Below are 144,179 nucleotides of genomic sequence, written 5' to 3' on the forward strand. Positions count from 1 at the left end.
GAATGGGTGTAGACAAAGAATAGCTCTCCAGTAGGTGTACCAAAACATTCAGGGGCCATATTCTCAAAAGTGGGGTTACAAGTTTATCAACTTTCAAAGCAGAAGTACTTACTTTTTTAATTTTCTAGTTCTGAGTCTACTTTTATCCAATGTAAAAAACACAATTACTAATTTTGCTACACGAGCGAATCGAGCTGGTCGGTCACATATCACATAAGCATTCTAGGCCTAGGCCTATTTGGTTAGCCTTCCTCTGAATATTTTAGTTCCTGTTATAAAAAAATCTATTTGAGTTGTTGCCAAATAAACAACAGGCCTACCTACAGCTGGAACCAGTCTTTCATCCAACCATCCACATTTTGAAGCGAGATTGTTCATTGATGTCATACTTACAAGTTCTCAGTGGAACTAGAGTTGGCATCTGTTTCATTGTCGGGACCAGACGGCACAGGTTGCCTGGGGAATTCTACATGGCACCCACGTAGGCTAGGCTACAGATGGTTTATCACACAGTAAATGACTCAGAAAATGATAAATGTGTCCAAATCACCTAAAGGTCATCTCGCTTTACAAATGGAATATCTTCCTTATCGGGTTGTTCTACGAAATTGGTGGCTTTTTGACAAGCCAATTTAAAAAATATTTTTTAACAAACTCAGATAATAGTTAAAGGCACAGTCAACTTAGTGCATTTAAACTTCTGACCCACTGGAATTGTGATACAGTGAATTACAAGTGAAATAATCTGTCTGTAAACAATTGTTAGAAAAATGACCTGTGTCATGCACAAAGTAGATGTCCTAACCGACTTCTCAAAACTATAGTTTGTTAACAAGAAATTTGTGGAGTAGTTGAAAAACGAGTTTTAATGACTCCAACCTAAGTGTATGTACGTGATGTGGCTGGCTTTCCCTTAAGAATCCCTGCCACATATGGCTCGTGTCTGAGCCGTTGGATTCCAACTCCACTTTGTCCTTGTACCATCGTTTTGACTCTTTGATTGCTTTACAGAGGTCATAACTGGTCTGTTTCAAAAACAATCTTGAAGCATAGATTCCGATTGGTCAGACCTACTGTGTTGCCGCCATCTTAGATATTCTATATTTTCTGCAGATTTGTCACTGGTTTTGCCATCAATGGTGTTACTGTTCCTGCTGGTTTTAATTGAATATTCTGAAGATTTGTCGTTGGTGTTACTGGACACGGGTGTTTTTTTAAAGGGTTGGATCAGCTAAATATTGCGGAAAGAATATTGGTTCCATCAATGTAATTGTCTGCATCATTTCCAATCCCCCGTATATTTTTTTGGTAAATATATATATCCATTCACACATGCATACATATACACATATATACATACACATACCTATATAGACATACTGTAAATACTTTTAAAAAGAATATACCTCTATTAGTATTCCCCGCAAACCTTACCACCAATCCCCCAATTGGAGTAAACTAATAAACACTTCAGGGTTTACCTTCAATTTATACATCTTAAACACATTTTACATTCAGTCTATTTTACAATAGTTATTTTTTGTTTTTTTTTGTCCTTCCTCTATTTCTGATGTCCATCCAGTTTGATTTCTATTTGTAACTGTGCTATTTCACAAAAGTTCTGATCATATATACATTTTACAGACCCCGTATGTTCTACATGTTTTATCTTGCTATTAGTCCCACTAGACACTGGTGTTACTGTCACTGGTTTTATCATAGAAAACATGTGTACTAATAAAGAATATTTCATAATATTATCATTCACCTTTTCTGTCTTTGATTATATATGCAAATTAAATAGTCAAGTTACATTGTAGAAAGTCTGAGTTGTCATGAAAATATAGCTAACCCCAGTGTCAAATAGGCAGCAATATATATATTTTTATGTAATGTAGTACAAATACATCAAGCTGTCAGATATGATCTACATTGTCATTAAGTCATGGCTTTAGAAGCTTCTGTTAGGCTAAGTGACATAATTTGAGTCAATTGGAGGTGTACCTGTGGATGTATTTCAAGGCCTACCTTCAAAATCAGTGCCTCTTTGCTTGACATCATGGGAAAATCAAAAGAAATCAGCATTTTCTGCAGGAGGGACTGGTGCACTTCACAAAATAGATGGCATCATGAGAGGGGAACATTATGTGGATATGTTGAAGCAACATCTAAAGACATCAGTCAGGAAGTTAAAGCTTGGTCGCAAAATGGGTCTTCCAAATGGACAATGACCACAAGCATACTTCCAAAGTTGTGGCAAAATAGCTTAATGACAACAAAGTCAAGGTATTGGAGTTGCCATTACAAAGCCCTGACCTCAATCCTATAGAAGATTTGTGGGCAGAACTGAAAAAGCGTGTGAGAGCAAGGAGGCCTACAAACCTGACTCAGTTACACCAGCTCTGTCATTAGAAATGGGCCAAAATTCACCCAACTTATTGTGGGAAGCTTGTGGAAGGCTACGTGAAACGTATGAGTTAAACAATTTAAAGGCAATGCTACTAAATACTAATTGAGTGTATGTAAGCTTCTGACCCACTGGGAATGTGATGAAAGAAATAAAAGCTGAAATAAATTATTCTCTCTACTATTATTCTGACATTTCACATTCTTAAAATAAAGTGGTGATCCTAACTGACCTAAGACAGGGAATTGTGAAAAACTGAATTTAAATGTATTTGGCTAAGGTGTATGTAAATTTACGACTTCAAACTGTATTTCTAGATATCTGACATTTTATTAGGTATAAGGAGTAGACATGCTCCAGATACGCATGTCCTTCCTTTCGTATACGGAGCTAGGATATTCTCCATAATGGGACAGTTTCTACATGCATCCAATCCGGACCTCAGAAATCTCCCTGCTATTGTGTGAGTCCAGGGAGATACACTACATGTCCAAAAGTCTGTGGACACACATCTCATTCAAAAATCATGGCCATTAACATGGAGTTGGTCCCCCCTTTGCCGCTATAACAGCCTTCTCTCTTCTTGGAAGGCTTTCCACTAGATGTTAGAACATTTCTGCGGGCACTTGCTTCCATTCAGCCACAAAAGCATTTGTGAGGTCGGGCACTGATGTTGGGCGAATAAGCTTGGCTCACAGTCGGTATTCCAATTCATCGCAAAGGTGTTCGATGTGCTTGAGGTCAGTGCTCTGTGCAGGCCAGTCAAGTTCTTCTACACCAATCTCGACAAAACCATCAAATACTGTCTATACCACACACCATATTCCGGACTCAGACATGGCTCGTTCTGATATTTCGTCATTTTTTTTTTTTTTTTTCGGATTATGTGCATGTTGTTTTGTATTGTTTTCTAGGTATTATTACTGCATGGTTGGAGCTAGAACCACAAGCATTTAGCTGCACCTGCATAACATCTGCAAATATGTGTATGCGACCAATTAACTTTTATTTTGATTTGATTAAATGGTAAATAAATCACTTAATCATGTGATTTGATCAATTATTTTTTCCAAAAAATAATTCTCCCCTTACAATAAACTATATAACACCAGTGAGACATCTTAAGGCTTCACATGAAATGACCAAATTAATCATAAAATTGTTAACATATGAAGACAGTTCAGACTCACCACATGCTTTTCAAAACCGCCCACCTGCAATGAACCTTTGACCCAGTAAGAGGTTGGCAAGGATGTTGCATATTTTTTAAATGGTGTTTTTTATAACCAGTGACATGAAATCCCTATAAATGATTCATATTATCTAGTTGAAATTTTAATTGAAGTAATCCACTTAATAACAACAGTTAAATACTTTCCTATGTATGGGAGAAAAAAATACATTTTGTTTAACTCAAAATATGTCACTTAACCACGACTCCTGACCCGAGGGAATAGCTATTTTCATGGTACTGACCATTTTCTATGATATATATATAAAAAATAGTTTGCAAAATAGCTGTCTTTATATATCTTTTAAAGTGTTTTTCCTCGTAGTTAAGGCAGGGCACAGGAAAGCCACCATGTTCTTAGAATGACCCAATTAAGAAATTGTTAAATACTTTTTGGAAAAAAGGAGGACGATTCAGGAGGATGTCAATGTATTAAATTATTAGCTCCCTTCGTAGGCTACTGATGGAGTTTTTTGTCTTCCTTTTGAAAATCAAACCAAGATTAAGCATCATTTCCAAACATTCTCCAGGGATGCAAATTTCAGGCTAATGTCAAGCAAGAGCTTCTATGACAATGAAGGTGGCACACACAAGCAATCATGTCACTCACCCCACCATATGACACCTGCAAAAATTAGGCATTTATTCTTAAAGTGATGACTTATCTTATAAGATAAGATATTATAAGATATAAATCATAAAAATGTAAGTATTAAATTAATGTGCAAGTCTGAAGGAGTCCTAGGACCTAATACATGCATTGAGCCAAGATGACAACTATGTACAACTGAGTATACCCCCCCCTTGTCCTCAGAACAGCCTAAATATGTCAGGGCGTAGACTCTACAATGTGTCAAAAGCGTTACACAGGAATGGTGGCCCATTTTGACTCCAATGCTTCCCACTGTTGTGCCTACAGTCCCACAGTTGTGCCTGGAGAGGCTTTGGTGGGTGGACCATTTTTGATACACACGGGAAACTGTTCAATGTGAAAAAACCCAGCAGCATTGCAGTCTTTGACACAAACCGGTGCGCCTGGCACTTACTACCATACCCCTTTCAAAGGCACTTACATATTTTTTCTTACCCATTCACCCTCTGAACGGCACACAATGCACAATCCATGTCGCAATTGTTTCAAAGACTTAAATATTAGTCTTTAACCTGTCTCCTCCCCTTCATCGACTCTGATTGGTGGATGTAACAAGTGACATAAATAAAGGATCATAGCTTTCACCTGGATTCCCATAAAAGAAACCCATGAATGTCAGATATAAATCAGGAACTTCATGTCAGATTTTAATATATTTAATTGCAATGAGACTCCAGTGTATGCTTATCTGAACCTCTTTAACCTCCAGCTAATGGGAGTGAAAGTGAGAAGGAGAGAGAGAGAGAGAGTAAGCCAAAATCAGAATTCTCCCCTTTTCTCCTGCTTGTAATTTTTGGTATGATGATTAAAAACAGTGTTTTCCAGTCCTGGTGCTTGGGACCCAAAGGGATGCAATTTGGTCACACTTGATTTGGACAGTCGGGAAAGTCATTCTGTGGATAGATGCTTCAGGGTTAGGGTCATTTATCTAAATGTTTTATTTATTGAACCAGGCAAGTCAGTTAAGAACAAATTCTTATTTAAAATGACTGCCGACACCAGCCAAACCCAGACAACACTGGGCCAATTGTGCACCACACTATGGGACTCCCAATCACATCCGGTTTTGATACAGCTAGGATTTGAACCAGGGTGGCTGTAGTGACTCCTCTAGCACTGAGATGCAGTGCCATAGACCACCGCGCCACTCGGGAGACCAGGTTTAGAAAAAGGCGTCAGCTGGCACCTGCTTGCATACTCCCTTAAAATACCTTTGATTGATTAACAAGAAAATATCTCAATAGTACTGTTTGTCCATCTTGAGATGCCTCAAAATAGTTAATTAATCTAAGATAACTCTGTAATAAGTGTTTATGTTTTTGTAGAGGAGATCTTAGTCGTGCAATTTTACTCGTGCAAAATCTAACTAAGATGTTTGGTACGGTATTTCTCAAGTGAAAAAATGTGCATGAAAATGATTTGTCTCTAGTTGAATGACAACAAACACTTCCTTAAAGAATAACTACTGTTGACCAATCACCAACTAAGGAGTTGAAGACTTCGTATTTTTTTTTGTCACAAACAGACGAAGAGGGTTAAAGGTTAAGGTAAGGGCTAAGGTTAGGGTTAGTAGATAGTTGGTTGAAATGTTACTGTTATAGTCTATAGATAGTCTGTTGAGCATCTACAGATGGACTATGCAAATAAAGTGTGACCTGATTTTTTTTAGTTGCTCTAGCACTAACTAACACACCTGATTTAACTAATACGCTCATCATTGAGCCTGAATCAGGTGTATTGCAGTACAGTAGTGATAGGGCAAAAAACAGAAATGTCTACATTTTGATTCCCCAGTTCCAGGATTGGGAAACACTGACATAAAACATGAAAGAGAGATCTAATCTGCCCCCTTTACTCTCTGACGTGATGGATATTACTGCATCTGAAAGATGTGTCAATCCCTTTTGTCGACTTCTCTCTGGTTTGCGTACAAAGATTAGAGCGAAACTGATAAGGGCGCATGGAGCGAGGGACAGAGTGGTGGAGGGACAGAGAGAGAGAGAGAGAGACTGAGGGAGATAGATGTGTGGAGACATGAATAGCTTGCAGGTGTTTGGTGGAGAGCAGAGCGAGCGAATGGGGAGAGAGATAGAGAGATGGAGCAGTAGGTTGTTTTTCCCCACGCTGTCATTATGATTTATGGGTGCTGGGTTTGAGCCCTCAAGTAGATATATCACTGTATATGTGATGAAGGTGATCATGTTGAAGCTGAAAGGGTAAATAACAAAGGATGATGGTGGTGCATGTCTGTATGCAGTACGGCTGCAGGATCTGAGAAAAAAATGGAATAATAAATACATTAGGTTCTAATCTATGGATTTCACCTGACTGGGAATACAGATATGGTCACAGATATCTTTAAAAAAAATAAGGGGTGTGGATCAGAAAACCAGTCAGTATCTGGTGTGACCACCATTTGCCTCATAGAGTTGATCAGGCTGTTGATTATTGATTGTTTCCTGTGGAACGTTGTCCCATTCCTCTTCAATGGCTGTGTGAAGTTGCTGATTATTGGCTGGAACTGGAACATGCCATCGATAAAATGCTATTGTGTTTGTTGTATGTAGCTTATGCCTGCCCATACCTTAACTCCACCTTCAACCATGGGGCACATTGATGTCAGCAAACCGCTCGTCCACACAACGCTATACACGTGGCCTGTAAGGCCGGTTCTCTTATGGTAGAGAAATTAACATTATTTTCTCTGGAAACAGCTCTGGTAAGCATTCCTGCAGTCAGCATGCCAATTGCACGCTCCCTCAAAAATGTTGACATCTGTGGCATTGTGTTGTTGTTACAAAATTGCACGTTTTAGAGTGGTCACCAACACAAGGTGCACCTATGTAATGATCATGCTGTTTAATCAGCTTCTTGATATGCCACACCTATAAGGTGGATGGATTATCTTGGCAAATGATAAAATGCTCACTAACAGGTTTGTAAACAGATTTGTGCACATCATTTGTGAGAAATAAGCTTTTTGTGCTTATGGAACATTTCTGGGATATTTTATTTCAGCTCATGAAACATGGGACCAACACTTTACATGTTGTGTTTATATTTTTGCTCAGTGTATATGAAGAAGTTGCACGTCAATTTCGCAATAATAAAAAATAAAAAAATAATTGTGCAGCCCTAATATGTAGGATACTTTAAATTAGTATAATATAGTGTGAGGGACAGGGGGAGCAAGATCTTAACAGGGACAGACAAGGACCAAACAGAAAGGGAAGGTAAACATATAAATGCAAACTGAAAGAGAAAGGGAAGGGCAAGGGTAGGTGCAGGTGAGATAGAAGAAGAGCAAAGAAGGATAATAAATATAAGTGGAGAACATTCTTATACAGAATGTTCCTGACGAAACAACGTAGCAACTAAACAAATTCATTTAGGATATACATGTATGAAGACTTTTGCTAAAAGCAAGATTTTTATTGTCATTATTTTAACAATCATCATTCTTAGTTCAGTTGACATGTTTTTTAATTTATTCTTGTCAAAGGTAAACACAATTATTGTTGTCTCCAACGTTAGTAAATGCTTTTTAAAAATCCTAACATAAACTAACATTACTGAAGCACACACTCCCTCTCTCTCTCTCTCTCTCTCTCTCTCTCATACACGCTTGCATATTCAGATCCTACAAACAAGTCCTTCAACGAATACCAAAAGTCTAAAATGCACACATACTCAAAAGCGCGGACAATCACACTCCTAATACATACATAACTCACACAAATGTGCAAGGATATGCCTTTTCTCTCTCTCTCCCACCCACCCACACACACACACACACACACACACACACACACACACACACACACACACACACACACACACACACACACACACACACACACACACACACACACACACACACACACACACACACACACACACACATACATTCTGTCCCTACCTGTATGCATATACAGTCACATTACAATGCACTATCCTCATTTCTTGTGTCAAAATTTTTAACTTCAGCACTTTAAGAGGTGACGTCTTTTATCCGGTATCACCTGTACCGTGCTGTTGCCATACATTTTACGGTTAAAAGTGATGCTTTTTAACAAGTGAGAAGAAGAGTTTTACATCTCTCCTCAATAGTCTTAACCGGCACATATCCATGTACTGGACTTAACAGAAGCAAATGCTTTAGCAAAACAAAATTAGAGTTTGGCACAGTAGCTTAATGAAAAAAATACTTGAAAATGTACATAAATAAACAAGCAAATCAATAAGTAACGTGCTTAAAAAATGAAAATGTTAATCGATAATGCAATCCTGATATTGTCCGACTTTATAGTATAAAACAGTACATCAGAGGACTGCTGTCTGTTTGCACATTCACACATGTTTACAAAATGGCGGCTAAAGTAATCTGTGACACAAATCACAGTCAGGCACCTGTGGCACTCTGGCGACTGTATTGGGTCGTTACCACGGTGGCTGGGATTGAAATAATGACCAGCCCTGATTCAGGAACCTTTAAAAGTGATGGGAATTTTTTTAAATAAATCAGGTCTGGATTTATAGGGAATTTGTTGTTGTGAAATGTTTCATATTGTAATTTGTGGTATTAGAAACCACTCTGTTGACTATTGATAAAATGTTGGTACCTGGAACCTATTCAAAGTGTTGGGTAAATGGATAAATGTATATAGCAAAAACACCGATGTGTGCTTCTGGAAAAGCTCTAAAAGCAAAGGTCCAGAGTCTCAGATCTAGGACAGATCTAGGACCAGTTCTTTGAGGGCACCGTCTTTTTTGGCCTTTGGACCTTTCTATGCACCACAAAGCCAAGGTCAGAGAATATCTGGAGGAGATGGATAATGGTACGCGAAAGCCTTATAGAGATTTTCTCAAAATATTTCCAGTCAACACCACCAATGACAGTAAAAGATGGGTTAACATCCGGTAGAATGGCAGCAGTGTAGAGAAATGGCTGCAAGTATATGGCATAGCACAGTACAGCGAATCTCAGGCAGAGTCCAGCATGGTCCACAGTACTGCAGCACAGCCAAGTCCAGCTGAGTCCAGTCCTCAAAGCCCATTGGAGGCCTACAGTCCCCAGTCTATTGGTCATGCTCAGTGGAGCCCAGTCCATCCTACTCCACAGAGCTCAAAGGTTCTCCATATTGGGACTAGCTGAAGGCAATGTCATGTGAGTTCCTTAGCAGATGGACAGGCAGCCATACGCCTGTATGGTTGTGTACATCCCATTACAAATCCCACTGCACATGTCCTACTTTAACTGCATATGTGTAGCCAGAGGCAGCCTAGGTATGATGGAAGTATCATGTCTATAAGTCTGAATGCCATTTTCTCCTATTGGACCTTGTGGTGGCATACCAAATGCATGAAATGCAGTGGCACATATGCACATAGTGTATGTCTGACAACGCATGAACCCGAAGACATCATGTCGCTCAAACTGTGTACCAACGGTGATTAGAGGTGAGTTGAGATAGACTTGAAAAAGGGAAAGGAAAGTGAAAGGGGATACCTAGTCAGTCGCATTTAACCCCAACCCTGACTCAGAGAGGTGCAGGGGGCTGCCTTAATCTACGTCATCGGTACCTGGGGAGCAGTTGTTTTAGGGGATTAACTGCCTGGCTCAAGGGCAAAACGACAGATTTTAAAGGCCTCTCCTGAAGTGAGTACGATCCGAGAGTAAGTACTGTTTTTTATGGTTGTGTCGAATTGATTGTAATTCTGGCTTTTTTTTGGTTGAATTATGTGTCATTTCCTTGGTTTACTCCCACTTTTTAATTGAACCCATGGTTAGTGAATAAAGAGCCCTTCAGGCCAAGCGGTCCAGGTATCCATGTGATGTCACTCTGGGAGACAGTTGTTAGGACACCAGAAGGGCGGAGATGAGCAATGTTGCCACGGTGAGCAGAAGGCGATCGCGTGATGGGCTGCTGCCACTGACGCTCTTCTCCAGTTTGGGAATTTCAGGGTTAAATTCATCTGGGGGGAGAGGGAGAGAGAGAGAGAGAGAGAGAGAGAGAGAGACCATCAAATTACACATTAACTCAATCAATCTACAGCCGATGTTGTGCAATGCATACAAATAATACAGAGAACAAACATAGAGCAATTTAATACAAATCACCAATTATCATCAGCGCTGCTACATATGATGCCCTATTCCCTCTTGGGAGGAGGAATAAACACACTTTGTTGTTCATTTTTTAAGTGTATGGATCTTTTTATTCTACCGATTTAGCTTCATCTAGCAGGATTTGCAATTAAATGAAATTGCTATAGAACAAACCTAGTGATTAGGCACAAGCGTACATTAGCTGGAGGGTAAGAGAAAGAGAGAGAACAGGGAAAAATACATCTCATTCTCAATGTAAGCCTGGGATGTCTGAGAAGAATCCTGAGCCTCCCTATAGGCCCCTATGGGGACAGACAGTGAAGAGTTAACATGATTAGAGAAACACATACAAGGTGTGACACTGATACAGCGAGAATTCGAGTATAGACACAGAAGAATGACACTTGGCACCTGTCTCATTCCACTTTTTGTGGAAATGTCTGGAATTTTGTTTTCGTTGACTCAAGAGAAGGAACAGCATCCAACTCGACTGGTTTGACTGTGCTTCTGCCACGTCAAAGCCATTCATCGAAACATGTCTGTCGGCTACGACGATGACACATAGCCCTGACATCCACACCAGTGACGTGGGTAAATAAAGTCATATGGTTAAAGTGATAGGGCCTGAGTGCCTATGGTAAACAGACTGTTCCAGCTGAAATGTAGATTTACCCATAGAGTTAGACAGAGATAGGATATAACCCCTTTTAGCATGGACATTGCCATTGAGGGCTTCCACCATTTTAAAGTAGTCAACTGGGTGGGGATTCTTATGGGTGTGGAGCGATCAGCCAATGACCAGAGCATTGTCTTCTTCTTCAAATTGGATGGCCTATGGTAACTAAATGGCTTTAAGCTTTTTCACCGCCATCTAGTGGCCACGATGAATGAATGGCACAAAAGATTTGATTCAGGTCTCTAAGCACTGCAGGTGGAGGTATATCACCAATATTAGCTTTATGCTGTTTTCAAACACAAAAGAAAATAACATTGACTACTTTACCATAGAGATAGCCTCAATGGCGCTGCCCATGCTGTCACAGATGCAAAAATTGCACAAATACAAGGATGAGTCCTTTATCTAACTCTATGAGATTAGTTGACAAGGTATTTATCAGTATGTTATCTCAGTACGGGAGGGGCGTTGAGTGAGTTCGTACTATAGAATAGTGTTCCTGATTGTGTAAGGTAGTGCTAGCTAAACTGGAGCTGTTACAGTAGGTGTTCTCAGGGTTGTAAACTGGAGCACTGCTCTAGGGTGTCCTTTGACTCACATAAAGGTAAATGGAGACCCATCCAATAGGAAACATACTGTAAATATGACAGAAGAGGAAGTAAAAACACCAATCAGAATAGAGAGAGGGTGGGGTAAAGCTAATCCAAGGCCAAGACAGGTCCAGTGGGTGAGCAAGTGGGCGGTCTGTGTGGCTAGCAAGGCCATCAGGGTTACGCAAGTGTTTATGGGTCATGAGTCATGACTGCTACTGTGTCCTCTTTCTGTTGATGTCACTAATGCACAAAGTACAGAAGGATGCATTAGGATTCCCCAAGGCATTCTGGATTGTTTGGACTATGTGCGTTTACTTTCATTTTTTCTCCCTAAGCTTGGTCATGAGTTATGATGCTCTGTGGAGCCATCCAGGCACCATTGAGCCTTTCTCTCAGACTAGTCTGGTTTGAGTTTCAATCTCATGCGGGTCACACTCTTTTAGCCCCGTCTCGGCTGGCCACAAGCTCCCAGAAGCAGCCAAAGCTAAATGGTTCTCAGCAAGAAAGGCTTTTGTGAGAGAGAGAGGGAGAGGGAGAGGGAGAGGGAGAGGGAGAGGGAGAGGGAGAGGGAGAGGGAGAGGGAGAGGGAGAGGGAGAGGGAGGGAGAGGGAGAGGGAGAGGGAGAGAGAGAGAGAGAGAGGGGAGGGAGAGGGAGAGAGAGAGAGAGAGAGAGAGAGGGAGAGGGAGAGGGAGAGGGAGGACAAGGTTGTTTATATAACCACTCAATTGCACCATCGACTCGTTCACCTCCACCTCCAAGTCTTTGGTAAACAGGAATCTTCCATTCATTAGAAGACCTAGGATACAATTGAGGAAGGACAACTGTGTGTGTGTGCGTATGTGTGTGTTTGAGAGAGAAAGAGTAACAGAGAGAAAGAAAGAGAATGTGAAATGCAGAAAGAGATCGAGAGAGCATCAGGGAGAGTACTCACCGATGTTGTGTATTTTGATATTGGGCCTGAATGTGTAGTCAGGAGGGGTCTGACTGGAATCATCATCGTGGGAGACTTAGAGAGAGAGGAACACAAATACACAATGTCATTAAAATGCCCACACTACTTATTTTACACACTAACTGGGCGGCTACTGCACTGTTACTGCATCCCAAATGGTACCCTTTTCCCTACATAGTGCACTACTTTTGGCCAGGTCTCAAATGGCACCATATTCCCTATATTGCCCGTCAAATGGCACCCTATTCCTTATACATTGCACTACTTAAATAGTGCTATATACTGCACTCTATGGTCCCTGGTCAAAAGTAGTGCACTATAAAGGGAATATGGTGCCATTCTGGACGCAAATTGTGTGAATGCCAGGACACTCCAGTCCAGTACATGAAGATATCCTATGAGGTGAAGCTATCGAGCAGAAGATGAAGGCATATTTACTGAGAGGGAAAGTATTACACACACTGATAGCCTTGACTTGGTATTACATTAACGTCAGCTCAGTGAATTTCTAAATGAGAATGCACATTGCTTACCCATATAATATTGCACTGCAAAGAGGGATGTAGCACATTGATAGGGAGCTACTGTACGGTGTGTTAATCTGTTAGATATGAGGCATATTGTAAGTGTGTGCATTTGTAGAGAAGAATGCTCTCGAAACAAACGGGATAGGGCAGAGATACAGTGGAATGAGAATAGCAGAGAACGCTTGGGTTCAGATGATAGGCTATTAAGCAGACCATTCAGAGTGAAGGTTGTGGTTTATAAAGTAAACACTACCACACACATGCAATCACGCACGCACGGACGCACACAAACACACACACACGCACTATCTACAAAAACACACACGCACGCACACACACACACACACACACTTTCTACAAAAACACGCACGCACGGACACACACACACACACACACACACACACACACACACACACACACACACACACACACACACACACACACACACACACACACACACACACACACACACACACACACACACAATCCGAGTGGACACTTCAATAGATTAGCCCTGACACTCAGAGAGGGGGTTAAGGTGATGTGTACACAGAAGCTGACACTGGCCTGAGTGTGGGATGTATTAATGGTGACAAGGTTAGAGAAGTAGGGGGAGCTTTCAGCACAGGGCTTTGATCAAAGGCCTGCAGGAGAGAGAGAGGCTACTGGAGTAAAAATAACACAGAACGTCACTATCAGAGAGAGCATCAACTATCAGAGAGATGAGCGAGAGGGGGAGATGTTGAGAAGCGAGAGAGAGAGAGTGTGAGACAGAAACACAGAAACACAGAGAGAGTTGAGTGGGGGTGAGAGAGAGAGAAACAGAGAGAGGGGAGAGATAGAGAAGAGGAATAGGGGAGAGAGAGGGAAAGCATCAGATAGAGAGAGAGCACATCAGGATTGAAGAGAGCACATTCCTATCAAACACTGTCAGAGCACTGAGACCCAGAATAACACTGAACATCACTATCAAAGCCCTGGAAACATAGAATAACATAGAACATCATACAACCCTGGAACAGAGTGAGGTAGAAATAACCTCACTATAAGAACACTGGGAAAGCACTGTCAGAAGCTGTAACCTCAGGCCTCCTGTGTGTGTGTGTGTGTGTGTGTGTGTGTGTGTGCGTGTGTTTTCCTACATTATCAGGACCCCAATGTCGTAACACTTCACCTTAATGTCCTGAAAAGGTAGGATTTTTTTCCAGGTCCTGCATTTGTTCAAATGCTATTTTAAGCTTAAGGGTTAGGGTTTTGGGGTTAGGGTTAGGTTAGGGTGGTTAGGGTTAAGTTTAGGGTTTTGGGGTTAGGGTTTTGGTTTTGGGGTTAGGGTTAGGTTTAGGGTTTCGGGGTTAGGGTTAAGTGTAGGGTTTTAGGGGTTAGGGTTAGGGTTTTGGGGTTAGGGTTAGGTTTAGGGTTTTGGGGGTTAGGGTTAGGTTTAGGGTTTTGGGGGTTAGTGTTAGGTTTAGGGTTTTGGGGGTTAGTGTTAGGTTTAGGGTTTTGGGGTTTGGGTTAGGTTTAGGGTTTTTGGGGTTGGGGTTAAGGGTTAGGGTTAGGTTTAGGGTTTTGGGGTTAGGGTTAAGTTTAGGGTTTTGGAAGTTAGATTTAGGGTTTTGGGGTTAGGGTTAGGTTTAGGGTTTTGGGGGTAGGGTTAGGTTTAGGGTTTTGGGGTTGGGGTTAGGGTTAGGTTTAGGGTTTTGGGGTTAAGGTAAAGGGTTAGGGTTCGGTTTAGGGGTTAGGGACAATACGATTTTGCATGGTGAAAATGTCACGAAAACACAGCTGGGTGTGTGTGAGTGCCTGCGTGAGAGTGTGTGTGACTGTGTGTGTGCATGTATACGAGGAAGAGGGAGGAAGAAAGAAACAGAGAGAGAGACCCACCTGTGGAGCAGCAGACGTAGACTCTCAGTCTCAGGCAGCTGTGGCCGTGGTGATGGGTGGGCGTGGCTTCAACAGAATACAGATACACGTCAGCCATGTGCCATCTATAGGCCAGCCTATGAACTAACACTCAGAGTCTATGGTTTTGTGTTCCAAATGACACCCTATTCCCTACATAGTAGACTACTTTTGACCAGAGCCTATAGGCCCTGGTCAAAAATAGTGCACTAAACAGGGAATAGGGTGCCATTTGGAACGAATACAAAGTGAAATGTTAAACTGCTATTATTACAGCAGTTTAACACAGCTATTAGTGGTATGTTTATTCACAAGGAAGGAAGTATATTTAGGATTGTGGTGTAAGAGTTAAATTAACTAATGTAGTTCAACGACTCACAAAGATATGCTGTAATAGTCCAACTCTAATTTACTAAGGTATGTGGGTGGGTGCTACACATTGGTAATGGCTGAACTGAGTTCCCACTTACAATGTAAAGTACCTGCACTTGGTACACTTGGGAAAGCGCTATATAGATAGTCCATGCAATCCATTTCCATTACTCGACTACAACAATATTTATAGATAGAGAAGAGTACCTCAGCTCCACCGCTTACAGATGTAGTAGTACAATCATCATTACATAAATATTGTACTCTTATAGAGACTTAGTATAGCAATATTCCACTCACATATGTAGTAGTACTCGTGACCCACGTTGAACTCGTAGCCCAGGGAGAAGGCACTGTAGCGCTGGAACTTCTCAGAGAACTTGATGGGTGCGTGGGGCGCGTGCGGCCGGTTGCACTCCCAGCGCTTGAAGCCCATCTGGGGGTCGCAGGTGCGGTAGCCGCGGTAGCTGACCATGTAGAGGACGTACTGCTCAGCCACTGTGCGCTCCAGCGTCCCCCGCTGGCTAGTGGCGGTAGTGTTGTAATGCGGGCAGTAGATGTCCAGGTAGTCGTTCACTGCCACCTGCACTGTGTAGCCCTCCCTCCGTAGACTGGAGAGTGGGGAGACGGAGAGAGGGAGAGAGAGGGAGGGGGGGAATGAGAGCAGGAGGGACAGAGAGAGGAAGAGAGAGGAGAGAAGGAGAGAGAAGGAGAGAGTGAGAGAGGAGAGAGAGAGGAAGAGGAAATAAAGTCAGAAAAATAGGAGAGAAAGAGATGAGAGAGAATAAATACATGGATGAGTAACAGCATACTATAAAACTCACCCTGTTACAATTAAGTGCTTTTAACAACAAAACTAGTGGCAACTGAGCTGCCACCAACACGAGGGAGATGAAAACAACTTTGCTGGAGTATTGAAGCATCATCCTGAGATGTTTTGAATCATTACATGGTGTGTTGTAACACCACCTTGCCAGGGACTGGGAGCACTACCAGCAATGGTTGAAAACACTGTTTTGGTGATTCAAGTTCTGTTTAAGGCAGGAATAAACACCTACTCTTTTGGTGTTTATTCCTCTCTCTATAGCTTCTCAACACTATCATGGTGTTTCAAATCCTGTCTAGTGCAGAATTAGATCACTTCTTCTAGACTATTTTAATGTTGATTTCTATATCTACATAGTTTAGTCTATATTTTGTTCAACATTATTTAGCACAGTGCTCAATGCACCAGCAGAAACTACAGAAGGTGTTGCAGGATTTATTTAACTTTAATTAACTAGGCAAAACAGTTAAGAGCAAATTCTTATTTTCAATGACAGCCTAGGAACAGTGGGTTAACTGCCTATTCAGGGGCAGAACAACAGATTTGTACCTTGTCAGCTCAGGGGTTTGAACTTGTAACCTTTCGGTTACTAGTCCAACACTAACCACTAGGCTACCCTGTCTCCCCATGAGGATACACCTCATGGAACAACAGGCTGATTAATACTAATCTAGAATTACTTTTCTTTCTTCGAACATACAACATTGTGTATAAGAATCCTAGTCTAAAAATGTTGGCTAGAGTCATGTGGCAAGATAGGAAGTGCAAGGAGATTAAAACCAGTCTTCCAATGAGTTAAATCACAAAATGTTCTCTATATTTGGTTATCTTCATAAACGATACTTATATTTTGAGCAACGTTAAGTTGGATTTAGTATTACATTTTTGGGTAAAATGAAATGATCAAATTATTGAAATGACATTTATTTTGATTAAGTATAAAATATGTTGATTGTTCTTGTTTTTTCCAATTTCAATTCGCACCCAAATTTGTTTTTACAGTGTGGCTGTGTGGTTGAGTTGTCTAAAATTACAAAGAAATTCCCGCATCCGCCTGTTCCACACATTCACTACTGTCTCCTCCTGTTTCAAATCTCTCCAAATAAGGTACTTCTATTCTGTTTTGAAGCAAGTTCCGTGTATCATCACTTTCAGTGGGTTAACATTGAAAACCTTTCAAACACCAGATATCAGTTTAGGTGTGCTACTTTTCATGTTTTGAGTCCCTGCCATTCTCATGACATAGTCTGGAGTGAAGCGGAAGAAGATCAGGTAATTGGCTAAGTGGCTCTTCTACCACGGGGAGGAGGGATACACTGACGTGAAGGGGCTAGGTTCCATGTGCCTGCGCTGACCGAACACACTGTACCAGTGTGTTAGCAGGTACAGAAGATCAATCTTGGGTTGGGACATGTGAAGTGTGCGCGTGTGTGCGTGCATCCATGCATGTGTGTATACAGTCATCACTGTAAATCAAATCCTATTTTATTAGTCTCTTAAACATGTTCAGCAGATGTTATTGCGGGTGTATCAAAATACTTGTGTTCCTGTAGCCTTAGGAGAGAAGATGATTGTGACATAATGTAACATCCTTCCACCACGACATGGCTTGACATCCCGCTGGGCAAAAACTGGTTTGAATCAACGTTGTTTCCACATCATTTCAAACCAATTAAATTCAATGTGACGATGTTGAATCAACGCGGACAACTGATTTGATGAGCAAAAAGTCATCAACGTTGACATTTTTTTCACCCAACTTATAACCTAAATCCAATGGCATGTTGCTGATTTTACGTTGAATTCAGGTTAGTTGACACCTCAACCAAATGTAAATCAAAACAAGACGTTGAACTGCCGTCTGTGCCCAGTGGGCTGGCTGTTTATCATACTATGTATATTCATTATCGTAATTGTACGAAGTATTATTATACTTTTTTTATTATATTATTACACCTATCCTGAAGGGATAGAGAGGACAATTGATGAGATGTGAGGAATCCTTAGCTGTGGGTGGGACTCTGTGTCAGGATAAATGGCAGGGGAAATCTGAAACAACTGCAGCTGTATTGACTATTATGTAACAGTAGGTGGCAGTATTGAGTTGCATTCAGCCCTAGGGTTTTTTCTCTCTCTCTCTCTTTTCTCTTACAATCTCACTCTCCTCTCTCACATACACACAAAATGAGCAAACGTACACGCACACGAGCGAAACCTCACACGCGCGCGCGCCAACGCTCACAAGCGCACACACGTGCAATGCAAGCAAACGCACACACCCACTCACACACACAATACTAGGTCAGTTCTCAAGAGAGATTATTATTCAATTAAAAAATGAGGATCAGAAATGTCACAACCCCTCTCTCTCCCTCTCTCTCATTATAGCGTAGTAGAGTAACTCCTTTTCTGTGTCTTTTCCTACTTCAGCCTCGCTCCGTCTCTCTTCATCTTTCCCCTTGTCCTCGTTTGCCATTACACACATGCTAAAACAGAGCAATATCATATCCCTTAACCACTGTTCTTTCCCTGCCATAAATCTTACAATATCTCCTCGCTCGTAGCCCACTCCTCTCTCAGATGTTGGATGACAGATATTTGTCTCACAGTGTTGCAAAAAAGAAACAACACAGGCATGCTTCAAAGGGACTATATTTAGAGAGAGAGGGAGAGATGGGAGAGAGATTGGAAGATTTAAAAAATGAGAGAGGGAGAGAGGAAGGAAAACGAGAGGGGAAAGAGAGAGAGGGGGGGCGAGATGGAGAGAGAGAGAGAGAGAGAGAGAGAGAGATTGAGGGGAAGAGGTGAGAGGGAGGAAAATAGAGTAAGAGACCTGTAAGAGGGAAAGGAAGAGGAAAGATGGTGAATGTGATTACGGGGAATCTTGGATGCAAATGGGATAGAAATGCATAGGGAGGGAGGAGGGCAGAAGATGTAACAACAAATAGAGGGAGAAAGGAAGATGGGGAGCGCTAGTGGGGGAATCTAAACAGGAGAAAGAGATACAGTGAAGAAGACAAACAAGTGAAAACAAAATGGAGAGAAAGGGAGGCAGAGGGAGAGACAGAGATGTAGTGCACCCCAGGGATACACATATAGTATGTAGTAAAGTGCACGGGGGGAAAAGAGTGATGGTGCCGCTCTTTCTCTTCCTCTCCCTTTCCAACCCCGCTCTGCCTTGTCTCTGTGTCGTTTCTGCTGTATCATCATCCTCTTCCTGTGCGTGGGAAAGCACTCCTCGTTAGTGAAGCCGACACAAGCTGGTGAAGACAGCCTAGAGAGAGGGGAGTGAGGGGGAGAGACGAGAGACAAAGACAAAGAGAGCACTACTGTACCTTCCACCACTGTCTCCACTAAAACGTATTTTGAGAATACAGCCGCTTTCAATGAATGACAAAGAAACTGCAAACAGACAACAGTGGACAGAAACTAAGGGTCTGCTTCCGCAGTGGAATATCTAAATTAAAATCCCATTTACAACTAAACCAACCTCCATTGTGAATGAGCATAAACAAAATGGCCATCACTGTCAGTCACTGTCAGTACCGTCACAGTAACAGCATTGACTGTTAGTAACAGTAGATCACTAGCCTGACGACTCACACTAAATTCTTCCGCTGAAGTCGTTTATGGTGACGAGGGGCACGAGGGGCATTACATAAAACAAAGTAATCAGTGATTATATAGTCTCCTGTCAGAGCATCAAAACTAATTTTCAAACCGCAGCTTTACCCACGTGTGTTCTGGCTCTTGCCCAACCCATTGTTTTCTGGACCAATCAGACGGACCCGAATGTGTCAGGAAGGTACTCAAATCCAGAATCATTTTGGAGATGAAACTAACATCCGTGGGCGTGGCGTAGCATTTGGCTGGAGCAAGGAGTCTGGGTAGCCAGGCAATGTCTTACCAACATATCCAACCAAACCTTTCAATATTTGATACGCATACACAAAATGGTCAACACCGTGACATGATTCATTACCACTATAGCCTAGTGGTAATAGCCTAGTGGTAGCCTAGTGGTTAGAGCGTTGGGCCAGTAACCAAAAGGTTGCTGGATTGAATCCTCGAGCTGACAAGCTAAAAAATGGGTCATTCTGCCCCTGAACAAGGCAGTGTAACACACTCATCCCTGGTAGGCCGTCATTGTAAATAATAATTTGTTCTTAACTGACTTGACTAGTTAAAGGTTAAGTAAAAATATATATATATTACATGGTTCATTATCGTTACATTCATGTCAATGCTGTAACATTGACTGTCGGTAATGTATCTGTATGCCGCTCACATTCAGGTTGGTTTCTTAGTCTGACCATCAAACAACCTTCATTCAATCACAAGGAAATCATCAAGACATCATCAATGATCTCCCTCAAGGTCACCATGATGGATTTACAGGTTAAACCCGTGTACTAAATGCACCAGTAACATAGTGATGCAGAAACAATTTCTTCCTCTGCTAGCGAGACAGGGACAGCCTCTGTTGCTTTTCCTCGTACCTCAGCACCAAAAGTCATTTCATTGTCTCCAAGTAAAAGTACACACTGTCTCCAGCCAATCCTCCCTCTGCTGATTGGGTTAGCCTCGCAATTAGCGCGCAGTTTACTGTGTTTCGATCTAAAATGGAGGCTGAAAACAAGTGCTGAGGCGTGGGGAAAAAAGAGCTAGACGCTGCAGCCTTTCAGGCCTGGGATTACCCCTAGATCTGACTGGAGTAATAGTGATGATTCAGAGATGACTCAGGGTGGTGGTGGTGGATGCTGCTCTACACTTTACACACACACACACTTTACACACACACACTTTACACACACACACACACACACACACACACGCACACATCACTAGTCTGTGTATTTCTGTCTGACTGCACACATTAGGGAAACAGGTCCCCATAGCTAGTGGAGCCAGGTTTGGCTGCAGATTGGAGCTACTCTATGAATACCGTGCAATGACTGTAGTGATGCCAGTATATGGCATAGTCTCTCTCAGGCAAAACAACTAATGGGGGCAGATGGAAACGAAGGCCGCTCTTTGATTGGTGGAGAGCTGATAGTAAAAGACCACTAGGTGATGTCACACCACAACAAATAAATACCAGGCATTGACTTTCTTCACAGGGTACTTTAGAAGTACAGGACTACTAGCCTATAATCATTTATTTTCTATCAACAGAGGTATGAGAGGAGTGTATGACCGCATCTTATTCCCTATATTGTGCACTACCTCTGACCAGGGCCAGGTTTTCCAAAAGCATCCATGGTAGAACCTTAAGATGCCTTTGGGAAACCGGACACAGAGCCATATGGGCTCTGGTCAAAAGTAGTGCACTATATAAGGAATGGAATGCCATTTGGGACACAACCCTTATCTCTGAAGGTGAGTCTCTAATTGTGAGCGGATTTTAAAGGCCACTGGCACACCTCTATTTATTCTCCAAGTGCCTCCTGATGAAAAGCAGATCTCATTCTCTCTCTTTCTTTATCCATTCCCTCGTTCTCTCAGAAGAGCTGTGTTGATACCAATACAAAAGGTTCGCTCCGCTCGCTTTCTGAGAACGCACTCTAAATGGGTTGTGTCAGAGAATGGAGGCTCTCATCACAGTGAATTCTCCACAGTGCCCACCTCAGTGGGAATGTCAGGCACATGTGTTGCGGCAGAGGCGTACGAGAGCACAGTGCTCATCCTGTAGACGTGTCTCCTCTCAGGCCACAGGCCACATTGATGAGACAACGGTGTAGAAGAGCCAAGGGGTAAGAGAACTCTTGGAGGAGGTATGTGGACACTCATACTCGCACAGACATGTGCAGCTTATTTTACTCGCATTTTGTGCACAAATTTGTTTATATCCCTGTTGGTGAGCATTTCTGATAAAACACACCTGACAGGTGTGGCATATCAAGAAGCTGATTAAACAGCATGCTCATAACACAGGCGCACCTTGTGCTGTGGACAATAAAAGGCCACTCAAATGTGCAGTTTTGTAACACAACACAATGCCACCAATGTCTAATTATTCATCTTTTTACTTTTATCCCCTTTTTCTCCCCAATTGGTACGTACAGTCTTGTCTCATCGGTGCAACTGCGCTATTGACTCGGGAGAGGCAAAAGTCGAGAGCCATGCATCCTCCGAAACACGACTCTGCCAAGCCGCACTGCTTCTTGGCACATTGCTCGTTTAACCCGGAATCCAGCCGCACCAATGTGTCAGAGGAAACAACTGACAACCGAAGTCAGCTTGCAGGTGCTCGGACCAACACAAGGAGGCACTGAGACAAGGAGCTGCAGGCCAAACCCTCCCCTAACCCGGACGACGCTGTGCAAATTGTGCGCTGCCTCATGGGTCTCCCAGTCACGGCTGGATGTGACACAGCCTGGGATCGAACCCGAGGCTGTAGTGATGCCTCACTCCAACGTAGTTTTAGAGAATTTGGCAGTACGTCTATCTTCCCTCTCAACCGCAGACCACATTATCATCAACATCAAACCAGCCCCTCACCTCAGTAGCTATCAGGTCGACAAGGCCGGTCATGTCTAGCTATGTACAGGTCTTTGTATGAACAGCAGCCATTAACAACATGTGCAACAGACTCCATTCCATTTGACTTGTGTAGACAAACACGTGGGCCGAAGAACAAAGAATGCCAGCAAACAGCCAGGAAGAAACACACTGAAGCCATCAGACAACAGAACCATACCCACTTCCAACGTTTCAAAGAGCAACGGATGAGCTTTGAAGTGTGGGGTGTGAGAGCCTATGCAGCTCTCATTGGAAGTCTACCACAGTGGGGTGTTAGCTTTCTTAAACAGAACTCTTTAAGCCTCTCCGTTGGGTTGGCACTGAGAGAGAGAGAGAGAGAGAGAGAGAGAGAGAGAGAGAGAGAGAGAGAGAGAGAGAGAGAGAGAGAGAGAGAGAGAGAGAGAGAGAGAGAGAGAGAGAGAGAGGAAGGAAGGAAGGAAGGAAGGAAGGAAGGAAGGAAGGAAGGAAGGAAGGAAGGAAGGAAGGAAGGAAGGAAGGAAGGAAGGAAGGAAGAGAGGGAGGGCGGGAGCAAGACAAATAATGAGAGAGAGGGATAGATAGGAAGAGAGAGAGAGGGGAGCAAGATTGATCATGAGAGAGAGGGATAGATAGGGAGAGAGAGAGAGAGAAAGAGTGCTACCCATATTTAGTCTGGGCCTTCATCACAGTGCCAACCTCAGGATACCCAATAGAGTAACGTGGCCTTTTATGTCTGAGCCAGAACAACCGCAGAGATTTACGCAAACGTGCATACACACACACACACACGGTATGCAAAGCTGTGCTCGTGAGCATATCAACACACATACGTTGCTTATCCTTTTACAGACACTGTCCACATACAGTTACCCATATATGTCCCAGAAAGCACACTGTGTGAAAAGGATTCCAACATATTCACACAGAAATAGGAGAAAAACACACAGTATGTATGCTTCAGGGCAAGCCTCTCTCTGCCTCCATGAATATTTCATCCCTTCTTAAAATAACCTGTCCCTTTAAAATATATGTTTGCCCAAACAACCTACAGCCACAGCCAAGCGAAAACGCCCCGGGTACTTATTTACACGTTACACAGGAGGGCACCGATAATGCTAAACGCCACATACTACAGCACACAGCAGCAGTGCTGAGGAGAACTACTCAGGTAGCGACTAAATCTGTATCCTGGTATGAGTTGAGTTCAGGCCATACAGGTTTAGAGCAGCCAGAGCGGTGGAAGATAGACCATATTTCGCTTCCTGAATAATTGACTGGCACTAGAACACCTGGTTTTGCTCTCTCTCTCTTTCTCTCTCTCTCTCTATATATATATATATGATATATTCCTTCTCCCTCTCTCTTTCTCTCTCTCTTCTCTCTCTATATTCTATATTCTTTCTCCCTTTCTCTTTCTCTCTCGCTCTCTCTCGTACTTGCTCTCTCTCGTTCTACCTCGTTCTCCCTCGTTCATTCTCTCTCTCTCTTTCCCAGGGCCATGACATAAAGACCATACATAACAGGCGAGAATATATACGTTCATGTATTCCCAAGGTATTCTCTGTGATAAAGCATTAAAGTGGGTGTACCTACAGTATGTCAAGGTTTCCTCCAAGGCAAGTTCTTTATTCTGGCTCTGTGTCTATGCAATACCCAGGTAAAGACGGTCTGCAAGTGTAGTTATGCTGTAGGCTGATTGAAACTTTATTTTGTATTTTTCTAATATAGATTCAAGGTTCTTATGAATGGAAATAAGGGACCACAATGGAAGTAAGTCATTGGCTTTGTGTCATCCCTGATAAGTAAAAAAATGTATGTACTCTGTGTATGTGCATTTTGACACAATAAAGTCTATGGCAATAAATGAAACCAATCCATCAATCAATCAATAAACAGTTGAGTGGCTGGCTGGTCAAGGACGTCCAACCATATCGAGAAGACAAAGACAGGCGTTAGCTGGAATTACATGGCAGAGGGAGGGATAAGTATGTGCTAAACCAAGTGCAAGCATAATAATACCCAACAATAATCTCATACTTTCCAAATTCACAAAACCCCCCATCATTGAAATCCCACTCCAGAATTGGTCATATGGCACAATGTATAATCTTATATTATCCTAAAATCTAATTTATAAAGTCCATTTTGTAGTGTGTAGCAGGTGGCTATGGTGATCATATTAATGAATGAATGCGTATGCTTTGCCATCTCATCATGGAAATGCCCGGCCCCCAAACTACAGCACAGTGTGTGCATCCCAAATGGCACCCTATACCCTATATAGTGCACCACTTTTGACTAGAGCCCTATGGGGCTTTGTTCACTATAAAGGGACCAGGGTGCCATTTCAGACATATGCAGTGACACCAGCTGAGAAGCAGGAGATAACAGAGAAGATTAAAAATGATAGACCACGACAAGAGCCCAGCAGAGATGACAGGCAGTTACGAGGACAACCCCCAAGATCACACATTAGATAATTGGTGTAAAAAAAATCTCTCTCTCTCTCTCTCTCTCTCTCTCTCTCTCTCTCTCTCTCTCTCTCTCTCTCTCTCTCTCTCTCTCTCTCTCTCTCTCTCTCTCTCTCTCTCGTGGGCAGCGGATCCCTGCCTGTCACGTTGTCACACCTCCGCATTGGGGAGTTTTTGAAGAAGATTGGAACGAAGCCTCGGCTGTGTTGTCTTTCTTTGCTGTGGGGCCTGATCTGATTTGGCCTGGGCTGGGCTGTAGTACTGTAGCCCAGACAACACTAACACTTTAGATAGGCTATCCATATGGCTAAATCTGGGAGGACACAGCACTGAGATATCTCTCTCTCTCTCTCTTCCTTCCTCCCTCGCTCTCTCTCCTCTCTCTTTCTCCCTTCCACCCCCCCTCTATGTCTGTACCTCTCCCTCCCTCTCTCTCTTCCTCCTCCCTCTCTCTCTCTCTCTCCCCTTCGCTTTCTCTTTCTCTCTCCTCTTCTCTTTCTCTCTCTCCCCCTTCTCTTTCTCTCTCTCTATCCCCTTCTCTCTACCCCCTTACTCTCTCTCTCTCTCTCTCTCTCTCCCCCCCTCTCTCTCTTCCCTCTCCTCCCTCCCGGGCACCCTATTCACTATATAGTGTAATATTTTTGACCAGGCCCCATTTGGTGCCATTTGAGACACAGCCAGTAAGACATCAACACCTTCAATGGGCAGAACAAACACTTCAATGTAACCTAATATGGGACCATTTGTACAGTGCCTTGCGAAAGTATTCGGCCCCCTTGAACTTTGCTACCTTTTGCCACAAACTTCTTCACAGCAGTATCTCGGACCTGCCTGGTGTGTTCCTTGTTCTTCATGATGCTCTCTGCGCTTTTAACGGACCTCTGAGACTATCACAATGCAGGTGCATTTATACGGAGACTTGATTACACACAGGTGGATTGTATTTATCATCATTAGTCATTTAGGTCAACATTAGATCATTCAGAGATCCTCACTGAAATTCTGGAGAGAGTTTGCTGCACTGAAAGTAAAGGGGCTGAATAATTTTGCACGCCCAATTTTTCAGTTTTTGATTTGTTAAAAAAGTTTGAAATATCCAATAAATGTCATTCCACTTCATGATTGTGTCCCACTTGTTGTTGATTCTTCACAAAAAAATACAGTTTTATATCTTTATGTTTTAAGCCTGAAATGTGGCAAAAGGTCGCAAAGTTCAAGGGGGCCGAATACTTTCGCAAGGCACTGTATTTCGAGGGACTAATAGCATAGTAGAAAAAGATGGATGAGGTCATTTTACAGACTGCAGATAGTCGATATTACACTTCTGGGTTAAAACTGTGGTTGTGTTCATCTGTGAATGTGGTCGTTGTCGAAACAAGACAAGGTGAGAATGAGACAAAGGGGAAAACGCACGTGCACACCCACATGTACATACAACAAACACACAAACACTGAACCATCTGAACTGCCAGGATCCTACAGCTGTGCCGCTCACTAATCTAATACCCTGGCCAGATGAGTGACAGATTCAGTCTAACACACACACACGCACACACACACACACACACACACACACACACACACACACACACAGAGAATGAGAGAGCCCTGTAACTACTTTAATCAGTGTTAATCACTGCAGACTCTTGCTTCACTGTCAGATTGAGACCAGAGAGAGAGAGAGAAGAGAGAGAGAGGGGGGTGAGAGTTAGGGGAGAGGGAGAGAAGGAGAGGGATGGGAGAGAGAGAAAGAGAGAAAGATAGAGTGAGAGGAGAGGGAGAGAGGGGAGAGGGAGAGAAAGAGAGGGAGGGGGATGGGAGAGACAGAAAGAGAGAAAGAGAGTGAGAGGAGAAGGAGAGAGAGAGGGAGAATGGGAGAGTAAGAGAGAGGAGGGTGGAGAAAGAGAGGCACAGAAACAGCTTGTAAAAATGTTAAATGGTTATCTAAAAATATACAGTGCCCACAGAGCCGCGAGTCCGTGGCAGTTTTCATGTACTTTATCTTATTCTTCAAGGTCTATTTCTTAGGCCCATATGGCCGGGCCTTGGCGGGAGAGGTGGACACGCCAAGCCAACGCAGTCAGGTTTTAATTTCAGTCAGGGGCAGGGGGACAGCACGGAGGGCGGGAGCGAGTGAGGAATGCAGAGCGAGCCAGGCGGAGAGATAGAGAAGAGGGGAGAAAAAGAAGTAGAGATGAAGGGATATAGGGGGGAAGAGATAAGGGGAGAGGGAGAGGCGGCAGTGAGGGAGGGAATGAGAAACGAACGGCAGCACAGAAATGGAGATAGAGAGGTGATGTGCTTTACAAGGAGGAGAACAAAGGGAGGCCGAGATGGAGGGAGGCAAAGGGGGAAAATTGAAAGATAAGAGGGAGAGATTATCAAGAAAAGATGGGTAATGTATAAATAAATCATGACAAAGGGAAGGGATAGGGAGAGGAATGTGTGAGGGTGAGCAAAAACGGATCATTTAACTTCGAGCGAAACTGAGAAAGTCAGCCAAAGAGAACGAGATAGAGAGAGAGGTGGAGGAAGAGTGTTGAAAAGTAAGAAAGAGATTGTGTTTATCCAAATATAATACAAATTGTTTTTTTATTTAAGAAATGGCTTTGGCCTTCACGGTTTGACCAAAACTGTGTAGAAAGCTTAGCAGGAATAGTCGGAAGCATAGTTAGAATAGTAATGCCTGTGTTTGGTGATTAGAATTTCAGACAGTCTGCCAGTACTCAGGCTGGTCAGGCTATGCAAGGCCCTTAATGCAGCCAGTTTGTTTAGTGGAGCATGCAGGACCTCTGAATGTGACCTTATGTGCGTACAGATAGCATACAACGTCAACTAATGTGTTTCTCTTTGAGCGAGCATACGAATGGAGGGCGTACATTCATATGTGCAGCTGGAGCATGATACATAGGCCACCCTATAGGCCACCCTCACTAGTGCCGCCAAGCAGCACGAGTGAGGGTTAAGTATTTCACATTTGTGCGATCTGCTAGCCAACATCCTTTGTGCTCTGGTGGGCTAATGTTTACACAGGGCACTTACGTGAGGTAGCACCTGGCAGATCCATACAGACACACGTACACACAGGTCACAGCAACTCCCTGCTTTTGCTACCTTGGCAGTGTGTGTGTGCCTGTGTGCACGTGTATGTGTGTGATTGACAGCTGTCAAAATGACAGAGCACCAGGAGGAGGAGGAGGAGAGAAGGAGAGAGGGGGAGATGTCAGGGTAGGAGTGAAAGGGAGAGCCAGAACGAAGATCAGGGAAGAAGAAACACAGCAGAAAGAGAAAGAGAGAGAGAGACCCCCCTCCCTCCCCTCCATCAGTGTCTGTGATCATCTATTCCTCCTGTTCTCTCTCTCAGTGACTCAGTAACCTTCAGCACAAGACCCAAGTTGAGATGATGAATTGAGACGCAGACAGGAGAAAGGACAGAGATTAGGAAACACAGACAGATGATGAAAAATGACAAACTGAGAGAGGGGGCTGGGAGAGGATGCGAGAGGAGAGTGGAAGAGAGAGAGGGAAAGGTGACATTGAGGGAAGTGTAGAGGAGACTGCTCCAGGTTTTTAGCTGGAGGACGGCCACAGAATTACATTAGTGTAACACACTTTGGCTGCACCCGCTGTGGGAGAGGCACACACACACTTGCACAGACAGAGATTCACGCACACTCACACGCACATATAAAAATGAGCACTTTATTTAGATTGCATGCTTAACCTGCGTGGAGCCTGCCTCCCAATCACATCTATTGTAGTTTAACTACCTTGATAACCTTTCCATGTGCATTACAGTATATGGTTCCCCAAAAACAGTGATGGTAGTTTCTGAGGGGAGTAACCTGGTGATATAAACTAAACTAAACTACCATTACTCCACAGGGTGATTTTGCGGACACAGATTAGGCCTAATCCTGGACGTCTGCCTTTGCTTGCAGTCAATGTGTCACGTTTCCTCCCTCTCCGGCCTCTAGGTCATCAGACTGCTGATTATCTCGCACACCTGTCACCATCGTCTCGAGCACCTGCCCCTCATGACACTCACCTGGACTCCATCACCTCCTTGATTATCTTCCCTTTATGTGTCACTCCCCTTGCTTGGTTCTTTCCTTAGGTGTCATTGACTCTCTTTTCATGTTGGTGCATTGTTTGTGTTTCACATTTATTTCATTTATTAAAACGCTACTCCCTGAACTTTCTTCCCGACACGCACTCGTTACACAATGACCAAAAGCGCCTTATTTGGCCTCATCGGTGGAATGTTATTAATCTTTTTCATCATTTCATAATTCATAAAGATGTTGTTTTTTTTAACGACGGAAATCCGGTGTTTCTGTGCAAATTATGTTATGTTATATTTCAGTCTTCTGTGTACAGTACCAGTCAATAGTTTGGACACACCTACTCATTTTTCTTTATTTTTAATATTTTCTACATTGTAGGATACTAGTGAAGACATCAAAACTATGAAACAACACATATCGAATCATATAGTAACAAAAAAATATATCACATTTGAGATTCTTCAAAGTAGCCACCCTTTTCATTGATGACAGCTTTGCACACTCTTGGCATTTTCTCAACCAGCTTCATGAGGTAGTCACCTGGAATGCATTTCAATGCATTCAGCTTTGGGTTAATTTGTGGAATTTCTTTCCTTCTTTAATGCGTTTGAGTCAATCAGTTGTGTTGTGACAAGGTAGAGGTGGTACACAGAAGATAGCCCTAATTGGTAAAAGACCAAGTCCATATTATGGCAAGAACAGCTCAAATAAGCAAATAGAAACCACAGTCCATCATTACTTTAAGACATGAAGGTCAGTCATTGCGGAACATTTCAAGAACTTTCAAGTGCAGTCGCAAAAAACATCAACTGATATGATGAAACTGGCTCTCATGAGGACCACTACAGGAAAGTAAGTCCCAGAGTTATCTCTGCTTGCAGAGGATAAGTTCATTAGAGTTAACTGCACCTCAGATTTCAGCCCATATAAATGCTTCAGAGTTCAAGTAACAGACACCTCTCAACATCAACTGTTCAGAGGAGACTGTGTGAATCAGGCCTTCATGGTCAAATTTCTGCAAAGAAACCACTACTAAAGGACACCATTAGTGTCCTTTAGACTCGCTTGGGCCAAGAAACACCAGCAATGGACATTGGACCGGTGGAAATCTGTCCTTTGGTCTGATGAGACCAAATTTGAGATTTTTGATTCTAACAGCCGTGTCTTCATGAGACGTAGAGTAGGTGAATGGATGATCTCCGCATGTGTGGTTCCAATAGTGAAGCATAGAGGAGTGATGGTGTGGGGGTGCTTTGCTGGTGACACTGTCAGTGATTTATTTAGAATGCAAGGCACACTAAACCAGCATGGCTACCACAGCATTCTGCAGCAATATGCCTTTCCGTCTTGTTTGCGCTTAGTGGGACTATCATATGTTTTTCAACAGGACAATGACCCAACAAACCTCCAGGCTGTGTAAGGGCTATTTGATCAAGAAGGAGAGTGATGGAGTGCTACATGAGATGACTTGGCCTCCACAATCACCCGACCTCAACCCAATTGAGATGGTTTGGGATGAGTTGGACCATAGAGTGAAGGTAAAGCAGCCAACAAGTGCTCAACATATGTGGGAATTCTTTCATTCCCCGTGAAGCTGGTTGAGAGAATGCCAAGATTGTGCAAAGCTCTCATCAAGGCAAAGGTTGACTAATTTGAAGAACATAAAATATAACAAATATTTTGATTTGTTTAACACTTGTTTTGTTACTACATGATTCCATATGTGTAATTTCATAGTTTTGAGGTCTTCACAATTATTCTACAATGTAGAAAATAGTAAAAATAAAGAAAAACCCTTGAATGAGTAGGTGTGCCCAAACTTTTGACTGATACTGTATATAAAGTGTAATATTGGGATGCAAACTCAAAATGGAATACATTTCAACTCTATATATGACATGGTACAGATGTCTTCTTTTTTTAAACCATAACCATGTGTGAGGTGTATATTTTTATATCAAAGTAGATTTGTTTAAGACTACCAAGAAACAGTCCGGAAAACATCCCCCTTATGTGGCTATAGCTGATACATGGACATCATTATCTGCAATTTTAGCTACACTTCAGTCACATTTCAGTGGCTCTGGGTGGATAGAGGATGTGTTGTTTAAACAGTTTAAAACACAAGAAATGCCCATATCAGATAATGTAATCTTGTACTGTTTACCTTCAAGGGATCAATAATTTTTTATTTAACCTTTATTTAACTAGGCGAGTCAGTTAAAAATAAATTCTTATTTACAATGACGGCCTACCCCGGCCAAACCCTAACGACGCTGGGCCAATTGTGCGCCCAATGACGGCTAGTTGTGATACAGCCTGGAATTGAACCAGGGTCTGTAGTGATGCCTACTAGCACTGAGATGCAGTGTCTTAGACCGCTGTGCCACTCAGGAGACCCAAAAGCCTGGAGTTGATAGTAAATGACTGTCACGAATATTACCGAAGGTGACCTCCTTTCTTGTTCGGCTGGCGCTCGGCGGTCGTCGTCACCGGTCTACTAGCTATCGCCGATCCGTTCTGTGTTCCTTTGGTTTTGTCTGATTGGTATCACCTGTTTCTTGTTTGGTTGTTAGGGTAGGGTTATATATAGTTTGTTCAGCCCGCTTCTGTTTCGTGCGGGCTTGTTAGCCTGTTTTGTTGTTTGAGTGTATTTTGTTTGTATTTGGGTTTCACGCTGTCCGTTTATATTTCTGATCATTTGTTTTTCTACTTTTGGTTCATGTTATGTCTCCGGGACATTAAAGCGTGTTTTTTCCCACATCTTTTGCTCTCTGCGCCTGACTCCACACCTCCTCACTCATTTGTCGTAACAATGACTTCCTCTACTACCCGCAACACTTTGATAAACAACTGAGTTGGAGTTGCATTACCCTGTAATGGAGACCAATAACCATGCTTGGTTACGTGAAAACCAAAGACCTGCTGTAAGCCACATGCCAGAGCGGATATGGAGCAGAAATGCAGTAGGAGTAGAAGAAAGGAGGGAGGGAAGGAGGGAGGCAGAAAAATGAGACGGAGAGTACAAAGATGAAGGGAAAATGAGAGAGCGGGTGGAAAAAGGGTGCATTCAATGTTGAAAAGAGCATTACCGCACCCCCCTCCTCCCCCTCTTGTCAACCCCTCAGACAAACACAGTGCCCTTTACCTCTCCCTTGGAGCGAGGCATAAACGAGTGGAATGACAGACAGAGAGAGCCAACAGGCCCCCTCCCCAGAGAGGGGAAACGCACTCATCCGTACTGATCTTAAAACAGCAGCCTCTCTCTCTCTCTCTCTCTCTCTCTCTCTCTCTCTCTCTCTCTCTCTCTCTCTCTCTCTCTCTCTCTCTCTCTCTCTCTCTCTCTCTCTCTCTCTCTCTCTCTCTCTCTCTCCCTCCCCTCCTCCCTCCCTCCCACCTGACTTTCTCTATGTCTACACCCTCTTTCTCTCTCTGTGTCTCCATCACCCTTTCATTCATCCTTCCTTTTATTATCCCTTTTGTCTCATACGTTTATCCACTAACCACTTATTTTTGTGTGTCTCTTTGTGTGTCTCTCTCTACTGCTGTGCTGTACCCCAAAATCACTCCGAATTTTAGTCTTTGTCCCTCATTTCCCATCTTTACATATACCCATCCTCTCATTCTCTTTCTCCACATTCCTATCGGTTGATCATTCTGCTATATACTTTTCAGTCTCATAAAAGACCCTGGCAGTCTCTTTCCCCACAAGCTTCTCTGCCTTCTTTCTCTTTCTCTTGTTTCTTCCTCTTCCACTTCAGAATCAATTTGTGACACGAGCTCTCCAGTGGTGCCCTTAGATTTCATTGTGGTAGAGCCCGTATTTAAAACAGTGCAAAGCCAATCTCCTCAACCCTGATTCACAGGTAGACTCAGACTAAATAAGAAAGCATTTCTCGACTCTTTGACACCATTTAGATGCTGCTGACGCACTTCGGCGGTTGACAAATGAGGCGATAAATTGACTTCTCTGAAGCATTCAAAAACAACAAAACACCCAAAACAAATCTCACTTAACTAAACGCTGGAAGAAATTGCACAATAGGACCAGAGGATAATTACAATTTCCTTCTTTCTTTCTCTCCTTTCCTGTCTTTCCTCCTAATCCCCATCTTCCCCTTTTTCTCTCTTCCCCTTTTTCTCTCCCTCTACCCGTTTACAGTGGTTTGTGCCCCAGACGCAGATTGACCCTAGTGCTGTGGACCCAGTAGGGGGCCGTGTTCCTCTGCGTCGCTCCACTGCACATGACTGACATACTTCATAAGGGAGGGAGGGAGGGTGAGAAGGAACGAGGGAGGGAAGAAGAGATGGAGGGAGGGAAGCATAGGAAACAGAAGAGTGCTAGCTGCGCTGAGGGAGGAGAGGGACCTGAATGCGATTTATGATCAATGGTGCTTCTCCTATTACATTCCAATTAAAGTAGCGTCTCATGCACAGCTCTAGTACACCGCGTCGGCAGAAGGGCTTTTGACGGTCTTTGTATGGGCACGCTACTGCGCCCCTAATAATGGGCTACTGCACACACTCATATATACACATGAATGTACGCACATACACGCATGCAAGCTGGCAGGCACACACAAACATCCCCAGAATAAGTGTCTCTCCACCCAATAGTGTTTGTTTGTGCGTTTGTGTGCGTGCGTGCCCGCGAGAGAATGCAGTCACCTTATCAGAAGTACAAGGGCGAGTTTATTAAAGTCAGATTAAGGGCAGTTCAAAGGGCTAATGCCCACTATTACATCGATGCTGGTTTAACACCACCTTAAACTCCACAGTCAATAAAGAACCAGGGAGATGGAGGGGAGAGGGCAGCCGACCAGAACAACAAGGCTGGCTGGAGACTGGAAGTTAGACTGGAGAAAATAAATGGATGTGGAGGACTCTAGCATACCTCCAACTTGTTTTTTTTCTGTCTCTGGTTCTCTGATTTCGACATGCTACTTACTTTATGTGGCAATGCATTTTGATTTTGATTGACATGTTGAATGCATGCTTGAACGTATTCAGCGGAAATAATCACTTCAAGTTTACCGTGGCACAACCATTCGGCGAAGCGTTAGGAACTGCATTATTACATGTAATTATTTGTGACGACGGGCTAGTCATCACAAACGCCCTCTCGCCAATTAGCACTCTGGCATATTGGAGTTAGTAACACATCATCATCAGCGTTAATTACAACAAGCAACCTGTAATAATGCAATATTAATGTATTTAATGATCACAAACAACATGAGTCATCCATCGTGGGCGTCGCAAATGGCACCCAGCTCCCTACATAGTGCACTACTTTTGAACAGAACCCTATGGGCCATGGTCAAAAGTAGTGCACTATATAGGGAATTTGCTCCCATTTGGGACGCATTCAAATCAGGCCTGACCAGGCTAGGGAGTTTTTCGGTCTGAGTGCTAAGGTTCCATCCCAAATGGCTCCCTATTCCCTATGTAGGGATATCCATTAGAAAGACCTTAGTAACCCAGCTGCTGCTTCCTATCCTAGACTATGGTGACACCATCAATCAAAACACAACCAAGACCTTACTAAGCGAATTAGATGTCACTTACAACAATCTTTGCAGATTCATTCTTGGATGCCCTTATAAGGGTACAAACCATGAGGTTTGAGTATGATCTCTCAGATACAAAGGCCAAACTGACTGGAATAATTGACCTATAAAAATCAGGGCATTAAAATCACGCAGTGAATCTAAGAAAGCCCTTTTTCAAATGTTAAGAACAAACGGTTTATGTTTTTGATGAATAGAAACATCACCATGTGAATATACTGTATTTGTAAATACAGTATGTATGTATGTATGTATGTATGTATGTATGTATGTATGTATGTATGTATGTATGTATGTATGTATGTATGTATGTATGTATGTATTATAGGTACTTAGTTTTATTAGTTATATTAGTAGTTGTAGCAGCCGTTTATATTAGCTGTTGTCATGCCCTGACCATAGAGAGCTGTTTATTCTCTATGTTGGTTGGGGCGTGACAGTGACTAGGGTGGGTTATCTAGGTGATTAATGATCTATGTTGGCCTGGTATGGTCCCAATCAGAGGCAGCTGTTTATCGTTGTCTCTGATTGGGATCATATTTAGGCAGACATTTCCCCATTGTGCTTTGTGGGATCTTGTCTAGGTATAGTTGAAACTTCATTGAGCTTCAGGTTTCGTTTAAAGCTTTATTTGTTTTTTCTTCTTTGCGTTTCTTTTCCTAATAAAGAGGATGGAAACATACCACGCTGCATCTTGGTCCACTCCTTATAGCGATCGTGACAGCTGTAGGCCTATTAGTAGTTGTACAACAACTTTATTATGTTGTTAATGTAAAAAGGAATTATTATTATTCAACATATTATTTCGGTTACTAAGTTATTGCTTTCAAAAAAATATAGTGCACTACTTTTGACCAGGTTCCACAGAGCACTGATTTAAAAAATAGTAGGATGAATACAGTTGAAGTCGGAAGTTTACATACACTAAGGTTGGACTCATGTAAACTCGTTTTTCAACCACTCCACATATTTCTTGTTAGCAAACTATAGTTTTGGAAAGTCGGTTAGGACATCTTCTTTGTGCATGACGCAAGTCATTTTTACAACAACTGTCTACAGAAGGATTACTTCACTTATAATTCACTGTATCACAATTCCAGTGGGTCAGAAGTTTACATACACTAAATTGACTGTGCCTTTAACCATCTTGGAAAATTCCTGAAAATTATGTCATGAAGCTTCTGATAGGCTAATTGACATCATTTGAGGTGTACCTGTGGATGTATTTCAAGGCCTACCTTCAAACTCAGTGCCTCGCTTGACATCATGGGAAAATCAAAGAAATCAGCCAAGACCTCAGGAAAAAAATTGTAGACCTCCACAAGTCTGGTTCATCCTTGGCAGCAATTTCCAAATGCCCTGAATGCACCACGTTCATCTGTACAAACAATGGTACGCAAGTATAAACACCATGGGACCACACAGAATTCATACCGCTCAGGAAGGAGACGCATTCTGTCTCCTAGAGATGAATGTACTTTGGTTCGAAAAGTGCAACTCAATCCCAGAACAACAGCAATGGACCTTGTGAAGATGCTGGAGGAAACAGGTACAAAAGTATCTATATTCACAGTAAAGCGAGTCCTATATCGACATAACCTGAAAGGCCGCTCAGCAAGGAAGAAGCCACTGCTCCAAAACCGCCATAAAAAAACAGACTACGGTTTGCAACTGCACATGGGGACAAAGATTGTACTTTTGGGAGAAATGTCCTCTGGTCTGATGAAACAAAAATTAATGCTGGAAGGTCATGTCAGGATAAGCATGCAGGAAGGATAACACATGAGGGAGGAGGATGTCTTCTCTTAATGCACTGCGTTGAGATTGCCCGCAATGACAACAAGCTCAGTCCAATGATGCTGTAACACACCACCCCAGACCATGACGGACCCTCCACCTTCAAATCCATCCAGCTCCAGATTACAGGCCTTGGTGTAATGCTCATTCCTTCAACGATAAACGCAAATCCGACCATCGCCCCTGGTGAGACAAAACCGTGACTCGTCAGTGAGGAACACTTTTTGCCAGTCCTGTCTGGTCCAGCGACGGTGGGTTTGTGCCCATAGGCGACCTTGTTGCAGGTGATGTTTGGTGAGGACCTGCCTTACAACAGGCCTACAAGCCCTCAGTCCAGCCTCTCTCAACCTATTGCGGACAGTCTGAGGACTGATGGAGGGATTTTGCATTCCTGGTGTAACTCGGGCAGTTGCCATCCTGTACCTGTCCCGCAGATGTGATGTTCGGATATACCGATCCTGTGTACTTGTTGTTACGCGTGGTCTCCAACTGCGAGGACGATCAGCTGTTCATCCTGTCTCCCTGTAGTGCTGTCTTAGGCGTCTCACAGTAAGGACGTTGCAATTTATTGCCCTGGCCACATCTGCATTCCCCATGCATCCGTGCAGCACGCCGAAGGCACGTTCACGAGGATGAGCAGGGTCCCTGGGCATCTTTCTTTTGGTGTTTTTCAGAGTCAGTAGAAAGGCCTCTTTAGTGTCCTACGTTTTCATAACTGTGACCTTAATTGCCTACCTGCTGTTAGTAAGCTGTTAGTGTCTTAACGACCGTTCAGGTGCATGTTTATTAATTGTTTATGGTTCATTGAACAAGCATGGGAAACAGTGTTTAAACCCTTTACAATGAAGATCTGTGAAGTTATTTGGATTTTCACTAATTATCTTTGAAAGAAATGGCCTTGAAAAAGGGGTTTCTTTTTTTGCTGAGTTTAGTTCTCCATGCGCCTGTCTGGCAGGCGGTACCGTTGCAACAAGGCTATGACCAACAGACTCCTAAACAGCTTCTATTGTAACGTTCGTCGTCCTCGTCTGAGGAGTATGAAGGATCAGAGGACCAATGCGCAGCGTGCTACGTGTTCATGGTGAATTTATTAAACACAGAACCTTAAAACAAAAATAACAAAGGGAATGACACGAAACGAAACGGTCCTGTCTGGTGACATACACAAAGACAGAAAACAATCACCCACGAAACACAGGTGGGAAAAGGCTACCTAAGTATGATTCTCAATCAGAGACAACTAACGACACCTGCCTCTGACTGAGAACCATACCAGGCCAAACGCAAAACACAACATAGAGAAATGAACATAGACAACCCACCCCGACTCACGCCCTGACAAACCTAAAACAAAGACATAACAAACAAACTAAGGTCAGAACGTGACATCTATCCCCTGGCCAGAATACTGAGAAATGGCTAACACCTACTACTCTTCCTCTCCCACAGAGTAGTCACACGCTATGCTTAGACTCTATGCCCGTCCATTGGTTTCTACTCACAAAGCCACAACCTACACATCAGCTAAAATGATTATAGATTAGATGTATTACTCCATTACGCTGCTGTCCATTGATTATTGATGTCCATTACCATTATTAGTTTACAGTGCCTATCATGTTGTTTTACAGCCTGCATTTAAAAGGGATTCGATTGAGGTTTTGCGTCACTGCCCTACACACAATATCCCATAATTTCAAAGTGGAATTATGTTTTTAGAACATTTGACAAATTAATAAAAAATGAAAAGCTGAAATGTTTTGAGTCAATAAGTATTCAACCCCTTGTTATGGCAAGCCTAAATAAGATCAGGAGTAAAAATGTGCTTAACAAGTCACATAATAATAATTTAACGGCTGTGAAAGGAGAAAAAATAGGATGTATCAACACCATTGTAGTTACTCCACATACTAACCTAAATGACAGAGTGAAAAGAAGGAAGCCTGTACAAAATACAAATATTCCAAAACATGCATCCTGTTTGCAATAAGGCACTAAAGTCAAACTGCAAATAATGTGGCAAAGAAATGTACTTTATGTCCTTACAAAGCGTTGTGTTTCATACAAATCCAACTAAACACCTCACTGAGTACTATGGGTGTACCAACATGGCATACTTGTAATCATGTCTGTAAATTGACAGTTGATAGTCGGATTGGATTGGATGATACTCATGATTGGAAAAAACTGAAAAACTGTTTTGTGCTTCGCTCTATTCCCTTTAGTTTTATCCTAAAAAACTCCCTATTCCTTGCCGACGACATGCATAACATGATGAAGCCACCACCATGCAAAGTATTTTTGTAAATATCCATGTAAGTAATTTTCGGGTGTCAGCACGCATCTTTCTCATGTCAGTCATATGCAAGGTTCTACGTGGTCTAAATAAGTCAACTGGCCAGTTTGCTTGTCTGTAAAGAGAAGGGTGGGCTGTACGTTGACCCTGCTGCTCTGATTGGATGGAGACAAGCTGTATTTCACCATCTACTTGCTCCATAATTTCACCCGATCACTTTTCCTCGCATGTTTTCGGTCTGATCATTTAGATTGCTGTTGCAATCACATGGCGAGAACGTCTGCTATCAAGCTATCAATGTGCATAATAACTAACAAGCGCATCTGACTGAGTGACAGCAAAGTTGGTGGCCCGCTGCAAGTTGAGGACACAGGCAGACACACACACATAAGGCAGGGTTAAAGACACATTCTTTATGATCGTCTTTAGGACACGCAGTCTCTCTCCTCTCGCTACAGCTAACTTCATTAGAATTATTACGTGGATTATAATAAATGGACATATTTGTAGGGGTTGATGCATTTTTTGCTAGTTAAAAATATTAAACTTTAGAGGACGTAAGCCTCGAATATATTGCAAATTTGCTCTTTTTGACCATCAGGCTACACTTTACAATAGGACTCAACTCTGACCGCAGCATCTATCGATAGTCTAAACTGTGACACAAATTGGGGGACTTTTCACACCTAACCAAGCTATTATACTATCCTTTTGTAAATTAATGGAGGTGTGAATGTTTCTGTCTGTGTGTCTCAATTCAATTCAATTCAAGGGACTTTATTGGCATGGGAAACATGTTTTAACCTTGCCAAAGCAAGTGAGGTAGATAATATACAAAAATGAAATAAACAGTAAAAATTAACAGTAAACATTACACATACAGAAATTTCTAAACAAGAAAGACATTACAAATGTCATATTATACATATATATATATATATACAGTATTGTAACAATGCACAAATGGTTAAAGAACCCAAGGGAAAATAAATAAGCATACTCGCACTAGAGTCCTGCATCGGGCAAAAGAATCCGTAGGCGGGTGGTCCGTAGTGCAGCTCAAAACTGCAGATAACATAAGGCCAGCTATTGTGAAAGAATACTTGTGGATCTTGTTGATTTCCTCTATCGCTTCCTGGCCCTGGAGGAAAGCAAACAGCCTACTGTTCACCAGGTTGGTAATTGTGTGGTTCCAAAGGATGACGCGTCACCTACAGATGGAGTTGTGGTTTCAGAGAGAACCCAGCTGCAAGCCTGCGACACAGCACGGTGGATGACATCTTTTTCCTGCACAGCAATTTGAAGAAATCCAGAGATGAACAGACTGTTTTTGAAGTTATTGTTTTAGTATATTTATTTGTTGCCTAATATTATAAGGCTCTTTAAAGTGATTTGAGTTGTCAATGTGCTGCATTGCATTGTAGAATAAAAAAATTATCGTTCTGAATTCATGGCGTGGTTTCTTTTTAGCTAAATGTTGAATAGACATGCAGGCAAATGAATTCATGCAGGAAAATAAGAAGAATAGCCTGCTGTCTGTAGTCATAAAAACAACCAGGCAAAATAAACTGATGTTATTTTGTTGGCTAACGGATTGGATCAGCTCTCGGAACTCATTAAGAGGCGGCTTCTATCTTCAATATAATCACTCATTCAGAAGGTTAAACCCATAGGTCTTCGGTCTGCAGTAAATGAAATTAGATTACTAGGTTCATTGTTCATTAAGTTATAATAATCCATGCCTTCTGGGAATGTTGTGAAGTCCAAAAGTTATGGACGGAGTTATAAAGTTGCTGTCAGAAGTATTAGAAATGGAAATGTCCATGTAATCCGTCTCTTTGCATATTACAAGACATGGCATATAAGGGTGGGTTGGACGATACTTTTCTCGTCAATCATCTTGAAAAAAACGTATTAATAAAAACTGGAAATCAACCAATCAGCTTTTAAATGCTTTATTAAGAAAATGTTGTGAGTGGGTGATGGAAAGAAAAAAAATGGTGCAGTTTGATGCCATGTGGCGGAGAGTGATGTGGCGCTGGAGATGAGGGTGTGGCAGGTCAAGGCAAGCAGGGGTCAGTAAACCAGAGGAGGGCAAAAGGTACAGGTCGGCAGGCAGGCTCAGGGTCAGGCAGAGTGGTCAGGCAGGTGGGCTAGGAGTTAGGACAGGCAAGGGTCAAAACCAGGAAGGCGAGAAAAGAAACACTGGAAAAAGCAGGCGCTGAGACACAAAACGCTGGTTAACTTGAACAAACAAGACGAACTAGCAACAGACACACAGAGAACACAGGTATAAATACACAGGGGATAATGGGGAAGATGGGCGACACCTGGAGAGGGGGTGGAGATAATCACAAAGACAGGTGAAACAGATCAGGGTGTGACAACATTCTTTATTGTAACCACAATATCACAAATAATAGAACACATACACACACACAAACACACACAACATGAGCCAATTAACTTGGTCAAAACATTTTTTATTAAAGAAGATCAGAAATAATGTTTTTATTTATTTATTTTCATCCAAAGCCACGAATTGAGTGAATCCCTCAGCTTTATTCTGAGAAATATAGCTTCATGCTCCAAAATAGGCCAAGCCTAAACTAATTTTAAATTGCCTAAGTAAACTAGTATATTTCATAAATAAAAGTAAATTAAATAACTCTGGTCTTGAAAATATGGCAAACTTTTCCCCCTCTGTATCCTCGTTGGACTCTTTTTCATTCAGTTTCTTCATCACATCAGCAAAGAAGGATTCCGTGTTTCAGAAACACACTTTATACAGAGAGTCCACACTGTGGTAAATAAAGCCAGTTTGTTATTTAGATTTTTTTTTTTTTTTTTTTGAGGGAGAGAAACCAAAAGCAAAACCAAAAGCATAATCAGCGTTCTAACTCCCCCTTGCAATAGTGTGTCACAATGAGAGAATGACGCAATTTACCACAATCTGCCACCATCTACCACAACATGTCGTGGCATAAACTCAAAACGTTTAATTGAGGAACCACTGTACATACACACACACACCCCTCTGTTCGCTGCTCCTAATCTGAAGCTTTTTTTGCAGTGAGAACATGCAGGGAGGTATTTGACTAAATCTAGTTAGGCATATAAAACATCCTGGAGGAAAACCTGGTTCAGTCTGCTTTCCAACAAACCCTGGAAGACAAATTCACCTTTCAGCAGGTCAATAACCTAAAACACAAGGCCAAATATACACTGGAGTTGCTTACCAAGATGACACTGAATGTTCCCGAGTGGCCTAGTTACAGTTTTGACTTAAATTGGCTTGCAAATCTATGGCAAGACTTGAAAATGGCTGTCTAGCAATGATCAACAACCAACCTGACAGAGCTTGAAGAATTTGTGAAAGAATAATGTGCAAATATTGTACAATCCGGGTGTGGGAAGCTCTTATAGACCCAGAAAGACTCACAGCTGTAATCGCTGCCAAAGGTGATTCTGACATGTATTGACTCAGAGGTGTGAATACTTATGCAAATGAGATATTTCAGTATTTTATTTTCAGTTAATTTGCAAAAATGTTAAAAACATGTTTTCACTTTGTCATTATGGGGTATTGTGTGTAAATGGGTGAGAATAAGTGAAGGGGTATACTGTACATGCTTTCTAAAGGCACTGTATCTATTTAACATTTTATTGGTCACTATTACTTCTGTTTACATGTATATATTACCATTAGTATAATACCATGTATATATTCCTGCTACCAGTCACTTTCCAGCCCTGTTCACATGTAATATCCTACTACCAGTCACTTTTCATGTATAAACCCACCTCAACCACTCCAGTACCCCTGCACATTCAAGAAGGTACTGGCACTGACCTGTATAGAGTTGCATTCTCGTGTTTCTTTCACTCACATCTTAGTTCTTGTGTGTGTTTATAAAAAAAAAGATATTTTCTATAATTATCATTATCAATGCATTGTTGAGAAAGAGGTCTCATGGTAAGAATTCTGCTGTACTGTTTTACACCTGTCTATGCTGTGCACGTGTAAGGAATAGAATGTCATTTGGGAAACTCACAAAATCAGGCCTGGCTGGTCCAGAGATGGAGGGATGTGTGTGTACTGTTGGTCGCTATGTGTACTGTAGTGTTTACTGGCCAGTCATTGCTGATGACTAAGAGGAACAGGGCTCTGATTCAGGGGGAAATTGCAGCCAGTTCCAGCCGGTTGGACACAGTTAAGGCCGGTATTGATTTCTGTGGAAGTTTAGAGCCCTCGGACACCCCCAGTGTAAAACCAGTTCGATCAGGCTTCGGCTGCCTGGGCAACAGTTGAGTAGCTACCTGTTAGACAATGCCTATACAGGGGGACCACGGATATCTGGGCCGAATAGGAGTTGGACATGCTTTGTAAGATATATTTTGTAAGTGATATAGATGTAGCAAATACTGTATTTGTGAAATGTAATATCTAATGACTGGTAGCAGTTTTTCTTTTACCACTTGGTAGGTGATATCACAATATTGCGTTGGCTAGTGATATAGGTCATTGTCATGGGTATTACCGGGACCAATTCATTCCATGCCTTCCAATGAATTCAGTCAATCCCTGTTGAGTTTACCTTTTTGCATTAGCAAGTGTTTGTGTGGAGACACACAGCAATGTGTGTGTTCCCTCAATCTCTGATTATCAAGTGTTGGATAATCCAAGGTTAAGGCAATTGTAATGAATCTCAGATCCTATCTAGGATTATTGGATCCCGGACCACATTCATCTCAATATGATGATCTGGAGGTGACCTAGGGCTCTGAAGATAATCGCTTTACTAACTGGTGCCTGGGGGAATATTAATTCTGTATGCTTACAGACCTTCAACATTCACCACCACCATCATCACCAACAGACAGTATACTTCTGTTAACAGTATACTTCTCTAGTTTGGACTCCTACAAATAGACTGATCCATTATTAAATTAAAATTGATTTAGTTTAGGGATGATAATATATGTATTATTTTTGGTTAATAATCCATGATTCTCTTCACAGGTTTTGTCTGTCAGTTGAAACTAACAGCCTTTTCAAACAGAGATCGAGTAATTTAATTTCAAAACCCTCCCGTTTTCATTTCCTATGTCCGCAGGTGCCTTTTTCATGCTCAATCCCATTTTTCTTCTTGCTCTCCTGATTTCTCTTCTTCTGCTCTCCTTAAATTCAATAACATTCAATTGCATTGAACACAGATTGCTTCATTGGCATGACGAAGGAACATTTTGTGTTGCCAAAGCTTGAACAGAAACAAACAAATTGAGCTCGAAAACAATAAGTGAGAACAATAAGTGGTAATTATGAGGCCCAATTAAAGCTGTAATCCAATGAATGAGGTATATGACAATTAGAGTTGAAAAAAGGCCCCGACAGGTCGGTTGTTTTTGCGGTACCTGCTGTTTTTTCGGGTCGTGACAGGTGGCTGCGTGCTCAGCTGCCATTCCAGCACACCTCTGTATCCCCTCTCCAGAGGGCTCAGGAATTATCACTAAATTCATGTTCCACTTATTCGCAGTTTGAGCACAGCCAGTGTTCTCGGCGAGGGGCAAATCATCCTCTTTGTGCGGCTGATAGATAGGGACAAATAAATAACACCCACTCTACAGCCACATATATGGCAATGGCACACCACCTCCACACAACTAGCATAAACACAGATCCACAGACAAACACAGACACACACAGACACACAGAGTCTCTGTGGATATTGTGATTATGGGGGAAATAAGGAAACTGGAATTGTAACATAAAGGGAAGACAATTTGAGCATAATGCTGAAACAAGCAAGAAACACAGACACAAAGAGCGTAGCAGAAGGACATTTTGAGAAATATGCTATATTGCAAGCTGTTTCACGGACTAGTAATAGACAGTTATTCTCTACATAACAACATTGTCGGCTAGTCACTTACTGCTAACAAGGCACAGATCTTTATATAGGCTTAGGAAAGGAAAAAAGCAAACAAGCAAAAAGAAGTATGGTTTGTAGACAATTGCTTTGGTATTTGTCATGTAGAGTTTGGATGTGGTATTTCATTAAATAAATCGTTTTGGTCAATAGATTTTTGTGCACAATGGCATCGCGCTGTGTGTGTCTGCAGTTTAGCCGTGTGGATTAAGTGAGGCACTCCTTTATGGTAGTACTCTACTGATCCTTCTCTTCCCGGCTCGTTTCCTTATTCCCTGCGTGAGTGTGCATCTAGATATTTAGACATTCAGCCCTCCAACGATTTCACTAGCATCCTTTTGATCAGTCGAGAGGCACTCAAAAGGATGTATTTCACAGTTGCCGCCCTTCCTCTCTCTCTATTGTCTCTTTGAGTAATGTTTTGGTCGGCCTACTCCCTTAAGGATTCTGAGGTACTACGGACAACTTTTTTTCTCCCTCATCCTTGAAAAATTAGCCAGTTATCATGACAATTTATCATAATTTGGGTCAATTCAAATCGGTAGTTATTAGTTCATTTTGACTGTCTATAGCGTCTCTTTAGTCAATCCTACAGGGCCACAGTAGAGTACAGTAGGCAACCAATTTCCGTTTTGCACCTCGGAGTTAATTGATCAATTTAAAGTCAATGATTTGACAGAGTTGACTCACTGGGGCTCGAATGGCCGAAATCAGTTATGCCTTTTGAAGAAAAAGCAGTGGGAGCTGGCTGACTCCGTACATTCAACAACCAGGCAGAGACGGGAATGGCCAGGCACCCCAGGTTTACAGTAATAACCTACCATTCTGAATCTGCATTCATATGAAGGTTTCCAGCTCAACATGTGTGGTGGAACTTCACTGGACGTCTGCAACTCTTTAGTGTTCCTTCTACTTTCTACTTCCTGAGGCACAGAATTCTGACAATTCTGAGAGGGGGAGAGAAATGCAATTACTTGTAAATAGAGACTACCTGCCATTGTGAATTTGCCCTGGGCCCCGAAATTACCTCCAACACCTCCGAGATGTGTGTGTGTGTGTGTGTGTGTGTGTGTGTGTGTGTGTGTGTGTGTGTGTGTGTGTGTGTGTGTGTGTGTGTGTGTGTGTGTGTGTGTGTGTGTGTGTGTGTGTGGATTAAGGGACGTGATAATGGCCTTAGCTCAAACTGTGGCACATTTCTCTTGCCACCTGCTTTAACCTTTCGTCCTCTTTCCCTTCTCTCTCCGTCCTCTGGCCTCCCACGCATCGCCTTTCCTCACAGACTTTCTTAACAGGCACAATTGGCCCTCGTCACCCAGACGGGAGATGGAAAGGAGATTTTAAGAACCTCTGCCAATTCTGCCATGCCATCGCATAATTTAAAACACCTGCAGTACCGGTGCGTGGGTAAAATCACCGGGGATACCAAGCCAGAAAAAAAGCCATATTACAACCTATGTGTTGTGATAATTGCGTTGTTTGCTCTGTAACCCGTTAGTTCATATGCCTATATATATATATATATATATATATATATATATATATATATATATATATATATATATATATATATATAGGCCTAAGGCCAAGACAATAAGAAGATACAGTGGTAGAATAAATACATTCAACCCCAACTTTGTTTCATCAGAAAACCAGAGCGCAACCTTTGTCTGGTGAAGTCAACAATTTAGTTCAATCAACGTAAGCTAAATATGATGTGGCTGCCCATGGTTTTGATTTCTGTGCATGTGTGTGGTGGTGGGTTCTTGCAAGAACAAAAAACATGTTGACTCACCCTACTTGTAGAGAAATTCCAATACCATCCTCTTCATTCATGTTGCCTGAATGGTCTATCACTCTGTCATTCATTACAAGCTTTTAGGTTTTGTTGTCCTAGGCTACCTGACCAAACTGCTTGCTTGCTAGCCTAGCTTCCTGTCATGGGCAACGTTAGCTAGTTAACATTAGCCTTCTACATCTAGCTACATATTGAACTTCCATCCACTCAGGCCAAAAGGACCAATTTTAGCAAGCTAGCTAGCAACCAGAGGACAACAACACAATGAGATGTACAATGAGTTTCTGTCAATAAAGTTAGCTCTTTATGCAATGTGATTGTAGTGAAGCCAAATCCAAACGGGCTTCTCTTTTTTGGGGCGCCAGGACCATTTACAGCTCACTCGGTTTAGCTCAATGGTGATTGGCTATTATTTTATAAATGTTTTATTAAGGGAGGCCAAATTCTCGCTGGCTTCCCTTGCATTCAATGCTACGGGTGGCAACAATGTCATACTCTTTTGGACCATACAGCCTCAGATAGACGGCCTACACATACAGAGAGGTGCTGTTTCTTTGCTCAGATGCTTTCTCCGGTGAGATACATTCAGCCTCTTGCTAATTGAAGAAAAATTATGAAACACAGGGAGATGAAAGATACATTATTTTATATATTTTACTTTTTTTCTAGGTACATTTTTTCGGGAAGCCTGGCTTCGCTTGGCATCCATTAATAAATGCCACTGAACACCTGTGCTATCATACAGGTTTCATTAAGTAATAAGGGGAGGATGAGGTTTTGTCTGAGTCAGGCAACTGAATAAGTACAACAGAAGTCTAGTGCTTTTAATGTGGAATCTTAAACCACAAGTCTCTCTTAGAACATTTGAAAGAAAGGTGCCCATCTCTCTTTGCAGTCAAAAAGCCAGCCAATTTTCTTTCCTCAGCTCTGTTCCTGTGTGTGACCCAATCTAGTCTTTGACTCTGGCCTCTTTGACTGGTGAATCTCTGATACGCCTAACTGCACACGCAAACATTTTAAAAGCCGGTATGTCAAACTAATTATGCTTTTTCTAAAACCAACTTGTCTAGATCACACAATATTCAAACAAGGAATCTCAATCTGTATAATGAAACTATGTATGACAGGGGTTTTCAACTGTATCCACACCATATGTATGATGAACCCAATAATATCATGTTTTTCTTCCTTCTGCTCTTTCCAACCTGTTAGCTCCCTATGTTCTTTCCCCTTCCTCCTTTCCACCATTCTCTTTGGATAACACCTGTTTGTCTTACCTTACCTTTTCGATCCTTTAGCTTTTCTCCCCATCTCACTTCTTCTCTTTTACTCGCTTTCATCCTCCCTAAACCTCCCTAAATCCATCACTCATTCACTTCATCCCCTTCCACCCAGACAGTTCTCCTTTCAGATCTCTCTATCCTCCTCGGTTGTGATGGACTACAGCACAGTCACATGTGAGTGATATCAGTGGTTACTCTCCTGTAGGCCTGGCTGTAGCCCGGTGCCATGCTTCATATTTCACTGTGATGATCGCCTCTGTTATTAGAGAGAGAGACTGGCCTAGGGGACAGTAATGTACAGTGACAGCAGCGGTATCTGCCCCCCCTCCATATTGGGGTCGGGGCCCAAATGGCACCCTATGGGCTCTGGTCAAAGTAGTGCACTATGTAGGGAATAGGGTGCCATTTTGGACGCACACTCTGATGGCAGCTTAGTGTGATTTTTAATAGTCCTCCATTATGGTGCCCCTTTTTCAGTGTCCCATCATCACTGGATAATGTAGGACTATAGGGGAGATGGTTTCAGCCTCGATTCCTCTGACATGAAGCACTTTTTCTCCAACTTCACATCTGTGCAGCTTGGAAGGATGGCAGGGCTGTAATTTAGCTGAAAATATCTATCGATCGGGCCATTTCACTCGTTAAAGAATCTTTTCTTTTATTCTCTCGTTTCATGTATTTTTCCATATGCTGGATTCATTCCAGGCTGGTTGGTTTGAAGCATGGGCTACTCTTAGGTTAGTATTATGGCTTACCTATCATTGAGAAATGCACTAGTATACACTATTATTTAAAAAAAACTTTTCACAAAATCCAATATGAAATTCAGACTTGCTGTACATGGGGGTAGTAGACCGTATGCTGAAATTTGATTTGAAACAGTAGAAACAAGACCAAAACATCCTCTTTCTATCTCTCTATTCACCATAATGGACAACACACGTCACGTATGCATTTGCTGATTGGTAGTATCAGTCTATACATGCCAGCCATCATTGAGGGGTCATGCGTTTTTCATAAGTGATACATGTATTTTAATGAGAGAGGCTGACAAGGTGGTGTTGCATCTGCACAGAGGATGGCCTTCACCACTCTCTCCCTCATTTAACATTTTTCTCACGACCTGTCAGTCAACAACTCCAAGGCCTTCTCGCGTCTGTCTCCCGTAGTATCCCGGAATATCAATCAGCCTAAATCTTTGCATATTTTTGCATGATAATTAAGAGAAGATTGCGACATGGTGCAGACGATCAATCTGCAAATCAGCAGACCAGATTCAATCCAAATTTCGACTCTGTTCGCAGATGGCAAACTAAACAGCCTAAACTGACAGGGCTGCGTTCGGGTGGTAGGAAGGACCTCCCCTGCCAGGAAGAGAGGGCCGTGTCAGTGCCTGTGTGTAATTTGGAATTAATGGGACGGTAAAACTTTTAATTCAAAATCCCAGCCTTGGGGACAAACACATTTGCATACAAATGAACACAATTTCCTATTTGTTCGATATGCAAATGGTAACAAGAAGAAACTTACAGGGGGCTGCCAGCCGATGCCACAGCTTTCACCGAGTGCAGAACGTAGGCACCCAACCGAGCACTTAAAGAACAGCCCTGTTTGAGATATCAGGCTGGGGCAGGAGGTGAGCAGCGGTCCTCCTGGAGGACCACAGAGTCCTGTGAGGTTCAGAGTAACCTTTCCTTCTTCAACTCATTTACACCTGGAAATAACAGGTGAGGTGACTCTTCCTCCAAACACAGAATCCAATTAAATGACTAACGATTTGAGGTGGAAGGCAGTGGGTGAGGCTATCCCAAGGGTAGGAGGTGGAGGCCTCCCACTGGGAACAGACGTCAGTTCAAGGTCTAGTCTTGATTTACATTTGGTTGAGTTGTCAACTAATGTGAATTCAACATGAAATCAACAAAAAATGCACCATGTTATTGGATTTAGGTTAATAAATGTGAGGTGGTGAAAAACGCATGAAATTCCCTTATGTTGATGACTTTTTGCAAATCCAATTAGTTTTCCACATTGATTCAAAGTCTTCACATTGATTTTTTGTGTGTTGAAATGACTTGGAAACAACGTTGATTGAAAAAAAATGCCCATTGGAGTTGCTTTTAAAGTAAACTTTTCAGAGAGTAATTATCGAATTACACTCTGTTGCGTTTTGTTGTTTTTATACTTCTACACGAAATATGTATTTTGCTATTTGTGAGTTTTCACACAAGCCACACTGAATAACGATACACCATCAAATGCAACTCTCTCGTTTGTGTTTCTTTTATTCAAAGGCTCAGCTATGCCCTGAATCACAATAGTGAAATAGGGAGAAATGTCACAGGGGCACGTTCTGATAGCAAAACAGAATCCATCACAGCCAACATGAAAGAGACTGTTGAGGCAAAACTTGTTTACATTAAGATACTGTAAGTGACTGACGTGTTGGATGGGACACAAACCAACAGCTTGTTGAAAAATTACAGGCAGCGGGCTGCCAGCTTGGATTTGATTCAGCGACTAAACTGTGCACTTAATACTGCTGAGTGTTTACATTGTGTGGGTTGTGGGTAGTCAAGGTGATATTTACTGTCTACAAAAGTCGGGAAACTGCCATATTCCCAGTTTCAAAACAATCAAACCCACACATAAACAAAGCTTATGTGTGTAATCAAGGTGATACGGTATACAACAGTAGACGAGAAATTGTCATTGCCATTTTCACAACAATCACACACACACACACACACACACATATAAACATAGTCTTCTAAGCCATATAAAATTGCAGCATTTGTAATCAATGCTATCCTTTTAAATGTTGAAATCCAGCATCTCCAATGACCACTCATTAATAGGCCTAGCAGCATATAGCTGGAGCAATTCTCCCCAGAAACTCTGAAGGTGACACAGCACTTTCAGCAGACTTTGATGGGCCACTGGGGAGCTGTATTTCATATCACAGACGTGCTTCTCCATGTTGGATGATGCTTTCACAATCAGCCACAACCATTACAGACGGGTCTCTCTCTGGCACAGAAAGGTTTTCTGTTTATTCTACGTCTTAAAGCAGAGAGAGGCTTGTGTCGCCTGCCAGTAAATTCAAGATGAAACTCCTCCAGATCATTTCAGCCCTGCTGCACATGTAATCCAATCACTAAATCATTAATTAATCAAGTGTTTACATCAACAGCGAATCCCGCCGCTCTCCCAAAGGAATGTCCTTGTGTCTCAAGCCTCCTCGCCAACTTAACATACTAAATCAGCGGGTTGGAGGAGGTTCGAAGGTGCTTTACTGTCTTTACACAGAAAGGGAGAAGAAAATAAGAAATCAGAAAACGAGTGAGAGGTAATAGCTCATTAAAAACAGAAATAGAAGAAGAAGAAAACTGTCCAGGAATATTATAATGGACTCCGGCCAAATTGACAGGTCAGATAGAATCAGAGCCTCCCTCTGGCTCACCCACAAGGCCAATCCTCTGTTACCGGGCTGGAAACCCACAGCAACCCGGCCCACGCTAACGAGCCTCCAGTTACCAGGCGGATTGCATTCCGTATTCACATCCCGACTGTCGGCCTGATTAAATCTGTATTTAATTGGATCAAATATAGTCGTGATGGAGCACTCCCACCGGCGTTTAATCCACAGTCCTCTGTCAAGCAAAAAGAGAAAAAAATACTACTGGGGAATTAAGAGCAAGAAATGAATACCAATGATAGCCGGTGCTTATAGTCAGTTGCTCTGGAAGTGAGGACCACACCTGCTGGTTGGTGCTGGGAATCAGAGGTACTGGATTATTGGAATCAGAGGTAACTGGTGTATTCGTCTGTATCCCAAATGACACCCTATTGCCTTTATAGTGCACTACATGGAATCAGAGGTAGCTGGCATCTTGGAGTGTGGTCTAGTCATGGGGTAAACAGCTTGACATTTCTTGTTGTGAGTCCCACTAAATTGCTCCAGTTGCGGTTGGATGGAGATCAGGAGGTTAGACTGACAAATCTGATTTGAGCTTTCAGCAAAAGGAATCAGAACAGAAGTCCAATTGTGATGCTCCATGCTAGCTACTTTGTTTTGTGTGTCTACATATAAGCCCAGGTCCACTGTGTTCAGTTTTTAGAAATCCAGTTGTTGACTGAAGAAAACCTAGACATACTGGAAAAATGATCCAAATAGTAGTGGCTAGCTAACGTGGGCCTCTGTTGAGTTGATTGATTAAAGGTGTGATTCCATGAGGTCACCTTGGGGGGGGGTCAAAGGAACCCTGGGTAAATTATCAAGCAGCAGGCTGAAGTAACGAGTGCCTGAGAATGAACACAAGGCTGATTGAAAAATGTAAATGTTCATACGAGGCTATTGAGAGGCTGACAGCAAACCAACCGGCTCTGAGCAGTAGTGGGAATGAGGCCTTCATTATGAAGTAAAAAATAATAATTTCCTTAGGCTCCAAGCACTCCTACATAATAGGCTGACACTAAGGCTCAAATGTACTGAAAACTAAATAAGGAGTGTTTAAAAAGAACCGGGTTCTGCTCATGAATAATACATATGCTGAAAGATTGCTGATGAGCTGTCTAATGAGGTAGGGGTGGGGGCTTGTTGCTGACAAACTGCAATTTCATTTTTTCGATAGATTTAAAACCTGAAACCTTGCACGCACAGCACAAAGCAGAAATGCTAATGGTGTTGGCATTTTATAATGAGACTCATCTTCCCTGTGTCATGTATCAGAAATGTATTTTTTTCTACTGAGAACTAGCTGCACTGCACATAATGGCATATAGGGATGCAAATTTTGGTCAATTTTGCTGCCGACTAACCGACCCTCATTAACCGGTGAACAAATGGTTAAAACATTTTCAAACAGTAAAATGATGTGATCATCAGAAAATACTATGCATGCATACAAGGAATGGACATTGTTCATTAAGAGCTTAATTAAAAAATGAAACAATAGCTAGCCTATTGTCTTACAGTCAAAAGGCTATATAGGCTATTGTTGAACATACAACTGCTGTAATTAAGCAGCTAATAAAACATTACAGTTGCCAAAATACAGTTCGCGGGAAAACACTGTTCTAAACAGCGCGCCTAAATCGAGCGGTTCCATATGTGATGAAAATCTCAGTTAAAAATGTATGAAGAGGGGAAACTAAAGATGCAACAACTAGGATGGGTTGCTAACATGACTGGGATTGTGACTTGGGCTTCTGGACAATGAAATGAAGTTTATAGGAGAGAAATGCTGGTCAATATAAAATAATTGCCTCCACATTTCTATGGTTGGATTTTGGCTCGGCCACTTTGAAGCAAGGTAAGGCATACCTCATTATTTGAAGTAAAGTAAAAACGTTCAGGTTTTAAACAAGTATACTGCCTCAAGCTCACATTGTAAAGGGGTGGGTGACGCGCTGATGACCTGCCTACCGTTGACTATAGCCTATGCCCTCGAATGGCGAATAGGAGGCTTTAGTTACAAGTTGAGATTGAGAAATAAAAATAGTATTGCATTTAGAGTTATTATTTGTTGTGCACTCCAGTGGCGGCTTTTTGAAGAGCTGACGGCTTTTTGACGGCTTTTTGAAGAGTCTGACAGGTGATAGGCCATTCCACTCCTCAAACTAGGCTCTGTATGTTGTGCACGTATGATAAATAAGATATATCCAAAAAAAAAACACACACAGCCATTTAATTCCACAAAATTATGGAAATGAACCTATAGACCAATAAGCATGACCTGTCAAATATCTCAGCGGCGAACCGTTAACCGTTAACATCCCTAATGGCATAACATGGTAGGGGAGAACTGGGACGAAAGTAACCACTTTTAGTTTTTTTACTCAGAGATCGATAGAGCTAGATACACCATATTTTTTGACAAACAAGTTATATGTGTCCTCTACCATTAGCAACTCTAATTTAATCGAGGGTAAATTAGTTGAAATTAAATACACAGAAAACAGAACTACTGCAACATTACTTTTGTACCTGCTGGCGGGGGCGGCAACAACACTGGCGAGAAGTGCACAATATCTCCATGTTTCTGGTTTGTAATACTTGTTACTTTCAACAAATGTACTATCCGCCATAATTTCATGTTTGTGTCGATTTGAATAATTCGTGCTATAGGTTTCGACATTTATGAAAATGAACCAATGTTGAGCAACAACAATACTGTATGTTGCCTTACAATATTAATCAAACTAAAATAGATGATATAAAACCTATATTAACCATCATTTTCTCATCTCACTTCAATGGGAATGTAGTAGGAGATGTTTATCACCATTTTCAATGACTTCTCATGCCTAGCCCTACCAATCAGGTGTGCTCCAACTGTCCTTGTCATGCTCTCTCCTTGTGTCTTGATAGAATAAACTTCTTTATTCTCTTCACAAATGGCAAACTCAACATGCTTATCACAATTGGCTTGACACAAGGTAATTCACCCCCACTAAGTGACCCCCATTAACTACTGACCTGTTGATAAATCTTATGTGAAAGCTGATACCATCAAGTCAATTGATTAAAGCATAATTGTAATGATGTCGTATATCATTTTCAAACAATCAGTCATCCTGCACATTAGGAACATGCTGACTTCACTGCATAGTTCTAGATTCTGTGTTACTTTCGTCCCGGCTCTAACCTATTAAACATGCATAGAAACAGTTGCTAGAATTACAAAACAGTTAGAAATATGTAACTAAATAACTAATTCATGTTGAATGAAAATGTGTAGGTTTAGTTAGATAAAGACCAAACAAAAGACACAACATCGGAAAGTAGAGCGAAATAGCAATTTTAACCAGTATTTAAGCATCATATGGCACATCACATGCACAGAAACGACTGTTGGAATTCAACCGTAATGTAACTACTGATTCTAATTCATGTTGACTGGAAATGCATCTGTGTTATTGGGATATAAATATCGAAGATTGCAACATTTAACAGTATTTTAGCATTTTTATGATACCCTGCATCAGGAGTGTCCTATATTGGCAGATACAGCTTCAAGAGCGATTTATGGATATTAGCAGCTCTTCACAATGTTGCCAGGGGTTTTCAGCTATATTTTGATAAAGACTTGACTGTGAAGTGGGACTTGTGTTCCAATCCACTAAATTTTACATCAAACAAAGACAATCATGTACATACGTTTTGTGCAATTTCCTCTTTTTGCTCAGCCATGGACCACATTGTTGCTAATTCTAGCCTACTCTGTGCTTCTAGTTAGAAAGAGCTTGGTGCCTATATATCAGGCTTAACCATTTTTCAGGAAAACCATTGCTTTAGTATGCTTTAGTTGCTTCTCCATCCCGAACAACCACCCTAACCACCATGTTATTTTTTCCAGGCATCATTTAACAGAATATTCTCCCCATCGACAGTATACAGTACATACTCTCTCCCACCATTCATTTTATTTTCACCTTCTCCTTCTCCATCTCCCTCTATCCCTTTCTAGACTGCAGTGTGCTTGGCCCTGTCATTTGGCTGTCACCCATGACACCGTCTGCCGTGAATGATAGGGTGTCTCTCCCTCACATCACCTCCCCTGTTCACATCATGAATGAGCATCATCCCTCTCCCCTCTCACACTTTAACTAACTAACTAACTCTCTCTCTCTCTCGCTCTCTCTCTCTCTCTCTCTCTCTCTCTCTCTCTCTCTCTCACTCTCTCACTCTCACTCTCTCACTTGCAGCTCCCTATCTTCCAGGGACTTATTGTAGATCCATCCAGTGACAGGTGCTGGCAGGGATTTCCAAGTCCTGACACAGCGGTAACTCAAAGAGTGTTGTGTGTGTGGGAAGGAGTCAATGTTTGCTGTCTTGAAGTCGGCCAACTGAGCAGGTGTTCAAGGCCAAAGCTTTAGCCCAGATAGACAGATAGAAGATGGTCACATCTCAATTAGATAAGAATACATAATGAGTTGAATAATTAGGTGTTCGCATGTTAGTTTTGTCTGGAGGGCTTCAGTATGTGAAAATTACTCCGATAAGCTTTGTGTTTTAAACATTTTGCTACCTGTGGATGATCATTGTGTTTCTGGAAGAATTGTCAGTGTGAATTGTTAGTGTCTGATGAATTAGTCTGATCCGATTAACCGAGTAATGTGCTCTGTGTGTGTGTGAGAAAGAGAGAGAGAGAGAGAGAGAGAGAGAGAGAGAGAGAGAGAGAGAGAGAAGAGAGAGAAGATAGATAGATAGATAGATAGATAGATAGATAGATAGATAGATAGATAGATAGATAGATAGATAGATAGATAGATAGATAGATAGATAGATAGATAGATAGATAGATAGATAGATAGATAGATAGATAGATAGATAGATAGATAGATAGATAGATAGATAGATAGATAGATAGATAGATAGATAGATAGATAGATAGATAGATAGATAGATAGATAGATAGATAGATAGATAGATAGATAGATAGATAGATAGATAGATAGATAGATAGATAGATAGATAGATAGATAGATAGATAGATAGATAGATAGATAGATAGATAGATAGATAGATAGATAGATAGATAGATAGATAGAGATGCTGGTCTGTGAAGAAACTCCACTCCCTGACACAACATTAATATTTTCTATGCCAGCTCTACCTCCCCTCTCCATCCGTCTTCTATCTCCTTTTACATCTCTGCCTTGGGTAATACTGTATCTAGTTCCTCTACCTCTCTCCCAATCTCACTTTCCTCCTATCTTTCTTTAGCTAGTTTTTGGTTATTTCTGCCTTGTCTTTTTCTACCTCTTTCTGTTACTCTCCCTCTCGAGGGAAGTGGCACAGAATCCTTTAACTGCTGTAAAATCAAATCTATTTATCATAACCATCTATCTCCTACATTTACTAACAGAACTGCACAAAACACACATACACACAGCCTGCAGCTAGCACAAATAGATTCTAGCCGACACACACACACACACACACACACACACACACACACACACACACACTGTAGCACGGTAAATGAAAGGGAGGTAATGTGCGGCAGCGTCAGCTCTCCTCCCACGCACAGCAATGCGGTTGAGCGTGGTCTTCTGGGACTTCCCATTGACTCTACACAAGGTGAGAAGAGAGAGGGAACAGAAGGCAAGGCAGAACCACTTCAAATACACCACAAAGAGTGAAGACAGAGAAAAGAAGGGCTACTTTCCACGCAGGAACATCCCCACATAGCAGCAGCCATGGTCTGCTGTGTACTCAGAGAGAAACACACACATTATCGGGGGGGGAGAGAGAGAGCGAGAGAGAGAGAGAGAGAGAGAGAAAATCAGGTTGAATCAGTATTCTGCACTTCCAGACAGTCACTCTCAAGACAAACCCACAGATAGGTTAGATATCCACCCACACTTACATACTGGACACACACAAACCTAGACCCCCCCACACACACACAATAATACAAAGAGAGAGAGAGAGCGCAGCAGGACATTGTTATTCAGCACACCCACACACAACGTGGTGAGGATCTGGAATCTAGGAGCTGGGCTCATCTTTCTGTGAGTCCCCCAGTTTACATACTGCACTGATCTGTTCTGCACCATCAATTGACACACACTAACACATACGGGTGCACACACACACACACAGCAACACAATTACACTACACATTACACACTGTCATCTACACAAACACATGCCACCCTGCATCCCATTGCTGGCTTGGTTCTGAAACTAAGCAGGGTTGGTCCTGGTCAGTCCCTGGATGGGAGACCTACCACCTACCTCTGCAACATCTATCAGAGGTCAGAACATAGAGATTCCTCTTGGACAACACACTTCAGTGGAGTAAATGTAGTAAATGACCTGATCTATAAACAGAGACTGTACTTTCTCAAAAAGCTGGGATCTTTTAATGTTGACTGTACTATACTGACTCTGTTTCATTGAGAGTATTTTAACTTTTTGTATTGTTTGTTGGTTTGTCAATGCCACTGTCAGACAGAGAAATATGCTGAGAAGGATTATCACCACAGCAAGCAAGGTACTTGGAGTCAAACAGACATGCCTGGATGAGATCTTTAAGGTCAGGTTCCTCCACAAGGCTCACAAAATAGTTTTAGAACCAAGCCACTCCCTGTACCCGGATTTTGAACTACTCCCCTCTGGGTGCAGGTATAGGGCACCCCTCAGCAGGAAAAACAGAACTACTGTAGACAATAATTTGTGCCAAATGTGATATGCCTCCTAAATAGCTTGGGCTAATGTTCCTATTGACCCAGTAAGGCCATTAGGCAAGATTATTTTTATTGGTATGTAACTGTTATGAAATGTCTATTGTCAAATATTTTAAATTATTTAAACGCCACTCTAAATGTGTACATGACACTGCAACATAATTTCCCCATGGGGACAATAAAGTCAGTAAAGTAAAGACCAGATGCTGCTGGAAGTGGTGTTGGAGGGCCAGTAGGAGGCATTCTTTTCTCTGGTCCCCAAAAAATAATACAAAATCCCAGTGCCAAAGGGCAATGATTGGGGACGTTGCCCTGTGTAGGGTGCCATAATTCAGATGGGACGTTAAATGGGTGTCCTAACTCTCTGTGGTCACTAAAGATACCATGGCACTTATTGTAAGAGTAGGGGTGTTAACCCCGGTGTCCTGGCTAAATTCCCAATCTGGCCTTCATACTGTACCATCATGGCCACCTAATCATCTCCAGCTACCAATTGGCTCATTCATTCTCCTCTCCCTGTAACTATTCCTCAGGTCGTTTCTGTAAATGAGAAAGTGTTCTCAGTCAACTTCCCTGGTAAAATAAGAGTAAAAAAATAAATAACACACCTATACCTTAAGCACAAAATCTGAAAAATACACTACAGTAACAATTACAGTAGCCATTACAGACATAAGGACATACAGTTGAAGTCGGAAGTTTACATACACTAAGGTTGGAGTCATTAAAACTTGTTTTTCAACCACTCCACAAATTTCTGGTTAACAAACTATAGTTTTGGCAAGTCGGTTAAGACATCTACTTTGTGCATAATTTTTCCAACAATTGTTTACATACGGATTATTTAACTTATAATTAATTGTATCACAATGCCAGTGGGTCAGAAGTGTACATACACTAAGTTCACTGTGCCTTTAAACTACTTTGAACATTCCAGAAAATGATGTCATGGCTTTAGAAGCTTCTGATAGGCTAATTGACATAATTTGAGTCAATTGGAGGTGTACCTGTGGATGTATTTCAAGGCCTACCTTCAAACTCAGTGCCTCTTTGCTTGACATCATGGGAAAATCAAAAGAAATCAGCCAAGACCTCAGAAAAAAAATTGTAGACCTCCACAAGTCTGGTTCATCCTTGGGAGCAATTTCCAAATGCCTGAAGTTACCACATTCATCTGTACAAAAAAATAGTACGCAAGTATAAACACCATAGGACCATGCAGCCATCATACCTCTCAGGAAGGAGATGCGTTCTGTCTCCTAGAGATGGTACTTTGGTGCGAAAAGTGCAAATCAATCCCAGAACAACAGCAAAGGACCTTGTGAAGATGCTGGAGGAAACAGGTACAAAAGTGTCTATATCCACAGTAAAACGAGTCCTATATCGACATAACCTGAAAGGCAGCTCAGCAAGGAAGAACTGCTCCAAAACCACCATAAAAAAAGCCAGACTACGGTTTGCAACTGCACATGGGGACAAAGATTGTACTTTTTGGAGAAATGCCCTCTGGTCTGATGAAACAAAAATAGAACTGTTTGGCCATAAATACCATCGTTATGTTTGGAGGAAAAAGGGGGAGGCTTGCAAGCCGAAGAACACCATCCCAACCATGAACCACGGGGGTGGCAGCATCATGTAGTGGGGGTGCTTTGCTGCAGGAGGGACTGGTGCACTTCACAAATTAGATGGCATCATGAGGTGGGAAAATTATGTGGACATATTGAAGCAACATCTCAAGACATCAGTCAGGAATTTAAAGCTTGGTCACAAATGGGTCTTCCAAATGGACAATGACCTCAAGCATACTTCCAGAGTTGTGGCAAAATGGCTTAATGACAACAAAGTCAAGGTATTGAAGTGGTCATCACAAAGCCCTGACCTCAATCCTACAGAAAAGTTGTGGGCAGAACTGAAAAAGTGTGTGCTAGCAAGGAGGCCTACAAACCTGACTCAGTTACACCAGCTCTGTCAGGAGGAATGGGACAAAATTCACCCAACTTATTGTGGGAAGCTTGTGGAAGGATACCCAAAATGTTTGACCCAAGTTAAACAATTTAAAGGCAATGCTACCAAATACTAATTGAGTGTATGTAAACTTCTGACCCACTGGGAATGTGATGAAAGAAATAAAAGCTGAAATAAATAATACTCTCTACTTTTATTCTGACATTTCACATACTTAAAATAAAGTGGTGGTCCTAACTGACTAACTGAGTTTTTAGAATATTTTTTACCAGAGTTAAATGTCATGAATTGTGATAAATTGAGTTTAAATGCATTTGGCTAAGGTGTATGGAAACTTCTGTCTTCAACTGTAGGTACACAGTGAAAAATAACATACACATACCTTTACACACATCCTCACTGCATCGCTTGAGACATACCCACACTCGTTATCGAATACAGAAACATTGCACACACACACACACTAATGAACCATTGACAGCACGTCCATTGATAGAGGAGACTATAGGTGAGAGATAAGTCACGAATATCTCTGTACACATCAATGAGAATAACACAGAGATTAAAACATGTGCATGTGTGTGAAGAGAAATACATGATTATGCATGTGCCGTAGCTCATGTATTAACCATAATCAAATTTACACATCAAGGCGCCAAATGAATTCCAAATAGATTTTTGGATGCAGGCCAACACGAGACTGGATTAAATGATGAGCTTGAAGAGATGGAAACACTGACAGCAGGAATATGCTTGTGTCAATGTCGGATTTTCATACCGATTTGTATTTTGGCTTTGAGTCTAAATGTAGAGGGGAATTAGTCCAGCAGTTTGGGAGTTGCAATCTATGCAAAACACTGATTTAGTCACAGAAGCCGTGTCTTGTATGTCAAATAATGCTATTAGCTTTTCTGTTAAACAGACTGCTTTTAGGCTAGTCTTTTGACTTCTTCCATCAGGGCTCCCCAGGCCTATATGGCTTCCTAACAAGAATTCTTCTTCCCTCCTTGCCTTCAGGTAGTGGCCTCCTGTCCATTCCACTTATTTCTGACTTTCAAGCTCTAATAGAAGTGTTTCGCTTGAAGTTGTCCTGATTTAGTCCCCCTCAACATTATAACCGTACACATTCAACTTCTGGAGGCAGCAGTGGCTGCCTGCTGCCGTTGAAGGAGGTCAGATTACATTTAGTCATTTTCAATGTGCAAAGCACTTGGAGAGAGATTTCAATTTTCTTCGTATGTTCTCATTAGAGAGACGATGGCTGCCAAAGGGTCTCAGACCTTCCTATAATTACAGCTTCAATAGGAAAATTCTCAATTATAACAGAATACCTAATTATTACATCCATATTCAGAATTGACCCTATTGATAGATAGACTAAAAAGCACTCCCATCCACTGAACACCGATGAAGCTTCCATTCCACTGCCTGTTCATAAATTGTTGTAAAATACTCAGGAGTATTACAGCCAACTTAAGACCTTGTAGGGGGTTGTTAAGACGACAAGACATGACTGAGCACATCCTTGTGAGTAAGTGCTTTTTTCTACCAAAAATGTTTAATGACAAAGTATAGTTATCTATTGAAGAGGTACTGGCTAACAAGAACTACAAACTTAAGCCTCACACCTGAGAGCTTTTCTTATTGAGAAACGATAACGACTTTTCCAGGCCATGCAGTAAGGTCCATTACAAGGCACTATGTCCAGTGACCATCCATATATCAATGGCTTTGATATTTTTCTACAAGGGTTAACAATTTCCTTCACAAAATAAATGCATTTCCTGGCAGAAACATCACAACACTGGTAGCATAATGCATTGTAGTGGCGGACTGGTCATAGGGCAGTTCTGGCAAACGCCAGAAGGGCTGGTCCATCTTTAGCCCATTTGGGTGTGTCTAAATTGGTGATTTTGTGCAGAATTATCATTATTTGGTTATTAATGGGGGCCTTGAGGGGAAAGAATGGGCAGATGTGGGGGCTTCGAAGAAAATAATGGTCCGGTTTGGGAGCTTCAAGGAAAAAAATTTGCTGGTGTGTTAGAAATGCATGGGCCGATTTCTCGTCTCTGTCCGTCCCCGCTCACAACACTGCTAGCATAATGCGCACACTGTAGTAGAACTTAGAGGAGGAGGCTCAGGCTGAGAGTTGGAAGGCCTCCTCTGTAGGAGCATTTACATTCAAATCATTAAGTCTGAAATTGGTTCTACCTGTCTGGATCAGGGATATCTCCTGTGGGTTTACAGAGCTGGCTAAGTGTAGTCTCCATAACCTTGGAGCGCCTGGAATACTAATGGCTTTTGATAGCATGTGAAGGGGCCTTGTGTTTTCTCTCTGTGTTCATCTGAAGAAGGCAATGCCCTACTCTCACATTAGTCCCATGACACCTCCCCAGTAGTGTTCTCGATATGAAGAGAGAGAAACTACACAATGGATGCGTCCCAAAATGTACCCGATTACCTCATTCAAGAGTTTTTCTTCATTTTGACTATTTTCTACATTGTAGAATAATAGTGAAGATATCACAACTATGAAATAACACATAGAATCATGTAGTAATTAAAAAAGTGTTAAACAAATCAACACTGATGTAATATTTGAGATTATTCAAAGAACCCCAAATTTGCCTTGCTTTTCCAACAGTCTTGAAGGAGTTCCCACATATGCTGAGCGCTTGTTGGCTGCTTTTCCTTAATTCTGTGGTCCAACTCATCCCAAACCATCTTATTTGGGTTGAGGTTGGGTGATTGTGGAGGACAGGTCATCTGATGCAGCACCCTGTCACTCTTCTTCTTGGTTAAATAACCCTTACACAGCCTGGAGGTGTGTTGGGTAATGATGCACCGATATAATATCCAATATTTTCCTTGCCAAAAAAAATGATACTGATAACCGATACACACATGGACACAGCGGTCCATGTGGTCCAAGTCACTGTATCTCAGTGCAATAGGAGTCACTACAGTCCCTGATTCGAATCCAGGCTGTATCACATCCGGCCATGATTGGGAGTCCCATAAGGCGGCGCACAATTGGCCCAGCGTCGTCCGGGTTTGGCCGGGGTAGGCCGTCATTGTAAATAAGAATTTGTTCTCAACTGACTTGTCTAGTTAAATAAAGGTTGCACGCACACACACCACACTGACCAAAAAGTTATTTTGTTGCCATTTACGTATGTCCCCATTGCCAGTAAAACATTTTTAAAAACTATTTCTTTCACTTACTTGCTGTGCTGTTTTGTTGTTCATTTGTTCAGTCGTGTCATTCTCAACCAGGATTTCTATGGAGCTCCGTTTGGGTCTTTGTGTTTCAAAAAAGATACACGTCAAAAAACACTATTTGACGTGTGAAATAACACTATTCGACGTTGTCAAGCCCTGACCTTAGATATCTCTGTTTTCTTTATATTTTGGTTAGGTCAGGGTGTGACTAGGGTGGGTACGCTAGTTTTTGTATTTTCTAGGGGTTTTTGTATGTCTAGGGTTTTCTGGTCAAGATGACTATGGTGGCCTGATATGGTTCCCAATCAGAGGCAGCTGTTTATCGTTGTCTCTGATTGGGGGATCATATTTAGGTAGCCATTTCCCTTTGGTGTTTATGGTATCTTGTCTATGTGTAGTTGCCCGTCAGCACTCGTTTGTATAGCTTCACAGTTCGTTTTGTTATTTTGTTAGTTTGTTCAGTGTTCATTCTTTAAATAAATAAGAATGTACGCAAACCACGCTGCACCTTGGTCCGATCCTTATAACGAACGTGACAGACGTGTGAAGTAACACTATTTGACATGTGAAATAACACTATTTGACGTGTCAAATAAGCTTGTTGACCAATCAGGACCTGAATATGACGGAATTATTCCATTGATTACACGATCACTCATATTTCAGATGTCACAACGTTTCATCGATACGTATGCTATGATGCTGGCAAATTTGTCTCGTGCAACTTCAGTGCTGCTCATTTAAAAAAGCTAGCTAGCTCATGGATGCAAATAATGTTCTTCCCCAAAAACATAGCAAACGACATCTGTTTCAGTAGCTCTAGTTAGCTAGCTAACTATATAGCTAGGTGTCATCATCTAAAATAACCGTAATTTATAAGACGGTTTGATGGTCGGACCCATCTATGTGAAGCTAGCCACAATAAGGATTAGCCACAATAGTGGACTTCGCGATTAGCTTTCAAAATAAAACTATGTCATTGACAGTGATGCAAATGAATACAAATAGTAGAATTATGCCATAATTGAATAGATCATGCTAAACAAGGTTGGAAGGTTGTTATATAAAATCAACAAAAGACAATCATGTTGCTAAAAATTTGACAAAAATCTGTTGAAATCACACTGGATGGATTATACTTTTGAATTGCATTGGGGACATACTTATTTAACTGTACAGCCCTACCTATGGATTGTGGATCAATGACATGGGGTATCAGTCTACTCAGTGACACCCAGAGAACTTTAACATCTTAGCTCTTGTTGCGGGACTCGGAAATAACTGTGAATTGAGCCACATTTATTGTCAGTCTATGTGTATTGAACACTATTCCCGAGGAAAGACCATACTGCGTGGATGTTTTGGAGTCTGATAACTCTGAGGAGGAAGTTGGGATAAAATATCTTGGGTATTGACTAGACTGATACCCCATTTCATTGATCCCCAATCCTTAGGTAAAGCTGTACAGTGCAATATGAATATGAATGCACACAATAGGCTGAATGGGGAGGTGATATCACACAATCACAGTCCCGCGATAAGAGCTACAACGCTAATGTTTGCGTAAACTCTTCACTGTTGTGTCCTCTGGGTGTCATGATACCCCATTTCATTGCTTCACATTCCAACCTTGTTTAACATGATTTGGTCTAAATATGGCATGATTCCACCAATTGTAGCCTTCTGCATCACTTTCAAATAGGTACTTTTATTTTGAAGGCAAACCGCAAATTCCACTATTGTGCCTAAACCTTTGTACGATGGGGCGGTGAGTCATTTAAAAACATTTTTTTTTAAATAAAACAACAAAACCAAGAACACGACACTAACATGAGGCAGAACGCTGACACACAAGAACAGAGTCAATAACACCTGAGGAAAGAACCAAAGGGAGTGGCAGATATAGGGAAGATAATCAAGGAGATGATGGAGTCCAGTTGATTGTAATGAGGCACTGGTGCGCTTGACGATGGTGACAGGTGTGCGGGATAATCAGCAGCCTGATGACCTAGAGGCCAGAGAGGGAGTACACGTGATACTAAGAACTTTTACTTCCGCTTCAACAGGAACTTCAGTGACGTCGCCGCCACTCTCACCTCCCTCATCAAGGGTGTTATTCTGTAACGAGTGCGCTGAGAGTCGGGAAGCAAGTACAGGGAGTGAGTGTTTTAATAAATAAACAAAACATAAACACGAAACACAAAAAACCGCACCGACGTGAAACAGAGTCAATAACATGACACCCAAAACAATGACGCCGTAGAAGGAGCAGACGGAGCGGTCTTCTGGTCAGGCTCCATAGACGGGCACATCACGCACCGCTCCCGAGCATACTACTCGCCAATGTCCAGTCTTTTGACAACAAGGTAGACGAAATCCGTGCAAGGGTAGCCTTTCAGAGAGACATCAAAGACTGTAACGTTCTTTGTTTCACGGAAATATGGCTCACTCAAGGCACGCTATCGGAGTCGGTACAGCCAGCTGGTTACTTCACGCATCGCGCCGACAGAAACAAGCATCGGGGGTGTATACCTTATGATTAACGAGACGTGGTGTGATCATAACAACATACAGGAACTCAAGTCCTTCTGTTCACCTGACTTAGAATTCCTCACAATCAAATGCCAACCGCATTATCTAACTAGAGAATTCTCTTCGATTATAATCACAGCCGCATATATCCCCCCCAAGCAGACACATCAATGGCCCTGAACTAACTTCATTTGAGGGTAGTGAGGTCTGCACGAGGGTAGTGAGGTCGGCACAACGCATCACCGGGGGGCAAACTACCTGCCCTCCAGGACACCTACACCACCCGATGTCACAGGAAGGCCAAAAAAATCATCAAGGACAACAACCACCCGAGCCACTGCCTGTTCACCCCGCTATCATCCAGAAGGCGAGGTCAGTACATGTGCATCAAAGCAGGGACCAAGAGACTGAAAAACAGCTTCTATCTCAAGGCCATCAGACTGTTAAACAGTCATCACTAACATTGCGTGGCTGCTGCCAACATACTGACTCAACTCCAGCCACTTTAATAATGGAAAAATTGATGTAATAAATGTATCACAAGCCACTTTAAACAATGCCACTTCATATAATGTTTACATACCTTACATTACTCATCTCATATGTATATACAGTACTCTATACCATCTACTGCATCTTGCCATCTTGATGTAATGTATCACTAGCCACTTTAAACAGTGCCACTTTTATATGTTTACATATCCTACATTCCTCATCTCATATGTATATACTGCATTTTGCCATCTTGATGTAATGTATCACTAGCCACTTTAAACAATGCCACTTTAATATGTTTACATATCCTACATAACTCATCTCATATGCATATACTGTACTCTATACCATCCACTGCATCTTGCCTATGCCGTTCTATACCATCACTCATTCATATATTTTTTTATGTAAATATTCTTATTCATTCCTTTACACTTGTGTGTATAAGGTAATTGTTGTGAAATTGTTAGGTCATATTACTCATTGGATATTACTGCATTGTTGGAACTAGAAGCACAAGCATTTCGCTACACTCGCATTAACATCTGCTAACCATGTGTATGTGACAAATACAATTTGATTTGATTTGATAACACCTGAGGAAAGAGCCAAGGGGAGTGACAGATATAGGGAAGATAATCAAGGAGATGATGGATTGTCATGAGGCGCTGGTGCACTTGACGATGGTGACAGGTTTGCGGGATAATCAGCAGCCTGATGACCTAGAGGCCAGAGAGGGAGTATACGTGACATCCTTATTATGGCTAGCTTCACAACACATAACCCGGTCCGGTCGAGCTTCAATAGCCAGATGAAGTTAGCTGGCTGCTTATAATGTTAGCTTTGGGCAACAGGGTTAAGTAGCAATTTATTTAATGAACTGAAGGCTACCTAGCTAATACTTACTCACAAGGAATCCTACATCATTGCTAAGAATAATGAAAATGACTGCATTTTCTACTGGTCATTGTTTTCAGGCTGGTTGTATTGGTGCTAGCTAGGTACCAAGTTAAAGCTAGCTAGCTACCCCAGAAGTTGCGGTCGAACAAATAATGCTTTATTACCAACGCTGCATTGTAAACACATCGTTCGTGTTCGGTGTTTGCTTGTTTGCAGACTTTTTGTACAGGTTTGACAATGTTACTGATAGTAGTGGTGGCACTTGGCTTGCACATGCAAATTCAGAACAACCACATTCTATAACAGAACTGTGCTATTTGACGTGTCAAATTAAAAGCTTGTTTAAAGCGTCAAATAGTGTTATTGTCAGGCCCCTTAAGGGGGCTGAATAATTTTGCACGCCCAATTTTTCAGTTTTTGATTTGTTAAATTTTTTTGAAATATCCAATAAATGTATTTCCACTTCATGATTGTGTCCCACTTGTTGTTGATTCTTCACAAAAAAATACAGTTTTATATCTTTATGTTTGAAGCCTGAAATGTGGCAAAAGGTCGCAAAGTTCAAGGGGGCCGAATACTTTCGCAAGGCACTGTATTTTTTTTAAACACAAAGACCCAAACAGCATATGTCGTAAAGCTAATAGCAGTGACGCTATTACTGTGTAACTCCGGTAGAGCAACATCTGAAAAATAGCGCACTTGGTAGTGTGTACCGGTGCTCAACCAGTCGCGAAAACCAACATCACCCACGACAGAGAACGATTGATTGTCAAGGGCAATGAATTCCATTATTTTGGCATTATTTTCGCCTTTGAGTTGTCTCGATGAAAGGTTCTTACTCTTTCAAATTACTGCTCAACTTGTTGACTGCTAGAGCCACACAGCAGGCATTGTGGGCTAGGTTAGGAGTGCTGTGTTGCACGTGTAGAGCAACATTTTACGTGGCGTCATTACGTTATGTACCTACATTATATAGGTATGCACATCAGCTTTAACATCAGTTTTGCACATAGGCATTAAACTAGACATCGGACCGATACCGATGTTGGCATTTTTAGCTAATATCGGCCGATTCCGAAATGTTCACCGATATATCATTGGGTCATGGTCCTGTAGAAAAACAAATTATACTCCCACTAAGCACAAACCAGATGGGAGTCCAAATTTGAGATTTTTTTTTCTTCTCAAAAATCTCAAATTTGGACTCATCAGATCAAAGGACAGATTTACACCGGTCTAATGTCCATTGCTCGTGTTTCTTGGCTCAATCAAGTCTCTTCTTCTTATTGGTGTCCTTTAGTAGTTGTTTCTTTGCAGCAATTCAGCCATGAAGGCCTGATTCATGCAGTTTCAGTTGTCTATTACTTTAACTCTGTGCGGCATTTATTTGGGCTGAAATTTCTGAGGCTGGTAACTCTAATGAACTTATCCTCTGCAGCAGAGCTAACTGGGTCTTCCTTTCCTGTCCTGATGAGAGCCAGTTTCATCATAGCGCTTCATGGTTTTTGCAAAAAGAAGTTCATGTCTTAAAGTAATGATGGACTGTTTCTCATTTTTATTTGAGTTGTTCTTGCCAAAATATTGACTTGGTATTTTACCAAATAGAGCTATCTTCTGTATACCACCCATACCTTGTCACAACACAACTGATTGGCTCAAATGCATTAAAAAATAAAGAAATTCCACAACTTAACAGTTAACAAGGCACACCTGTTAATTAAAATGCATAATTGAAATGCATTCCAGGTGACTACCTCATGAAGCTGGTTGAAAGAATGCTGAGAATGTGCAAAGCTGTCATCAAGGCAAAGGGTGATTACTTTGAAGAAACTCAAATATAAAATATATTTTGATTTGTTTAACACTTTTTTGTTACTACATGATTCCATATGTGTAATTTCGTAGTTTGGATGTCTTCACTATTATTCTACAATGTAGAAAATAGCAAAAATGTAATGGGCACTGGTCAAAAGTAGTGCACTATATAGAGAATAGGGTGCCATTTGGAACGCACACCAATGCTTACCATGAAAATTCCAGTCAACAATGAGAGAGAGAGCTCTTGAGTGCCTTGTTATTTTGCTGGGAAGCTGTTGCGGTCTTATGCACCTCACTGAGAGAAAGAGCTTTCCATACAAGAGATATGGCTCTTTTACACAGTCTACAACATGACCAGTCTTCTCATCAATCTAAAGATGGATCACATCTCAAGAAGTCCCATAATTGCATAATACAGTCATTGGAAATATAATTTTGCTATTTTGAACTGTATTGTCTTGCTGACAAATAGCTGACGTGTTTTGCAGACCTTGAGAGGAGGGCGTTCGATAATAAGCATAGAAAATCTCAACCTTGTGCATTGCCTCTGAATTCTTGCTATGCTTCTCATCGGTTCCAGCAACATTTTTGCTTTTCTCTTACCTTCAGCCACAACAATATGTCAAAGCCTTGTGGACAGACCATGTAGCACAAGCCTCCATGAACATAGCTCGCATACCAAATGGCACCCTATTCCCTATTTAGTGCACAACTTTTGGGGATAGAGGATAGGGTTCCATTTAGGACGTATATATTCTCAAGCATGCTTTTATAAGTCAATACCCTGATCTGAAGCATTCCACATCCACCTCAGATTGCTTAATGGAAATTTACTGACACTGTGAAATCTAATTAAAAATGCTTTTGAACATTGATCATCTTATGGCCTGGGGATAGAGCGATACACAGAGTGCAACCTTTGTATGTTTTCAGACCACGGCCGGGAGCACAGCCTTTCTGTCCCATAGAACTATATTGATTCACATACCCACCATCAGGTTCCATATGGACCATTAAGGCTAGGTCCCAAATGGTAGGGCTGGGAATTGCCAAAGACCTCACGATACGATATTATCACGATGGTAGCCTATAAAATATTGCAACATTACAATTACAACTACAACCAAACAATTCTTTCCACAGGGCTTGAATGTTCCAAAATGCAATTAGCAGGAAAACACTTTTCTTAAACACACACTGCACATGTGCATGGTTTAATGTGACAGAGATGAAAATATCTGTTAGAAATTAAGAAGGGGGAGCTCTAAAGAGATCCTTGCTAACACCAGCCTATCTATGTCCTTAACAAAATAGATGTCATCATGAGATAGGACCATTATGTGGATATGTTGAAGCAACATCTCAAGACATCTGTCAGGAAGTTAAAGCTTGGTTGGAAATGGGTCTTCCAAATTGACAATGACCCCAAGCATACTTCCAAAGTTGTGGCAAAATGGCTTAAGGACAACAAAGTCAAGGTATTAGAGTGGTCATCACAAAGCCCTGACCTCAATCCTATAGAAGATTTGTGGGCAGAACTGAAAAAGCATGTGCGAGCAAGGAGGCCTACAAACCTGACTCAGTTGCACCAGCTCTGTCAGGAGGAATGGGCCAAAATTCACCCAACTTATTGTGGGAAACTTGTGGAAGGCAGAAATGTTTGACCAAAGTTAAACAATTTAAAGGCAATGCTACCAAATACTAATTGAGTGTATGTAAACTTCTGACCGATTGGGAATGTGATGAAAGAAATAAAAGCTGAACTAAATGATTCTCTCTACTATTATTCTGACGTTTCACATTCTTAAAATAAAGTGGTGATCCTAACTGACAGGGAATTGTTACTAGGATTAAATGTCAGGATTTGTGAAAAACTGAGTTAAAATGTATTTGGCTAAGGTGTATGTAAACTTCCGCCTTCAACTGTATGTCAATAGGTCATGCTGGCACTATGAAGACATCCTTTATCAACAGTACAATTTGTTGGCATTGGGAACTGACACAAAATGGACACCTCATTAAAAGACCTAGAGCTTTTTGTTTTACGTAGTGTTTCACTTTGAAGACACTATCTATGAGTGGCGATGGCCCCTGGTAAAAATAGACAGTCGACTTTGGGCAATAAGATTATTGCCCAAATGAAAACTTGCCATTTAGGAGTTTCAGTAAGCTTGTAGAACTGCTTTCTTTGATGAAAGAAAATGTGATTCCTATATACTGTATGGGAACATCATGTTCAAATGCAACATTATTTGAGTGACAGAGAGAATAAACATGAGGAGCCATGTTGAGAAGGCATCACGTACTATAGTACGTACTATAGTACGTGATGCCTTCTCAACATGGCTCCTCATGTTTATTCTCTCTGTCACTCAAATAATGTTGCATTTGAACATGATGTTCCCATACAGTATATAGGAATCACATTTTCTTTCACCAAAGAAAGCAGTTCTACAAGCTTACTGAAACTCCTAAATGGCAAGTTTTCATTTTGAGCCCTGACCCCTACAGAAAGATACTGTTAGACTGCTGACTGTGATAAAAAAAAAAATAGGCTATAGATTCTTAATTCCCATTCTCATTCAGAGTAATGCATCATTGGTAACAATATGCAGATTTTGAAGCACATTTGATTACTATGCTAGTAGTTCTTGCATCAGAAAATGTGTAGGGTTCCCATAGTTTAATCCAGTAAAAGTACTTTCTGTAGTGCCTCTTTTAGCACTTATGTTGCCTGTAACCCAGTTATTTATGATGCAGTACTATCACTTTGTTTAGGTTACTGTCTTAAAGGCCTATCATGCAAACATTTCATGCAAACACACACTTCTTACTCATTACGTTTGTACAAATACCAACACTTTCCAACAATCATTCCTCACTATAACTTCCATTCAAACATTATCCATCGCAGTTGCCATTCTATACCGTTGAGCTATAGTTCTAGGTCTGTGTACATACAATATGTAGGTCATATGAACTTCATCCACAACGATTCAGATGATTTTGGAGCTGTATAGGACAGAGGCCAACACATTACTCCCTGTCTTCCCCAACCAGCTCTCCAGACGTCTGAAGACAAGGTCGCATGCACCCTTCCTTGCTTTTCCCAAAATCCCGTTGGCAAGACCGCTAATACATCATACCCTCACACAAAGGCTCGAAATGTTTTAAGTTGCTCCTATTCTAATTAAATCCCTAAGTTGGTCATTACTATTTAGCAGTGTCGTCTCTCCATCTCCTTTTCAGAAAGGAGTTTTTCTCCCCAGTTTTAGTTAGTCCTAACTTTAGCTTGGATGGTTTACCTCTCTTGTGGGGGCATAGCAAATTGATGAGGAGGCATCGGGGGTGTTGCACATGTAAATGGTATATTAAGTGTTTATAACATAATTGCCCCCATAATTGCCTCAACCTTTCTATAGTTGCATTTTGGCTAGGCTAGGCTACTTTGAAACAAGGTAAGACGTGCTTCAAAGACATGCTTTAAAACAATTGGTTTATGGTTAAATATACTGAAGAAAAATATAAACGCAACATGCAACAATTTCAACGATTTTACTGAGTTACAGTTCATGTAAGGAAATTTCAGGTCACAACTTGTAGACTTGTTTACGTGCTGCTGTGCGTTTTGTTGCTGACCATACTTTGCTACCTGACAACTTTACTGTTTTTACTTTTTAATTACTGTTTATATTTTTAGTTTTTCCCTCGCTTTACATTTTTTCATTCAACTTTTTCACTCTGGTTCGTCAGGACCTCCACCAGCCGCAGCTAAGTAGTAACATTAACACGATGCCTTCTAATTGCAGTCGCTGTACTCATAATATACAGGAAAATGATCACCTTGCGGTGAGGATAGAAGTGCTGCAAGCCTAGCTTCAGACGCAAGCATTAGGCAAGGGTCATTTAAGTGTAGGAAAGGATGAAACAGCGTCTGTGCAACCAGTAAGTACAGATAGAAGTATAAATCCCCTCACACAGTCCCCGCAGCCGGACAACTTTCTCATGGCTTCTGGAGGGAAATGCTGTAGGAAAGCTCAACCGCTGTCGCTCATTTAGCCGACAGAAACTTTCAACCGGTTCTCCCCATTAAGCAGCGAGTCGGAGTCAGAGGCCGAGCCTTCTCTGGGCTCTACTGCTCCCGTTACGGGGTCTGAGACGCCGAAGCCTCCCACCATTAGCTCTGACAAATTGGAAACTCATTGGAGACTCCATTACCCACAGTATTAGACTTAAAATGAATCATCCAGCGATCATACACTGTTTAACAGGCGCTACTGACGTTAAGGCTAATCTGAAGATGGTGCTGGCTAAAGCTAAAACTGGCGAGTGTAGAGAGTATAGGGATATTGTTATCCATGTCGGCACCAATGATGTTAGGATGAAACAGTCAAAGGTCACCAAGCGCAACATAGCTTCAGCGTGGAAATCAGCTAGAAAGATGTGTTGGCATTGAGTAATTGTCTCTGGCCCCCTCCCAGTTAGAGGGAGTGATGAACTCTACAGCAGAGTCTCACAACTCAATCACTGGTTGAAAACTGTTTTCTGCCCCTCCCAAAATATATAATTTGTAGATAATTGGCCCTCTTACTGGGAATCACCCATAAACAGGACCAAGCCTGGCCTGTTGAGGAGTGACGGACTCCATCCTAGCTGGAGGGGTGCTCTCATCTTATCTACCAACATAGACAGGGATCTAACTCCCCTATCTCCACAATGAGATAGGGTGCAGGCCAGGCAGCAGGCTGTTAGCCAGCCTGCCAGCTTAGTGGAGTCTGCCACTAACACAGTCACTGTAGTCAGCTCAGCAATCCCCATTGAGATGGTGTCTGTGTCTTGACCTAGGTTGGGCAAAACAAAACATGGCGGTGTTCGCCTTAGCAATCTCACTGGAATAAAGAGCTCCTCCATTCTTGCCATTATTGAAAGAGATTGTGGTACCTCACACCTCGAAATAGGGCTACTTAATGTTAGATCCCTCACTTCCAAGGCAGTTATAGTCAATGAACTAATCACTGATCATAATCTTGATGTGATTGGTCTGACTGAAACATGGCTTAAGCCTGATGAATTTACTGTGTTAAATGAGGCCTCACCTCCTGGTTACACTAGTGACCATATCCCCCGTGCATCCCGCAAAGGTGGAGGTGTTGCTAACATTTATGATTGCAAATTTCAATAAACAAAAAAAACCTGTTTGTCTTTTGAGCTTCTAGTCATGAAATCTATGCAGCCTACTCAATCACTTTTTTAGCTACTGTTTACAAGCCTCCTGGGCCATATACAGCGTTCCTCACTGAGTTCCCTGAATTCCAATCGGACCTTGTAGTCATGGCAGAAAATATTCACATTTTTGGTGACTTTAATATTCACATGGAAAAGTCCACAGACCCACTCCAAAGGCTTTTCGGAGCCATCATTGACTCAGTGTGTTTTGTCCATGTCTCTGGACCTACTCACTGCCACAGTCATAATCTGGACCTAGTTTTGTCCTGTGGAATAAATGTTGTGGATCTTAATGTTTTTCCTCATAATCCTGGACTATCGGACCACCATTTTATTATGTTTGCAATCCCAACCAAGGATCATCAAAAGTCGGGCTATAAATTCTCGGACAACCCAAAGACTCCTAGATGCCCTTCCAGACTCCCTCCGTCTACCCAAGGACGTCAGAGTACAAAAATCAGTTAACCACCTAACTGAGGAACTCAATTTAACCTTGCGCAATACCCTAGATGCATTCGCACCCCTAAAAACAAAAAACATTTGTCATAAGAAACTAGCTCCCTGCTATGCAGAAAATACCCGAGCTCTGAAGCAAGTTCCAGAAAATTAGAACGGAAATGGCACTACACCAAACTGGAAGTCCACTGACTAGCTTGGAAAGACAGTACCTTGCAGTATCAAAGAACACTCACTGCTGCTCGATCATTCTATTTTTCCAACTTAAATGAGTAAAATAAGAACAATCCAATATTTATTTTTGATACTGTCACAAAGCTAACTAAAAAGCAGCATTCCCCAAGAGAGGATGGCTTTCACTTCAGCAGTGATAAATTCATGAACTTCTTTGAGGAAAAGATCATGATAATTAGAAAGCAAATTCCGGACTCCTCTTTAAATCTGAGTATTCCTCCAAAGCTCAGTTATCCTGAGTCTGCACAACTCTGCCAGGACCTAGGATCAAGGGACACACTTAAGTGTTTTAGTACTATATCTCTTGACACAATGATGAAAATAATCATGGCCTCTAAACCTTCAAGCTGGATACTGGACCCTATTCCAACTAAACTACTGAAAGAGCTGCTTCCTGTGCTTGGCCCTCCTATGTTGAACATAATAAACAGCTCTCTATCCACCGGATGTGTACCAAACGCACTAAAAGTGGCAGTAATAAAGCCTCTCTTGAAAAAGCCAAACCATGACCCAGTCTCAAGTGCGCTGAGACTACACTTGTGAAGGTGGTTTAAATGGCATCATTAGCGCTAAATAGCGTTATAATCGGTGACGTCACTTGCTCTGCGACCTTGAAGTAGTAGTTCCCCTTGCTCTGCAAGGGCCGTGGCTTTTGTGGAGCGATGGGTAACGATGCTTCGTGGGTGGCTGTTGTTGATGTGTGCAGAGGGTCCCTGGTTCGCGCCCGGGTATGGGCGAGGGGACGGTCTAAAGTTATACTGTTACAGATGGTTTGTCCACTGACAAAAGCAACTGTAAAATTCAGTGTTCCTTAAGGTTCTGTTTTAGGTCCACTATTGTTTTCACTATATATTTTACCTCTTGGGGATGTCATTTGGAAACATAATGTTAACATTCAATGCTATGCGGATGACACACAGCTGTACATTTCGATGAAACACGGTGAAGCCCCAAAATTGCCCTCGCTGGAAGCCTGTGTTTCAGACATAAGGAAGTGGATGGCTGCAAATGTTCTACTTTTAAACTCGGAAAAAACAGAGATTCTTGTTCTAGGTCCCAAGAAACAAAGAGATCTTCTGTTGAATCTGACAATTAATCTTGATGAATGTACAGTCGCCTCAAATAAAACTGTGAAGCCTCTCGGCATTACTCTGGACCCTGATCTCTTTTTTGATAAAGATATCAAGACTCTTTCAAGGACAGCTTTTTTCCATCAATGTAACATTGCAAAAACACAGAAACTTTTTGTCCAAAAAAATGAATCAATGCTTTTGTCACTTCTAGGCTAGACTACTGCAATGCTCTACTTTCCGGCTACCCGGATAAAGCACTAAATAAACTTCAGTTAGTGCTAAACATGGCTGCTAGAATCTTGACTAGAACCAAAAGATTTGATCATATTACTCCAGTGCTAGCCTCTCTACACTGGCTTCCTGTTAAGGCAAGGGCTGATTTCAAGGTTTTACTGCTAAACTACAAAGCATTACATGGGCTTGCTCCTACCTATCTTTCCGATTTGGTCCTAACGTACATACCTATAAGTACGCTACGGTCACAAGACGCAGGCCTCCTTACTGTCCCTAGAATTTATAAGCAAACAGCTGGAGGCAGGGCTTTCTCCTATAGAGCTCCATTTTCATGGAATGGTCTACCTACCCATGTGAGAGACGCAGACTTGGTCTCAACCTTTAAATCTTTATTGAAGACTCATCTCTCCAGTAGGTCCTATAACTGAGTGTAGTCTGGCCCAGGAGTGTGAAGGTGATCGGAAAGGCACTGGAGCAACGAACCGCCCTAACTGTCTCTGCCTGGCCGGTTCCCCTCTCTCCACTCGGATTCTCTGCCTCTAACCCTATTACTGGGGCTGAGTCACTGACTTACTGGTGCTCTTCCATGCTGTCCCTAGGAGGGGTGCGTCACTTGAGTGGGTTGAGCCACCCCTTGGGTTGTGCCGTGGCGGAGATCTTTGTGGGCTATACTTGGCCTTGTCTCAGGACGGTAAGTTGGTGGTTGAAGATATCCCTCTAGTGGTGTGGGGGCTGTGCTTTGGCAAAGTGGGTGGGGTTATATCCTGCCTGTTTGGCCCTGCCCGGGGGTATTGGTTTTAGGCTGGGTTTCTGTACAGCACTTTGAGATACCAGCTGATGTAAGAAGGGATTTATAAATAAATTTGATATTTTAAATCAGTCAATTGAAATAAATTCATTAGACTCTAATTGGTGGATTTCACATGACTGGGAATACAGATATGCATCTGTTGATCTCAGATACCTTAAAAAAAGGTAGGGGTGTGGATCAGAAAACCAGTCAGTATCTGGTGTGACCACCATTTTCCTCATGCAACGCGACACATCTCCTTCGCATAGAGTTGATCAGGCTGTTGATTGTGGCCTGTGGAATTTTGTCCCACTGCTCTTCAATGGCTGTGCGAAGATGCTGGATATTGGCAGGAACTGGAACACGCTGTTGTTCATGTTGATCCAGAGCATCCCAAACATGCTCAATGGGGGACATGTCTGGTGAGTATGCAGGCCATGGAAGAACTGGGACATTTTCAGCTTCCAAGAATTGTGTACAAACCCTTGCTCCATGGGACGGATGAATTGCACACCAATGGGCCTCAGGTTCTTTTCACAGTATCTCTGTGCGTTCAAATTGCCATTGATAAAATGCAAACACAAAAAAGTCAGAAGACTTGTTTCCATTGTGGTGCTTTATAACTGGTCACGATGGCATCACCCACCCGTAGCACGCGCTCCAGCAGGTGTATCTCACTGATCATCCCTAAAGCCAAGACCTCATTTGGCCGCCTTTCGTTCCAGTTCTCTGCTGCCTGTGACTGGAACGAATTGCAAAAAATCGCTGAAGTTGGAGACTTTTATCTCCCTCACCAACTTCAAACATCTGCTATCTGAGCAGCTAACCGATCGCTGCAGCTGTACATAGTCTATAGGTAAATAGCCCACCCAATTTACCTACCTCATCCCCATACTGTTTATATTTATTTACTTTTCTGCTCTTTTGCACACCAGTATCTCTACCTGTACATGACCATCTGATAATTTATCACTCCAGTGTTAATCTGCAAAATTGTAATTATTCGCCTACCTCCTCATGCCTTTTGCACACAATGTATATAGACTCTCTTTCTTTTTTTCTACTGTGTTATTGACTTGTTAATTGTTTACTCCATGTGTAACTCTGTGTTGTCTGTTCACACTGCTATGCTTTATCTTGGCCAGGTCGCAGTTGTAAATGAGTACTTGTTCTCAACTTAGCCTACCTGGTTAAGTAAAGGTGAAATAAAATTTTAAAAAATAAAAGTGCTTTATAAGGAATAGGGTGTAGTTTGGGACTTTAAATATCCTTTCAGGTTGCTTTTCTCCACGCATTTTGCAGGACTCATACCAGCCAACAATACTGAAGAAAACAGCTTTCCAATCCGAAGACCTTCATTTATATGTGTATTTTTGACACCTGTGCCAACCTATTGCACAAAGAGAAAATGAGACAAATACGAATCACTAAGCTAACAGTTCTGTGGGTCTTTAACGGCTTTGGAAAGTCAATAGAATGTGAATACAAGATGATAACTGTTTTGAATTAGCATAATCATGCTACATTAATTCAGAAATATTTCCATAGAATTTCATTCAGTATTGAAGGTCATTCAGTATACTTTTGAGTCAGCGTTGCTCACAGATTCCCATTCAGCACTACAGGCATCAACTACAAGTCAGGAAAGAAAGAAATACATGAAAAATATCTTATGCTGTTTGAGACAGTTGCGTTGCACAGTGGCATGACAAGTGTGGAAAAGAACAAATTGAATGCCAGTGAGTAAGATGCATTTGTATGTAAAATTGGCGAGACTGTTCAGCGAGCGAGCCAGGCAGACAGCCATGCATGTAATCATCTAGCAAATCCGCTTGTGTCTCACGCACTGCACTGCACAATGATGCGTAGGGCCAGGCCGCTGCTATTGTCTCTGAGCACTGGTCCACATGAATAACCCTGCGTGTGTCCACATTAGCACGGGTCACCTCCCATAAGTATCATCTCTGAAGAAACAGCAGCCGAAGCATATTCGGCAAATAACTTTCACTTCCGCAAAAGCTCACCACCTCTTTCTCCCTACTAGGTCTCTCAATCATTCTCTCCATCTAAAAAAAACAATCTCCCTCTCTCTACCTTCTTGGCACACTTTCCATCATTCCACTGGCACCCCATGTTCTCCATCACTACTCACCACCCCTTTCTCTCAATACTGTTTCCGCACTTTGCCTCTCCTCCATCTTCTTCCATCTCTATTTGTCTCCCTCTGTGTGTTTCTCTCTCACTCTCTCTCCCTCTCCCCATCTCCCCCGGTCGTTTTCCCATATATATCTCACTGAAAATATCAGAAACCTCAACAGCAGGGGTGTTGGGGCTCCCCTCTCCACCACCACACAGCGCCACCTCTAAATTGCTGGTCCTCCACCCACACAGCCTCAGTGGTTAATGAGCCTGTTGAGTAAGACAGCAGCTCCGTTCCACATTGATCATGAGGACCCCCCCCCGCCTCTTACTCTCAGGGAAGCTATTTGTCAAGGTGATAATTTATTTTGTAACACCATTTATGGTGAGAACAACCAGGCAGGAAGGGATGCGCTGAAAGTGTTTTTTTGTCTTAATTTGGTTCAGGTCCTAACAGACTCAATTTCAGGTCTTAAATCGGGGTCACAACATCTGGTACTATGAACACACATAGAGCAATAACTCACTGAGGTTCCACCGGTGAAGAAATACCTTTAAACTTTTTAAGGGGGCCGATTTTACAGTAAGGTTGCCACATTTTCACCACAGGTTCCTTCCTATTCCCTCCTACGGCTATACAAAGGACTGGCAGCTTTTGTTCCCTGATCTCCTGCTAAGTTAAGATCCTTAGCAGCTACACTGGGAGTGAGTGAAAGCCACACTATTGTTTTGATCATGTTGACACAGAACATCCAATTAAGAGGCTACAGTCTGTGGCAGCTTCCCAAATGGCACCCTATCCCCTACATAGTGGACTACTTTTGTCAAGAATCCACAGGGAATAGGCTGCCATTTAGGACTTAATCTGTGTCAGTGGCAAGGCCAAAACCTGATAGGAGAAGACAGGAGTGCGAGCCGCCAGAGGAGAGGCGACTTCTTCGCGGCATTTCCTCCACTGGTCCCATGCACTCCTCAAGATGTTCCACATCTCCCCTCTCTAATTGGCAGGTGGCCTCAGATGCAAGATGATTTAATGGCCTGCGTGTGATTTTTTCTGCCTCAGTCAGCCATTAGCAGGGACATCTGTAGCATGTTGGCTTAGGTACGCTGCTGCGAGTGAAAGCTTAGAGCAACTCTTTCTAATGGAGATGGAAGCAGGTAGCTAACGGTGCTGCAACTCCGACGGTTGCAATCATGGTACTTCTTCTTCGAGGTACAAAAATATGAAATAACACATATGGAATCATGTAGTAACCAGAAAAGTGTTATACAAATCAAAACATATGATATATTTGAGAATATTCAAAGTAGCCACCCTTTGCCTTGATGACAGCTTTGCACACTCTTGGCATTCTCTTATCCAGCTTCATGAGGTAGTCACCTGGAATGCATTTCAATTAACAGGTGTGCCTTCTTAATACGTTTGAGCCAATCAGTTGTGTTGTGACAAGGTTGGGGTGGTATACTGAAAATAGCCCTAATTTCTAGAACTTTCAAGTTTCTTCAAGAGCAGTTGCAAAAACCATCAAGCGCCATGATGAAACTGGCTCTCATGAGGACCGGCATAGGAAAGGAAGACACAGAGTTACCTCTGCCTTGTTAAAAGTTAATTTGTGGAATTTCTTTCCTTCTTAATGCATTTGAACCAGTTGTGTTGTGACAAGGTAGGGGTAGTATACTGAAAATAGCCATATTTGGTAAAATACCAACTCCATATTATGGAAAGAACAGCTTAAATAAGCAAAGAGAAACGACAGTCCATCATTACTTTAAGACATGAAGGTCAGTCAATTCGGAAAATTCCAAGAACTTTGAAAGTTCCTTCAAGTGCAGTCACAAAAACCATCAAGCGCTATGATGAAACTGTCTCTCATGATGACCGACACAGGAAAGGTAGACCCAGAGTTACCTCTGCTGCAGAGGATAAATTAATCTGCACCTCAGATTGCAGCCGAAATAAATACTTCACAGAGTTCAAGTAACAGACACATTTCAACATCAACTGTTCAGAGGAGACTGTGTGAATCAGGCCTTCATGGTTAAATTGCTGTAAAGAAACCACTACTAAAGGACACCAATAAGAAGGAGAAACTTGCTTGGGCCTAGAAACACGAAAAATGGACATTAGAATGGTGAAAATCTGTCCTTTGTTCTGACGAGTCAAAATGTTTGATTTTTGGTTCCAACTGCTGTGTCTTCGTGAGACGCAGTGATGTAAAGTACTTAAATAAAATGTACCCACTACACATGAATCTAAGTAGGAATTAAATTAGACTATATACATATGGACGAGCAATGTCAGAGCGGAGTGGACTAAGGTACAGTAGAATAGTATAGAATACAGTATATACATATGAGATGAGTTACACAGTATATGTATATGAGATGAGTAATGCTAGATATGTAAACATTATTAAGTGAATGAGATACTGTAGAATAGTATAGAAAACAGTATGTACATATGAGATGAGTAATGCCAGATTTGTAAACATTAAGTGACTAAGATACTGTAGAATAGTATTGAATACAGTATATACTATACATATGAGCTGAGTACTGCAAGATATGTAAACATTATTAAAGTGACTTTTCTTCCATTCCTTAAAGTGGCAAGTTTTTTCTAGTCTATGCCTATAGGTAGCAGCCTCTAATGTGCTAGTGATGGCTGTTTAACAGTAAGATGGTCTTAAGATAGAAGCTGTTTTTCAGTCTCTTAGTCCCAGCTTTGATGCACCTGTACAGGCCTCGCCTTCTTGATGATAGCGGGGTGAACAGGCAGTGGCTCGGGTGGTTGATGTCCTTGACTATCTTATTGGCCTTCCTGTGACATCGGGTGTTGTAGGTGTCCTGGAGGGCGGGTAGTATGCTCCCAGTATTGCGTTGGGCAGACCGCACCACCTTCTACAGAGCCTTGTGGTTGCGTGCTGTGCAAGTTTGTGAGGGTTTTAGGTGACAAGCCAAGCCTCCTCAGGTTGAAGAGGCTCTGTTGTGCCTTCTTCACTACACTGTCTGTGTGGGTGGTCCATTTCAGTTTCTCAGTGATGTGTACGCCAAGGAACTTGAAGCTTTCCACCTTCTCCACTGCGGTCCCATCGATGTAGATAGGGGGGTGCACCCTCTAATGTTCCTGAAGTCCACAATCATCTCTTTGTTTGGTTGACGTTGAGTGAGAGGTTGTTTTCCAGGTACCACATTCCCAGAGCCCTCACCTCCTCCCTACAGGCTGTCTCATCATCATTGGTAATCAAGCCTACTACTGTTGTGTGGTCTGCAAACTTGATGATTGAGTTGGAGGCGTGCTTGGCCACGCAGTCATGGGTGAACAGGAAGTACAGGAGGGGGCTGTGCATGCACCCTTATGGGGCCCCAGTGTTGGGGATCAGCGGAGTGGACACAATGTTTCCTACCTTCACCAACTGGGGTCAGTCCGTCAGGAAGTCCAGGACCCAGTTGCACAGGGTGGGGTTCAGACCCAGGGCTTCAAGCTTAATGATGAGCTTGGAGGGTACTATGGTGTTGAATGCTGAGCTATAGTCAATAAACAACATTCTTACATAGGTATTCTTCTTGTCTAGATGGGATAGGGCAGTATGCAGGGTGATGGCGATTGCATCGTCTGTGGATCTATTGGGGCGGTAAGTAAATTGAAGTGGGTCTAGGGTGGCAGGTAAGGTAGATGTGATTAGAGCCTTAACTAGTCTCTCAAAGCACTTCATGATGACAGAGGCGAGTGCTATGGGTGATAGTCATTAAGTTCAGTTACCTTTATCTTCTTGGGTACAGGAACAATGGTGGCCATCTTGAAGCATGTGGGGACAGCAGACTGGGATAGGGAGATTGAATATGCCCGTAAACACACCAGCCAGCTGGTCTGTGCATGCTCTGAGGATTGTGGCTAGGGATGCTGTCTGGGCCGGCAGCCTTGAGAGGGTTAAGACATTTAAATGTTTTACTCATGTCCGCCACAGAGAAGGAGAGCCCACAGTCCTTGGTAGCGGGCCGCGTCGGTGGCACTGTGTTATCCTCAAAGCGTGCAAAGAATATATTTTGCCTGTCCGGAAGCAAGACGTTGGTCTCGGTGACGTGGCTGGTTTTCCTTTTGTAGTCCGTGATTATCTGTAGTCCCTGCCACATACGTCTTGTGTCTGAGCCGTTTAGCTTGTTTGATTGCCTTGCGGAGTGAGTAACTACACTGTTTGCATTCTTCCATGTTCCCAGTCACCTTGCCATGGTTAAATGCTGTGGTTCGCGCTTTCAGTTTCGTGCAAATGCTACTGTCTATCTACGGTTTCTGATTAGGGATGTACGAATATTTTGAAGAGAAATACACAACGCAGAGGACGAGAAGTCAATAGAGTATTAACGGTCAGTAGGGAATGATCAATGGAAATAGTGGTTTTTACAAAACAATATCCCATTAGCAAGGAAGCTATGGATGCTACTACAGTAGTGATTAAATATTCTGCCGACATGCTGCTCATACTCTTTTGACAAAGAATGGAGCTGCACAGGTCACAGCTGCTCATTGGAACAAATGGTCAGCTGTGTTGGAGGCTCCTAACATCATCATACCATGTAATCCAGCTACTCTGATGCTTCCTCCAGATACCACATTACTTCAACATGACTGTTTTGAGTTGGTTTTGGATCAGCTCTCTGATGGGTTTACTAAGAGTCATCTGTTGGAAAACCCTGAGTTTATCCTATACACAGACAGTTCAAGCATTGCGGAGGGGGGTGTGAGGAAGGCACGCTGGGCAGTTACTACAATACTACAATAGTAGGGGAAGCAGACAGACAAGTAAAAGAGGCATGGGGAATAAATCCCGAGGGGGGACATGACGTAGTACCAGGACAGTGGGTGATGGTAAAAAAAATAATGTAACAGACACATTAAGGCCAAAGTGGGAAGGTCCTTATCAAGTTTTGCTGATAATGAGGTCAGCAGTGAAAGTCCAGTGAAAATCACGATGGATACATGTCACTCATTGCAAGGTTGTCCATTTTGATGGCAAAGTGGAGCCTGGAGAATAAAGAACTAATTGGTTAGCAATAGGGGGTCAATCTCGGGTGAAGAAGCATGGTAAGATGATCAGAACCTGATAAACTTCTATGTTGTACACCGCAGGGATATCTAGGTGAAATGTCCAACGTTTTCCTGAAAATCACAAAAAAATCTGTGAAATATTCATTTCTCTTGAAACCAGGACATGTTAATTTCACCTTTTTTATTCCTTCGTTACAGGTTATGAGAATCTACCATCTGAAGCAGAAGCTATATTCCTTGACCCAAGGACTGTACTTGAAATTATATAAGATCACCAGTGAAGTGTCATTAGAGAAGTCCTTATCAACCAGTGGAACGGAAGAAGAATTCCTCACTACTGGCAGACTGTCAGAACATAGTTTTAAATAGTTATCTATGTGGGACTGATACCAGTGTGGAAGAGCTGGTCACTTTCAAAGGACTTGGTGAATGATTAACTTGCCAAGAGGACGATTGAATATTGTTGTCTTGTAGACAATTATTTTTTTGGTGAGTTTCCTCCTAATACAGGATGTGGTAGAAATCGTAAGGGACATCATCATTACACCTGTTAATACTTATTTTCTATAACTTTGATTGAAATCTATTTCTTATTGCAACAGCAAGTAAAATATGCCCTTTGTGTTTTATAGAAATGCAAGGTGTTTAATGTGAATCATTTTATGCTTACTGCTAATGTTTTTTATATTTTCTATTTTTTCATGCTTTTTATTGTTTTCTAAAAATACATTTTAAGTATATTTATTTTTTAAATGGTCTAGAGGGGAGTGTAAGAATATTTTGAAGATAAGAACACAACGCAGAGGACAAGAAGTCAATAGTGTACTAACGTCTCACGTTCTGACCTTTATTTCCTTTGTTTCGTCTTTATTTAGTATGTTCAGGGCGTGAGTTGGGGTGGGCAGTCTATGTTTGTTTTTCTATGTTTGGTTTCTGTTTCGGCCTAGTATGGTTCTCAATCAGAGGCAGGTGTCGTTAGTTGTCTCTGATTGAGAATCATACTTAGGTAGCCTGGGTTTCATGGTTGGTTTGTGGGTGTTTGTTTCCGTGTGAGTGTTTGTTGCCACACGGTACTGTTTCGTTTTTCGTTCATGTTCACGTTTATTGTTTTGTATTTCATAGTGTGGCGAGGAGGAGGAATGCCGTTACATAACGGTCAATAGGGAATGATCAATGGAAATAGTGTTTTTTCTATAATAAGGGATTAATGATCAATGGGTCAGAGACATGGGAGGAATTTCATTCCGGGACTCATAGCTACATGGCAAGTTCTCATTGGTCCAAATTGTTTATACATTGAACCTGAAATCGGATACTTCTTATTTGGCCATTGGCCCAGTTTTATTGCAAGGAAAACGAATTGGTCAACCACAGGCTAGGGCTGGGTTTTGAAGTACATCCTGTCCCTTTGTTCTGTGGAAAGAATCACAGGAGAGAATCACTGAGGACAGGGGAGAATGAACATCTGACTCTCAGCATAATAGCTCCTCTTTGAATAAAACTATTTTTCTCCCCCTGATTTGCTTTGGGGTCTGTGTTATTGAAGAGTAACATCAACTGCTAACAGGGTAGATTTTAATAGTCACAGTGGGTACTACATCTACTATACACTTCCTTATAAACTCAGTCACCGTATCCGTGTATGCATCTAGATGATTTTCGCAAGCTACCCGGAACAGGTCCCAGTCCACGTGATCAAAACAATCCTGAAGTGTGGATTCCGATTGGTCAGACCAGCGTTGAATACTTTGAAGCATGAGTACCTTCTGTTTGAGTTTCTGCCTATAGTATGGGAGGAGCTAGATGGAGTCATGGTCAGACTTTCTGAAAGGAGGGTGGAGGAGGGCCTTGTAAGTATTCAGGAAGTTTGGACATTAGATGATGAGTCCAAATTTGAGATTTATGGTTTCACCCGCCTTGTCTTTGTGAGACACAGAGTGGATGAACGGATTATCTCTGCATGTGTGGTTCCCACCATGAAGCATGGAGGAGGATGTGTGATTGTGTGGGGGTGCTTTGCTGGTGACACTGTCAGTGATTTATTTAGAATTCATGGCACACTTCGCCAGCATGGCAACCATAGCATTCTGCAGCAATACGCCATCCCATCTGGTTTACACTTAGTGGGACTATCATTTGTTTTTCAACAGGACAATGACCCAAAACACACCTGATGAGGGCTATTTGACCAAGGAGAGTGATAGAGTGCTGCATTAGATGACCTGGCCTCCACAATCACCCAATCTCAACCCAATTGCGATAGTTTGGGATGAGCTGGTTGAGAGAATGCCAAGAGTGTGCAAAGCTGTCATCAAGGTAAAGGGTGGCTACTTTGAAGAATCTCAAATATAAGATATACTTTGATTTGTTTAACACTTTTTTGGTTACTACATGATTCCATATGTGTTATTTCATAGTTTTGATGTCTTCACTATTATTCTTCAATGTAGAAAATAGTTTAAAATATAGAAAAACCCTTGAATGTGAAGGTGTGTCCAAGCTTCCGACTGGTACTGTATATATCTCAATTCCCCAGGGCAGTGATTGGGGACATTGCTCTGTGTAGGGTGCCATCTTTCGGATGGGACGTTAAACGGGTGTCTTGCCTCTTTGTTGACAATAAAGATACCATGGCACTTATTGTAAGAGTAGAGGGGTAAACCCGTGTCCTTGCTAAATTATAACCATCATGACCACCTAATCATCCCCAGCTTCCAATTGGCTCATTCATCCTCCCTCCTCTCCCCTGTAACTATTCCCCAGGTCTTCGCTGTAAATGAGAATGTATTTTCAGTCAGCTTACCTGGTCAAATAAGAGGTAAATGTGAATTTTTCATCTGAATAAAACCCATAGCAAGCTGTTTTCATGGCCTTAGCACAAACAGCTTGGTTTTCATGTGATCCCATTTTTCACAGCTGGATTTTTTTCTGTAGCCATCTGGGCTGAATGCTTCACTCAAGGGTACAACCAACAACGAGGCCTCATCACCCAGAGTTCAGCCCTGAAAGCCCCTAGTCCCTTGCCCTCTGCCCTGGCCTCGGCTCCTCCCTGTTCCCCCTGAGGTAGTATCTAATTCTGAGGTGGGTAAGTGAGGCCTGCAGCAGGATGTGGACAGCGGTTGCATCCCAAATAGCACCTTATTCCCTATATAGTGGACAACTTTTGACCAGGGTCCATAGTGCTTTGTTTACAAGTAGTGTACTATATAAGGAATAGGGTGCCATTTGAGATGAACGAATGATGCTGAAGTGGCCTAAAGCCTACGGCCTATAAGGCTTGATCGCTTATCAGTATTCCTGCCATAGCCTCTGTGGATTTGTCTGCTACCTGCAAACTGGGTCAATTTTTGCATTATTTTACAGATTCTTATCTCAATGTGGAGGAGGGGATTTTTTTTTTTTTACAAACACACACATCGCCCCACACAGATACACGTATTATCATTAGAATATATTAAAATGAAAATATATTCATATAAGTGTTATATTAAGGTGCTGATGTGCCAAGACTTGATGAATGATTATCCCGTACAATGCCTGGGCGTACTCCTCACGCTGTGCAAGTCATAGAACACATACCAAATGAATAATTAACAATGATAGATAATCCTAATACAGAATGTGACACGCACAAACCTGCAAAACCCTCACAACACTTTGAACATGTGCTGGTACTGCTAATGATTCTCTTTAAATATGCCTCCTCTATTGAGATTCAAACTGGCATACATAATTGCTATCACAACCAGGGCTAGTAGGAATTTGACTAGGTGTTAGTTTGCACTGTTGGTTCTGTACACCAGAGGTGATTGAGATACCTTGAGTATCTCAAGCCTCACATGCCCAGAACTCAAGCCTCACATACCCAGACTGAGTTATATTAAATATTTCAGAATTATCATTCAGATGCATTCAAACAACTCTATTGTATATATGTAATTATCTTTGATATTATCTTTCCATTATATGTCCCAAATGGCACCTATTCCCTATATATAGTGTACTTTTCACCAGAGCCCTGTAGTGCACTAGGTAATGCACTAGGTAATAGGGTGCAATTTGGGACTCAACCTGGGTTTTGGAGGTGAATGAGGAAACAAGAGCAGATGGGGGGGTAATGAGATGCACACAACAACAAAAAAGAAATTGATGGGGACAGGCTGGCTGAGAGAGTAGAAAAATAAGGGAAAGAGGGAGGTAAATAACCAAGTATGAGCTAGAGAGAGGAGATACAGGAGATAGGCCAGTGTCTGAGGTGAATATAAATGGACAAAACAAAAAGGTGGAAAACAGATAGAAAGAGAAAAATAGAGAGAGAGAGAGAGAGAGAGAGAGACAGAGACAGAGTGGGAGGGAGAGAGAGGGAGAGAGAGAGAGAGAGAGAGAGAGAGAGAGAGAGAGAAAGTGAGGGGTGAGGGGAGAAGATAAAAGAATGTGAGAAAGATGGATAACTAATGAGAGGACAAAGGCACCAGATACCCCATCGATCTCTGCTGCAGAGGTATTGTGTTAGAGGTCTGGAGATGTTTACCTACAGTATAGTTACCTACTGTAGTAGGATTGTTATGACCAAGGAGAGATAGAAGAAGAATAGGAAGAGAGGGGCAGGTTTCTGGGGTGGTGTGTGTGTGTGTGTGTGTGTGTGTGTGTGTGTGTGTGTGTGTGTGTGTGTGTGTGTGTGTGTGTGTGTGTGTGTGTGTGTGTGTGTGTGTGTGTGTGTGTGTGTGTGTGCGTGTGCGTGTGCGTGTGCATGTTTTTTGTTTCAAGGTTTCAAGTTTGGGGAAGCAAATTTTCACCATAGAAATACACCACAAAGAATTCCATGCATCCTCACATTTGCGGTCTTATGTCAGATAGCCTTACTATTCCTATTTGTGATGATTAGATTGGCTAGTCATAATTTAGGCTACTAATATAACTCAATCACTGTTCGCAAAAAAAATGCAGCGCGTAGTGGCGTAGAGTAGGCTAGACTATAGGCTATATCAGATAGCCTTTTGTTTCTTTGCAGGGGCAAAATGTGGCCTTTAATAAACACATTACATGTAATTCTACTACACTTCATATTACTGGAGACATTAGCAGAATCTTTTTTTAATATGACAAAAATTACAGGGTAGCCTACTCTGCTGACACTGACAAACAGATCAATAAAAACAACGTTTTCTTCAACCATTTAATAGGCCTAAGAAAAAGAGAGACGCAAATACAATATGACGTACATCTAACCTGGAGGAGTAAATTATTGTTAAAAAACTAACTTTCAAGTGTCCCTGACCCAATAATAAAGACAGTGAATACACACACTCACCTGGGATTAGTGCTGAGCGATTAACGGAAAAGTCGGTTATTTTTCATTTTTTAAACAACCATTTGACAAGACGTCAGTTCAATTATTTGAATTCCATTTGGTACATTTTTTTTTCTGTGATCTCGATGTGCAGGCCAATATTCTACATATTTTAGCACTGAAAACATGGTAATTAACTACAATGACCATAATCCATTGCGCGCCCACTTACCTTAGTCCAGTCTGACTTTGAATTAAATAATGAAGCAATCAAATAAAACAAATATTTTATTAAAGTAATGTGAATAAATGATAGTTAAATAAGTGATATGCAGTAATGAGCAGTCACTACCATCATGGAACTTTTATTCATTGTATGAATTGTTACAGCATTCAACCCACATAAATCATAGTGCATTTAATGTCTAAAAAAATTGCGAAACCAACATTTTTTTCATAATCTAACCGAAAACGAACACACCTCAAAAAGCACTAATCGCTCAGCACTACCGGGGAAATGGCTGATACTCTCCGCTGGTGCCAATAAGATAGGCAGGTGTTCGCTCAATTAAGTTGAGCATTTTGATAACTAAAGACAGATTAGAGTCTTTCCACTGTCTTCAATTTACAGTAATAGTCATTTACTTTCCAAACTATGTTATTCTGCGATTGTATTTAGAAATATCGCAAAATGCTTGGCTGGGTCTCTCTGCTTTTCATTGACAGTTTCAACTCTATTTGGTTTCTATCTAGTTTCATCTATTTGGTCATTGCAGAGCCCGCTGCCCAAATTGCGGGCCCTTTCGACTGTAGGCTGTGATTTAAAACAACCCACAGCGTTTTTTCTTCAAAAACGAATGATCCTCTGTGACCAAATCATGCTTTCTGGTGTAGTAGCCTATTTTGAATGATTTGATTTATTTATGTATAGACATTAGGATAATTAGGCTACATAATTTTGGCAACTTAATTCAATATGAAATAGCTTTCCCTAGCCTTACGGATGCACCACCTATGGGGGGGACAAAGAAAGCAGACAACATCAGAATGGATTGCAGTCAGATGGAGAGGATTGAGTGTTTGTGAGAGAGTGAGAGAGGGGAGGGGGTCATAGATGACAGATATGAGTCATTGTGGAGTAAGAGATGGACAGTGACAACTGAGTTGTCCACATTAATTAAATATTCATATAGAACACCAGGTACCTGCTTACATGGTGGAAAGGAACATTAAAGCAACACGATTGCCTGGTATTTGCTATAGTGTGTGTGTGCATGTGCGTGTGTGTGCGTGCGTGTGTGCGCGTGTATATTGGAAATAGGCAAATTCTGCAATGCACATTTTCGGGATGGGGGAATACAGCATTCATCACACACTTAACAATGATTTATACATACATTCACCTGTATTCTCTAAAATAGTAACATTTAGTTAGGGGATGATCAATTCCTCATACTGACACCTGTCGTCGGTTTAGGTCCATAGCAACAAAGAAAACAAAGATAATAGTGTACTGTATTATACTTGTAGCCTACTTACTGTAAATTTGAGCTGTTCCAATAGACGGCATGTCGGTCGTTGGCTCGCGTCAGGTGCAAGTTTGTAAAGGCGAGCGCTATTAGACAAAGAGAAACCGTTGCGAGAGCCATAATCCCACTGTTCCTCGTTCTTTTTAGGCTACCTTCTTCGCTCTCAGTTTCCGCCGTCCCAAACAGTGGGTCTCTCACAACATCCCGACGGTCAAAAACAACGCAGTTGAATAGTTTCCAGCAACCTTTGGGAAGGACAAATATGCGTACTTGGCTTGGTTTACGTGTTTTTCAACTCTAATTCCATTGCGCGAAGAATCCCTTTTGGGCATTCTCCCCAATCCTATTTGTACTTACTTTGCCTGCTGCGCACGTTGAAGTCACCGTGCTTTGAGTAGGCTATTACTTTTATGTTCCCTATTCCTCTCCACTGACCGAAAACAGCAGTGTAATAAGAATAATTGATAAGGCAAATTAGGCTGCCACAACTGACAACTGTAGTCCCATATTGAGCCGAGAAGATGCTGCAATTCTCCTCAACATATCTCAATACTATCTTTTCGTCTTGGTTGGTCAAGCACAGCTGGCATTGAAGTTTCTCAAAATGTGTTCAAATTATCCTTCTGTTGGTATTGTGTTCCCGTTTCGTTTTGACGATCATCTACTTTGTCATTTTAAATGAGCCTCAGCTCAGACTGTCAGTTGAGACTTTGAGGTGTCTACCTTGCCTTGCTACCCAGACTCCTTGCTCCAGCCAAACGCCACGCCCACGGACGTTAGTTTAATCTCCGCAATGAAAGTATATACGTAAAGTCTGCAGCGAACGACAGAGCAGCAGAAGAATTTAGTGGCTAGTTTCTATCCGCCGCCTCTTCCAAACCACCCACGCACTGCGCGCCAGTTTCCTACAATCCCGCCCTCTGATGGACAAGATGCGCTCACTCTGCCCAACCCCGCCACCACTGTGTGTGTGTGTGTGTGTGTGTGTGTGTGTGTGTGTGTGTGTGTGTGTGTGTGTGAGATGCGGGCGTGTGTTTAATTTCCAATATTCAGAGAGATTTTAATTAACCTGTTTAATTTCGATGGTGGGTTTAAACACTATTAATTTCACTGTTTTAGGCATTACTGTGTTTGATTAACTATGCAAATTCTATAGGCCTATTATAACGGTTATTATCATATCTTGGGTGTAATTTTCATAAGTGGTTTTGGTGATGTGAGTGGGGATTTAAGTCTCCCTAATGTGAGTTTCTATAATCTGTCATTGGGAATACTAAATGCTTTGCATCTTGTGATTAGTTCTCAGTAAAGTTCAAATTCATTGGAGAAAATGCTATATATATTCTTCCTAAACCACAGTAGGTCTACAGCCCTACTCTCTCCTCCACGCCTTCTCTCATGCACACCGCTCTCACACACTGCACACACGCACACACACACACACACACACACACACACACACACACACACACACACACACACACACACACACACACACACACACACACACACACACACACACACACACACACACACACACACACACACACACACACACACACTGTCTATTTTGATCTCGATTCCCTTCACTCACTCTCTCCCTCTGTTGTTTTTGTCAGTGATGACCCCTCTTTTGAATGCCTTCCAGGCATGTTGCCGTGGTGACAGGGAAAGGGGGATGAAAGAGAAAGAGAGAGTAGCCTACCAACACTTTCCCCCCAACTCTCCCTTTCCTCTGCCTGTTCTTACTATGCCAGATCACTTGCTACTAGCATTTGTCATCCCTTTGTCACCTCTCACTCAAGAGGAATGCATTGCGTCTCCATGGCATATCCCAGCCATCTCTTCACAAACCCTCTCTTTTTTATAACCTACAACTCACACTGAAAATACTGTCAACGAAGATCAGAAAATATTGAGATTGACATGTTTAATATTCACATTTCCTATTTGAGTAACATGAACCATGTAGTAGGCCTTATGCATGTGTATGGGAATGGTTGGCCTATGTATGAGTGTTAGACTGTGAATGTCTCAATATGGGCTTTGTGCAAACATAGTATGTGAGAGGGAAGCATGGTCTAGTGGATTGCTTCATGTCATCAATAATCAAATGTGTTTTAATTTGATGTTTTGGGACGTGTTGTGGATGTGCATGTTGTTCTTTTGCCGTTGCTGGGCACTGCATGGTAAACGTGTAGCCTTACACTATAGAGAAGTTACCTTGTTTACTCTACATGCACAGTGATTCATCCATGATTGTTACCGGTATGGACATATTGATTATTTAGATCATATATTATCATCAATCTACCTCCTTGTCTTCATATATCCTTGTTTTCCTGATAATGATTTACTAACAGAATTCATTAACAGAGAAATATTTTTTATAAATGTTCTGCTCTGTTTCTCTTCTGCATCATACATTTTCTCCTGTTTCTTTTTATCACTCTTCTTTTCTCACTTAATAATAATCAGATTTTAAATTCAAACACCAAAGACCTACTTTGAATGAAGTGTTCAGAGAATTCTGGGTATGAGAATGATCCCAAATAAAAACATTTAGTGAGTGTAACCAACCATTATTAATAAGAAAAACAACAATATTTGGTCACGAAGAAACACCTAACAATGATGTGTACAGTTTCAAATCTTGCCATCTATGTCCCCGTCCCTCTCCCCATGTTCAGCGTTGTGTTAGTAAACCACAATGGCATGACCATCACACCCACCTCCCAAGTCTTCCCTGTCCTCTCCCTTTCTCACCCCTACTGCCCAACATGAATTTTCAATTCCTCTGTTTACCTAACCCCACTGTGCCAAAAACAAGTGAGATGGCGAGAGAGACCAAGTGAGAGCCTAGGAGACTATGGTGAGAAAGAAAGAGAGAGAGGGAAATTGAAAAGAGAGAAAGTTTAGGGAGGGGGAGAGAAAAAGACGAAGGACACCATAGCGTGTCTGTTATGGTTATTGGCGATCAGGAGGATGGCAGGTATGAACTCCAGGTGGGCCTTACTGATGTGTGTACCCTTGAGCGTGGTACTTAACCTGATTCGCTCCAGCAAGTACCCAGCTGTACAAATGGCTAATGAGATTGGGAAGATATAGGCCTGGGATAATGGCATCTGCCAAGCAATCAAGAACAATGTTCTGCAATGTCAGGACATGATGAAAAGTGAGAGAGAGAAAGTTAACGAGTGGATAAGAGGTGAAACTTTGGGGAATGAGCTGGGTACTGGTAAATGATCGTGGCGAATGAAAAAGAGGGGAGAAGGGAGATGGGGGCGTGCTATATGTATGAAGAGTGATGACAGACATCATAACAGGTGTGAGACACATGTACAGTAGGCAGGGTTGGGGTGTAACGGATTGCATGTAACACTTCTCTGTTTTCTCAATGACATTCCAATCAGCATTGAAAACAGGCACAAGTTTAAATTTGTTCAACGTGGGTGAGTCTGACCATAAGTCAGAGACCACTATGAAGACACACCAAATGTGTTTGATGGATCGCGGGAAAAGAGCAGGAATAGGCTTTTGTAGGCTACAGTCCAAGCTATAGTGAGCACCATAATTCATTGGACAGTGACCATTTTTTGTTATTTTTGGTCCTGTTCTCTAGCACTTTGAGTTTGAAAGGATACAATGACAATAAGGGTGAAGTGCAGACTGCTTTAATTTGAGGGTATTTTCATACATATCGGATAAACCGTTTAGAAATTATAGAAGCTTTTGTACATAGTCCTCTCCATTTTCGGGCATCAAAAAACATTGGACAGTTTAACATAATGTAGAATAAAGTAATCATTGTTAATATTTGGTCGCATATCCTTTGCATGCAATGACTGCTTGAAGTCTGCGATGCATGGACATCACCAGACGCTGGATATCTTCCCTGGTGATGCTCTGCCAGGCCTGTACTGCAGCCATCTTCAGTTCCTGCTTGTTTCGGGGATTTATTGCCTTCAGTCTCCTCTTCAGCATGTAAAATGCATGTTCAATTGGATTCAGATCCGGTGATTGACTCGGCCAGTCAAGGATTTTCCACTTTTTGGCCATCAAAAACCCATTCGTTGCTCTAGCAGTATGTTGAGGATCATTGTCTTGTTGCATGATGAAGTGCCATCCAATGAGTTTGGAGGCATTTGGTTTTATCTGAGCAGATAAAATATTTAATTGTTCTACTTCTGTCTGCAGTCACATCATCGATGAAGACAAGTGAGCCTGTTCCACTGGCAGCCATACAGGCCCAAGCCATAACACCCCCTCCACCATGTTTCACGGGTGAGGTGGTATGCTTTGGATCATGGGCATGTCTTTTTTTCTCTCCACACTTTCCAATTTCCATCACTCTGGTACATGTTCATCTTTGTCTCATCTGTCCACAATACTTTTTTTCCAGAACTCTTGGGGCTCTTTTAGATGCTTTTTAGCAAACTCTAATCTGGCCTTTCTGTTCCTCAGGCTCATCAGTGGTTTGCATCTTGTAGTGTTTCCTCTGTAGTCCTGCTTGTGTAGTCTTCTACGAATGGTAGACTTTGACACATCTACACCTGCATCCAGGAGAGTGTTTTCGATCTGTTGGGCTGTTGTCAGGTTTTTTTCTTGTTAATGATGAACCAAACTGCTGACTTGGGCATGCCCAGGGTTTTGCAATGTTCCTGATTGATTGATTTTCATTTCTGAGCCTTATGAAGGCCAGCTTCATTTGCACCGACACTGCTGTCTTCCTCATGTTGTCACACCCAAACAACAACCTCCAAAGGCAATAGCAAAGTCTAGAATCAATTCTATTCATCAACAGCTCTCTTGCATTCACTAAAAACACAAATGAATACACCTGCCTAACGACACACATCTGTGAAGCCAATTCAACCAATACTTCTAGTACCTTAAAATGGGAGGACCCATGTACAAAATGTCATTTCTAAATGGTTCATCAGATATGTATGAAAATACCCTCAAATTAAAGCTGACCGTCTGCACTTCACCCTCATTGTCATTGTATCCTTTCAAACTCAAAGTGCTATAGTACAGAACCAAAATAACAAAAAAATGGTCACTGTCCAATGAATTATGGTGCTCACTGTATGTCTTCCAATGGTGCGACTACTGTCGGCATTCCAAAGATTATCCAACTTGAACAAACACTTGGAGGATGACAGCAGTGGTGTGGTCTACGGCAATACGGATATCACTTATTATTGATATCTACAGTACATAGGTCATTGATGTGAATCACACTGCTGCTCTCTCATTTTGCTATTTTCACCTTACGGATTGTGGTTGTTGTGGATGGCTGTTACAAACATCATTGTTTTTTAAACCAGTGGACAGCCAGTGAAAAATGTACTCTTGCAACAGCTGCATAGCATGGATTCCAGCCTATGGAATAAAAGTGAGACTTTTACTGCTCAATCTAATTCATGCTGATAAAAAAAATCCATAGGCATGATCAATAGGCATGGAGATCCATAGGCATGGAGACATGATCAAACTCGTACACTTTTGATAAACTTAAAGGAGCAATCTGTAGTTGCTACATCATTTTTGGATTTGTAAATATATATATACAGTAACAGTCAAAAGTTTGAGAACACCTACTCATTCAAGGGTTTTTCTTTATTTTTACTATTTTCTACATCTGGGAACAATAGTGAAGACATTGAAACTATGAAATAACACATAAGGAATCATGTAGTAACCAAAAAAGTGTTAAACAAATCAAAATATACTTTATACTGGAGATTCTTCAAATAGCCAACCTTTGCCTTGATGACAGCTTTGCACAGTCTTGGCATTCTCTCAACCAGCTTCAACTGGAATGTTGTTCTAACAGTCTTGGAGGAGTTCCCACATATGCTGAGCACTTGTTGGCTGCTTTTCCTTCACTCTGCAGTCTGACTCATCCCAAACCATCTCAATTTGGATGAGGTTGGGGGATTGCAGAGGCCAGGTCATCTGATGCAGCACTCCATCACTCTCATTCTTGGTCAAATAGCTCTTACACAGCCTGGAGGTGTGTTGGGTCATTGTCCTGTTGAAAAACAAATGATAGTCCCACTAAGCCCAAACCAGATGGGATGGCGTATCGCTGCAGAATGCTGTGGTAGCCATGCTGGTTAAGTGTGCCTTGAATTCTAAATAAATCACTGACAGTGTCACCAGCAAAGCACCCCCACACCATCACACTTCTTCCTCCATGCTTTACGGTGGGATATACAGATGCAGAGATCATCCGTTCACCCACACCATGTAACACAAAGACACAGCGGTTGGAACCAAAAATCTCGAATTTGCACTCCAGACCAAAGGACAAATTTACACTGGTCTAATGTCCATTGCTCATGTTTGTTGACCCACGCAAGTGTCTTCTTATTATTGGTGTCCTTTAGTAGTGGTTTCTTTGCAGCAATTCGACCATAAAGGCCTGATTCACGCAGTCTCCGCTGAACATTTATTGTTGAGATTTGTCTGTTACTTGAACTCTGTGAAGCATTTATTTGGTCTGAAATTTCTTAGGCTGGAAACTCTAATGAATTTAGCCTCTGTGGCGGTCCTCATGAAAGCCAGTTTCATCATAGCACTTGATGGTTTTTGCGACTGAACTTGAAGAAAGTTCTTGAAATGTTCCATATTAACTGACCTTCATGTCATAAAGTAATGATGGACTGTCATTTCTCTTTGATTATTTGATGTGTTCTTGCCATAATATGGACTTGGTCTTTTACTAAATAGGGCTTTCTTCTGTATACCCTCCTATCTTGTCACAACACAACACAACTGATTGGCTCAAACGCATTAAGAAGGAAAGAAATTCCACAAATAAACTTTTAAGAAGGCACACCTGTTAATTGAAATTAATTCCAGGTGACTACCTCATGAAGCTGGTTGAAAGAATTCCAAGAGTGTGCAAAGCTGTCATCAAGGCAAAGGATGGCTATTTGAAGAATCTTAAATATAAAATATGTTTTGATTTGTTTAACACGTTTTTTGGTTGAATGAGTAGGTTTTCAAAAAAATTTGACCGGTAGTGTATATCCATTGATTTTTGAAGAATATAACTTATAAATGCCTCATGAGCGTAGTTCAACTGTCTCACTCCATGAGAACCCAAAATGTTCAAATGTTTGTAAACATTGTATATGTAAACAAACACTGTATAGCCTCATAACATGGTTAAAACAATACTTTTGATATCATGACTGGTCAGTCCTTGTATCCATAGCTCTGTCTATTCATCTGAGAGTAGTTACAATACTCCCATCCCTCAGCTTTTTTTTGTTTTGTTATTGTTTCAAATGTGGATTTGCTCTTTATACAGCTGCATATTATCAAGATATCAAAGTGTCACCAACAAAAAGGTCAACAATAGGCCTATAGCAAACGTAGCATATGAAATTAAGTTTTCACATGTAAATAGCACTTCTCAGTATCTCTCAAAGCATGCATTTCCATGAGGGCAGCATTTATTTTTCAACTCGAATCAATGAGACAAATCTGTCCTCCATGACAACAAAATCATAAACAACAGAGTAGGACTGGCTAATAAGTCCTTAGTTTTGGGGTTATGCTCAGGTAAAACAATTTGGCTAATCTATACTTCCATATTTCCAAGTCCTATTCTTGAAGATCAAGGTGTATAACATTTATTGGAATGACTGGAATTCTGATAGACTTTGGTTTTTAATGTAAAGATATATTTTAATCGTATTATTATATGTAGTAGAAAGTGATGGGCTAGAAGAAGACTACATAACCAACCCACAAAGTTAAATTTAACAGCCATATATGGCCAGCTATGTAAACCTTAACAATGATTTATCCTGCAATAGATGTCGTTCAATTTTTCTAATGCCTCTTAAGGGGAAAGTAAATCTAAAAGTAACTGAAGGTAATCAGATTATGTTACTGAGTTTAGGTAATCTAAAAGTTAAGTTATTGATTTCAATTTTGGATAGGTAATTTGTTTCTGTAATGGATTACTTTTAGAAAGTAACCTACCCAACCCTGACAATAGGTGATTGACTTTTGTGTGTGTGTGTGTGTGTGTGTTGTGTGTGTGTGTGTGCAAAATGGGTGTAGTGTGTTTGCAAAATTGGGGTAGCGACAATAATGGAACAATGGCATACAAGCATGAGGAGAAATTAAATAAAGGAAGGCAATCACTGCACCGAGGGTCATCATCACCAATACATGATGGTCCCAATGGAGATGATTGAGAAGCAAGGGGGTAGAAAGAGTCAGGGAGAGGGATGTCGAATGATAGAAAATGATGTTTTGACAGTCAGGAGGTGGTAGGACATGGGGAAACGCTGAGAATAGATGCAGTTTCATTGGCATGAAATATTGAAGAGAGGAGAAGAGAAAACAAGAGATGGGAGAGCAGCATGTGTCTGATGAGAAGACAAAATGAGGAGTGTGGTTATTAGCATGAGTGACGCATGGAGTATTAAAGGAGAAAGGAGGGAAGAGAAAGGAGGGAGATAAGAGGGGGGTTTGAGGGTGTTGGGGAAAGTCTTTGGGCTGTCTCCCCATTGACTATAAATCAATCAAAGTAATATAACATCTCATTGCAACATGGAAACGTAATGGAGCACTGCCTTCAAAATGTGACGATGCTTACATAAGGTATGTATAACAACACTGGACAGGTACAGGAACAAATGTTGACAAGCATGATGACAGGCTGTAGCCTGGAAGCCATAATCTTTACTTGGCAAAACTGTAGGGTAATCAAAACAACTTAAGAGATAATAGTTGACGGCACCTTACATCAAGTATTTGGTGGAGCCGAGCATGTATTTCTTTTATTAAGCCTCCAAGGATTGGTTTTGTAAGACAAAGCAAAATGCACAATCAACAACAGGGTCGATATCCAGCTCCTCCCAAATCAGCAGTCTCAAATGACCAAGACTGCGTAGGAAATGGCACCCTATTCCCTTCATAGTGCACTACTGAGCCCTAAGGGCCCTGTTCAAAAGTAGTGCACTATAAAGTGTAAGGGTGCCATTTGAGATGCATCCCATGCCACGGGATGACAATCGATTGCGGAAGCAATTAAGTAAGGTTCTCAATGAATCAATAGATATTTCTCTTTCTTTTTCACCTCCTATCTCACTCTTTCTTCCTATCGCTGTATCTTCCCCATTTCTCTCTCTCTCTCTTTCTCTCTCTCTTTCTCTTTTAAATTCTCGCTTTACGTCAATCGATAACTGTTGTGTATAAATATACTCTAATAGCCTGATAGTGAGAATCGTCAGTGAATTTGGTGTGCTTCTCATTGTCCTGAGGGGTTGATGGTTGATACAGTACATTTTGCATTGGCTGAGTTGCACTCTACGTCCTCTCACATTGTTTTACCACCCAACACTAATGAGAATCTATGAGCAGAAAACTAAGCTGGCAGAGTGAACTCACTCGCAGAGTGAATCAGAGTCAAAGGCAACGTTAGTCTTCGGCATCACAGCCTTAGGGCCCGACTGCAACCTTGTCTACTCCTTTGCACGCTGATGTATAAAGATAGGACATCAGCATCAAACAAGAATAGAAACAGAATAGAAGTTGTTTCCTAAATGTAGATTACTGTCTGGTAATAATTTGAGATATTTTTGTCATCCATTCGCAACCTGTTCTATGGCTGTCCCCATAAGGAGAACCCTTTTTGGTTCCGGGTAAAAAAAAACTTTTGTTCGAGGAAGAACTCTTTTGGGTTTCATGTAGAACCCTCTGTGTTCTACATGGAACTTAAACAGTTTCTACCCGTTTCTACCCCTAATATCAAATAATGATATTCCTGTAGCATCCATTCTAACAACATGCCGACCGAACTCCAGTGTCACATCGAGGGCTATTTTTCGCCTCCTCTCTCTGTAAATGTTAGGTCAAAAGTTCAGTTTGACATAATGGAGCATGTGACCTTTTTCTCTGTGAGGAAGAGATATTGCTCCTTAGGAATTGGAGCATTTTGGATGTCGGAGGGGGTGAGGCAAAGTGAGGCCCTCAGGGAGGAGAGGAAATGTCACAATCACTATCAGACTGGGGGCTTGGCATGGACATCAACCTTTCCCTGTGTGCTTTTGGAAGGAGAATGCTGCCGGAATTATGTCCTCACATTAGGAAAAGTAACAGCTCATTGGGCTTCAGTAAGAGAGAAAGAGGGCCTGATTATACAAGAACATGACACAGCAGGTTTTTAGATCCAACCACTAAATCATGATTTGAAGAGACATGTCTTGTAGGGCAGCAGTTCACTTTCATCTCCATCACGGCTTAATGCATTAACCTTGTCAGTGCTGCTAATCAGGTTTGATATGCAAGGTATAATACAGTTATACTCAGTATGTAAAATATGTAGCTTATAGTAAGTTACTATCTACATATTGGTGGTTAGGTAAGGTTGCTGTGAATATCTATCACAAAAGCCTGTGGAATCCATGGCCTTTAAAACCCTGCTCTAGATCAATCCATTCCCCTCAATCAGATGTCTGCATGCTATCTGAGAAAAATGAAACACAATCCAATCCTTCACATGACCCATGATCATACCACATCATATGCCTGGGAACATCACAGGGTGGGCTGGCGGGGTCTGGCAGGTCTACAGTACAGTGGAGGCTCAGCAGTTTAATCATGAGTTCTACTGACAGTTAGGTCTACCATCCCTTAGAGTTGGACCGATCATAGCCTGCGATGTTCAGACACTCCACCAGAGGAGAGTCAGTAGGTCAGTCTCGGACATCTTGCACATCATTCCTCCTGTGTTGCTGGAGGAGCTGACTGACCTAATTAACTGTCTGAATAATTGCAGACAGGCTGGCGTGAGGTCGGTCGAACGGGGTGGGGGCGGGGTGCGGGTGGTGTGTCAGCCAAGGATGGGTGGTCGATGGCCTGACTGATATGAGGAGTTTGCAGCCCTCCCCTATCAGTTTTGCTCATTGCTCAGCCGACTGGTCGATGAGCGGCGAAGGCGGACGGACACTGGTCCACTGTAATGATGTCTCGTGCTTTTTGTGCTGCCTGGTCTGTATGGTCCCTGTCTGATGGATAGATGGCCTCTCAGCCTCTCCTATCCTCTCCTCTCCGACAGGGATATTGACCCTATTGACTGTCTGTGGGCCAGACGGCTGAAAGCCACAGTGCAATATCTGCCTCTATTTAAACTCCTTTCATCTACCACTTCCAGAACCACTTCCCCATGCTGTTCTATTGTGCCGGTCAGGGTGAACGGCAGGGAGGATAACCGAGCCGATGCCCGGAGAGCTATTTTAGGCAGGGGACAGGGACCTCTCAATTGTAAGCACTTGTAAAAGGGCCAAGTCCAATGCCTCGGAGGAGCATTATTAGGCAGTAAGTAGCCCAGTGGTGTATTGCAATGAGGCTAACAGAGGGGTTATGTGTTCACCAGTGACACAGCTGGTATGCCCTATCAGGCACACCATTGCCAATGACTTCAGTAGAATGTAAACATCTGCAGGGATAGATAGAAAAATAGGATACATCCCAAATGGCACCCTTTTTGCTATGTAGTGCACTACTTCGACCAGAGCATTATAAAGGGAATAGGGTGCCATTTGGGACGCAGAAGACTTAAAACAATGACAGACATCGTGGGTGAGCATGGCTTCTCCTCTAAATAACTAATATCTGCAAGAGCACCACTTCATTACCGTAAAGCCCTTCAGACTTCATTGTTCTTTTTCACTTTATCGTTGTGCCAAATTGAGTCGCGAATAATGTGATGAGTTTGCTAATGCTAATTAAGGTTTTGAAAGAGGGGAAGGTGAAAGAGGTAGGAGGTTGGGAAAAGAGATAGATTAATAAAGAGGGTAAGATGTAGGATGGAAAGATATTCTAGGAGATATACTTGTTTAGTGTCTTTACTCTCAAACGTTTCTGAAAGATAAAGGTTGTCGTTTGTCTTTTTCTCTGATTGAAGGTTTCTCATTATTCAAGGTGTTGTAAATCGCACTGAAGCAGCTTATTACCATCATCAGCCCTTGATGATAGTTGAGTTGAAGGTGATCTACTTCTGAGCCCTGGGCAGATCAGCTGTCTTCTATTGATTTGGCTGTGAAGAGGTGCTTGTGTTAACTAGGGCACATCTCAGTCTTTCATTAAGACAATTACACTCTCTATCACATTCTGCACACCTTTGTGGTCGTTTGAATGAATAAAATTACAGATAATTAGGTCGTTTTTGTTGTTGTTGCTGAAACAGCTCATGAAGTTAAGCAACTATGTGCCTAGCTCAGGGTTTACTAGATTGTAATAGATAGATTTTGTAACTTGCCCCCAAAAATTAGGGCTCCTGAATGGCGCAGCGGTCTAAGGCATTGCATCTCAGAGCAAGAGGCATCACTGCAGTCCCTGGTTTGAATCCAGGCTGCATCACATTCGGCTGTGATTGGGAGTCCCATAGGGCGGCACACAATTGCTCTAGCGTAATCTGTGTTTGGCTGGGGTAGGACGTCATTGTAAATAAGAATTTGTTCATAACTGACTTGCGTAGTTAAATAAAGGTTACATATTTTAAACTCAGAAACTAATCTGAGTATCACCCTATGGTGCCATATGGGCCCTGGTCAAAAGTAGTATACTATATAGGGAATAGGATGCTATATGCGACACTGTTTAGGACATTGAACACACTTTGTTCAGTATCAGTTAGAGCCATGACCCCAAACTTGACTTCTGGAAAATGATACTCTAGAGCCCTTTTTTTTAGTTGCCGAGGGCCTCTAGGAGGGCCCGTTTTATGGCAAACTATTCGATATTAGCATTTTCGAAAGGGCAAGCGAGTCAGCGCGTCAAAAACAGGGAAAGGTCACCAGGTTTCCTGCTGGTTAGAACCTCCAGACTCTATCAAACTCTGCCCGGCTGCCACGGAAGGGCTCCCGCCAAATTGAGAGATGGCTCGTTCTTCTTGCTGGTGACATTAAAAGGGTCATTTAGCACTTCAACTGGAAAACACTGATCGCTCTGAACAAGGGCCTTTACACTGAAACCTCATGGATTCATACACAGCCAACAGTGGAAATGTGTTAGAGAGAGAATCTGCGTCCCAAAAGTCCCCCTATTCCCTATATAGTGCACAACTTTTGACCAGGGCCAACAGGGCTCACCAGGGCCCATAGGGATCTGGTCAAACAAAAGTAGTGCACTATGTAGGGAATAGGGTGCCATATGGGAAGCAACTAGAGGGTGCCATTTGGGATGCAACCATCATATGCCTCCAGACTGCAGCAGGACTTGGCTGTGACCCAGCTGACTGGCACCGAACCGCGAGGGTAGAGAGAGAGGCGCATGGAGGGTAGTAGTGGTTGTGATGCTGGGGGGGATGTCTCTCTAAACGCTTGTCTCCCTTCCAGTGAAATCGGCGGTGCATGCCTCCTCGCTCGTTGTGCGCTGTGTGGCAAAGCCAACTCGGGGACCCCACGGAGGCAGGTTCCAACAGTCGGGAGAGATGTGCTTACACGGATGAGTTAGCTAAGCCTGGAGATCCAGAGGGGACATACGGGGTGGTTTGGGGAATGAGGGACCGCCCCTGGGACCCGCATTGCACTGGCTGAGGATAAAAGCGATGGCTCCGAGGCTCTGATATCTCTAAGTACCCCTGGGTTGACCTTGACAAACTCCTGCTGGCTGTCACCCTGTCAACTTGTTTTAAAGATGTTATAGATATGGAATAGTCACATTTTCTCATATCTGGTTGCTAAGAAGTGTTTTGCTGTAAGCTTTGTTGTGTATGGATGGAGTGAGTCAGAATAATGTGGACTGTAATTCTTTTGTCTCGAGAGTGATTTTCCTTACACTGTATGATTAAATCTTGTCTCGGTTCTAACTAGGCTCAACACACAAATGTGAATGAGCACATTCACTCTTGGTTGACATTCATTTCCCCTCCCTCTTTGCTTCTGTTTCGATCTGTAAATCTGAACATAATGTTTCCATCTATTACACTCATTATCAGCACGTTATCGTCGCTTGGACACCTCTCTTCTCTCTCATAACCCTCTTCTCACCTCACTCTCAAAGTCCCTTTCTCTCTCCCTCCATCGCCCTCTACTGACCTCGCTCTCCCAGTCCCCCCTCTCTGTCGCTCTCTCCCTCAGTTTTCTCCGTCTCTTTGTCCTTTTGCCTGAGCGTCAAACGACGAGCAGGTAAATAAATCACTAAGCTGCTCCTGCTCAGATAATGAGGCGATGGGGGATACTCCACCATTGCAGATGTGTACAGATGCTTCGCCTCAAGCCAAATGGAGAAGGCCCATGACGCCAGAGACATTATACACCACTATATATTGACTACACCACCAGAAAGACATGGTACTTGCATGAAAAAAAAAAAAGTCCAGCAGTGCACTCACGATTAGATGTATCATCAGTAGTCACAACGGACACATTTCGGCCATCAAGACTTCGACAGCAACCAGATACTCCATTATGTTTTCATATGTTTGTGCACTATACTTGGGGGTGGGGGGTGGAAGAGAGTGTTGCCCTTGTTCCACCTCCCTTTCACGCTCTCTGAATCCCCCACTCTCCCAAACGGATTCCTCATTTCCCAACAGGACTTTGGAGGGAGGGAGCGAGACAGGGGGAGAGAGAGAGACAGCAAAAGAAAGTAAAGTGCACACAGAGGTGCACTATAATGTATGCACAGCCATATCTGCAGTACTGTATACATACAGAAAATATAAAAGGTATCATTGCAGGGGAGAGGGAAAAACAGAAACTGACAGAGTAATGGGGAGAGAGAAAAAATACCAAATAGGGTTAACATTAGATCTCAGTTCTGAGAGGCAGGTAACCTATCAGATAACAGCGTTAGGCCAGTAAATGCAAGGTCGCTAGTTTGAGTCGCTGACTTGGTGAAAAATCTGTCAATGTGCCCTTGAGCAAGATACTCAAGCCTAATTTCTCCTGTAAGTTGCTCTCCATAAGAACGTCTGCTAAATGACTCAAATGTAACATTTATGGATCCACAGTTGTTTGCAGGGGAATGGTTGAGGCTGGAAAACAGTGGGAAAATGTTCATGTGCAATTAAATTCCCTAACATACAGCCAGATTATTCAAAGAGCCTATTAGATAAATATATATTCTCCTCATTTAGCATAAGAGAATGAAGGGGAGGGAGAGGGGGGAAGAAAGCGAATCATCAGAGAGATATCCTTTTATCAAATGACACTAATGAGCAAAGCTAGAGAACAGAGGAACACCGAGAAAAATAGATGGACCAACAGCCTGTTTGGTGTGTAAAAAAGATAAATGAGTAGTTAAGAAATATTATCAAAACACATTATGCTGTACACTAGCACAGTTTCATATGATTACATTATACTGTTTACGAAGAATGTAATAGTGAGTTCTTTGATATGAAAAGGATCTAATTATGCAGTGATACAGTGTGTGTGGAGAGTGTCTCTGTGTGGACGTGTGTGAAGAGCAGGCAGAAGTTATTGCATGACATTGTAGAGTTTGATGAGGCAGGTGAAGTAGTACGTTAGGTATTGCTCAGTTAAATGGTTCATGGCGTCTACACAATGGTTTATTTATTAACACTTCTGCCAGCCAGCCTTTGGCAAAGCAAATAGAGGCTCAATTAAGGCGCAAAAATTAGGATTAACACAGAAATGTGGAGCATTTTCGTTTTAATTAAATGTGTTTATTATTTATTATTTGTAGATATAGGGAGGGGAATTAGGGATAATGAAACTCCATGCTGGTCTCTAATGACATGGCACACAGACTCCGACTGGAGAAATGAACCAGATTAGAATTTAGCATTGCAAAAAATATATATACTCACTACCACAGCAACCAATACTATGAAGAAATTGTACCATTGCCACATATCCATCCATATCAAAATTGTAGTCACTGTCATCATAACCATGCTGAATACATTATCAAGCCCTGCAATGCGACAAGGGTATCAACACCATAGATTTCCATTTCATTCTTAAAAGTTACGCTTGGCATGGTTTTATGAGTCGGCACACAAATCATATTAGGGTTGCCACCAAGTGAATTCTTATATATTGCTGCGTCTCCGTGAAGTTAAGTCCCCAGAAGGAACGGAGCTAGGCCCCACACAGCGAGCGAGAGACATGCCGCTAAATGGCAGTAAGACAGCAGAGGAATGACACACATCGTGTCATCGATGTCACGGCAACGCATCCCACTGTCTTGTTCTGTATCATCTAACTAGCTTTGGCTTCAGCCGAGCCTTTTCTGCCTTGCCAATATGGCTTGGAGTGAGAGACCGACAGAAAGAGAGCGAGAGAGAGAGACTAAGCAACAGAAGGAGTGTTTAGTATGTTGCCCAAAATCTGTCCTGCTGTACTAGGCACAAGGTAGCAAATCACAGTGACATTTTACTTGAGGTTTGAAGTCAAAAGAGAGCCTCTCTATCTCTATTGCAAAAGCTGTTTTATGGGCCCTTAACCAACCTTGTTATTTTGCTCTTTTATTTCGCATTGTTTGTAACTTATTTTGTACATAATGTTGCTGCTACTGTCTCTTATGACCAAAAAGAGCTTCTGGACATCAGAACAGCAATTACTCACCTAGAATTGGATGAATGAGTCCGACAAGAGGGATTTACTCCAGACACCCAAACGGGCCCTCATCCCCATCATTCGCAGACGTGAAAGGTATAGCGGAAGGAGATCGGGTTGCCTTGTGAGGATCCCCCGGTTCTATTGGCTAACATGCAATAAATTATCATTTATTTACGTATTAGGGTACCTGGGGTTTGATTATAAACGTTGTTTGACTTGTTTAGAGAAGTTTATTGGTAACGTTTGGGATTCATTTTGTATGCATTTTGAAGGAGGGAAACCGGTGGATTATTGAATGAAGCGCGCCAGTGAAACTGAGTTTTTGGGCAAAAAAATAAGGACTTTTTGGGATGTAGCTGGGACCTTTGGAGTGCCAACAGAAGAAGATCTTCAAAGGTAAGGCATTTATTATATCGCTAATCGCATGGTGTGCTTTCGCCGTAAAACCTTTTGAAATCTGACACAGCGGCTGGATTAACAAGAAGTTAAGCTTTATTCTGATGTATGACACTTGTATTTTCATGAATGTTAAATATTTATATTTCTGTCATTTTAATTTTGCGCTCTGCAATTTCACTGGATGTTGTCGAGGTGGGTCGCTAGGGGAACGCCTGCACCCGAAAGGTTAGTGCAGCTGGTGGCCACACCAGATACTGACTGTTACTTTTGATTTTGACCCCCCCTTTTGTTCAGGGATACATTATTCCATTTCTGTTAGTCACATACAGTGCCTTGCGAAAGTATTCGGCCCCCTTGAACTTTGCGACCTTTTGCCACATTTCAGGCTTCAAACATAAAGATATAAAACTGTATTTTTTGTGAAGAATCAACAACAAGTGGGACACAATCATGAAGTGGAACGACATTTATTGGATATTTCAAACTTTTTCAACAAATCAAAAACTGAAAAATTGGGCGTGCAAAATTATTCAGCCCCTTTACTTTCAGTGCAGCAAACTCTCTCCAGAAGTTCAGTGAGGATCTCTGAATGATCCAATGTTGACCTAAATGACTAATGATGACAAATACAATCCACCTGTGTGTAATCAAGTCTCCGTATAAATGCACCTGCACTGTGATAGTCTCAGAGGTCCGTTAAAAGCGCAGAGAGCATCATGAAGAACAAGGAACACACCAGGCAGGTCCGAGATACTGCTGTGAAGAAGTTTAAAGCCGGATTTGGATACAAAAAGATTTCCCAAGCTTTAAACATCCCAAGGAGCACTGTGCAAGCAATAATATTGAAATGGAAGGAGTATCAGACCACTGCAAATCTACCAAGACCTGGCAGTCCCTCTAAACTTTCAGCTCATACAAGGAGAAGACTGATCAGAGATGCAGCCAAGAGGCCCATGATCACTCTGGATGAACTGCAGAGATCTACAGCTGAGGTGGGAGACTCTGTCCATAGGACAACAATCAGTCGTATATTGCACAAATCTGGCCTTTATGGAAGAGTGGCAAGAAGAAAGCCATTTCTTAAAGATATCCATAAAAAGTGTCGTTTAAAGTTTGCCACAAGCCACCTGGGAGACACACCAAACATGTGGAAGAAGGTGCTCTGGTCAGATGAAACCAAAATTGAACTTTTTGGCAACAATGCAAAACGTTATGTTTGGCGTAAAAGCAACACAGCTCATCACCCTGAACACACCATCCCCACTGTCAAACATGGTGGTGGCAGCATCATAGTTTGGGCCTGCTTTTCTTCAGCAGGGACAGGGAAGATGGTTCAAATTGATGGGAAGATGGATGGAGCCAAATACAGGACCATTCTGGAAGAAAACCTGATGGAGTCTGCAAAAGACCTGAGACTGGGACGGAGATTTGTCTTCCAACAAGACAATGATCCAAAACATAAAGCAAAATCTACAATGGAATGGTTCAAAAATAAACATATCCAGGTGTTAGAATGGCCAAGTCAAAGTCCAGACCTGAATCCAATCGAGAATCTGTGGAAAGAACTGAAAACTGCTGTTCACAAATGCTCTCCATCCAACCTCACTGAGCTCGAGCTGTTTTGCAAGGAGGTATGGGAAGAAATTTCATTCTCTCGATGTGCAAAACTGATAGAGACATACCCCAAGCGACTTACAGCTGTAATCGCAGCAAAAGGTGGCGCTACAAAGTATTAACTTAACGGGGCTGAATAATTTTGCACGCCCAATTTTTCAGTTTTTGATTTGTTAAAAATGTTTGAAATATCCAATAAATGTCGTTCCACTTCATGATTGTGTCTCACTTGTTGTTGATTCTTCACAAAAAAATACAGTTTTATATCTTTATGTTTGAAGCCTGAAATGTGGCAAAAGGTCGCAAAGTTCAAGGGGGCCAAATACTTTCGCAAGGCACTGTATCTGTGGAACTTGTTCAGATTATGTCTCAGTTGCTGAATATTGTTATGTTCATACAAATATTTACACATGTTAAGTTTGCTGAAAATAAATGCAGTTGACAGTGAGAGGACATTTCTTGTTTTGCTGAGTTTATATTTGTAAACAACAGCTGGTGCACAATATCTTAGGAAGTCTTGAGGTTTTGCTCGCCTGAGGTAGATCATCTCATGATAAGGTGAAGACATCACTATCTAGCTAGAGAGTTTTCATCTGTATTTTTCATAGCTGTCTACATACCACCACAGACCGATGCTGGCGCTAAGACCGTACTCAATGAGCTGTATACCTCCCTAAGCAAACAGGAAAATGTTAATCCAGAGTTGGCGCTCCTAGTGGCCGGGGAAACTTATATCCATTTTACCTCATTTCTACCAGCATGTTAAATGTGTAACCAGAGGGAAAAAACTCTCGACAACCTTTACTCCACACACAGAGATGCGTACAAAGCTCTCCCTCGCCCTCCATTTGGCAAATCTGACCATAATTCTATCCTTCTGATTCCTGGTATCAAGCTAAAATTTAGGCAGGAAGCAACAGTGACTCGTTCAATGAAAAACTGGTCAGATGACGCAAATGCTAAACTACAGGACGGTTTTTCTAGCACAGACTGGAATATGTAACTGGGATTCTTCCGGTGGCATTGAGGAGTACACCAAATCAGTCACTGGCTTCATCAATAAGTGCATCAATGACGTTGTCCCCACAGTGACTGTACATACTGTACATTCCCCAACCAGAAGCCATGGATTACAGGCAATCCACACTGAGCTAAAATTACAGGCAATCCACACTGAGCTAAAGGGTTGAACTGCCGCTTTCAAGTAGTGGGACTCTAACCCGGAAGCTTATAAGATATCCCGCTATGCCCTCCGACGAACCATCAAACAGGCAAAGCATCAATACAGGACTAAGATCGAAATGTACTATACTGGCTCCGATGCTCGTCGGATGTGGCAGGGCTTGCAAGCTATTACAGACTACAAAGGGAAACAGCCAATAGCTGCCCAGTGACACAAGCCTACCAGACGAGCAAACTTACTTCAATGCTTGCTTCGAGGCAAGTAACACTGAAACATGCATGAGAGCATCAGCTGTTCCGGACGACTGTGTGATAATTCTCTCCACAGCCGATGTGAGTAAGAACTTTAAACAGGTCAACATTTATGGCAAGACAGATTACCAGGACGTGTACTCCGCGCATGTGCTGACCAACTGGCAAGTGTCTTCACTGACAAACCCTAGACTCACTCCAATTTGCATACCGCCCCAACAGATCCATCGATGACGCAAGCTCTATTGCACTCAACACTGCACTTTCACACCTGGACAAAAGGAACACATATGTGAGAATACTATTCATTGACTACAGCTCAGTGTTCAACACCATAATGCCCTCAAAGCTCATCACTATCCTAAGGACACTGGGACTAAACTCCTCCCTCTGCAACTGGATCCTGGACTTCCTGACGGGCCGCCCCCAGGTGAATATGGTAGGTAACAACACATCCTCCATGCTGATCCTCAACATGGGGGCCCCTCAGGGGTGCATGCTTAGTTCCCTCCTGTATTACCTGTTCTCTCATGACTGCACGGCCAGGCATGACTCCAACACTGTCATCAAGTTTGCAGATGACACAACAGTGGTAGTCCTGATCACCAACAATGACGAGACAGCATATAGGGAGGAGGTCAGAGACCTGACCGTGTGGTGCCAGGACAACAAACTCTCCCTCAAGGTAATCAAGAGGAGGAGATGATTGTGGATTACAGGAAAAGGAGGGTCGCGCATGCCAGAATTCTCATGGACTGGGCAGTAGTGGAGCAGGTGTTGGGGATTAATCAGAATAGTTGGGTAACATAGATAATATGTTTTATTTTTATTGCATGCTTATGTGAGATATGTCATTAGAATGTCTATTTTTGGGTAATACTGTTGGCCGGTTGCAGTTATCTGTTCTCTGTCAGGGTTCAGTTACTTGGGCCGCAGAGAGGGGAGAGGTCAAGCTTGTCTTCATATGTAAACATATCTTTTAAACCATGTGAATGGATGATTGAGGGGGAACCAATTATCTCTTGGCTCCACACTGTCTGTGTGCCAGTCACTGTGTCTCCGTGAGCTTGTCCAGAATGGGAGTGTCTAAAATGACAATTGATATATATCCTAATGTCTTGGTACTATATTGTACCAAGAACGATAAGTAGAACCCCGTTTTAGGAGAGCAAACTGAACGATAATTTATAGCTAATGCTGTCTGGCTATGGAATACTCCTCTCTAAAGTAAAGTCTTCCTTTGTAATGTTCCTAAGATCTGTTATTCGTCATGTGAGTTGAGATGGGTGTGTCTTGGCTATAAATGATACTAAGAACTGTTTTGTAAGGACTCTCAGAGAATTCATTTATAGACACTGAATTGATCTGAGAGTCACAGGGTTGTGATGGAGCTCTTATAATTAAAGATGGACTTTATGATAACTCTGACTTGTGTGTGGTTTGCTCTCATGATTTGGTAAATACAGGAAATGTCCACTACACAGGTTGAGAGCTTTGAGTTCCTTGGTGTCCACATCACCAACAAACTATCATGGTCCAAGCACACCAAGACAGTTGTGAAGAGGGCACGACAAACCTATTCCCCCTCAGGAGACTGAAAAGATTTAGCATGGGTCCTCAGATCCTCAAAAGGTTCTACAGCTGCACCATCGTTGCATGGTTGCATCACTGCCTGGTATGGCAACTGCTCGGCCTCTAACCGCAAGGCACTACAGAGGGTAGTGTGTACGGCCCAGTAGATCACCGGGGCCAAGCTTCCTGCCATCCAGGACCTCTATACCAGGCAGTGTCAGAGGAAGGCCCTAAAGATTGTCAGAGACTCCAGCCACCCTTGTCATAGACTGTTCTCTCTGCTTCCGCACAGAAAGCGGTACCGGAGCACCAAGTTTAGGTCCAAAAGGCTTCTAAACAGCTTTTACCCCCAAGCCATAAGACTCCTGAACATCTAATCAAATGGCTACCCAGACTATTTGCATTGCCCCCCCTCTTTTACAATGCTGCTACTCTCTGTTATTATATATGCATAATTCACTTTAATAACTCTACCTACATGTACAGTATATATTACCTCAATTATCTCAACTAACCGGTGCCCCCGCACATTGACTCTGTACCTGAACACCCTGTATATAGCCTTGCTATTGTTATTTTACTGCTTCTCTTGAATTATTTGTTACTTTTATTTCTTATTTCCCTTTAGGTATTTTTCTTAAAACTGCATTTTTGGTTAAGGGCTTGTAAGTAAGCATTTCACTGTAAGGGCTACACCTGTTGTATTCGGCGCATGTGACAAATACAATTTGAATTGATTTGATTTTGCTCACTGAAAACAGAGATTCATATTCATATTTTGTTAAGCAGGGAATTTGAGAATTACCTCTAAGTGCAGCTTTGGAGTTGGTGTCAGGTCTAATTCATTGCTTAATTGTTCCGATAACCCTTTGTCCTGCATTAGCTCCCTCTATGCCTGAATCCTGTATGTGTAACATGTAGGCCCGCAGTACTTTACTTTGAGTGTTATAAATAATGCCTAATATTTTCATTGTCTACTTGGGAGCATACAAACATGAATCAGACTTTCATTAGACTTTCATGAGGGTCCAGAAAGACAACTCACTGCTTTTATCTCCTTTACATTAGCTCCCCGGTCACAAGATATAGGGAAGTGTTTGGCAAACAATGATGTATGGCACATACCCACACAGATGCATTATCATAAACAGCAGCACAATGGTTAGATCATAAGATAAAAGCATTTTCCAGCCCCAAGCCAGACAAAGCAGGAAGCCCTGTGGTATTGTAAACACCTACGTATATTGGGAAACAGCTTACTGAACTAGCTCATTTGAGTATTGGGTGAAAATTAGGCATTCATTATCTGGAATGAGACTTGCATGACAATTCACTGGGTTGATCAAATCAAATCAAATTGTATTTGTCACATACGCTGAATACAACAGATGTAGCCCTTACAGTGAAATGCTTACTTACAAGCCCTTACCCAACAATGCAGTTCAAGAAATGCATTGGAGGCAAAGAAATTAGAGGGACAATGAAATAGCTAGAGAAAGAGACTGAGAAGATATGAGAGAAAGAGAATGAACAACAGAAAGGGAGAAAAGTCTAGTCCATTAGTAAGGCTAGGCAGAGAAAACAAAGGGAGGAGAAGCAGTGAGAAAAAGGGCAGATTGGGAATCATAAAAACAGGAAAGTGCATTTATAAACACGTCTCTATAGTAACCAGCTGGTAATTTGGCTGGTGGGAGAGAAAGAGGTGGGAGAGAAAGAGGGGGAGATGGAGGGATGGAGGCATACAGGAGCAGCATTTACCACCGCCACCAGAATCAGACCGGTTATTATAGTAAGAGAGGGACAAGAGAGAGAGAGAGAGAGAGAGAGAGAGAGAGAAGGAGGGGGTAGAGGGGGAAAGAAAAATAAAGAATAGATTGATAGTGAGACAGCAAGATACAGACAAAGAAGCAGAAGCAGGGGTGAATGAAAAAGATATAGAGGGGATTAAAAAAATGCAGATTTGCAGAAAAACAAGGGATGATCTTCCTCCTTTCCCGGAACTCCTTCCCTTGGGTTCCATAATTCTGGTGATAGTGCTGTAGTTTGGCCCTGCTGTGGGTGTGATTCCATATCACTGGCTGCATCCGAAATGGCACTACTTTTGACCATAGCGCCATGCGGGCCCTAGTAAGAAGTAGTGCACTATGTAGGGAATAGGGTGCTATTTGGGACGCAAACTCTCTTTACTGCAACGTTCTCAGAGGGCTTTACCCTGGCTGTGTAAAATCACAAGCACTTACAGCCAATCTTTACAAGGAGGCAATAATGTTGTTAGGGAGAGACAAAAAGAGGTGAGATTGGGCATTTGTACTGTATCTCTATGTGCTCAACATACTACACAATTTTCCCTTTTGTGTGTGCAATTACCCTTTGAGTATGTCCGTACATGTATTGGTCACGTGGTGTGTGTGTGTGTGTGTGTGTGTGTGTGTGTGTGTGTGTGTGTGTGTGTGTGTGTGTGTGTGTGTGTGTGTGTGTGTGTGTGTGTGTGTGTGTGTGTGTGTGTGTGTGTGTGTGTGTGTGTTCCTGTTGCTATGGCTGTTGTCACAGCTGAGCTTCTTTCTCTCAGGGGGTGCAATGCTTTTTGATGTGACATGCTGCATGAGAAGCACACACTTCTCGCTTCTCCTTCACACACGCTAAGAAACACACACTCACACACTCACACACTAGGAGACAAAGAGCACAGAAAAATGGAGGGGATGGCAGTATTGGGCTCTATGCACTCAGCACTAGCTGCCTGGTAATGCCTTTTAATCTGGTCATATACAGTCAAATCTATACAGTATATCTCAATATCTCAGCAGGATAGAGACGCATTGACATGAACAAAAAATGGTCAACTAAGAATCTCTGAATCTCTTAGATGTTAAAAGAAAAAAATAACTTAATTTATTACAATGGTTTCCATTACCAAAGACACTACCGTCACCATTTATGCTAAGAAAGAGAGTTATCGGCAAAAGTTATCCTAAGACAAAAGCTGTCCAGTTGTGCGGATGATTATACAATGTTTTTTTAAGGTGCCTAAAACATTAAGTTTCAAGAACCACTTGTTTCAACTTATTTAAAAGTTCCTAACACTTTTCTGTAGGTTGTGGTAACATTGTGGGGACAAGGCAAGAGATATGTTTCCAAAACACAAAAATTGTCCAGTGGTGCTGATGTTTATAATGTTTCTATAAGGTTGAAAACACATTAACCTGATGTTGCAAGAATGTTCCCAGAACAAGTTTGTTGGGTTCTTTAAAAGTTCCTTAAACATTTATTTAGGTTGTGGGAGCATTGTGAGGATATGACAAGAGTTATATTCCCAAAACACAAAATCAGTTGTGATGACATTCTTACAATGTGTCAGGGTGCACAAACCTTCCCTCAATGTTCACATGTTCCCAGAATGATAAATTGTGATTTTGAACAGTCAATAGAGGTTTCTTTCATGTTTTACTGTTATCTTAGTGTTGAGGAAGTTATTTGTACAACAATCCATGTAAAAACACATATGGCAAATATTTGGAATCACATGACAAGTTATTAGACATTTACTGTACAAAATGATCCCTGGAACTAATCAATTTCACCACTGAGATGGGACTAACACAAACATAAAGCTGTTTACACCTTTACTCTGAATTCCAGGTTGTGATCTTTGTCTTTGCAAAAGAGAAGATAACTAAATCAATTATCCGGAGGAAGTTAGAACCACCACGTGATGCTGCTGCCTCTCAGCCAAGCTTTTTCTTTTTTACTCTTTCTCTCTCTCTCTCTCTTTCTCTCAGACACAGTGGTGGACTGTCAGCTCTCAGACCTTTGTGAGGACGACACAATATACATGTCACCTGTGCACCAGGCAGTCAATACCCACTGGGCACAGATGTCAATTCAACGTCTATTCCACCTTGGTTCAATGTAATTTCATTGAAATGGCGTTGTATCAAAGTCTGAATCAACCAGTGTGTGCCCAGTAGTTAGCTGCCCCTTTGGGTGGTGGACCATTCTTGATACATACGGGAAAGTGTTGAATGTGAAAAACCCACCAGTGTTGCAGGGCGACACACAAACCAGTACTCCTGGCACCTACTACCATACCCCGTTCAAAGGCACTTAAATATTTTGTCTTGACAATTCATTCTCTGAATGGCACGCATACACAAGACATGTCTCAATTGTCTCAAGGCTTAAAAATCCTTCTTTAACTTGTCTCCGCCCCTTCATTTAGGCATCCAAGAAGATCTAACCCTTGGCCTACAAAATAATTAACACAATCAAATATTCCCCATCTAAATCTGTCTGTTTAAGCTAGCGATATGCTTTTTTTTGCATGGGCTGCGTCTCGATCCACCACATCCGCCGATATCACCCTTCCGAATCTGCGGAGAAAGGTCGCAGAGCTACAGTGTTTTTTTTTTTCAGACCATGAGACATCCCGAAAATCGGTCTTCTCAAGAAAACATCTATAGCGTCCGAATGGTTTGACCAACAAACTGAGAAAGCTGAGACTCTCACGAACACGATGGTGTTCTTCATTTTGGTCTAGCAGAACAAAGCAGAACATTGCAGCAATGTTTCAGAACTATTTCAATTGTAGTTGATATATGTTTTTAGAACCATTCTGGATCACCATGCCAAGTATTAGTAGTGTCACACCCTGATCTGCTTCTCCTGTTTTTGTGATTGTCTCCACCACCCTCCAGGTGTCGCCAATCTTCCCCATTATCCCCTGTGTATTTATACCTGTGTTCCCTGCTTGTCTGTTGCCAGTTTGTCTTGTTTGTCAAGTCAACCAGCATTTTTGTGTCTCAGCTCCTTCTTTTCGCAGTCTCTCTTTTTCCCGCCCTCCTGGTTTTGACCCTTGCCTGTCCTGACTCTGAGCCCGCCTGACTCTGAGCCCGCGTTGTCTGCATCTGGGTCTTACCTTCACACCTGATAGTACGAACTGGCCATGACTGACCCAGTAGACCCGGGCTAGCTGTGCAACGCCATCTCCTCCCAAAGAAATAGTTTTTTTATGCCCTTGTTCTCTGGGAGAGAAGCAGCCTGGAAGCAAATCCAGCTCCGGCAGGACGCCCGCAGAGTGGCTGACTATGCAGTGGATTTTTTGCATGTTGGCGAGTGAAACCACGTGGAACCACAAAGTACTGTTCGACATGTTCCTGCACGGCATCTCGGAGGAGGTTAAGTCTTTTGGACCTAGACTTGGTGCTCCGATACCGCTTCCCTTGCAGTAGCAGAAAGAACAGTCTATGACTAGAGTGGCTGGATCTTTGACTATTTTTAGGGCCTTCCTCTGACACTGTGAGGTATAGAGGTCCTGGATGGCAGGAAGATTGGCCAGAGCGATGGACTGGGCCGTTCACACTACCCTCTGTGATAGTTCGTTGGTGATGTGGACACCAAGGAACTCGAAGCTCTCAACTTGCGCCACTACAGCCCTGTCGATGAGAATGGGGGCGTGCTCGGTCCTACTTTTCCTGTAGTCCTCAATCATGTCCTTTGTCTTGATCACATTGGGGGAGAGGTTGTTATCCTGACACCACACTGTCCTGTTGCTGACCTCCTCCCTATAGGCTATCTCATCGTTGTCGGTGATCAGGCCTACCACTGTTGTGTTGTCGGCAAACTTAATGATGGTGTTGGAGTCATGCTTGGGCATGCAGTCATGGGTGAACAGGGAGTACAGGAGGGGACTGAGCACGCACCACTGAGGGGCCCCCATGTTGAGGACCACCTGGGGGCAGCCCGTCAGGAAGTCAGGATCTAGTTGTAGAGGGAGGTGTTTAGTCCCATGGTCCTTAGCTTAGTGATGAGTTTTGAGGGCATATGCTGTTGAACGCTGAGCTGTAGTCAATGAATAGCATTCTCACGTAGGTGTTCCTTTTGTCTACGTGGGAAAGGGCAGTGTAGAGTGCAATAGAAATTGCATCATCTGTGGATCTGTTGGGACGGTATGCAAATTGGAGTGGGTCTACGGATTCCTGGATAATAGTGTTGATGTGAGTCATGACCAGCTATTCAAAGTACTTCATGGTTACAGACATGAGCACTACGGTCAGTAGTCATTTAGGCAGGTTACCTTGATGTTCTTGGACACAGGGACTGTGTTGGTCTGCTTGAAACATATTGGTATTACAGACTCAGATTGGACAGATTGAAAATGTCGGTGAAGACGCTTTGCTGGTCAGTGCATGCTTGGAGTACACATCCTGGTAATGCGTCTGGTCCTGCGTCCTTGTGACTGTTGACCTGTTTAAAGGTATTACTCACATCGGCTATGGAGATCATGATCACACGGTCGTCCGGAACAGCTGATGCTCTCATGCATGTTACAGTGTTGCTTGCCTCGAAGCGAGCATAGAAGTTAATAAGCCCGTCTGGTAGGCTTGTGTCACTGGACAGCTCGCGGCTGTGCTTCCCTTTGTAGTCTGTGATAGTTTGATGCAGCTGTTGTATCTTGTCGATGGACCGAAAACACAGCTAGCTGTATGCTATCCGTGTTGTTGTTCAGCCACGACTTGGTGAAACATAAGATATTACAGTTTTAAATGTCCTGTTGGTAGAATAGTCTTGGTCAGAGCTCATCAATTTTATTATCCAATGATTACACTTTGGCTAATAGGACTGATGGTAAAGGCGGATTATTCACTTGCTGTTAGATCCTTACAAAGCACCCCGACCTACATCCCCAATATCGCTGTCTCTTCTTAATGTGAATGACAAAGATTTGGGCCTTGTCGGGTGTGTAATGTAAATCCTTCGCATCCGACACGTTAAAGTAAAAATCTTTGTTCAGTAAGAGGTGAGTAATTGCTGTCTTGATATCCAGAAGCTCTTTTCAGTCTTAAGATGGTGGCAGAAACATTATGTACAAAATAAGTTACAAATAATGTGAAAAAACCCACACAATAGCACAATTGGTTAGGAGCCCGTAAAATGGTAGCCATGTCCTCAGTTATGGCCAGTTCATCCTGATAGTACGAACTGGCCATGACTGACCCAGCAGACTCGGACCAGCTCCACGATGCCATCTCCTCCCACTGAGCCACCATTGAAAGACACAACGAGTTACTTCACAACCTTGTGGAAAGATTCCAGACCTTGGCAGAACGCCACAACCGTGCTTTCCATACCATGCTGGAGCAAGTCCCCGGATTGGCTATTAGACAGCCGGCCACTACCATAACCCCCAGCCTCTCAGTAACCCCGCTGTCAGCATTGCGTCCCCCCAGCCCACCCCAGCTTCCCGAGAACCTGGATTACCTCATCCGGAACGCTTCGCTGGTGATTCAGGGACCTGTTGGGGGTTTCTCTCACAGCGCTCCCTCATCTTCGAGCTACAGCCTTCTTCTTTTCCCCCGTACCTCTCGAAGGTAGTGTACCTTATAACACTGATGTCCGGGAGGGCTCTTGCCTGGGCTACGGTGATGTGGGACCAACAAGCCACCGTGTATTTCAGTCTAGAGGAGTTCATTGCCTGAGGTGAAGAAAGTGTTTAATTCTCCGTTGTCAGAGACAGAGGCTGCTCAGAAGCTACTCCGGCTACGTCAAGATGCCCATGGTGTGGCAGACTAGGAGGTGAAAGACGAGCCAGCGGAGAAATGTGAATTCCATCGCTCCATCATCTCCTTCCTTGGATACATCATAGCTGCAGGCAACATACAGATGGATCCTGGAAAGGTGAGTGTGGTGGTGGATTGGCCTCAACCACGTCCAGAATGCAGCTGTAATGCTTCCTGGGATTCACCATTTCCAAGGTCCCATTCACGTGGTCTCTAGCTGCAGACCGGGCATTCTTGGACCTCAAGCACCAATTCACTACTGCCCCCATCCTAATCCATCCAGATCCGTCCCGGCAGTTTGTGGTGGAGGTCAATGCCGTTCCCCAGCTCTGGAATGGGCTCATTCCTCCCGACTGGCCTGCCATCCTGGCTTCCATCGGACCCTGGCCTTTGTACATCAATGTTTTTGGTGGCCCACCTTGGTTACTGATGTCTCTGGATGTCAAAGTTCAAGGGGGCCGAATACTTTCGCAAGGCACTGTACTTAGCTAGTTTAGCCTAATGAAACACCCTGCTCAAACAAAGGGATGCTATGTTAGCTAGCTGGCTATGACTTTCCAACACAACACTGGACTCTTCCAAGTCATGGTAAGCTTTTGGTATTACTCATTTATTGCCACCGCGGCCTGCAGGTGTAACTGCTTACTGATTGTACACTAACATTACTGCATGAATGTAGCGGGTTTACTAACGCGTTAGTTCTATTAGCTATGTTGACTATGACGTTACTTTAGCTAATATGTTGACAACGATGTAGGCTGTGTGTAGTGGTTTGGTTTGGAAAGGTTATTTTGCCTGGTCACATACAGCTGATATGTTGTGCATTGAAGTCCACAAGCAAAGGGAAGAGGTGAGAGGAGGAGAGAGCATCGATGTGAGAAGGAATACTTTGTGGCTGCTATGAAAGTGAACTGTGTTTATGCGTGATCAGGGGTGTATTCATTACACCGATTCTGTTGAAAAAAAATCTGAAACGGAACAAAACGGGGATAAACATAGCTGAATTTGTCCAATAGGAACTCTTGTTTGCAACTGTTGGAGTAATGATTACACCCTATATCAGCTAGATGCAGGCAAGATTACAATATGTTTGTCTGAAGAAGACTGTTAGAAGTATGTACTGTACATTTGGCCCTTTCCATATACAGTAGGTCAATTTCCACGAGTGTAAAGGGTTAATTGAATGCATGATTGCTGAAGAATGTTTAGGGAACGTTATTGGAACAATCACGTCATAAAGACACAGTATAATTTTATGAGAGCATTGTGGGAATATTCCCTGCTTATTGCTATGGATGTTTTTAATAACATCTCCATCAACGTCAGCAGAACGTTCCCATAAGGTTTTCTCAGAACCATTTATATTGCACTCACATTTTGTTGTGGCAGTATGTTCTAAAAGCATTGTATTACATTACCTGGAAACCTAATGAGAACGATTGGGGAATGTTCTGTGGTGGTTGTTACAGATGTTGTGCACAACATTTTTGTGAACGTTCGGAAAAACATTCCAAGCATATTTAATCAAATAAATATAAAAAATAAAAATGTCTAAATAGGCAAGTGTTTAACTCATCTCCCTCTGAAAGCTGGAGCGGGAGTATCCTGTTAATCTCTACCCTACTCTCTTCTCCTCTCTCCGTCGATAAGAATCCATGATAAGACACCAGTAAACAAGGAGAGGCCCAGACTCACCAGCTTACAGTGTCACCAGAGACCAAGGAATCCCTCACAGGGACTAACAAAGGCAGTGAAAAATAGCAGTGCACAGTTGACTTCTAAGACACAACACAAGACTTGAGAATGAATCACAAAACACTATGTAGCTGGGTCCCGCTGCCACAGCCTCTGCTGTATGCAGTGGTGACTACAGTAGCATTAGTCTCAGGGTACTTCCCACATGGCACCCTATTCCCTATATAGTGCACTATAGTGCATTGCTACATGCACACACACACACACACACACACATAGTTTATGTGTGTACAGTACATACCATTACAAACAGGAAGTATTAACACAGTGGCACAAGTCACAGAAACACACAAATGCCAACACGCATAACATAAGTATGTACAAGAAGAGAAATATAGATTAAATATCCATATGCCAGTGCATTTAGTTAATTCCTTGGCACCTTAAACTAATGTGATCCATTAACAAATATATATGAATGGTAGCTGTATTTAATAACTGATGTAATTGTATTTGTATTTATTAGGGATGCCCATTACCTGCTGCTTAAGCAGTACATCATATAACATTGTTACACCACTGTCACACAACACAAAATGTACGATACCACCATACGACAATATTACAATGTACATGTGTGTAGAGTGCCCGTGTGCACCCGTGTGTGTATGTGTATGTGTGTGTCTGTACCTGTGTGTGTGTGTGTCTCTTTACAGTCCCCGCTGTTCCATCCATAAGGTGCATTTTAATCTGTTTTTTAAAATCTGATTCTACTGCTTGTGTTACGTCCCTGAAAAAGGGGAGAAATAATCACGAGAGTGATATGGTATTGTTTCCTCAATGAGAACTTTTAGTGTAATCATTTTACAAAAGTAACACATTTTACAGAACAACAGATCTACAGGAAATAGATAGTTTTAGGGTACAAGGCTTATTCAAGTCACAACAGTATACACTGTAATTCACTGAAACAGATACTAATTTCAATATAACTGTCAAGCACAAAGCTTTAACTCAGTAAACCATAACTCAATTTATCAACAGGCAATAAAGTGTTTGAAAAACCATTATACAAATAACACCGCAAAATATCTTATTAACAACGCACATGTTCATTCACAATCGACATAAAATGGCAGCTACTCTCAGTACGAAGCAATTCTTCCCTGCAACCGAGCAGGGCTCATATTACTCTCTGCAAACTTAACTCTAACTTCCTCAAGATGTTACTAAGACACACCTTAAACACTCTTGACATGTTAGCGAGTTATTACATTTAAATTACCAGCAACAGTGTGTGAAAAGCTTGTGAAGACTTACAGAAAATGTTTGACCTCTGTCATTGCCAACAAAGGGTATATAACAAAGTATTGAGATAAACTTTTGTTATTGACCAAATACATATTTTCCACCATAATTTGCAAATAAATTCATTAAAAATCCTACAATGTGATTTTCTGGATTTTTTCCCCCTCATTTTGTCTGTCATAGTTGAAGTGTACCTATGATGAAAAATTACAGGCCTCTCTCATATTTTTAAGTGGGAGAACTTGCACAATTGGTGGCTGACTAAATACCTTTTTGCCCCACTGTATTTCCTTTAACCTGTCACACTTGCATCAGTTACCTGATGTGGAATAGAGTTCCATGTAGTCATGGCTCTGTGTAGTACTGTGCGCCTCCCATAGTCTGTTCTGGACTTAGGGATTGTTAAGAGACCATTGGTAGCATGTCTTGTGGGGTATGCGTGGGTGTCTGAGCTGTGTACTAATAGTTTAAACAGACAGCTCGGTGCATTTAGCTTGTCAACACTTGTTACAAAAACAAGTAGTGATGAAGTCAATCTCTCCTCCACTTTGAACCATGAGAGATTGACATGCATATCATCAATGTTAGCTCTCTGTGTACATTTAAGGTCCAGCCGTGCTGCCCTGTCCCGAGCCAATTGTAATTTTTTCACAAAAAGTCCCTCTTTGTGGCAGCTGACCACACGACTGAGCAGTAGTCCAAGTGCGACAAAACTAGGGCCCGTATTATTTACATTTTATTATCTAACAATTCAGCGATAAACAATTACGTCTTCTCTCCAATATCTGGGGCACTGTTTGAGAATCAGATTACGATATGCAAATTCAGGATACTTTATCAGTGAGACTCCAAATCTTAATGTGCAGAGAAAGAAAATCACTCTGGGAGGAGAACATGTTGGGCTCAAAACATGGAGGATATAAAGCAAAGACCATCCATTTTGCATGTGATAAACAAAAGCAGGAAGAATCCATGCAGCTAGAAGGTACTGCAGTCCCAGTCCCCTCTCTGAGCTGCAGGCTCTGAGTCCAAAATGGCACCCTATTCCCTACATACTGCACTACTTTTGACCCTATGGACCCTGGTCAAAAGTAGTGCACTAAATAGGAAACAGGATGCCATTTGGGACTTACCCCTGGCCCTAAATGCTGCATTACAGAGACAATGTTGAATCCTGTTCATTTGGCCTCCTTACAGTGGCCCTTACAGAGCCAGGGCTGCCAGTGTTTGCCTATCTGTCTAGAAGGACAGAGTCCTATCACTGGTGCAATTGGGCTAATCCCGCTAATCCTAGCCCTCCCAGTGGATGCCTCGAGGCTCTTGGCTACCCTCATTTGATCCGAGGCTGCAGTAAAAAGCTGCCCATCTTGTCCACGGCTACAGGAGCTCTTCCCACTTCTGCCGGTTATTCTCGACACGTGGGTCCGAAGGGAAAAGAGGAGCTTGGCAGTATTCGCCTTTCTCTCTCCGCCGGTCTCCACCGAAAATATCCTCCTCTCTAATCCTCATGGAGCAGATAGGAAGGGAGGAAGGGAACGACGCAGGTTGTTTTCCAAGGTGGTATATTGGATTCTGCTCTATGCCCATTTCACTCCCATAGAGCTTTGGTGTGATGAGTAATCAAGTCTAAACAGAGTGGAATTTTACTGGAAATCTTAGGGACAGCCTTCTTGGCTGATGGAATTCCATACAATCAACAAGAAACAATACCAGTTGAATTAGGGTTACAGAAGCTTAAAGCTTCTTCTTTGAAAAACTGCTGTTCCTTAAGACAATGTCTGTTTTTCCTCCATTTAAAGAGTACGGCCAGTCCTTAAAGACTGAAAGAATACAGAGCATATTGTATGTTATGCTATTGCCAAAACTCTGCCTCCACACATTTTGTAAATAAACCAACTCCACTGAAATACTCAAAATGACTCAAAATGTCATAATTGGCTGGGTTTGTAAGACAGATATTCACCATATTTTGTTGCCCAGCGTTCTGGCAGATCAGTGTTTACAAATGTGACCAGGCTTAGCATTTTCAGCCCATTTTGACAACAGGATTTAAGAGGAAATGTTTACCATCATTCAAATCATTGGGCAAATAAAAATGTGGTTAACCTTCTACATTGTACTGTATATTTAGCCTATTTATTCCAATAGAATTGTGTGTTTTTGTGTAAAAGTGCATGCGTAGGCCTATTTGTATATCAGTGTGTGTATATTAGCGTGTGTGTGTGTGTGTGTCTGTGTATGTGTGTGTGTGCGCGTGTGTGTGTATAGATGTCAATCAAGGAACACACTGTGAATGCTGTGAGACTGCGATAAGCATCAAGATCTCATTTCCCTTCTCAGTTTGCCTCCTGCTTTAGACTCATTTTCATGATTAATTTAAAAAATCCTGTAAACATTACATCACGTGCCTGATAAGTGCTACCATTGTTTCTCATTTTCTGTCCACTCCAAATTATCTAACGGCACTTCATTTTCCTTTGTACCTCGCTGTCAAAACATCAAGGAAACTACTTAAAAGGGGTTGGATTTGATCATTCCCTATCTAGCTCTTCCCAGCAAGTATTCAACTGCAATGATGACAGTAAAGTCATCTCTTAAGAATATTCATAAAAAGAACAGAGATTCGACATTGGCTACACTATACAGTATGTAAATCAATATTCCCAGTTCCACACGGTGCCCATATATGGGTACAAAAACAAAGAACAGAACACTGACAATTGCTGAAAATGTCATTATGTGTATTCCACCATAATCCCCTAAGTGTTCCCTTTCAATTGACACCATAGTTAGTCATGTATGTGTCTCATATTAGAAGCCTTTACGTGTCCATATGGTGAATAAAATAAAAAAGTTCAAATTGGCTCGTGCCATTCATGAATTATGCTTTCATATTTTTCCAAAAAACTTCACACCTTTTAGATGATGAGGTACTCCCAGTTTCACAAGCCACTCATTTTTTGGGTACAGTTTCACACTGCATAAAGTCATGGCCCTGTGAGGCAGAGGGGTGTACAGTATAATGTGCTGCCAGCTGCCTCTGTGAATAGGCCCTCTCAGAGTTTCATGTCCCCTTGGCTGCCGGTGCTCAGTGAATTGCCACGGGCCCTTCTCTCCCTCTTTCTCCCCTCCTTTGTTCTCCTTCATGTCCATGTTCACACTTTCCTCCCTCTTATTTTTTTGTCTCCAGCTTCTTCTTTCTCCTTTCCTCCTCTCTCTCTCCCTCTTCTTTCTCCTTTCCTCCTCTCTCTCTCCCTCTTCTTTCTCCTCTCCTCCTCTCTCTATGCCTCTTCTTTCTCCTCTCCTCTCCTTTCCTCTAGTCCTTCCCGTCTCTCAGACTGCACCCCTACGGCCCCTGTCAGTGTCACCCTCTCCAGATGCTGTGTTTGCTCAGGGCTTTCTGTGGGTAAGCAAAGCACGTCTCCTGCTCCTTCGCCCAGCTTCATGGTGTCCCGTGTGAGGAGTGTCTTTATCAGGATTAGGCCCTCATAATGAAAAGCATGGTGAGTGTCTCGGCCCGGAGGTTGTGATCGGACAGTGCTGGGACGGATTAACGCAGCATGTAAGTGTTTGGTTGTGCCATAATACTGTGTTTAAGAATCGGATTCCAATAAGGAAGCTCTCGGTAAGACTTGTTGTACTCCAAAACCAAACAAGCTTCATAAGCCTGACATCTACATCTACGGGAGCATCAGAAACAAGTAAAAAATAAATATGTTGATGTTTCCGAAGAGTTCTGTGTATGTTATTCCTATAGGGAAGAGCTCGGTAGGCTCTATTCTAAACAAGCTTCTTAAGCTGAACATGAGCTAGGCCTACATCTAGTCAACAGATATAGCTAAATTAAAAACAAAATATGTAGACTTTCGAAGGAGTTCTGTGTTTGGTATCCACACTGTGTTACTCAATAGTAATTATATACGCTATATACTCACATTAATGCTACACACATTAGTAGTGATTGCAATATAGCAGACATTATGGGACTTAGTAATGTGAGTTAACTTCCCTCGGAGCTCCGTGACAGATACCCGGGACAGAAAGAAAAGATGGTATGGCAGAAAGAGGCACCTGGGTCCCAGAAATCAGGTGCAACCCCAATAAATATTGAGTCGTACGGCAACAGAATAGCTATCCACTTTAATTGCACATTTTCCCACAGTAATTGCAGGCATAATTAAGACTCTGAGGAGCCTCTGAAACAATCTGTGCAGGTAAGAGGGGAATGTCCAAGAGGAGAGACAGAATGAAGGGATGAGAAAGAGATCTTTCTTTTTTTCATGAAGGGATGAGAAAGATTTCTCTTTTTCATCTCTTCATTCTGCACTCATTAGTTTAGCCATGGACGGTGTTCGTTGTGGAAGAATTACCTAGTTTGCCATATGTTACTGTTACGGTTTTCTTCCATCGAAAGAGAGGAGGACCAAAATGCAGCGTGGTTATCTTTATACAGCTTTAATAAAGATGATAACGAACAATTACAAAAACAATAAACGTAACGTGAAAAACCGAAACAGCCCTATCTGGTGCAAACAAACACAGAGACATGAACAATCATCCACGAAATACTCAAAGAATATAGCTGCCTAAATATGGTAATGGGATTGTGGTTAGTGGAGTTGTCTAGGAAAGTCTATGGTTGCCTAGAGTGGTTCTCAATCAGAGGCAGGTGTTTATCGTTGTCTCTGATTGAGAACCACTCTAGGCAACCATAGACTTTCCTAGACAACTCCACTAACCCACAATCCCATTACCTACAAAAAAAACCTAGACAAAACACACCACATAAATACCCATGTCACACCCTGGCCTGACCAAAATAATAAAGAAAACACAAAATACTAAGGCCAGGGCGTGACAGTAACTGACACATCCCCTGGATACCGAAAGCCTCAAGCAGTCTCAGACCAACCATTTTTGGAGCCAGTGGAGTTTTAAAAGTTAGTTAATAATTAGTCTCCCTCTCTCTCTCTTTCTCTCTCTGTGTGTGTGTGTGTATGTGTGTGTGTGTGTGTGTGTGTCTTACCTTTTTGTCAATGTGATAATTCAATTTGGAGTACAAACACAGGGGCACAGCAGACAGCAAGAGGGCACGCAGAGAGGTTTGGAGAAAACATAGGGAGAGAAAAATACCACCATGACTCGTTTTATGTCTCTCCCAGACTCCCACCGTTGCAGACATTTATTCAATGAGACTCTATTCTTTACATACCTCTCTCCGATACTGTTCATTGCGTTTAGGAGAAAAGACATTACTCCCATAATAAAGTGACGGAGATGGGACCAACAGGGGAGAAAACACATTATAAAGGAATGGGAGGGGGCAGTCAACAGACCTTGTCTGTGTCCCAAATGGCACACCCTATTCCCTATATAGTGCACTTTTTTTGACCAGGGCCCTGGTAAAAAAAAATAAAAAAACACCATATAGGGAAGAGGGTGCCATTTGGGACACAATCTCAACTCCCACAACAACAAACTGGTCCCTGAGGTAAAAGAGAGATGAGGGAAGCCATCAAGACCATTGGGAGGGATAGAAGACATTACTGTAATTCCAGGACACATTCTGAAACTCAAAGGTTGGAGACTTGTGCTAAAAGAACATAGCAAATTAGTAAGTAGCTAAATAACGAGGCATATTTTACAAAATTATATTTTGCAAAATTATATTTTACAAAGTGCTGTACCTGACAATGGTATTGTAGTAAGACTGATAATGGGAGTAGTAGTGTAAGACTGATTTTGAGATATACTGGAACATCAACAATATACTGTATACAAACCAGGCTTATGTACAGTATCTTAGACATACAGGAACCACTCAGATCATGCCAAGGCTAACACAGGGGCAAAAGTTGGATGTACTGTATTCAACAGTGAATGAACAGTGAATTAATGTATTACAACAACAATTCATTACAATACCTAACATCCTGTAGCCTTCAGGCGATATCACTCATACCATGTTTTTCATGTACTTTTCACAAGTTTTCAAACTGACTGAGCAATGTACATTCTATTTTAATAGATTAATCCATTTGTATTGTTTAATAAACAGATTATGCAGAGGTGAGAAAATAAATGCATAGATCCTATTTTCATTATAAATGATTGGTTCAATATGTATAGTAAAACAAGTCCCAGAACCCATATCATTGACATAGTGACTATAATGCTTAGGATGAATCAGATTACTGTCCACTTTCACTTTTCAAATTAGTCATATTTAGCTTTCAAGGCATCATCTTTTTGATAATTGCATGCTGCCTAGGAAGGCCCTCCTTTCATTTAACAATTATGTGTCTCTGAGACTTTAAGTGAAATATTCTTTAGTAGCATTCCAAATGGCACCCTATTGCCTAAGTAGTGTGTAGGGAACTGTGTAGGGAATAGTGGGCCATTTGGGACGCAAGCTTTAGAGTGAGTTATATTTGGCCAGGTTTCTTCGTCTTTTCTCCTCAGATCTAAAAAGGCTCCGACGAGAGGGAGAGGAGGCCTGAGAAGTCTGTCAAGCAACTGTGAATGTTAGAACTTTTAAAGGAGTGTGGGAAGAAGGAGAAAAGGGAAGGAGTGAGTGTGTAATAAGAAGAAAGGATAAAGAAATGGCGTGAGAGATGGTGTGTTTAGGAGAAGGGGTGGGTGAAGGAAAGAGGGAGGGAGACAGCGAGAGAGAGTACAGTTTTGCCTTATAAGAGCAGAGTGCAGTGACCGTGAAAGTGCTTAAATAAACACTGCAAGAGAGTAGGAGCCGGAGGGAGGGCGAGAGAGAGTGGGCCACTCAGAGGAAGAAAGAGAGCAAAGAGTGAGAGAGAAAAAGAGAGAGCATGTCATCCTTACGGGGAGGGGAGAAAGTTAGGGAGAAAGGCCACTCAGTAGGAGGGAGAGAGTGAAAGCCAAAGAGGGAGGGAGCGAGAAAGGGAGGGAGGCAGATAGAGCAGGTCATTCTTGCGGGGAGGGGAGAAAGCTTGGGAGAGAGGCCACTCAGAAGGAAGGAGAAAGGGAGAGCCACATAGAGAGAGTAAGAAAGAGAAGGCCACTTGGAGGGAGATTGGAGAGAAAGGGAGAAAGAGAGCGCAACAGAACAAGTGATTCATGCATTATACTGTACTTTAGCCCTGTGCCCTGAGAACTGCATAGAGCCTAGGTCGGCCATGTTTCCATACTGTAAATGGACTAAGCCTGCTAACAAAGACACCTCACAAACCACAAGAGAGACAGCTTTATCACAATCCGGAGTCTGACTACCCAGATTGAGGATAGGTGTTGAAAAAAATTCTATATGTTTTCATTTAAAGATTTTGTTTAATTTGTATGGCTTTACCTACTATTGTGCAGAATACTAAAGTGCAGAGGCACCTGACGAAACATAGCTTTATTATGCTGGTCTTCAGACAGTGCAGACTACAGGATAGCCAGATTTCTATGGGCGGCAGGTAGCCTAGCCGTTAAGAGCGTTGGGCCTCTAACCTAAAGGTTGCTGGTTTGAATCCCTGAGCTGACTAGGTGAATAATTGGTCTAAGTGCCCTTGAGCAAGGCAATTAATCCTACATTTCTCTGGATAAGAGTGTCTGTTAAAATCACACTTACAGCAAATCTTGACTAATAATGTTGTTAGGGAGAGACAAAAAGGTGTGAGATTGGGCAATTAAGATAGAGGTCCTTTGTACTGTATCTCTATGTGCTCAACATACTACAGGGAGGAGGTCAGAGAACTGGCAGTGTGGTGCCAAAACAACAACCTCTCCCTCAATGTGAGCAAGACAAAGGAGCTGATCATGGACTACAGGAAAAGGTGAGCCAAACAGGCCCCACATTAACATCGACAGGGCTGTAGTGGCGCGGGTCGAGAGTTTTAAGTTACTTGGTATCACCAACGAACTATCATAGTCCAAACATACCAAGACAATCGTGAAGAGGGCATGACAAAACCTTTTCCCCCTCAGGAGACAATATTTGGCATGGGCCCCCAGATCCTCAAAAGGTTCTACAGCTGCACCATCGAGAGCATCCTGACCGGTTGCATCACAGCCTGGTATGGCAACTGCTCGGCATCTGACCGTAAGGCGCTACAGGGGGTAGTGCGAACGGCCCAGTACATCAATGGGGCCAAGCTTCCAGCTAACCAGGACCTAAATAATAGGCGGTGTCAGAGGAAAGCCCATAAAATTGTCAGAGACGGCACCCAAGTTATAGACTCTTTTCTCTGCTACCGCACGGCAAGCGGTACCAGAGCACCAAGTCTAGGACCAAAAGGCCCCTCAACAGCTTCTACCCCCAAGCCATTAGACTGCTGAACAATTCATAAAAATCGCCACCAGACAATTTACATTGACCCCCCTTGTAAACTGCTGCTACTCGCTGTTTTTTTGTTATGTCACTTCGCCCCCACCTACATGTAATGATTGCCTCAACTAGCCTATACCCCTGCACACTGACTCGGTACCGGTGCCCCCTGTATATAGCCTCGTTATTGTTATTCTTGTGTTACTTTTAATTGTTACTTTTTATTTTAGCCTACTTGGTAAATATTTTCTTTTTTTTAACTGCATTGTTGGTTTAGGGCTTGTAAGTAAACATTTAACGGTAAAGTCTACACTTGTTGTATTCCGCACATGTGGCAAATAAAGTTTGATTTGATACTACACCATTTTATGTTTGCAATTACCCTTTGAGTATGTGCATACTACTGGTCACGTGGTGTGTGTGTTTGATACTGTATGTACTTATGCATGTCTGCATTGATGCACGTCCAATTACAGACACGGTTATTAATGGGTATACACAGTGTTTTATATGTCATTCCATAGATTATGTACATTACACTCTGCTTTGACAAGGCACCAGCTGTTATTTCTCACTTAGAGGTTGGTATGTTAGTGTGTATCGTCTGGGTCTGGGGATCAAAGGTCAGATATTCAACTGTCACTTCCAGTCACAAAGTCTGCACTTTGTTACACTTACATCTGTGTGCGTTTGCGTGAGACGCTGTACTACCTTCCCGTGTGAGATGCATGTGGGCTGAGGGGTGAGTGACAGGGTTGGATGAGGGATGGCAGATGGGGGGGGGGCTGTTGCTCTACCCTGGCATAGCATTCATGTCTCTATTTCTCAACTCTCTGTCATTTTATCTGCCTCCTCATACCTCCTACCCTGTCTCTGCCTCTCTCTCTCTCCCTCCCTTGCTCTATCGCTCCGTTGGCTCGAGGCGATGCTGTCCGTTCCCCTCTCTCACTCTGTGATGGAGAGATGGCCTGTGGAGTGAGAGGGCAATGAAGCGATGGAGGCCCTCGGTAGAAGGAGGGATGGAGATATTTACGTACTCCTACTTCCCCTCTGCCACCTGCCTTCTACTTTACTGGATGGCAACTTCTTCTCCCTGTCCATCACTCTTTCTCGAAACCAATCCATCCATCCATACTATCTTTGTCTACTACAGTAAGACAGAAATCGTTCTGTACATTAAAACTTCTTAGGGCTGGAATCCTGTTAACGGGATCGATATGACAACAGCCAGTGAAAGTGCAGGGCGCCAAATTCAAAACAACAGAAATCTCATATTTAAAAATCCTCAAACAAACATGTATCTTATACCATTTTAAAGGTAATCTTGTTGTTAATACCACCCACCACGCGAAAGCACCACAAACGATTATGTTAGGTCACCACCAACTCACAGAAAAACACAGCCATTTTTCCAGCCAAAGAGAGGAGTCACAAAAAGCACAAATAGAGATAGAATGACTCACTAACCTTTGATGATCTTCATCAGATGACACTCATAGGACTACATGTTACACAATACATGTATGTTTTGTTCGATAAAGTACATATTTATATAACAAAATCTCAGTATACATTGGCGCGTTACGTTCACTAGTTCCAAAAACATCCGGTGATATTGCAGAGAGCCACATCATTTTACAGAAATACTCATTATAAATGTTGATGATACAATTGTTAGACATGGAAATATAGATATACCTCTCCTTAATGCAACCGCTGTGTTAGATTTTTTTTAAACTTTACGGAAAAAGCAAACCATGCAATAATCTGAGAACGGCGCCAGAAATAAAATAAAATTATCCGCCATGTTGGACTCATCTGTAACGGTTTTCTAGGTGTGAAGGAGAGTCGGACCAAAATGCAGCGTGTAGATTGCGATCCATAATTAAATAAACAAACGTAACACGAATCTAAATACAAACACTACAAAAACAATAAACGTAACGAAAACCGAAACAGCCTATACTTGTGAAAACTAACACATAGACAGGAACAAGGACACTAAGGACAATCACCCACGACAAACTCAAAGAATATGGCTGCCTAAATATGGTTCCCAATCAGAGACAACGATAAACACCTGCCTCTGATTGAGAACCACTCCAGACAGCCATAGACCTTGCTAGATCACCCCACTAGCTACAATCCCAATATATACACACCACATACAAAAACCCATGCCACACCCTGGCCTGACCCAATACATGAAGATAAACACAAAATACTGTGACCAGGGCGTGACAGAACCCCCCCCCTAAGGTGCAGACTCCCGAACGCACCTCAAAACAATAGGGAGGGTCCGGGTGGGCGTCTGTCCATGGTGGCGGCTCCGGCGCGGGATGTGGACCCCACTCAGTCAATGTCTTAGTCCCCTCTCCTCGCGGCCCTGGATAGTCCACCCTCGCCGCCGACCATGGCCTAGTAGTCCTCACCCAGAACCCCACTGGACTGAGGAGCAGATCGTGACTGAAGGACAGCTCGGAACTGAGGCAGCTCGGGACTGAGGGGAAGCTCGGGAGTGAGAGAAAGCTCGGGAGTGAGAGAAAGCTCGGGAGTGAGAGGAAGCCCGGGAGTGAGAGGAAGCTCGGGAGTGAAAGGAAGCTCGGGAGTGAGAGGAAGCTCAGGAGTGAGAGGAAGCTCGGGAGTGAGAGGAAGCTCAGGAGTGAGAGGAAGCTCAGGAGTGAGAGGAAGCTCAGGAGTGAGAGGAAGCTCAGGCAGGTTGATGGATCTACCAGATCCTGGCTGGCTGGCAGATCCTGGCTGACTGGCAGATCCTGGCTGACTGGCGGATCCTGGCTGACTGGCGGATCCTGGCTGACTGGCGGATCCTGGCTGACTGGCGGATCCTGGCTGACTGGCTGATCCTGGCTGACTGGCTGATCCTGGCCGACTGGCGGATCCTGGCCGACTGGCAGATCCTGGCTGACTGACAGTTCTGGCAGATCCCGGCTGACTGGCGGATCTAGAAGAGTCTGGTTGACTAGGAGATCTGGAAGAGTCTGGTTGACTGGCAGATCTGGAAGAGTCTGGTTGACTGGCAGATCTGGAAGAGTCTGGTTGACTGGCGGATCTGGAAGAGTCTGGCTGACTGGCAGATCTGGAACAGTCTGGCTGACTGGCGGATCCTGGCAGACTGAAAGATCTGGCTGCTCCATGCTGACTGGCGGCTCTGGCTGCTCCACGCTGACTGGCGGCTCCGTGCAGACTGGCAGCTCCTTGCAGACTGGCAGCTCCTTACAGACTGGCAGCTCCTTGCAGACTGACAGCTCCCTGCAGACTGACAGCTCCGTGCAGACTGGCAGCTCCTTACAGACTGGCAGCTCCTTGCAGACTGACAGCTCCCTGCAGACTGGCAGCTCCTTGCAGACTGGCAGCTCCTTGCAGACTGGCAGCTCCTTGCAGACTGACAGTTCTGGCTGCTTCATGCAGACTGACATCTCTGGCTGCTTCATGCAGACTGACAACTCTGGCTGCTCCATGCAGACTGACAGCTCTGGCTACTCCATACAGACTGACAACTCTGGCTGGTCCATGCAGACTGACAGCTCTGGCTGCTCCATGCAGACTAACAGCTCTGGCTGCTCCATGCAGACTGACAGCTCTGGCTGCTCCATGTAGACTGACAGCTCTGGCTGCTCCATGTAGACCGGCAGCTCTGGCTGCTCCATGCAGACCGACAGCTCTGGCTGCTCCATGCAGGCTGGCAGCTCTGGCTGCGCTGAACAGGCGGGAGACTCCAGCAGCGCTGTAGAGGAGGAAGGCTCTGGCTGCGCTGAACAGGCGGGAGACTCCGGCAGCGCAGGAGAGGAGAAAGGCTCCGGCAGCGCTGGAGAGGCGAGGCGCACTGTAGGCCTGATGCGTGGTGCTGACACTGGTGGTACTGAACCGAGGACACGCACAGGAAGCCTGGTGCAGGGAGCTGCCACCGGAGGGCTGGTGTGTGGAGGTGGTACTGGATAGACCGGACCGTGCAGGCGCACTGGAGCTCTTGAGCACCGAGCCTGCCCAACCTTACCTGGCTCGATGCCCACTCTAGCCCGGCCGATACGCGGAGCTGGAATATACCGCACCTGGCTATGCACCCGCACTGGGGACACCGTGCGCACCACTGCATAACACGGTGCCTGCCCGGTCTCTCTAGCCCCCCGGTAAGCACAGGGAGTTTGTGCAGGTCTCCTACCTGGCGTAGCCATACTCCCTGTGAGCCCCCCCCAAGACATTTTTGGGGCTGACTCTCGGGCTTCCGTCCGCGCCGCCATGCTTGCTTCGCCAACTCCATTCTCCGATAACCTTCTGCGCACTGCTCCATCGAATCCCAGGCGGGCACCGGCACTCTCCCTGGGTCGACCGCCCACCTGTCTATCTCCTCCCAAGAAGTATAGTCCATACTGTCCTCCTCTTTGGGCTGCTCCTGTTGCCTCTTCTCCTGCTGCACCTTTGGGCGGCTACACTCCCCTGGTTTAGCCCAGGGTCCTCTCCCGTCGAGGATTTCCTCCCATGTCCAGAAATCCTTATTGCGCATCTCCTCTTTGGGCTGCTCCTGCCTGTTGACACGCTGCTTGGTCCGTTTGTGGTGGGTGATTCTGTAACGATTTTCTAGGTGTGAAGGAGAGTCGGACCAAAATGCAGCGTGTAGATTGCGATCCATAATTTAATAAACAAACGTAACACGAATGTAAATACAAACACTACAAAAACAATAAACGTAACGAAAACCGAAACAGCCTATACTTGTGAAAACTAACACATAGACAGGAACAAGGACACTAAGGACAATCACCCACGACAAACTCAAAGAATATGGCTGCCTAAATATGGTTCCCAATCAGAGACAACGATAAACACCTGCCTCTGATTGAGAACCACTCCAGACAGCCATAGACCTTGCTAGATCACCCCACTAGCTACAATCCCAATATATACACACCACATACAAAAACCCATGCCACACCCTGGCCTGACCCAATACATGAAGATAAACACAAAATACTTTGACCAGGGTGTGACATCATCAGAAATCAGAAATAACATTATAAATATTTCCTTACCTTTGATTATCTTCATCAGAATGCACTCCCAGGAATCCTAGTTCCACAATAAATGTTTGATTTGTTCGATAATGTCCATTATTTATGTCCAAGTAGCTACTTTTGTTAGGGCGTTTAGTACCCAAGTCCAAACGCTCGTGCAGGTCCAGCCAAACGTTGGACGAAAACTTCAAAAAGTTGTTGTACAGGTCGTAGAAACATTTCAAACTAAGTGTAGAATCAATCTTTAGGATGTTTTTTTATCATAAATCTTCAATAACGTTCCAACCGGAGAATTCCATTGCCTGTAGAAAAGCCGTGGAACGCAGGTCGCTATCATGTGAAATGCGCGTGACCAGGACCTGGATGTCTGCCAGACCACTGACTCAAAGAGCTCTCATCTGGCCCCACATCACAGTAGAAGCCTCATTCAAGTTTCTAAAGACGGTTGATTTCTAGTGGAAGCATTAGGACGTGCACCATAACCAATATCCCACTGCGTATTCAATAGGGGCTGGGTTTAAAATCGACCAACCTCAAATTTCCCACTTCCTGTTTGGATTTCTTCTCAGGTTTTTTCCTGCCATATGTGTTCTGTTATACTCACATACATCATTCAAACAGTTTTAGAAACTTCAGAGTGTTTTCTATCCAATACTAATAATAATAGGCATATATTAGCAACTGGGACTGGGGAGCAGTTTGTTTACTCTGGGCACCTCTGGGCACCTTTCATCCAAGCTACTCAATACTGCCCCTGCAGCCATAAGAAGTTAATGAACACGCCATTAACAATGATAAGTAACTTACAGACTATAAGTACCTATTCAAATATTTGTATTATTATATAACAACCAGCTTATCCTTAACTAAAACACACTGGAGAAGGCCTCAACTGTCATTCACCAACCCTGCATTCCAAAATGTCATCCTATTCCCTATATAGTGCACTGCTGTTACCAGAGCCCATACTACACTAAATAAGGAATAAGGTGCCATTTGGGACACCACCCGTTTCCAACATGCTTCATTATCTTCTCTCTCATCTTAATGAGCCATTTCTGCGTATTGGAACAATTTGTCTCGGTAATGTAGTCAATTTAGCAATTCGCCTTTTCCTCAGAGTTTTCACTGCTGGAAAAACGTTAGCGGCCCTAGCAGTTGTCAGTGGTTCAGAATCCAGCGGTTTTGGGAGCTAGGCGCTCAATATCATAATAGTGCATTACGGCTCCAATGCTCCCACAGGCTCCATACCGATCAGCACCTGAGGTCAGGAGAAGTGTCACTCAGATGTGATAGAAGCGGCTCTGTTGTGGAGTCACGGACCTCCTCTCCCTCCTCTTCTCAGCATTATCATTACATTGCAGGTGTAGCAGGTACTAAAGGTGAGCAAGGTGATATCCCTGATGTGGAGTTACGTGCAGCTTTAACTCTGTATCATCGTTACTGTCCACACCATTAGTAAAGCCATACATAATGGTATTGATCCCTGCACCCCATTTACATTCTAATCATTCTGGCCTAATTGCGATTTTAATATCATTCCGCTGTCTTCCGCTGGGTCCCTCCATTGTGATGTAAGTGTATAGTTGTGGGCATGTTGCTTGACCCTTACTGTACCTCATTATATGGTGACATCTCTGTATGCTCAATCAGAATAACTCTAATCTGGTGCAATTAGCATCTACCTATAATTAAGTGACTTCTAATTGTATCCATGGTGGCGCTGCCGGATTGTTTTGCTAATGTGTGTACGATTCGCGTTTCAAAAGGCGACCTTGAGTAATCACCCTACCTCTCTGTCTCTCTTCGAGTCCTTACCTCGTTTCTGCCTCTCAGTAAGCTGTGCACATACTGTTGCACCAGAGTATATTTGCCAACAACCACTGTGGTTTTGGTGAGGTTGGACACAGAGCGAGTGAGAGGTTTTTGTAAACAACACATACAGCAACTATTTTTGCAACACAAGATTTTCAAATGTGTTCAAGTTGAAATGTCTTTCTGATGCATGACAACACAATACAACACATCTGCATGGTTGTGATTAATCTAAAATGGCTAGCCCTTACCGTGCACCATTCCATTCTATTGGGTCACAGTAACAGGTTGTTGCTATAGGGACATCATCCAGTCTTTGCATCACTTTGATGTGCATAAATGAGTATCTTTATCAAAGTGTACAGCAGCACAATGAGGAGTTAATTGAGGTACAGTGCGTTTGTCTCGGACTGAATGCACTAACATCGCATTGATCGGACTGCCTTGTTTATGTCACATTTGACTGAGCATGATCAATCCTGTCCTGGCACTTTGATTGATCACCAATATTCTGTCACATGTATCGACCGGGACGATGGTTAGAATAATGCTGTTGTTCTTCAAACTGTAGAAGGGGAGAGGGCCAAAGTTGCTGAGCTGTTTTGAGCTGTTTTGATTTCCCTGGACCTTACACAAACACATACACACACCCGCATGCACACACACACGTACACACACACACGCACACACACACTTTCCTTTCTTTTCTCATTATCCCTCCTTTCTTCCCCATTCTTGACTTAACATTTTTCCAAAGCCTCTCTCAGGTCTGTGAATTCTCTTTCTCCCCACAGTTCTGTCTCTCTATATCCACAGTTTTGACTTCATCCATCTCGGTCTCTCGCCTCCCTCTACCTTCTCCCTCATCCATCTCTCCCATTTGCCCATTCATATCCTTAGAGTTTTCTCTCCACTCCGAACTGTGTCATGACAACCAACTCTCTCCCCTTCTCTCTATTTCTGAAGCCAATACACGTACACACGCGCGCACTCACTCGCCAAACACACACTCACACGTGCGTGCACTCACCAAGCACACACACAATGTACAGGTACGCACACGCACACCCCCAACATACACAGTCTCTCTTGCTCACGGACAAACACAAGCACACACACAGACCTGTCCGGCCCCCTCTCCCCTCCCCCTCTCTCCTCAGAGCGGGGCCAATTAAAGAACATCCCAGTTTCTTCCCTGGCTCTACCAAGGAGCTCTCCAGGGCCACTAATTAAACACAAGTCCTCTTTCTCTCTGTCCCTCCCTGCCTCATCACCTCTCTCCATCTGTCGCCCCTCTCTTCCTCCCTCTTCTCCCACTTTTCCCACTTTGTCTCTTTTCCTCGACCTGAAATTCACCCATGTAATACTCTCTCTCTCTCCTGCATTTATCAGGGCTGGGTGTTGAAATATACATTGAGATACCTCACTGGTCTTTAGAGTCTCTGGACACTTAACCATGCAGGGCTCTCTCTAGCAATGCTCCTGATGCTGCTCTGTCATCTAGTTCATTGCTAATGGGATAGTAGCCGTAGAAACACTGTGTGAACTCGCTCAGGAATGCTTATACCTGACCTAGCGATATGCCGATCAATGTTCCCTCCGATTAAATGACGCCACTAAAAGCATATGTATCAGTGGTCCAACTACAAAACCGACATACTGTCAATTCATAGGAGTCGTCATACCGGTTCATCAATATTTATTTAGTAAATTAACTTAATATGACACTTTTTCCTGCCAGGAAAATAGCATCAACACAAAAAGTAATTGTGTGGGAGGAAAGGAGATGCCTCAGGTCTTACTAGAGACACCAACTGATTGATAACAGATGTTTATTTCCATCATCCGACCAAGATCACCCAACTCTCGCTCCATATTTCAATCCTGCATCCCTGAAGCAAAGCTAATCCTATCTAAACTACTAGGATTCCTTCCCTTTCCCCATCCCACTCCTCTTTCTCTCTTATGTTCTGTTGTTCCTGAAGTGGCACTAATCTTCCCCCCTCTCTCCTTTTCATCTCTTCTTTCCTCCCTATCGTGTTTTTATGATCTGTCGTTACCAGAGCAAGACTAATCTCCCCCTTCCATGGCAGCTCTGTCTTTGCTCCATCCCCCCTCCCCTGTCCCTCATTGTTCTCTTCCTCCCTCCATCTCTCCTCTTTGTGCTCTAGCACCTAACATTTCTTCACCTCTGCCTGTAATGGTATTTACTTCCATCTCTCCTCCCTCTAACTCCATCTACATCGCTTCTGTCCACTCTCCTCTCTGGTGTAGCTACATGGACAGGGATTACTGTGGGACTGTTTAAAAAAATAAGTAAATGAATCAATGTAAGTTAAAAAAAATATATATATATACAAAAATATATATTGTTGCATACAATGGGTAGGTGCAATGAAATGTGTTGTTTTACAGGGTCAGCCATAGCAGTACGCCACCCCTGGAGCAAATTAGGGTTAAGTTCCTTGCTCAAGGGCACATCAACAGATGTTTCACCTTATCGGTTTAGGCATTCAAGCCAGTGACCTTTCAGTTACTGGCCTAATGCTCTAACCGCTAGGATACCTGCTTCAAGTTGTACTCTCCACACATGTTCTAAGGAAAGATGTAAAACAAATAGACTTAATCTGACATTTATACAGCATATGCAGGGGAGGAACGAAGTGGAACAATTCTGATGCTTCAGGAGGAAGACAACGTGCATTGGGAATTGAAACAATTTCTATGAGATACAGAGATTCTATAGGTTCAGTCTCGGCTGACAGTTCATTCATTTAGTAGCAGCGTTCCCCCACACACATATGTTCCTACACCCTGTACATTCATCTGTATCTGACAGGCCAAAGAGAGAGAGAGAGAGAGAGAGAGAGAGAGAGAGAGAGTCCTCAATGGCATTCAATTCCCTATATAGTAACCTATTATTCCCTAAAGTAGTGTACTATGTAGGGAATAGGGTGCCATTTGGGACGCTGAGGATAGAGCACGTAACTGTAGGGAGCCCTGACTTCCAGCACCACGATGGTTGTGGATATCTGCAGTACCCACATAATTACAGCCTTATCTGAGCCATTCTCAGGCCCTCATTCACTGACAGCAAATGAAAAGGCCCCAATTAAGCAATTATCTTTAAAGGTAGGAGCCTAATTCAGTCATTTGAGCTCCAAAGAAACCAAGGGGACAATGCCAGCCACCGCAGCTGTCAGGCAGTTGAGAGAGTAGGGCTAAAAGCATTAAGGAAGGAGATAAAGCAGAAGGGTTGTCGTCGTGTAATACTCTAATGGAAAAAGCTAGTGAAGATTACACTTGACAGTATTTCTCCTTCCTTAGTTTTTTAAGTTCTTGTTTTTTCTAGTTCTTGATCACAAACCAGAACTCTTTGTCTTAATCAAAAATGTCTATCACAAGCTGTACAACTGGTCTGTCTTTTTTGCCTCATGTCTCAACCCATAGCCCCTCACTTCTCTCCCCAGTTCGCTCTCCAACAGAAGCTTTGACGAGATGCTAAACACTGCTGTCATTTTCTCTCCCTCTCTCTCGCTCTCTCTCTCTCTCCCCTGTTGAGAGAAGCCATTATGGCCATTTTGACTCTCTCTAATTGGTCCTCCCTCCCAACGTCTCCCCACTCTTCCTCCTGCTGTGTATTCACTGTAATGGACCCCCCCCCCCTTCCCCACCACCCCCTCATGTGTGTCCCTGTTTTATATGATGAAACATATATATATTTGTAAATTAATCCACCTCCTCCCATCCATAATACCACAATCACTCTACACCCCCTTTCCTGTTTTGCTCATTTGTAGCAGAAGCAGTTAGTTTATGGACACCCTTCAAATACAGGAAAGGGGGTGTAGGAGACAAGACTCATTGACTGCAAGTATGGTTAAGGGCAGTGTATGGTTCTCTTTATGGTGCAGTTCATTTTGCTATCCATTTCATCTAGACTATTGTAGTCTGTAAGTGTAACATTTTTCAGTCGTTCAAGACATTTTATCATTAGGAATAAGGTTTTGAAGTATCTGTCCTATATCTAGGAGATATAGGAAACATTTTTAGTTTTTTGGACACATTTAACCCCTTACTGGGGGGGTGGGGCAAAAAACTATTTCCAAACTTCCATTAATTTTTAAAACAGGTACCAGGTTACATTCAGACGAGTCCTGTGACCATTGTGGTGGTCATAGAGTCAATAGACTCTTAAGGATTTTAATAAGCCCTTCCCATTGATTAGCCTACTGTCATTTCGGAAGTGTTCTTAGGTGTGAAGAGGATTCAACCGAGAGGATACTTAAGAAGATTGGGCTGCGGCAAAATTCAAATCAAACCAAATGTTATTGATCACATACTGTACACATGGTAAGCAGATGTTAATGCGAGTGTAGCGAAATGCTTGTGCTTCTAGTTCCGACCATGTAATATCTAACAAGTCATCTAACAATTTCACAACAACTACCTTATACACACAAGTGTAAAGGAATGAATAAAAATATGTACATATAAATATATGGATGAGCGATGGCCGAACGGCATAGACAAGATGCAGTAGATGGTATAGAGTACAGTATATACATATGAGATGAGTAATGTAGGGTATGTAAACATTATATAAAGTGGCATTGTTTAAAGTGACTACTAAAAAAATTACATCCAATTTTCAATTATTAAAGTGGCTCGAGATTTTTGTCAGTATATTGGCAGCAGCCACTCAATGTTAGTGATGACTGTTTAACAGTCTGATGGCTTTGAGATAGAAGCTATTTGTCAGTCTCTCGGTCCCAGCTTTGATGCACCTGTACTGATCTCGCCTTCTGGATGATAGAGGGGTGAACAGGCCGTGGTTCGTGTGGTTGTTGACCTTGATGATCTTTTTGGCCTTCCTGTGACATCGGGTGGTGTAGGTGTCCTGGAAGGCCCCCGGTGATGCGTTGTGCAGACCTTACTACCCTCTGGAGAGCCTTGCAGTTGTGTGCGGAGCAGTTGCCGTACCAGGCGCTGTTGCGCCTTCTTCACCACGCTGTCTGTGTGGGTGGACCATTTCAGTTTGTCCTTGATGTGTACGCCAAGGAACTTAAAACGTTCCACCTTCTTCACCACTGTCCCGTCGATGTGGATAGTGGGGTGCTCCCTCTGCTGTTTCCTGAAGTCCACGATCATCTCCTTTGTTTTGTTGATGTTGCGTATGAGATTATTTTCCTGACACCACACTCCAAGGGCCCTCACCTCCTCCCTGTAGGCTTGTTGGGTAATCAAGCCTACCACTGTAGTGTTGTCTGCAAACTTAAGGATTGAGTTGGAGGCATGCATGGCCACGAAGTCATGGGTGAACAGGGAGTACAGGAGAGGGCTGAGAACGCACCCTTGTGGGGCCCCAGTGTTGAGGATTAGCGGGGTGGAGATGTTGTTTCTTACCCTCACCACCTGGGGGCGGCCCGTCAGAAAGTCCAGGACCCAGTTGCACAGGGCGGGGTCGAGACCCAGGGTCTCAAGCTTAATGACGAGTTTGGAGGGTACTATGGTGTTAAATGCTGAGCTGTAGTCGATGAACAGCATTCTTACATAGGTATTGCTCTTGTCCAGATGGGTTAGGGCAGTGTGCAGTGTGATTGCGATTGCATCGTCCTATTGGGGCGGTAAGCAAATTGGAGTGAGACTAGGGTGTCAGATAGGGTGGAGGTGATGTGATCCTTGACTAGGCTCTCAAAGCACTTCATGATGATGGAAGTGAGTGCCCCGGGGCGATATTTGTTTAGCTTAGTAATGTTAGCTTTCTTGGGAACAGGAACGATGGTGGCCCTCTTGAAGCATGTG

At 42.5% G+C, this 144,179-nt stretch overlaps 1 protein-coding gene across 1 annotated transcript; it reads right to left on the reverse strand.

Annotated features, from left to right (window-relative positions):
• Positions 1–7,316: 7,316 nt before the first annotated feature.
• LOC112266629 (ephrin-A3-like) lies at positions 7,317–91,996 on the reverse strand. The gene is made up of 5 exons (XM_024444292.2): positions 91,113–91,996; positions 15,720–16,030; positions 15,030–15,095; positions 12,601–12,675; positions 7,317–10,266 (listed from the first exon to the last, which is right to left on the reverse strand). The coding sequence occupies exons 1-5, from the start codon at positions 91,220–91,222 to the stop codon at positions 10,148–10,150; spliced, it is 681 nt and encodes a 226-aa protein (XP_024300060.1). The 5' UTR covers positions 91,223–91,996; the 3' UTR covers positions 7,317–10,147.
• Between the last annotated feature and the right edge of the window lie 52,183 nt (positions 91,997–144,179).

This window comes from Oncorhynchus tshawytscha, linkage group LG13, assembly GCF_018296145.1.
Source record: "Oncorhynchus tshawytscha isolate Ot180627B linkage group LG13, Otsh_v2.0, whole genome shotgun sequence".
In the NCBI taxonomy this organism is placed as follows: domain Eukaryota; kingdom Metazoa; phylum Chordata; class Actinopteri; order Salmoniformes; family Salmonidae; genus Oncorhynchus; species Oncorhynchus tshawytscha.

Bases quoted from the DNA above. Each gene is read 5' to 3' on its own strand.
- LOC112266629 (XM_024444292.2), bottom strand. From the start codon at position 91,222: ATGGCTCTCGCAACGGTTTCTCTTTGTCTAATAGCGCTCGCCTTTACA. The intron at 15,096-15,719 runs GTGAGTGGAATA...ATTCTGTTGAAG, and splicing joins TCACGAGTACTACTACATAT to CCACGCCCACCCATCACCAC. The intron at 12,676-15,029 runs GTGGGTCTCTCT...TCTCTCTCTAAG, and splicing joins CTACGTCTGCTGCTCCACAG to TCTCCCACGATGATGATTCC.